We start from the raw sequence: 144,179 nt of genomic DNA, 5'->3' as shown, positions 1-144,179 counted from the left end.
TTTTTTGTCATGAATGTTGAATTTTGTTTAAAGATTTTTCTGCATCTATTGAAATAATCATGTGATTTTTATTCTTTAATTTTTTAATGTGGTATATTACATTGACTGATTTGAAGATACCAAATCATCTTTGCATCCCTGGAATAAAGTCTACTTGATTGTGGTGTGTGAATCTTTTAATGTTTTGTTGACTTTCATTTACTAATAATCTATTGAGGATATTTGCATCTATATTCTTTAATGATAATGGCTTATAATTTCTTTTTGTTTTTTTGTGATGTCTTTGCCTACTTTTGGTATCAGGGTGATGCTGACATTAGAGAATGAGTTCAGAGTGTGTTCTGCCTCTGCAATTTCTTTTTGGAATAGTTGGTTAAATAAATGTTGTCTCTTCTTTAAATATTTGGTAAATTCACTTGTGAAGCAGTCTTGTCCTGGATTTTTGTTGTTGTTGAGAGTTTTAAAATTACTAATTAAATTTTATTACTGGTAAATGGTCTGTTTATATTTTATGGTTCTTCCTGACTCATGGGAGATTGTATAAGTCTAGGAATTTATACATATATCCTAAATTGTCCATTTTATTAGTATGTAATTTTTGATAGTAATTTGTTGTGATTCTTTGTAAATCTTTAGTGTCAGTTGTAACTTCTCTTTTATTTCTTAGTTTTTTGACTCTCTCTCTATTTTTCTTTTTCTTTTCTTTTTAAAATTTTTATTAGTTTGGTTAAAGGTCTATCAATTTTTCAATATTTTCAAAGAATCAGCTCTTAATTTCATTGATCTTTTCTATTGTTTTCTTAGTCCCTATTTCATTTATTTATCCTCTGATCTTTATAATTTCTTTCCTTCTACTAACTTGGGTTTTGTTTATTTTTCTTTTCTAGTTCCTTTAGAGCAGGGTTAGATTAAGATTTTTCTTGTTTCCTAACTGTAAACTGTCCTCTTAGAACAGTTTACAGCTTTGGATGTGCATTTAGATCTTTGGATCATTGTATTCTTATTGAATTTATCCCTGGGTATTTCCTCATAACTGGTCTCCTGCATTGCAGGAGACCCCGGTTTGATTACTGGGTCAGGAAGATTCACTGGAGAAGGGATAGACTACCCATTCCAGTATTCTTGGGCTTCCCTTGTGGCTCAGCTGGTAAAGAATCTGCCTGCAATGTGGGAGACTTGGGTTCGATCCCTGGGTTGGGAAGATCCCCTGGAGAATGGAAAGGGTACCCACTCCAGTGTTCTGGCCTAGATAATTCCATAGACAGTCCATGGGGTTGCAAAGAGTCAGACACGACTGAGTGACTTGCACTTTCATTTCACTTTCAGGTATTTAAAAAATTTTCTCTTTGACTTCTTCAGTGACCCAGTAGTTATTTAGTAGCATGGTGTTATCTTCACATGTTTAGGGGTTTTTTTGCATTTGTTTCTTGAAATTCATTCCTGATCTCATACTTTTGTGGTCAGAAAGAATTTCTGATATGATTTCAATCTTCTTATATTTATTCAAACTTGTTATGTGGCCTGTCATGTGATTTATCCTGGAGAATATTCCATGTGCCCTCAAGAAAAATGTGTGTTCTTCTGACTTTGAATGGGAAGTTCTGTATATTTACATCTATATATATTAATTTCACTTGATCTAATAGATCATTTTGGACCAGTGTTTCTTATTGATTTTCTGTGTGGATGATATGCTCATTAATGTAAGTAAGGCATTAAAGTCTCCTACTATTATTGTCAGTTTCTTCTTTTCTTTAAAGACATGATTTATATATTTATATGCTCCCATGTGGGTACATATATATTTACAATTATTATATCTTCTTGTTTACCTCTTTATCATTATGTATGCCTTCCTCTGTCCCTTGGTTACAGTCTTTGTTTTAAATTCTAGTTTGTCTTATATAAATATTGCTACCTTAGCTTGCTCTTCACTTTCTTTTACATAAAATACTTCTTTCATTCTTTTATTTTCAGAGTAGGTATGTGTCTTTAGGTCTAAACTGAGTCTCCTGAAGGAAGAATATATATGGGTCTTTTTTGTGTATCCATTTACCTACTCTATTTTTATTGGAGCAGTTAGTCTACCTTCTAATCTAAATAGTAATATTTCTGGGTAGAATATTCTTGATTTTAGGGTTTTTCTCTTTTATCATTTTGAATGTATTGTGCCACTGAGTTGTGCCTGAAAAGTTTCTGCTGAAAAGCTGCTTATAGTCTTCCAGGAGTTCCTTGAATGTAACTAGCTACTTTTCTCTGGTTGCTTTTGAGATTGTCTCTTTATCTTGAAATTTTGCCTTTAGTAGTGTACCTTGGTGTGGTCCTCTTTCTGTTGATCTTGTAAGGGACTCTGTGTGATTCCTGGACCTAGGTGAGTGTTTCCTTCCCCAGGTAAGAAAAGTTTTTAGCTATTTTTCTTTAAATAAATTCTCTGTCACTTTCACTCTCCCTTCTCTATCATTTCAGTTCAGTCGCTCAGTCATGCCCAACTCTTTGTGATCCCAGTCCATGGGGTCACAACTGAACAACAACAACAAGACATCACAGAAAGAACATTAGTAAGTTTGAGAACATTACAATATAAACTCTCCAAAGTAAAACACAGACAGAAAAAATATTTAAAAATAAAAGGATCATTAGTGTACTGTGGAACAACTTTAAGTGGTCTTTTTTATATGTATAATTGGAGCCCTAAAAGGTGAAAGGGTCACAGAAAAAGTACTTAAAGATATAATGACCAAAATGTTCCCAAATTTGATAAATACTATAAATACACAAATCTTAAAATCTCAAAAAAAAAAACCCTCTAGCACAAGAGTATTGATTAAAATTATACCAATATATATCATAATCCAATTGCTTATAATCAGTGATTAAGAGAAAAACCAAAAAGCATTTGAAAAACAAAGACACATTACAAATATAGAAATAAAGGTAAGGATGGCTACAGATAATTATCGTCAGAAACAGTGCAAGTGTGAAGCCTGTGTAGCAACATCTTTAAAGTACTGAGAGGGAAAAAAAAAATGTCAACATAGAATTCTATACCTAGTTAAATCATCTTTCAAAAATAAAGGGCATTTCTTTAAATTACAAAGAGATGGAATACTAGTTAGCCATTAAAAGAATGAAATCATGTCATTTGTAGCAGCCTGGGTAAAACTAGAGATTATCATGCTTAGTGAACTAAGTCAGAAAGAGAAAAAAAAAAAAAAAACATATGATATCACTTATATGTGAAATCTAAAATGTGACACAAGCAAGCCTACCTATGAAACAGAAACAAAATCAAGGACATGGAGAATAGACTGATGGTTGCCCAGAGGGAGGGTGTGGGAGAGGGATGGATTTGGAGTTTTGGATAAGCAGATGCAAAATGTTATATATAGAATGGAGAAACAACAAGGTCCTACTATATAGCACAGGGAACTATATTCAATATCCTGTGATAAACCATATTGGAAAAGAATATGAAGCAGAATACATATATGTATGACTGAATCACTTTGCTACATAGCAGTAATTAACATAAGATAAATCAACTATACATCAATTTAAAAATATAAAAAGAAAGATATTCTCAGACATATAAAACCTAAGAAAAAGCATCAGACAGATTCACTGCACAAGAAATATTAAAGGAATTCTATCAATCAGAAAGAAAATAACACCAGATGGAAGTATGCATCCACACAAAGGAGAGAAAAGCACTTTATTCTTGTATAAACCTATAAGAATGTTTCTCTTATTATTTAAATTTTTAAAGATAATTTTAGTTTTAAACGAAATTAAAACTAAAAATGATATAGTATAAGATTTATAAATCTGAAAAAGTAAAATATATTACAACAATAGCATAAAATCAGTAGAGGACAAAAAGAAGTATACTTTTGTAAAGTTGTTGTAAAATACATGGAATAATATCTTTTGAAGGTTGACAGTGAAAAGTTAAAGATGTATATTAGAAACCTTAAAACAAGTCCTAAAATAAGAAAACAAAGAGTTATAGCTAATAATCCAACAATGAAGATAAAATGGAATCTTTTAAAAGTGCAAGTTCAGTTCAGTTCATTCACTCAGTCATGTCTGACACCCTGCAACTCCATGGACTGCAGCACGCCAGGCTTCCCTGTCCATCACCAACTCCCGGGGCCTACTCAAACTCATGTCCATTGCGTCCGTGATGCCACCCAGTCATCTCATCCTCTATCTTACCTTCTCCTTCCACCTTCAATCTTTCCCACCATCAGGGTCTTTTCCAGTGACTCAGTTATTCACATCAGGTGGCCAAAGTATTGGAGTTTCAGCTTCAGCATAAGTCCTTCCAATGAATATTCAGGACTGATTTCCCTTAGGATTGACTGGTTGGATCTCCTTACAGTCCAAGGGACTTTCTCCAGCACCCCAGTTCAAAAGCATCAATTCTTCGGTGCTCAGCTTCTTTATGGTCCAGCTCTCACATCCATACATGACTACTGGAAAAACCATAGCCTTGACTAGACGAACCTTTGTTGACAAACTAATGTCCTTGCTTTTGAATACGCTATCTAGTTTGGTCATAACTTTCCTTCCAAGGAGTAAGCGTCTTTTAATTTCATGGCTGCAGTCACCATCTGTAGTGATTTTGGAGCCCAGAAAAATAAAGTCTGACACTGTTTCCACTGTTTCCCCATCTATTTCCCATGAAGTGGTGGGACCAGATGCCATGATCTTCGTTTTCTGAATGTTGAGCTTTAAGCCAACTTTTTCACTTTCCACTTTCACTTTCATCAAGAGGCTTTTTAGTTCCTCTTCACTTTCTGCCATAACCACTTCAGTATTCTTGCTTTGAGAACCCCATGAACAGGTTAGTCATAGCATCTTTTAATTTCCTGGTTGCAGTCACCTGCAGTCACTTCAAAATCATGTGCAGTGATTTTGGAACCTCCAAAAATAAAGTCTTTCACTGTTACCATTGTTTCCTCATCTATTTGCCATGAAGTGATGGGACCAGATGCCATGATCTTCGTTTTCTGAATGTTGACTTTCAAGCCAACTTTTTCACTCTCCTCTTTCATTTTCATCAAGAGGCTCCTTAGTTCTTCTTCGCTTTCTGCCATAAGATTGGTGTCCTCTGTGTATCTGAGGTTATTGATATTTCTCCCAGCAATCTTGATTCCAGCTTGTGCTTCATCCAGCCCAGCATTTTGCATGATGTACTCTGCACAGAAGTTAAATAAGCAGGGTAACAATATACAACCTTGACCTACTCCTTTCCCAATTTGGAACCAGTCTGTTGTTCCACGTCCAGTTCTAACTGTTGCTTCTTGACCTGCATACAGATTTCTCAGGAGGCAGGTCAGGTGGTCTGGTATTCCCATCTCTTGAAGAATTTTCCACAGTTTGTTGTGATCTACACAATCAAAGGCTTTGGCATAGTCAAGTGAAAGTTGCTCAGTCGTGTTCAACTTTTTGCAACCCCATAGACTATACAGTCCATGGAATTCTCTAGGCCAGAATACTGGAGTGGGTAGCCTTTCCCTTCTTCAGGGGATCTTCCCAACCCAGGGATTGAACCCAGGTCTCCCGCATTGAAGGCAGATTCTTTACCAATAAAGCAGAAATAGATGTTTTTCTGGAACTCTCTTGCTTTTTCCATGATCCAGCAGATGTTGGCAATTTGATCTCTGGTTCCTCTGCCTTTTCTAAATCCAGCTTGAACATCTGGAAGTTCATGGTTCACGTACTGTTGAAGCTTGGCTTGGAGAATTTTGAGCATTATTTTACTAGCGTGTGAGATGAGTGCAATTGTGCAGTAGTGTGAGCATTCTTTGGCATTGCTTTTCTTTGGGATTGGAATGAAAACTGACCTTTTCCAGTCCTGTGGCCATTGCTGTGTTTTCCAGATGTGCTAGCATATTGAGTGCAGCACTTTCACAGCATCATCTTTTAGGATTTGAAATAGCTCAACTGGAATTTCATCACCTCCACTAGCTTTGTTCATAGTGATGCTTCCTAAAGCCCACTTGACTTCCCATTCTAGGATGTCTGGCTCTGGGTGAGTGATCACACCATTGTGGCTATCTGGGTCATGAAGATCTTTTTTATATAGTTCTTCTGTGTATTCTTGCCACCTTTTCTTAATATCTTTTGCCTCTTCCAACAACACAAGAGAAGACTCTACACAGGGACATCACCAGATGGTCAATACCAAAATCAGATTGATTATATTCTTTGCAGCCAAAGATGGAGAAGTGCTATACCATCAGCAAAAGTAAGACCGGGAGCTGACTGTGTCTCAGATCATGAACTCCTTATTGCCAAATTCAGACTTAAATTGAAGAAAGTAGGGAAAACCAGTAGGCCATTCAGTTATGACCTAAATCAAATCCCTTAAACTTATACAGTGGAAGTGAGAAATAGATTCAAGGGATTAGAACTGATAGACAGAGTGCCTAAAGAACTATGGACGGAGGTTTGTGACATCGTACAGGAGGCAGTGATCAAGACCGTCCCCAAGAAAAAGAAATGCGCAAAGGCAAAATGGTTGTCTGAGGAGGCCTTATAAACAGCTATGAAAGGAAGAGAAGCTAAAGGCAAAATAGAAAAGGAAAGATATACCCATTTGAATGCAGAATTTCAAAGAATAGCAAGGAGCGATAAGAAAGGTTTCCTCAATGATCAATGCAAAGAAATAGAGGAGAACAATAAATGGGAAAGAATAGAGATCTCTTCAAGAAAATTAGAGATGCCAAGAGAACATTTCATGCAAAGACGAGCACAATAAAAGCCCAAAAGAGGATAGAAAAGGAGAAAAAAAATAGAATAGACAAATAGAAAATAAATAGTAAGATAGTGCATTAAAACACCACTTAGCTTTAAATTCTGTTTTACCTCTACCACCCAGTCTCCAAAGGAATCTCCAGCTCCCAAAATGTCTCCTCCCTTCCAAATCCTGTTTCTGCACATTTTCCAAGTTTGTTCCTTTTTGACTCCCAAGAACTCAATGCTTTGACTCATGGTATCTTCTATTCTGCCTTCAGTATTTTCCAATCAAAGTGGATTCATCTTCTTGGGTGGTTTAGTGGATGTTAATTGTGCTCTATCACTGCAAGGATCCTACTACGTTATATTCTCTTCTGTTCAGTCCCTAAATGACTCTCAGCTGTATTGTGAGTTCTGGAACCAATTCTGTTAATCTCAATTATTTGTTTCTCCACTAATGGCAATCCACTCCAGCACTCTTGCCTGGAAAATCCCATGGATGGAGGAGCCTGATAGGCTACAGTCCATGGGGTCGCAAAGAGTCAGATACGACTGAGCGACTTCACTTTCCTTTCCTTTCCACTTATATGTTAATTGGACTTTGCATTTTCTCTGTTTCCTTATTATGTGGTTGGCATAGGCCATGGGTGATTTTATTTTCTATCTTTTAAAACTTCCACTGTTCTCAAAATGTATGAATAGATTCCACTGTAGGCAACCTACATTATCTATAGGCAGCCCACATTATCTATCTTCCTGTGTTCTTCCTCACTTTCTATTATTTCTTCAGTTGTGTATTAAGGTGGCTTTCAACATCACTGTAGCTTTCTTTCCAAGATCAGCCATGCCCTTGTTGTAGACATTAATGGATATATCTCAGTCTTTAACCTTACTTGATACATTTGTACATTTTTGGATACTCCCCACTTTTAAAATGGAGAAGGCAAGGCACCCCACTCCAGTACTCTTGCCTGGAAAATCCCATGAATGGAGGAGCCTAGTAGGCTGAAGTTCATGGGGTCACTAAGAGTCAGACACAAATGAGCAACTTCACTTTCACTTTTCACTTTCATGCATTGGAGAAGGAAATGGCAACCCACTCCAGTGTTCTTGCCTGGAGAATCCCAGGGATGGGGGAGCCTGGTGGGCTGCTGTCTATGGGGTCACACAGAGTCGGACATGACTGAAGTGACTTAGCAGCACTTCTTAAAATACTTTCTTTCCTTACAGTCTTTGATAACACTTTTCTGGTTTTTCTTCTATTTTCTTGCCTGCTTCTTGATTTATAATTTCTTTTTCTTCTATCTGCCTCTTTTTGACTCAGGGTTCTTTCCTAAATCCTAATCTCTTCTCATTCTAAACATGTTCCCTTCCTTTCATAGCTTCACTTTTCATCTCTATGCTAATGATTTTCAAATAGTTGCCTAAGCTAAAATCTCTTATCCAAATCTCAGACTACATGCCTAACCACCTGTTGAGCATTTCTATTTTATGTTCCAAGGACACTTCAAACACATCATGTCCCAAATTAAATGAATTACTAAGCCTTCACTTTTTCCAATCTTACTCATCCTCTTAAGCACTGCTATCAATGATTTATCACCAACCAAACAATTCCCTAAGCCCAAAACTTTGTGATCACCTCTTCCTTTTCCCCTCTCTATTCCTCAGTGTCCTAATGATTCTATATATTTGTTATCTGGTGACTCTACATTACCTTAGTTAAAGTCTTTATCATCTCTCACCTGGATTATATCACAGCCTTCTAGCTACCTAATAACAATAATTTTCCCCTTCCAATGTATTACTCATACTATAGTCAATTTTCTAAATTGTAACTTAATCATGTCCCTCAACTGCTTAAAAATTTCAATGACTCAACCTGCCCTCAGGATAGGGTCTAAACTGAATGAGACTTACAAAGTCAATAGTTTAGCCCCTCTATAATTCAGCCTTTTATCTCTCTACTCTTCCACCTTACACTCTACATTCTAGTCATATTGAACCTTGGGTAATTTTTTTAAACAATTCTAGGACTTTGCTTATGCTTCTCCTCTTTTTTCACATAGTTAACTTCCAATGCTCTCTTAGGTTTCATCTTAGATTTTCTTTCCTATTTGAAGCCTTTTCTGACCCCCTGCTGCCTCAAGAATGAATTAGGGGCACGTCTCTTTGATTTCATTATACCAGGTACTTATCCCTCTGTAGGTCTTTTCATACTCTAGTTGTAATTTTTTGATTGCAGGTTTGTATATTCTATTAGATGATGAGTTATTTGAGAGAATAAACATCATCAGAAGCTTACCAGTAGCATCTGACAGAGAACCTAGCATATAACAAACACTTAGTGATTAACTGTTAAATATATACACACATACATATGTAAATGAATGACTCACACTTAAACATTTATCCCCAGTTATTAAGCTACTTATTGGTATTTCCCTTTGCACATTAAAAAGCATGAACATTATTCTCAAGTGGGTATGACTTATAATGGCAATAAAATTCAAAGGTATTATTAGTGAAACCTGGCTAAGTTTACTGTGTAGGTGATAGTAATAGGTAATAGTTTTGAACACTCAATCAGTGTTCTTAGCACCTTACAATAGTCCAATGAGATTGCAACTGTCCCATTTTATGGACAATAATCTGATTTAGCAAGTTCCTCAAAGTTACACAGCTGGTAAGCAGAGCTGGGGTTTGAAACCAGGCAGTCTAGCTAAAAAATGCTTTTGACTTGAGAGATTTTGTATATGAATGTTCTTGCCACCCTTTGATTTATCTTCCCATCTTTGCTATGTTTACGTATATAAATATTGAATCTACTCTACTTAGACTCTACAAAACCAACTCAGAATTAACTTTACCTTCAGAAACCAAATACATAAATGCTAATATCTCTTCTTATTTTGAGGTAGAATAATTCTTCCACATGTATGCATTCTTTTTCATAAATTTGAGCAAGCATACATACAGCATTGTATTTCCTTTCTAAGTCTCAGGACTTACTATGTAATTTTCAGGAGCCAGTGCAAAATGAGAATGCATCACCCCTGTTTAAAAATTATTAAGAATTTCAGGTGTCGACAGCAGAGCATTAAACCAAGCATGAGGCCCTTCTAAGCACAGGGCCCTTTGCAACTGCACAGGAAGAACACGCATGAGGCCAGCCTTGCTAATTCTCTTTCCTAAGAGGCAACAGGCAGTCAGCCCCTTGTCTACAGTTAATAATCACTTGATAGAAAGGCTGCTTCACTTTTCTGTTTGTTAGACTAAAAATTCAATTCTTAACTTTAAAACAACACATTTAATTTGTTTAAAATAGCAATCCTCACTACTATTATCACAGCACAGAATTTGGGGATTTAACATATGTAAAGTGCATGTGTGTGTGCTAAGTCACTTCAGTTATGTCTGACTCTTTGTGACCCTATGGACTGTAGCCCACCAGACTCCTCTGCCTATGGGGATTCTCCAGGCAAGAATACTGGAGTGGGTTGCCATGCCCTTCTCCAGAGGATCTTCCGGACCCAGGGATTGAATCTGTGTCTCTTTTATCTCCTGCATTGGCAGGCAGGTTCTTTAGCACTAGCGCAACTTAAAGTATCTATGTGTTTTACCCACCAACACACCTAATTCAGAACTCTTGTGTGTTAGAAATGTGTCCCTATTTTACAGATGAATAAAAAGACCAAGGGAAATCCTATAACTTCTTTAAGGACACCTAGCTAGTAAATTTGAGAAGCTACTAGTTAAGCCCAGGGTCACTTGCCTCCAAAGTCCACAGTTGTTTTTTTTCTTTTCATTTTACCATGCTACTTATTTTGTGGCAATGAAATAGAAGCACAATCAATCATGGTCTAAGAAGTTGAATTTCAAGGTATTTAGTTTTTGCTCTAAGCAAATAAAACCTTACTTTTTTTTTCCCTGTGTGTCTCTCCACTGTTAATCCTAGATTCTTCAATCACGAGCATGTATGCATGAAACGATATATTATTTTTTAAAAGAACAAGGCTATCTTCTTGGGCATGGTGAGATCCTTACCAGGGGTGCTGTCGTGGTCACTCTCAAACATCAGAGGCAGACGTAGTCTATTAGAAATTACAAGGCAAGCTGTTGTTTCATATCATTAGACTTTTGAAACCAACTGGGAAAAATCTACTTCTTCCAAGAGGCAAGTCTCCAGGCTCTGCAGCAAACATCAAATCCAATTTGGTTGAAATTGTGCAGCGTTATTTTTTTTATATATTTCTCAAGGTTCCAGAAGTGATTCTCTGCACATTGGTTGGAGCTTAACCTGAAATACATCATATTTTCCATCTAGATTGAAGAAGATGTGCGTTTGCTCATGCCTGCCCACTGAAACAGAAGTGGGGCACACATTTTCCATCTAGCCTGAAGAAGATATGCATTTATTCATGCCTTCTACACCAGAACTGGGGCATAAAACTTGGGACTTTGAGCTGAGAACAGTGCATAACTTATAGAACCAGTCATATTGCCTTAGATAGTGGAAAAAATAAAAGAATTATAATTTGTTATTCTGTCTTGTGAACAGTTATGTTGTTCAGTAAAGTTTACTGGATGCCCAGAAATTTGCAAATGGCTCTCCTTGGCAAAACTTGATTTTGAGTTTGACAGCAATCTGATGATTTCATTGCATTTTAGAATCATGAAGTATTAACACTGGAAAAGACCTCAGAGGTCACATAATCTAAATGATTCATTTTTTGATGTTGTTGTTCAGTCACTATGTCATATCGGACTCTTTGTGACCACATGGACTGCAGCATGCCAAGCTTCCCTTGCCCTTCACTATCTCCCGGAGTTTGCTCAAATTTATGCCCATTGAGTCAGTGATGCTTATCTAACCATCTCATCCTCTGTCGCCCCCTTCTCCTCTTGAACTCTCTTTCCCAGCATCAGGTTGTTTTCTAATGAGTCAGCTCTTCACATCAGGTGGCCAAAGTGTTGGAGCTTCAGCATCAGTCCTTCCAGTGAATATTCAGAGGTTATTTCCTTTAAGATTGATTGTTTTGATCTCCTTGCTGTCCAAGGGACTCTCAAGAGTCTTCTCCAGCACCACAATTTGAAATTCTAGGGTGCTCAGTCTTCTTTGTTTTCACATGAGGACATTGATATTCAGAGACATGGTGGCTGAAGTCATAGAGCTAGCAGGTGAATAGTATTGGAAACTAGAGCTTCTGATTCTAGTTTAGTTCTCTTTCCATTACTCCACAGCTGCCTTGTCTTACTTCATTGACATGTCAAACTCCATTTTCTCTAACTGTGCCAGCAGTTTCCAATTTAGCAGGGAAGCTCTTTGAAATTGGAACACTTAAATGAATCAAGTTTTATTGAGCATATATACCTATTTTTCCTTTTTAAAATATTCAACACTTTGCTTCTTGGCCTTTTGGCTAAGATCAACTGTAAAATAGTCAACACAACATTCAGCATGGCCCTTTGTAAGTAGGGGGCCTTCGGTCAGTCTTCCATTCATTTGTCCAGCCAACAAATATTTATTAAGCATAAAAAACATAATATGTTCTTATGAGTATGAAATTCATTGCTCATTTCTACTAAGATAAATATGGTATGACCCTGCCCTAAAGGAGCTTACAAGCCAGGGGGACAGATACAATAGCAATTAATAATTGATTAATAATTATATGAATATACAAGTATTCAATAATAAAGACAAAATACAAAGATGAGCTTTGGTCAAAGGCTTTATTGAGTAGGTGGCATATGGTATTAAACAGAATCAGATGTGTGGAATAGCGTGAAGTGTTATGTGGTATTCTGAAATCTTGGAGGAGATTAGGGTGCACAGCAGGTGAGCAGAAGGCAAACTTACATCAGATCTTGGAGGCTACTGAACACCAAGCACAGGAATATAGATGTTATCATGTAAACAATGAGAATATTAAGGTGATATTAAGAAACAGTGATGATCCAATCTGTTTGTTTAGGGATAGTGTAAAATTTGTACAAGAGAAGAGAGATAACTAGTAAATAATTACAAATTAATCTCTAGCCAGTGTAAATGAGAAAATCCTACCGATTGTGTTTGACTATGTCACTTTCTTGCTTAGGATCCTAAAATAGCTCCCTATTATTAATCCTTTAAAATCTAAAATCTTCAGTACTTCACTGAATTTCTGCCCCATACCATGAAGCCATGAACAAAAACAAATGTAACAAAGTTTTCATGCTTGTACATTGGTGCATTATTTACAAAGCATTTCCTGATATATTGTACCATTTGACCTTTACAATTGCCCTCTAAAGTATGTAGGAAGAGGCTAAAATCTTCGTTTTATATATGATAAAATAAAGGCTCAGAAAAATTAAGGTCAATAATTTATTGAGGGCATCTTAAGCATGGGCTTCCCTTGTGGATCAGACAGTAAAGAATCTGCCTGCAATGCAGGAGACCTGGGTTAGGTTGCGAAGATCCCCTCGAGAAGGAAATGGCTACCCACTTCAGTATTCTTTTTTTTTTTTTTTTTTTTTTGCTTTTCTCTCTTTTTTTAATTGGAGGCTAATTACTTTACAATATTGTATTCTTGCCTGAAGAATTTCATGAACAGAGGATCCTGGCGAGTTAGTCCATGGGGTTGCAGAGAGTCAGACATGACTGAGTGACTAAGACACTAAGCATGTTATTCTACTTCTCAACTTCTCTATGCTCACATATCTAGAATGACAGTGACCACTCAGGTCCTTGACTTTTCTTCTATCAATAATCTTATCCTCCATGACGCCAGTCACACCCTCCCATGATCATTCCCTGGACTTTGTCACTACCAACAACTGCAATTATTTTTAATTAATTGTTTTTAATTCTTATTAAATTGTTTTTAATTCTTATTCTATTTTTCCCACTCACTCCCTTCATCAATCTATTCCCAACCATCAATCCTTCAAACTTATCATAATTGATAACCCTACCACTTTCTCACTGAATCTCACTCCTTTGATGTTTTTTCCTTTTCCTTACATAATTAAATTTATAGCTAATCATTAGAATCATTCCATTGTTTATACTCTCAGTAACCTTGACCTTTCCCACTTTGTCAAAGCTGCAGCCCATAAGCCCAACTATCCCATCTGTTCCATGCTCTCTATTCTATGCCTGCACTCAGGTAGTTGAGCATGGCTGGAAAAAAATCTTAACTTTATAACCAAGAACCTCACATTGGCCTTAATGCTGTGAGCAAGTCAAGGTACCCACACCTGGTTCATTTACTCTCCTAGTGTCCTAGATGAATATTTAACACCTTTTCTTTTCCTCCTCAAATGTTCAACATCTCCTCCCTCATGCCCACTTTCAGCTGATGACCTTGCTCCCTGTTTTACTGAGAAAACTGAAGAAAACAGAGGAGAATTTTCAGATTCCCATTGTCACATCAACTTATATTATGTGATACAGGCATATACTCTGCCTTACTGCCTATTGTCAAACATATAACCTGTCTATGCTCCTATATAAGGCCAAGTTATCTATTTACACAGATTTCACCCCTTCTCCTCTGTTCAGGACATTACTCCAGTTCTCCCCCTCACTCCTATAACATCAATTTTCCCCTTTCTACTAGAAAATTCCAATCAGCATACAAATATCTTATTATTTCTTTCATCTTAAGACCAAAAACAAAAATATTGCTTCATCTATAATCACTAGCCCCATTCCTTTGCTTCCCTCTGCAGTGCTGTCTGTAGTTGGTGTTTCTGATTCCTCTAATTTCTTAAAGTCATTTTAGTCAAGCTAGTACCTCCACCCTGATCAAAACCACTCTTGACATAGTCACTAATAACTTCTCCACTGCTAAACCCAAATGGTCAATTCTCAGGCTTTATCTTAGTTGAACCATTAGCAATATTTGATACTATTGATAATTTCTCCTTAACATATCTTCTTTAGGCTTTCACAACATCAACTTTCTTGCATTTTCTCTTCCTATTGCTCCTTCTCAACTTTCTTTGGTTGGTTTCTCCTGGTCTCCTTACCTCTAAGTGTTGCAGGTTACAGAGTTTCCTGTTCCAAACTAAGCTCCTCATTTTCTTTGCTGCTCTCCCTAAACCTGTTTCTCCCATAGCAATACATATCTATGTTAACATCAATTCCACACTTTCATTTGTGCAGGCCAAAGTTTTTTCAGTTCAGTTCAGTCGCTCAGTCATGTCCAACTCTTTGCAACCCCATGAGATGCAGCACGCCAGGCCTCCCTGTCCATCACCATTCTCAAAAATATCTTTTCTCTGTTTAACTCTTCTTCTCACATCATACATTTATTCCATCAGTAATTCTATTTGTCTTTACCTTCAAAATCTATCTGGAATCTAACTACTTATCACATCTTCTGCTACCATCCCACTCTGAACTACTATGATCTCTAGTCGGGATTATTACAGTAGTCCCCTGAAATATCTTCCTACTTCTATTCTTGCCCCTCAATAGTCTATCCAGGTGGCTTTCAACTGAGGACAATTTTGTGCCCTCTGCCAAGGGACATTTGGTAATATCTGGAGACCATTTCTGATGGTCACTACTGGGGAGGTGGTGCTACTGGCCTCTAGTAGGTAGAGGTCAAAGATGCTTTAAATACTAGAAATGCACAGAACAGCACCACAACAAATAATCATCTGACTTAAAATGTCAATAGTGCTGAAGTTGGGTTATCCTTGTTTATCTTCATCACAACTGCTAGAGTGTGAACAAGTTTTTAAAAACAAAATTAAATTTGGGCACTCCTCTATTAAACATGCTGCAAAATTCCTCTGTGTCACTTATGCTAAAACCAAACCTTCTATAATGATCTATGGGCCTTGTATTATCCAACTACCCATTAGCTCTCTGATGTCAATCTCCTATCAGCCTCTATAATGCTTATTCTGCTCCAGAGGCAAGCACTACATTAGAGTTACAACTTGCTTCCTCCCCTGGCATTACTGACTCTCTTTACTCTGTTTTGTTCCCTATTTTCCATAACAATTATTACCTTTTAATACACTATAAAACTTATTTTATTATATACATTGATTACCGTCTGTCTCTGAGACATACGCTCCATCAAGGTACCCAAGCATCTAGAAGCATGCTTGCATATAGTAAGCACTGAATAAACACATTTTTATGGAAAGAAGAAGGTTGCTTGGAGGCAGAAACTCAACACTGAAAAGCTGGATGTGTTGGCATAAGTATACAGATCAAGTCATTCTTACAACAAATTTAAAAAGAAGACATTCTTGACCCTATTTCCAGGTGGGCAAGAAATTTAAGTGACTCACCCAGAGTGAAACAGTAAGTAGGAGAGCCAGGATTCAAACCAGGTCTGCCTGCCTCTAAACCTCTGTTCTTTAATAGTGTTAAACTGAACTTCAGTAATCAACATGAGAGTAACATAGGCTGAAGGAGGGGACATTTTTATGACTACATTAGTCAATAAACTGAGCTAAACAAGGTGATCAAAAAAGAACAGATAAATAAACAAAGTTGGCAAAAAAAATTAAATTGAAACAATATAAGTAATGAGAGCAGAAGAGAGAAGAACAAGAAAAGGATAGCAATTTCAAAGAACCACAGAGCTGTCAGGAACTTAGAGGTTGTATAGTCTTTATTTAATAGATGAGGATGCTGAAATCTAGGGTGCAGGACAATTTTGAAATGAGTTCAAAAACAGTTATGCTATGACAATGTCAGAAGGGAAACTTGAACATCCTATTCTAATCTAGTGTGCTTTTAAAAAAATTCTCTCTCGTCTTTCTGTAGAAAATAGAGCTGCTCTTCAAAAAATAAAATTATTTTATGCATTGTGATATAAGACATAGTAAAAATTTGAACAATTTGATTTAACTCAAGAGTGAAGGAAGTGACTACGCAAAATAATAAACTTTTCTAATAGATTGTTTTATAATTCAGATGATAAAAATCAAGTCTAAAAAGTGTTATAAAATAGTGATGCTTTGGTGATGTATTTTAATTAGCATTCTATTGTTAATGTGCCTTGCTAATATACAATTACATAAATAACAAACTTTTAATAAATAATCATTCGTTCTAAAGTAACTAAAAACTGTTTTCTCTCTTGAATTTCAATACATGTGCACAGGCTATGATCCACCCCTCTAATCTAGCAGATAGGCATTTATTTAAGTATGTACATGTATTATATATGTATGTAGCTCAGACATTAAAGAATCTACCTGCAATGCAGGAGACCCAGGTTCAGTCCCTGGGTCAGGAAGATCCTCTGGAGGAGGAAATGACAAACCACTCCAGTGCTCTTGCCTGGAGAATCCCACAAACAGAGGAGCCTGGCGGTCTACATTCTGTGGGGTTGCAAAGAGTTGGACATGACTAAGCAAGAGACATGGGTTCGATCCCTGGGTTAGGAAGATCCCCTGGAGAAGGAAATGGCAACCCGCTCCAGTATTCTTACCTGGGAAATCCCAAGGACAGAGGAGCCTGGCAGGCTACAGTCCTTGAGTTTGCAAAGAGTCAGACACGACAGAGTACACACACATACGCACACACCACATACACACACAGAGCGACTAACACTGCTACTAGTATCCCTTGTTTCTGAGCATGACAGGAATCTATACTCATTTCCCAGATGATGGCATTGTCGTCCCCATATATAATTATAGCTATCAGACCTGTGTAGAAGATGGGCAGGTTCCCAAGGCTCAGCATGAAGCAGCTTAATCTAGAGCACCAGATTCTCTAGCCTTAGGGATTCCATTCTGACTCAATGACAGCCATGACAGCTTCAAACAGAAGTAAGGGAGTTAAGAACTGGATTCCACAGGGCCTTCCACTGGAGTCAAGTCTACTGGGTTAAACTATAACAAACTAATAAATATTAGTCTTTCTTCAATTAATTTTCTATATAATAAATCAAAGACTGCTTTCTTCTGCTTAAATATAAATGCTAATATACCATAAAAAGTTACACTTATGCTAGAGCTATAAGGAATGTTTTATGACCCCAAAAGTAAATCAATCAGAATATTTGCTTCCTTGGATTTGGACATCTGGTCACTTATGTACCATATGAATGTCTTCAGGCTAACTTGGAATTATATAGTGGTAAAGGTCCGTCTAGTCAAGGCTATGGTTTTTCCTGTGGTCATGTATGGATGTGAGAGTTGGACTGTGAAGAAGGCTGAGCACCGAAGAATTGATGCTTTTGAACTGTGGTGTTGGAGAAGACTCTTGAGAGTCCCTTGGACTGCAAGGAGATCCAACCAGTCCATTCTGAAGAAGATCAGCCCTGGGATTTCTTTGGAAGGATTGATGCTAAAGCTGAAACTCCAGTACTTTGGCCACCTCATGCGAAGAGTTGACTCATTGGAAAAGACTCTGATGCTGGGAGGGATTGGGAAAGGAGGAAAAGGGGACGACAGAGGATGAGATGGCTGGATGGCATCACCGACGTGAGTTTGAGTGAACTCCAGGAGTTGGTGATGAACAGGGAGGCCTGGCGTGCTGCGATTCATGGGGTCGCAAAGAGTCCCACACAACTGAGTGACTGAACTGAACTGAAAGTATATATATTTAAGTCCAAAGGGTTTAAGGAGACTCATTTGATAGTATAAAACTAAGAAATTGTGGCTTTGCACCTAGAACATAAAATTTTTATTCTTAGAGGAATTTATTAAAAATTAAGCTGGAATCAAGATTGCCAGGAGAAATATCAATAACCTCAGATATGCAGATGACACCACCCTTATGGCAGAAAGTGAAGAGGAACTAAAAAGCCTCTTGATGAAAGTGAAAGTGGAGAGTGAAAAAGTTGGCTTAAAGCTCAACATTCAGAAAATGAAGATCATGGCATCTGGTCCCACCACTTCATGGGAAATAGATGGGGAAACAGTGGAAACAGTGTCAGACTTTATTTTTTGGGGTTCCAAAATCACTGCAGATGGTGACTGCAGCCATGAAATTAAAAGACACTTACTCCTGGGAAGGAAAGTTATGACCAACCTAGATAGCATATTGAAAAGCAGAGACGTTACTTTGCCAACAAAGGTCTGTCTAGTCAAGGCTATGGTTTTTCCTGTGGTCATGTATGGATGTGAGAGTTGGACTATGAAGAAGGCTGAGCACTGAAGAATTGATGCTTTTGAACTGTTGGTGTTGGAGAAGACTCTTGAGAGTCCCTTGGACTGCAAGGAGATCCAACCAGTCCATTCTGAAGATCAGCCCTGGGATTTCTTTGGAAGGAATGATGCTAAAGCTGAAACTCCAGTCCTTTGGCCACCTCATGCAAAGAGTTGACTCATTGGAAAAGACTCTGATGCTGGGAGGGATTGGGGGCAGGAGGAGAAGGGGACGCCAGAGGATGAGATGGCTGGATGGCATCACTGAGTCGATGGACGTGAGTCTGAGAGAACTCCGGGAGTTGGTGATGGACAGGGAGGCCTGGCGTGCTGCGATTCATGGGGTCGCAAAGAGTCGGACACAACTGAGCGACTGAACTGAACTGAACTGAAGATATAATATTTAAAGTCCATAAATTTAGTGATTACAAAGTCATTGGAGATATTAAAGAATATATTTGCTTTCTGTAGCATAGTGGGTAATAAACCAGTTTTGAGAGTTTGTAGTATGTCTTCAAAGAAAAGCATTAGAAGGAGAAAGCTCACTTAACAATTTTGATAGTAAAATGGAGAAAGATAAAAGATTAGGTTGATGGAGTGGCAAGTCAAGTGAGTATTTTCAAGTCATAAATCCATTAACATATTGATATGTGTAGTAAGAAGAGAGATTAAAGAGACAGGCTGAAAAAAATTAGACAAGCACAATTCAAGGAGTATTTTCCAGAAGAAGTGATATGAGAGAAGATCAAAAGAAAGAACAGGAAGCATACACAAAGAGAAAGTTTTATTTTAATATTTCTTTTTAAATTGTATTTCTGAATAAAATGCTGAGGATATAGATTTCAAAATAGAAAATACAATAGCAGATGTTTTACAAATGCATCTTATATTCATTCAACAAATGTTGATCAAGTATCTGCTATACACTGGGCAGTGTTCACCCATGAACTTATCTTCCTGTCAATGACTCTTTGAAGTTGTTATTTTGATCTTCACTTTTTCAAGTAAGAAACTAAGTCTAGTAAGTGTATAATATTCTGAAGGTCATACAGTTAACCCTGGAAACAGGCTGATGTCTCATAGATGAGGTCTCCACTACACCACTCTGCCATTCAGAGATGAAAGACACTGCCCTGTCCTTAAGGGATTTACCCCTCCTGGGTGAGAAAGACCGGGGCGAAGTGGGTGATTACCACATCCAGTCCTGTGAGGTTCGTACCCATCCAGGGACTATTAGAAAAGGTTTCATAAGAGAAAATAGTTAAAAATACTTCTTTGGTGGTCCAGTGGCTGGGACTCGGCATTCTCAATGCAGGGAGCCTGGGTTTGATCCCTGTTCAGGGAATTGGATCCCACATGCCACAGCTGAGAGTTAATATGCTACAACTAAGAATTCTCATGCCACAACTAAAAATTCCTCATGCCAAAAGAAGTTTGAAGACCCCATGTGCCACAGGTAACAGCCAAATAAATAAATAAATCATATTTTTAAAATAAATAAATAAAAATAAAATACTTCTTTGAAATATTTAGGAAGCAATTTCTAATATTCAGTGGATTTCCTATTTTTAATTGCACCTGTTCTGTGAAATTCTCACCATGCCTGGAAGAAAGAGGTTGCTGCAGGGAAAACAGCTTTTAGACATTTTGTCTTCTCGGTGCAGTTCTTTCCAGAGCCGCCATGTGGTATCGTTGTGCAATTAAAACAACTACTGCTTTTAGCCATTGGGCCTTTCCCTGGACTAGTGCTAATCTTAAGCAGATCTTTCCTGAATCCTATCTGTCAATTCTGTAATATGCACTTATATTCTCCCCCTAATGGTGGATGTTTAAAATATCTGTGTTCTCCAATTCCTCTAGAAGCTGAGGGGAATGTCCAGCCAAGCGTGTTTGTTCAGAAAAAGCTGCCAGACACGTTTACCTGTGTCACTGCTCCAAGGAAGGGGGACAATTCTATATTTGTTGGCTGCCATCTTTTCTCACAGCACCACATGGAATAGTAGTGCTTGGGTGGTAGGCTCCCGGCATGAGATACCCCATGGCCTGTGCTCTGTGCACCACTTGGACATACTGGCCAGAGCTGGTTTCTGATGCTCTCCAGCTCTTCCATCATGAGAGCCTTATAAAAGCACATGAAAATTTAGGTCTCACTTTATAACTCCCTAAGGGAAACTATTGCAAAGGGGAGGATAGTGCAATAGAAGGAGCACACTGAGCTTTGGAATTGGCATCAGAAGTCATGGGATCTCTTTGGAAATCTCTGGAAAATTCCGGGTGTTGACTTTCCCATCTGTGCTTTAAAGATTATTCTTCCTACACATCTCAGTCATCATCATTACTGTTTATTAATATTATGCTTTATTTGACTTCTTTTGCTGTTATATCTGGGCACCCAAAAGAACCATTACTCAGACATCACCAGTTCATTTTTGAAAAGGGACAAAATCTCAACTCAAATAGAAAGGTGTGCACGCTAAGTCGCCGTTAGTCATATCCGACTCTTTGCAACCCCATGAATTACAGCCCACCGGGCTCCTCTGACCGTGGGATTCTCCAGGCAAGAATACTGCAAGAGGTGGCCATTTCCACCTCCAGGTGATCTTTCTGATCTAGGGATCAAACCTGTGGCCCCTGCGTTGCAGGCAGATTCTGTACGCAATTAATTGTGTTTAATTCTAAACGCAATTAATGATAACCCTGAATACTTATGGGCAACATTACTTTGAAATTTTCAAAGTGCTTTCTCATACAGTATCTCATTCATCTTCACAGCAACTCCATAAGGCAGGTATTGCTAACTACAAATCAGGAAACTTCACTTCTGAGAGGTTCAGGGATTTTCCTCAAATCCCCAAATGACAGAAGTAAAGTAGAACTCAGGCTTCTGATTCTTAGTATTTCCACTTGCATTTCCACTGTACCTCAGCTACCCAAGCTAAGTGGCAGAATATAACAAACAAATGTAAGTAAAAGTGTTAGTTCCTCAGTCATTCTGATTCTTTGCGATCCCATGGACTGTAGTCCATCAGGCTCTTCTGTCCTTGAAAGTCTCCAGGCAATAATACTGGAGTGGTTAACCATTCCATTTTCCAGAGGATCTTCCTGACTCAGGAATCTAATCCAGGTCTTCTGTATTGCAGACCAATTCTTTATCATCTGAGCCACCAGGGAAGCCCATAACAAACAAATGCATGCTCAATTATTAAAGTTAGGGATAAAAGACAGAACAAGAATATAACAAAGAGCAGGGAACTGGTGAAATAGAGGACTTCCATAAAATGGGTGCAATTTTAATAATCAAAGTATAGTACATGCTCTGAATTCTTTAGCAGAATTCTTATAAAATAGCTTGGTAGGCAGAAGGAAAGTTGATTCCATGGCTTTAAAAAACAAAAACCTCTCATCAGCTAGTGTTTGGCATGATGTCTTTCATTTCAAAATGTGCTTTGCACATGTGACTGCCTAATAAATGCTAGTTGCTAATGACAATGAGAACTGATGAACTGAAATCACCTTTGGCACCAAACTTGTCAGCTTTCACGTGAGTAGCACATGAAGAATGCTGCATCCCATTAATAGCTTGCTGAGCATTTGTGTCTCTAATAGTAACTTTTTTAACCTACTGCAGTGTGTGTACAAGGGTTCTTAACATAAAGCCCTATATACACAATGCCAATCATTCTGATGAAAACTGAAAAATTCAGTCAGTCATCTGGGGATTTATCTCCATGACACCTAACATCTGGATGACTAAATGTTTCCAGTTTCCATCAGGATGGTGCCATGTAGATGCTTAAGTCTACTCCTAGAGACTGGTAATGCTCCAAGATAAATAAACTTTTACATAGCATGGTGCATCTGGGGCCACGAGAGTATATTTCATTCATTTATTCTCTTAGTAAATCTATTTCTAAGACAAAGTACTGTGTATCACCAATCCCTCTTTTGGTACAAGAAACCAAGCATGCACAAAGCATCTATAATCCAGTAGAGAAGACAGTGGTTACAATACACGGTAATAAAGGCCATCATATAGGCACAAATGAAATGTCAAGGGACCACAAAGCAGAAATGAACTGTATCTAACAGAGTTTGCAGATCTTTAAAGATCGACTGGCATACGAACAAGTTCTTATCATGCTCAACGAGTATGCATGGTTATTCTAGATGAATAAGAGACAGAGTGGTATGTATAAAGACAAGGGGATACTTAAAAACACTTTTTTAGTGAAAAGGAGAAATTAGGAAGTGGGCTTTCCTGGTGGCTCAAAGAATCTGCTTCCAATGCAGGAGACCTGGGTTTGATCCCAGGGTCGGGAAGATCCCCCTGGAGGAGGGCATGGCAACCCACTCCAGTATTCTTGCCTAGAGAATTCCATGTACAAAGGAGCTGGTAGGCTACAGTACTGCTGCTGCTGCTAAGTCACTTCAGTCGTGTCCGACTCTGTGCGACCCCACAGATGGCAGCCCACCAGGCTCCCCCGTCCCTGGGATTCTCCAGGCAAGAATACTGGAGTGGGTTGCCATTTCCTTCTCCAATGCATGAAAGTGAAAAGTGAAAGTGAAGTCACTCAGTCGTGTCCAACTCTTAGCGACCTCATGGACTGCAGCCGACCAGGCTCCTCCGTCCATGGGATTTTCCAGGCAAGAGTACCGGAGTGGGTTGCCATTGCATTCTCCGAGGCTACAGTACATGGAGTTGCAAAGAGTCGAACACAACTGACCGACTAACACTTTCAGTTTAGGAAGTGGGTAGCACATAAGGTGGGCTTCCCTGGTAGCTCAGCTAGTAAAGAACCTGCCAGCAATGCAAGAGACCCTGGCTGAATTCCTGAGTCAGGAAGATCCCCTGGAAAAGGAATAGGCTACCCATTCCAGTATTTTTGGGCTTCCCTGGTGGCTCAGATGGTAAAGAATCTACCTGCAATGTGGGAGACCTGGATTTGATCCCTGGGTTGGGAAGATCTCCTGGAGGAGGGCATGGCAACCCACTTGCCTGGAGAATTCCATGGACAGAGGAGCCTGGTGGGCTACAGTCCATGGGGTCGCAGAGTCGGACACAACTGAGAGACTAAGCACAGCAGAGCACGTAGGGTATGTTGGCTGTACCTTCCTGTGGCTCTGTGTATTGCAGGAGCAGGCTTCAGTCCTCCTCAATGATATACCTTCCATGGAACAAGTCCATGAGCAAAAAGATATGCCTACCAATAGCACATGTCCACCCCTTATAACTGTCCTTCCCACCTCTGCCCTTTGCAGACCCCAATCTGGTTTCCTGGGATCCAGACTTTCCTTACCCAAATGTCCGTAATCCTGCTTGATGACCTGCACAGATCTTTCCCCCAAATTCATCTTCCCAAGGCACATAATGCTGCTGATGTGAATTCATCTGTACTCAAGTGAGGACAATAGGCAGATATTTGGGGCCAGCGGGTATGGATGAACTTGGATGTGTGAGCTAGGAGTCCACATGGTATGTATGAGGCTCCTCACATTGTGGGCTAGAGCAGGATACAGTAACAGAAGGGGAGCAGGCTGTAAGCCTGAGGCTGGGAGCCAGCTATTCCCACCCCACCATTCTTAAGAGTCCAGGAAATCTAAATTTGAACTTAGCCTTCCAGATTGTTATAAAGATAGGATAATCAGTGCAGGCAGGATACTCTGACAGGTGTTATCTAAGTTTACTACCTTGCTTTATGGGCTTCCCTGGTAGCTCAGACGGTAAAAAAATCTACCTTTGATGAGACCTGAGTTCAATCCCTGGGTCAGGAAGATCCCCTGGAGAAGGGCATGGCAATCCACTCCAGTATTCTTGTCTGGAGAATCCCATGGACAGAGGAGCCTGTTGGGCTGCAGTCTATGAGTCACAAAGAGTTGGACACAACTGAGCGACTAACCGTTTCACTTTCCACTTTCACCTTGCTTTATAACTTTAAACATCTAAATACATGGTATGTGAGCCTCCACTGATACTTTTGACCTTGGTTTTTCAAGTTTTAGGGACAGATCTGTACTTGGGGAAACTGGTTAGAGAAGTTGGAAAGAGAGGTTGGGACTAGACTGTGGAGGACTTTACATGACAGTTTAGCATAGACATTTCTAAAAATAAATATCTGAGATGGTAAGTAGCTCAAATCTTTCCCTTTCACATCTTTTCCAACTGTTCTTGCTCTGAGATGCCTTTCTTTTCTAAACTACTGTTATAGTTATTATCCACTTTATATACTTCAGCTCTTAATTATAGAGTAGCTAATTGATTAATGAATATCACCTTAACTCCCCAACCCGACTACAAGCTCTACTATAAAGTAGTAAATATCTTACTTTTTTTTTTTTTTAAATCTTCCATGTATGTCTTGCATAATTTTAGGGTGATAGTTTTTTCTAATAACTACTTAATGATTCATTGGAAAGAATTATTGATAAAAAACAAATTTCAGTGTCACATTTGAACTATGTTCTAATGCCAATCATTTTTTAAAATTAATTAATTTATTTTAATTGGAGGCTAATTTCTTTATAATATTGTAGTGGTTTTTGCCATGCACTGACACGAATTAGCTACGAGTATATGTGTGTCCCCCAGGCCTGAACCCCCCTCCCACCTCCCTCCCCATCCCATCCCTCTGGTTTGTCCCACTGGCTTTGAGTGCCCTGTTTCATGTATCAAACTTGGACTGATCATCTATTTCACATATGGTAATATACATGTTTCAGTGCTGTTCTCTCAAATTATTCCACCCTTACCTTCTCCCACAGAGTCCAAAAGTCTGCTCTTTTTATATGTGTCTCTTTTGCTGTCTCATATATAGGGTCATTGTTACCCTCTTTCTAAATTCCATATGTATGTGTTAACATACTATATTAGTATTTTTCTTTCTGATTTACTTCACTTTGTATAATAGGCTCCAGTTTCATCCACCTCATTAGAACTGACTCAAATGCATTCTTTTTAATAGCTGAGTAATATTCCATTGTGTATATGTACCACAACTTTCTTATCCGTTCATCTGCTGATGGACATCTAGGCTGCTTCCATGTCCTAGCTCTTGTAAACAGTGCTGTGATGAACATTGGGGTGCATGTATTTCTTTCAATTCTAGTTTCCTTGGTGTGTATGCCCAGCAGTGGGATTGGTGGGTCATATGGCAGTTCTATTTCCAGATTTTTAAGGAGTCTCCACACCGTTCTCCATAGTGGCTGTACTAGTTTGCATTCCCACCAACAATGTAAGAGGCTTCCCTTTTCTCTACACCCTGTCCAGTATTTATTGTTTGTAGACTTTTGATAGCAGCCATTCTTACCAGCATGAAATGGTACCTCATTGTGGTTTTGCTTTGCATTTCTTTTATAATGAATGATGTTGAGCATCTTTTCATGTGTTTGTTAGCCATCTGTATATCTTCTTTGGAGAAATGTCTGTTTAGTTCTTTGGCCCATTTTTTGATTGGGTCGTTTATTTTTCTTGTATTGAGCTGCATGTGCTGCTTGTATATTTTTGACATTAATTCTTTGTCAGTTGCTTAGTTTGCTATTATTTTCTCCCATTCTGAAGGCTCTCTTTCCACCTTGCTTATAGTTTCTTTCATTGTGCAAAACCTTTTAAGTTTAATTAGGTCCCATTTGTTTATTTTTGCTTTTATTTCCATTACTCTGGGAGGTGGGTCATAGAGGACCCTGCTGTGATTTATGTCAGAGAGTGTTCTGCCTATGTTTTCCTCTAGGAGTTTTATATTTTCTGGTCTTACATTTAGATCTTTAATCCATTTTGAGTTTATTTTTGTGTGTGGTGTTAGAAAGTGTTCTAGTTTCATTCTTTTTCAGGTGGTTGACCAGTTTTCCCAACACCACTTGTTAAAGAGATTGTCTTTTCTCCATTGTATATTTTTGCCTCCTTTGTCAAAGATAAGTTGTCCTTAGGTGTGTTGATTTAGATCTGGGCTTTCAGTCTTTTTATAGTCCTCTATCCCTTTGGGCGGAGAAGGCAATGGCACCCCACTCCAATACTCTTGCCTGGAAAATCCATGGACGGAGGAGCCTGGTAGGCTGCAGTCCATGGGGTCGCTAAGAGTCGGACACGACTGAGCGACTTCACTTTCACTTTTCTCTTTCATGCATTGGAGAAGGAAATGGCAACCCACTCCAGTGTTCTTGCCTGGAGAATCCCAAGGATGGCGGAGCCTGGTGGGCTGCCGTCTATGGGGTCGCACAGAGTCGGACACGACTGAAGCGACTTAGCATTAGCATTAGCATCCTTTTGGGACTGACTATATAATTTGCAGCACATTATGCAAAATGAAAATGTGGGGCTTCCTGTTCAAAAATTATTAAGAATTTTAGGAAGGTGACAACAGAGTATTACACCAAACATGGGCCCTTTCTGGGCATGGGGTCCTGTGTGACTTCACAGGTCTGCCTTCATTTACTCACTTAGGACAAAATGCCTTTCCTTATGCTTTGTTAGTAAAACTCAGTGAAAGTAGTCTTTAGAACTCTTTATCAAAGTGCAGTCCAGTGGTAGACAAGATAATCTGAAATGGTAGACAGATGGACATTTGTTTACTGTAATAGTTATGTGCCAATGTGTTATGATATGTGTAATAGTTGTACAAATATGTTTTAGGGAAATAAAATTTGCACATGAATCAATAATTTCATGTTTATTATTGTTTTGGACAAGACTAGAAATGGAAATGGACGAAATTAAAGAGCAATATTAAAGAAAGGAATACGGATGTTATACAGATGTTGTAGAAAGTTTAATATAGTACTTGAATGGTTGAAATTGGAAACAGTAGAAAAGCTGGATAGTTAAGGTATCTTAATGACCTTAAATATCTGGATAGTATGCTTGGGTCACATTTTTTCTTTATTTTTAGCTGATATTGCAGAATACTGAACAGAGTTCCCTGGCTGTACTATAGGTCCTTGCTGCTTATCTATTTTAAATACAACAGTGTGTATATGTCAGTCTCTTGGGTCACATTTGATTTTTGATTTTTGTTCTGGTTGATTCTTTTCTGGTTGTTTTCTCATTAGGCTGGTAAAAGATTTTCTACTATTGAAAAAGAAAGGCCACTGAATCTGGAAACTTGTAGGAGGCAGTCAGTAGAAACCTCCAGAATCTCAAAAGCCATGAGCCATTCACCATGCTCCTTCCTGATTCCATTTTGCAGATGGAGAGGTCTCTTTATTATGGGCAGAATATTTGGAACTACCCACAAAGCTCCTTCTACCAATGTCCCAGTCAGCCTTCCACCTCAGTTTTGGCTCCTTCCAACTTTACAGTGGGCACGCAAAATTTGGCAAGATTATTTGAGATAATTGCCTGAAAGTACACAAAAGGGTACAAAGTGAAATTCTTAATCTTCTTTGAGCTCATCAACAATCCAGTAAAGCGTTAGTATTTTCATATTGCCAGTTGGTTGCCGAAGGCTGTCTAGAGGGTATGTCTCTGTAAGAAGGTTTTTAATCTAGCTCTTCCAATTTCTAAGTTCAAAACATTTTGACCACCACTCTTTGCTAAGGCACTGAATACTGAAACTTGGTGTTCTGTTCATGAATGATGTTTCTTCCCAAGTTCACCAAGGACTAGTGCCTCAAATTCCCAAGTATTAACCTTGGGATTTAGAAACAAAAAATTAGAATTCCCAAAGTCATAAATTAGTCTTCAAATATTTTCAACATTCTGTATGCTCTTTACTTTTTATTATGAATATCCAAAACATGTTTGGTTATAAATATGTGCAAGCGCGCACGCTCAGTCACTAAGTTGTGTCAAACTCTTTAGCCTCCCAGGCTCCTCTGTCCATGAATTTCCCAAGCAAAAATACTAGAGCGATTGCCATTTCCTTCTCCAGAGGATCTCCTGGACCCAGAGATTGAACTCATGTCTCCTGCATTAGCAGGTGGATTCTTACCACTGAGAAACCTGGGAAATCCTTCTTTATAAATACATTTATTATTATTACTGTATTAATGTTCATTATTACAAATGATATATATTAAGTTTAATAGTACTAAAAAAAGAACTATCAGATCAGATCAGATCAGTCACTCAGTCGTGTCTGACTCTTAGCGACCCCATGAATCGCAGCACGCCAGGCCTCCCTGTCCATCACCAACTCCCGGAGTTCACCGAGACTCATGTCCATCGAGTACTAAAAAAAGAACTATAGTCTGATAGAAAATACACAAACACTGGAAAATACGAGAAAACATTATTGGGTGGGATTTAAATAATGTAACATTTAGATCTTCTAACAAGGTTAAGAGTAGTATACGAAATCATGTGTCAACATTATCAGTTTAAGAACTTATTTTGTCTCTAAAACCTGTTATTTCCAGAAACACCACTCATAGCAGTTGTATAAAATATTCCATGTGTTTAACTTACTATATTTATTTTATTTACAAGACAGACTCACTTTTAACAGCCCACAGGGCCATGAGCAAACACTTATGCCATGGTAACAGCTACAAGCAAGACTGATTAAACTGTGATCCCCCTATGTGCTCTTGTCCTGGTACCAAAAATGCTGACCTTAAACTTCCACTCCACATGTCACCATCTCCTGAGATTCTTTTGATTCAGCAACTTCTCTATGTTGTTTATTCAGTGTAATTGTCTTGCTGCTGCTGCTGCTGCTAAGTCGCTTCAGTCATGTCCAACTCTTAGCGACTCCATGGACTGCAGCCTACCAGGCTCCTCCATCCATGGGATTTTCCAGGCAAGAGTACTGGAGTGGGGTGCCATTGCCTTCTCTGGTAATTGTCTTAGGAGATAATATTTTTCTTCCCAATTTCCCAGATTGTGCTTTGGGTTTTAGAATTTATAAAAGAATATAAAGGTCAAAGAAATGCTGGGAAGAAATATCTAGGTGCAAATACCACCTAGAACAGGCAGCATCGTGAGCATTTGAGTGGAACAGTTAGATCAAATTGTTTGTGTTCCAAGAAAGAGAAGGACAACAACTAAGTAAGGTTTTTAACAGCACTTCCTTCTTTTTGAAGTAAAGAGCCTTTTAAATCTTATATTAGGTACTGAGTGTTCTACGTGGATTTAAAATCCACTATCTTCCCAGGAAGAACTATTATTTAGAAGTTAATTGTCAGTTGCTTGTTTAGTCTTTCTGTGGCTGTCAGATTATTGCTGAGTGGGGGCCTCGTAAACAAGAAGCTCCTAGCATGTCCTCTCCAGACCAAATGGACATGTGTTTCCCATTTAAACATTTCATTGCCCCAACTAAAAACAAATCAACTGTGTCTTTGGGATGTTAAGGGGAGAAGATTGGGATTTATTCCTGGACAAGCCTGAGGAAAACATTACCCTAATGGATGAAATATGTTTGTACTAAAGACTTCTTAAAAGTGTTGAACTGGTCTTTCCCAACTCGATCTCCTCTTCCTTGAACAGAGAGAAAAGTCCATTGGTGTTATCCTAACTGTGTCATTATATGAGGAATAATGGATAAAGATGGCTTTGGTTTAGATAAGCTTCAGAAGGAATAGTTCCTGCCTCTAGAGATTATTCACACACCTTTGACAATGTGGTTTAGATGTCTTTCTCTCTTGGCCTTATACAGTATTAGAAAACCACTTCCTGTTTTCTAAAGCCAAATTCCTTCTTCAATTCAATTTTTCCCAAGAAGGCGCTTGCTGATTTCTCAATGCTCGGTGTGGTCAGCAAGAAAATTGGGTCTGGAAAAAATATTTGACTTTCTGCATCAAAAATAATGGTCTCCTCAAGACTGCAAGCCCACTGTGGAGGAATTTTGGCTTATTCTGTGTTTTGTACCCTGATGGAGCACAGGAAATAGGAAAATAGATTATTTTCCTTGGCAAACCTAGGGCATGTTTGGTTTAGCAATTGAACAATTTTTAGAGTTCAAGCTGGGCAGGACAACATTAAGCAACTCTCAAAACTGTGTGCCAGGCTCCCAAGCATAATTAGGAAAATTCATCAACACTAATGATTTAATTCTGAAGTCTATGTGATAGGACTGCCCAGCAAGCAAATATGTCAAAGGGTTGTTTCTTCTCTTTTTTGAGTTTAACTTTGCCACAAGAGGTTTGGAAACTCAACGAACTTGAGAGTTAGAATATTCTACAGTGAACCCAAAGAACGGCTAGTTAACCAGAAGCTGGCATCTTGCTGGCATTTTACTCATATTGGTGCCTAGCCATTCAAGCATTGAAAATATATCAGGATACTCTGAAAAGGGTATTTTAAAATTGTCCTCATAGGTACCTAATTCAAAATTCGAATAAAATGTAAAAGTCACTTTTCCTTCACTAGAATTGGTGAGCCTCCATCTGGAGAGAGTACAATGTATAACTCTCCTTGAGTTAGGCTTGCTTCTAGGACCAACCTGACTGTGTCTCAGCAGAGAAAATTTTAGCATCTAGGATCAGTCTGTGGTTTTACCTAAATTATCATCAAGCTCTCATATTCATAGATTGACATCCATCTTTGAATTTTAGTTTTTAAAAGTAACACCCTAGGTTTTCTCCATTATTCTTCTGTGATTTCCATTCATGTGAAATGGAAGCACATTATCTCATATTGGAAAATCAGATTCTGTTTGTGTTTGGTACCAACGTTATTATCTTCCAATGATAGATTGTGTTTAAATTTCAGGAAACTTCCATGTGAACATAAGATATATTATTCACCAAGGGAAGTGAAAATGTAATTAAAAATAATTAGGATCATGATAACAGTTGTAATTGCTTGTTTGCAGACCCTAATCCTTAAGGCCTTCAAAACAATTCTGAATAAATAATGTTCTCTGAAATTACAATGGGAATTTTTTTGGTATGAATGCCCAGTTAATTGAATTAACCAGCATGTACCAAACGTTTGTTCATTGCTTTGCAGCTCAAGTCATTAATTAATAACTGTTCTTAGATTCCCCCTTCCTACAATTTAAACCTTTCTTCAAAGTGTCATTCAAGGCACTTCTGTTTCTACTACTATTATAGATGATTTATTGATATTGCTAACATTTTCTTAGATTTCTACAATCATACTATTTTTAATCTTTATTGAAGCATAATTTACATACAAATATATAGGCTGAGCACTGAAGAATTGATGCTTTTGAACTGTGGTGTTGGAGAAGACTCTTGAGAGTCCCTTGGACTGCAAGGAGATCCAACCAGTCCATTCTGAAGGAGATCAGCCCTGGGATTTCTTTGGAAGGAATGATGCTAAAGCTGAAACTCCAGTCCTTTGGCCACCTCATGCGAAGAGTTGACTCATTGGAAAAGACTCTGATGCTGGGAGGGATTGGGGGCAAGAGGAGAAGGGGACGCCAGAGAATGAGATGGCTGGATGGCATCACTGACTTGATGGACGTGAGTCTGGGTGAACTCCGGGAGTTGGTGATGGACAGCGAGGCCTGGCGTGCTGCGATTCATGGGGTCGCAAAGAGTCGGACACAACTGAGTGACTGAACTGAATTGAACTGACATAGTTTATGAGTGTGGCTTGATGAACTTTACCAAATGTGTGCCATCATGGAGCCATCACCCAGGTCAGGGTAGAGAACTGTTCCATCCCTCAGGAAGATCTCTTGTAGCCTTTGTAGTCAGTCCTCCCAACCCCAGCCCTAGGCAACCCACTGAACTCCTATTCCTGTAGGTTAGATTTATCTTTTCTAGAGTGTCATGTAATAGATTCAAAATACATACTAATGAAAAAATCCTATTTAGTCAGTCAAAAATTACATTGAACTGTACTATATCATTATCTATCTCAAAATTCCTTATTTTTTCTGTTGAAAAATGAGAAACTTATTCAAAAATTTTCTTGGACATTTTCAACTTTCTAGCTACCAGTCTGAGGATAAAGTCATCAGGTAAAAAAGTATGTAAAGACTGCTGTAATAAGTTTCCTAATTTTTAAAAGTCTCCCAGGAATGAAAATCCCAATATACCTGTCTACAAATCCTGCCAATTTAGCATAAAGTACCTGACTAAATCCTATCCTCTTGTCTGTGGCCATACTCTCGTTTCTTTTTTTTTTTCTCAAAAAGCAGACACTTTATAGTTTCCTGGGAAGTAAAGTCAAACAACACTTAATACATTTCATTAGGGGGCTTAAACTTATGAATGTTCAAACAGATATTGCTTTAGAAAATCAATCTGGGATCATTTTTCTAAAGGATCCTTAATAAAGTTAGTGATGTCAGGATATACAGCACATTTTCTAGCACAAATGGAAGGGAAAATTTCCATACCCTAACATTCTGCAGTTATGGCTTATAATGTCTAAAAGAATGAGAGTAATATCACTTTTCAGGAAACCCAGCATTCTCAGTCTTATACAGACCAGAGGAGGCCTGAGCATAGGCTTGTCAGAATATAAGCCTGAGATCATCAAACTTACTGCTATATAATATATTATTGCTGGGACCAATTCAATATAGTGCATTCAATCACCTCCCTCAACTCCTATAGGCCAACATAAGTCTAGTCCTGGTATGTACCTGAGCCCAGTACAGCACAATAGGGACAAGAGTTAATTGCTCTGAAGTTACCAGGAGCCAGACTATTAGGACCTTTGACTGGTTGTAGGGCTTATCCCCTATACCCATATAGGTATAATGCCTATTATCTCCTTTCCCTAAAACATTGAAGTGCCTTCCTGAATCTACTCTTCTGGAATACTGAACGCTGTCTATGAACTTCGAACATGGCCCATAGTGTTTTCCCCATCATAGGTCTTTTGCTAATGATATTGCATTTAATTAATTTATGATAAAAGACATACTATGTCTTTTATAGTATGCTGCCTACATGGGGCTTCCCTGATGGCTCAGATGGTAAAGAATCTGCTTGCAATGCAAGAGACCCGGCTTTGATCCCTGGATTGGAAAGATCCCCTGGAGGAGGAAATGGCAACCCACTCCAGTATTCTTGCCTGGAGAATTTCATGGACAGAAGAACCTGGTGGGCTATAGCCCATGGGATCTGCAAAGAGTCAGATACAACTGAGCAATGAACACTTTCACTTTCTTTCACTCATATGAGTTCTTTGATATTTAAAATTTATTTTATATAATCAATATGTATAAAGAAAAAGCTTATGAATTGTCTTGTTCAACTCTTCTATAAGCTTTCTAATTTTTAGTGTTTATCATTTACTGAGAGAAGTATGTTAAAATTTCCAATTTGAATTGTGAATTTCTAAATTTTATTTTGTAATTCTGTCAGTGTATGGATTACAAATTTTAAGACTGTCATTAAATATTGTTAAGTATTATTTAAAATTTGTATGGTTTCATGTTGAATTTTTCTTTTTCACCCTTATGGAATGATCTATTCTATCCTAAGAGTACTCTTGACTTTAAAGTCTGTAATATTGTTGTTTAGTTGCTAAGTCATGTCCGACTCTTTTGTGACCACATGGAATGTAGTCCTCCAGGCTCCTCTATTCATGGAACTTCCCAAGCAAGACTACTGGAGTGAGTTGCCATTTCCTCTCCAAGAGATCTTCCCAACACAGGGATCAATCCTGTATCACTTGCAAGTGATGGCAGGTGGATTCTTTATACCACTGAGCCACCTGGGGAGCAGTCTATATTGTCTGCCTAGAGACCAGTTTCTTTGGCCCAGTATTCAACTGATTTACAGGGGCTGAGTTAGGTACCTGGTGACAGAGGCAGCAGGGGCAGGTGGGACACAGTCCCCTACTTCAGTTTTTTTAAAGCTTGAGGAAGGGACATTTTGTAATCTCTCTTAGGTATCTATGGAAGCCGCTTTTCTTCTCACTACACAAAAATAGTTAACTTTAAGAAAACTGAAAACTCACCTGAAGACGAAAAAGGGAAGGTAAGGGGTCAGGAGGAATAGGGAGTGCTGTCCAGGCTGAGGGAAATTCTCCTTGGCTAACTGACACCAAACACTCCATCCTTGAGTATCAGGAGTGTTGCACAGCAAGAAACAGTAGGGAAAGGGGGGTTGGAGTGAAATAACCTGGGGGCTTTGTCTTCACTCAAGAATCAGCTCTGCAGGGCTAGACTGTTTTAATACGAAAGAGAAAAAAATTCATCAAAACTCTTCTCACTCACTACTCTGTAGAATTTGCAAGGGGGTGGGGAAACGAGGCTTGTAAACTTTGTTTCATTTTTGTATCCAAAGGACAAGGAGGGAAAACAGCTTCAATTTTAAGAGTAGCTAGGTGGGACAGAGTCCGACAGGACTGAAGCGACTTAGCAGCAGCAGCAGCAGGCAACAGAGAAGGCAATGGCACCCCACTCCAGTACTCTTGCCTGGAAAATCCCATGGATGGAGGAGCCTGCTAGGCTGCAGTCCATGGGGTCCTGAAGAGTCAGACACGACTTCACTTTCACTTTTCACTTTCATGCTTTGGAGAAGGAAATGGCAACCCACTCCAGTGTTTTTGCCTGGAGAATCTCAGGGATGGGGGAGCCTGGTGGGCTGCCATCTGTGGGGTCGCACAGAGTTAGACACAGCTGAAGCGACTTAGCAGCAGCAGCAGCAGCAGCAGGCAACATGAAATTAAAAGACGCTTACTCCTTGGAAGGAAAGTTATGACCAACCTAGATAGCATATTAAAAAGCAGAGATATTACTTTGCCAACAAAGGTCTGTCTAGGCAAGGGTATGGTTTTTCCAGTAGTCATGTATGGATGTGAGAGTTGGACTGTGAAAAAAGCTGAGCGCTGAAGAACTGATGCTTTTGAACTGTGGTGTTGGAGAAGACTCTTGAGAGTCCCTTGGACTGCAAGGAGATCCAACCGGTCTATCCTAAAGGAGACCAGTCCTGGGTGTTCATTGGAAAGACTGATGCTGAGGCTGAAACTCCAATAGTTTGGCCACCTCATGCTAAGAGTTGACTCATTGGAAAAGATCCTGATGCTGGGAGGGATTGGGGGAAGGAGAAGAAGGGGATGTCAGAGGATGAGATGGCCGGATGGCATCACTGACTCGATGGACATGAGTTTGAGTAAACTCCGGGAGTTGGTGATGGACAGGGAAGCCTGGTGTGCTGTGATTCATGGGGTTGCAAAGAGTCGGACACAATTGAGTGACTGAAATGAACTGAACTGAACTGAGGCAACAGGAGGGGCTTCCCTGGTAGCTCAGATGGCAAGGAATCTGTCTGCAATGCAGGAGACCCTAATTCAGTTCCTAGGTCAGGAAGTTCCCCTGGAGAAGGGACAAGCTACCCACTCCAGTATTCTTGAGCTTCCCTGGTGGCTCAGATTATAAAAAATCCACCTGCAATGAGGGAGACCTGGGTTCGATCCCTGGGTTGGGATGATCCCCTGGAGGAGGGCATGGCAACTCACTCCTGTATTCTTGCCTGGAGGACAGAGGAGCCTGGCGGGCTCCAGTCCATGAGGTCACAAAGAGTCAGACATGACTGAGCGACTAAGCACACCACAGGCAACAGGAGAAACATCTTGCATATAATTCCTGGAAGAAGAGGGCAGTCACACACATTCTATGTACTCCCTCTTTTCCTTTCCATGTTTTTCCTCCTCATCTCATTGGTTGCTACATATCTCTCATCTTTGAATTCCTTCAGCTATGTCACCTCACAGAATCTGGGCCTTCTAACCTACAAACCAAGACTATATCTACTGTATCTGAGATGTCGCTTGTAAGTATGAATAGAAAAGGAAATCTATGATGTGATTTAAGTAGGATATTAATCCTTCCCGTATGATGCCTTGTTTCATCCCTCCATCATTCTGTGCTGTAGGTAACTGTGCTCATGCTCAGGTGCTCAGTCATGTCCAACTCTTTGTTGGACTACAGTCTGCCAAGTCCCCCTGGACTATAGTCTGCCAGGTTCCTTTGTCCATGGGATTTTCCAGGCAAGAATACTGGAGTGAGCTGCCATTTCCTCCTCCAGGGGGATCTTCCTGACCCAGGATCCAACCCATGTCTCCTGTTTGGCAGGCTCAGTAGTAAAAAATCCACTGAGCCACCAGGGAAGCCCACAATGTAGGTATGACTTTAGAAAAGAAGAAAAAAGGCTCATGGAGAATAAATAACCTGCCAAGATTACACTACAAATATGAAAGCAGAAACTAGAAACAAGGTTCACACTTTTTCCATTATATCATATTATTCCCTAATATTCCCCTCTGTAGATTTTTCCATCCATGTTTGGTATTCTGCCACAGGATTCCCATGCCCCACACACATACTTCTCCTCTGCTTCCATCACACACATCAAAACTATGTCCTATGCCTTTAAGACCATGCAGGAGTGATAATGGCTAATAATAACTTCAAGATATAGAAGTTATATCTTGAATATACCATCCATATATATATTCCATGTATATGGAATATATTTATTTATATATAATATAAATTGGAGATATATATATATATATATTTCCAGCCTATATACAGGATACCTATACAGCCCAGATAATGGGAGACTCCTAGAAACCCTTCCTGTGAAGGCAGAAATTTAGGTTTACAGTAGTAAGCCAAGGAAAATATTCTTGGTATAAATCTTTAAAGGGCATTGCTTCTTCCATGTCTAGAAGCTTGATTGAGTGAGTTAAGTTATATGTAGAACTTTTTTTAAGTCCTCTTAAAATGTATTATAACATCTTTGCTCCCCGCTTGGCTATAGCAAAGTCTTCTTCTTGTTGTTGTTTAGTCACTAATTTGTGTCTGACTGGACTGTAGCCCACCATGGACAGTAGCCCCCCAGACTTTTCTGTTCATGGAATTTTCTGGGCAAGAATACTGAAGCAGCTTGCCATTTCCTTCTCCAGGGGATCTTCCCGACCCAGGGATCAAACCCAAGTCTCCTGCACTGGCAGGTAGATTCTTTACCAGTGAGCTGCCAGGGATGCCCTAGAGCAAAGTCTAAGATCACACAAACACAGCCACCTACAGTCTTGCATGACCCTCTGCTGAGGTTGTAAGATATACATCCCCATTCTTTTTTCCCACATTTAACACACTGTGAAATATCATAAGCATACACAAGTACAGAGATCAGTATTTTGAACATAATGGCACCGCACTCCAGTACTCTTGCCTGGAAAATCCCATGAACGGAGGAGACTGGTGGGCTCAGTCCATGGGGTCACTAAGAGTCGGACACGACTGAGCGACTTCTCTTTCACTTTTCACTCTCATGCATTGGAGAAGGAAATGGCAACCCACTCCAGTGTTCTTGCCTGGAGAATCCCAGGGACGGGGGAGCCTGGTGGGCTGCCGTCTATGGGGTCGCACAGAGTCGGACACGACTGAAGCAACTTAGCAGCAGCAGTGCTTGCCACCCAGCTTTTGTCAAACTTTGGTATTTGTTTTATTTTCATCTCATATTTTTAAAGGAAATGAAACAGTTCAGATTTATTTGAAGCACCTAGTGTGCTTCTTCAGATTCTGCCCCCTACCTCCTTACTCAGAAATTGCTTTTTTCAGAATTAGTATTTTGAAGTTATTTTTCATTTTTTATTTATATGTATGCGTGTTTCACCACATACACATTTGTTTATAAACAATATATAATTTTATTATCTATTTTTAAACTATATAAATAGTGTCATATATCCCTACAATTTATTTTTTTCTTCTCAAAGTGATGTTTCTGAGAGGTCTCCAACTAGAGGTATGTAGCCATTTCTCATTTATCCATTTTTTATTTCTGAATAGTATACCATTGTATGAATATATCACAGTTTGTTTATTCTGTCTTTGACAGACATCTCGTTTGTTTCCAATATTTTATTATTGCAAGCTGTGCTATGATGAACATTTCTATTCATGCCTTCCTGTGCACATATGTGAGTTTCTCTAGCTGTCCAGGATTTCTAGCCTTATTTTACCTCTGAGTAACTGAGTGTCACTAAGCAGATAAATATGTGACTTTGAGAAATAGTTTTCAGATGTCTTCAGTTTGTAGATGACCTGGCATTCTTACTTTCAGGAATGCTGCCTTTTTAAAAACTAGAATAACATTTTGACATATTTTCCAGGAACTCTACAGTGTCAGGCACTAATTTATTGAAAGTGTTATTTAGTGTATTTATTTGCTACAACATTCAGTTAATTATGTATTATACAAAGGGCACAAGATGCTACAAAACCATATACTATAATATTCAAACACATTCTTCCAATATGGAAGAATGTGTGCTTATGTGTAACTCATACGTCTATGAGTTACAAGGATCTTGAAATGCACACAATATTGAAGGAAGAAGGGAGAAGAAAGGAAATGGAGGTTTTAGGTTGGGCTGAGTTGCAGTTAACAAATAGACTTTGTCATGACATAGATTGACAGAATAGAACTTTATTTTCTCCACCGTATAATACTCCAGACTGTTTCCAGGTTGCAAGAGTTGCAACTTTTCTTCCTGAAGTCACATTTCCAGTCCCAGGTTGACTGTTGCTTTACCGTCCTTAAAATGTGGCTCCCAAAGTTGATTGGATGCTGTCTTAGTACTTAGCCACAGGGAAGAAAGAGCAAGGGAAAACGCAGTTCGGAATTATGAGCCAGGATCAAAACTGTCAAATACCACTGCTGCTCACATTCCATTGTCTGGAAGGTGTCACAAGACCACACCTACCTGCAAAGGATGCTAGGGAATGAAACCTATCCATGTGCCCAGAAAGAAGAGTAAACGGACTTGGTTGAAATGCTAGTTGTCTCTTCAACAAGAATGAAGAAAGGAATTGGTACAGTTTTAATTGATGTATTTGCAGCAAGCATTTGTCAACGTCAGCAAGAAGCAAGTTAATACCAATTGAGATGGAAAACAATTGACAGTCAAAAGTGTTCTTTTCTCCTTCCTCAATCTGGAGAACCTATGTTATTTTTATCTGCCTACATTTCATTTCATTCTTTCTTTCTTCTGGTAACAACAGGTTCCCAGTACTCAATCCAAGTTTTGGAGAGGATGCCCCCTGGCAAAAGAGATAAAGCTCCATGTTAGTCAGAGACCTTCCCCCACCCTCTCCCCAGAAAAGCACAGATGGAGGTAATGGCTGACATGCAGATGGTTTATTTGGAAAATGGTCATAGGGAGCAGGATTGAGGAGCTGAGGGAATAAAAGGATGAAAATGGAAAACCAATGCAAGGGTCCATTATCAAGGTGGCCACCATCACTCAGGACTGATGTCCAAAGTTGGTATGTCTGAAAATGAAAGTAGGGAGCATTTATACATTGGTTTAGTTGATGTGCTATCTACAAGACTCTGGAAATATACTGAAGATTGAATGTTTCAGTACTGACTAGATGTAGAAGTGAGGCCAAGAGGCATTGCACTGGTGCTCAAGTGGTGCCTGAAAAAGGCACACACCACTGGTCTAGACACTTAGTACATCTCCACCCCTAGGGTTCAGTGATTGGATCATGAGTGTGCATAAACCAAGCCAGGACATTAAAGTTATCTCCCAGGATATTTATAACAGGAGATGGTTTCTCAGATCTTTTTTCTAAGCTGAAAGGATGCAAGTCTCCTCTGCCAGCAGCCACTTTCCTTACTCCATGGAGAAAACTTGCCTGCAGAGATGAGACACAGACAGAGGGTTCTGGTGATGTCAAGTCTCAGTTCCAGTGACTGAGCTTCTCAGAGCTACCTTGATTTCCTTCACTCCTTCTTTCTTCCTCTGCTCTACCTCCAAATCCAGCTAATAAACACCCTACTTAAACCACCTCAACCTAATTTCACTTGGGTTTCTGCCACTTGCAACTAAAGTGCACCTGACAATATAGAAATGAGTATTACAGGCCTTCAAGTCTAAAACTAAATGACCTGAGGTATTCTGTGCAACAGGGAGGATTTCAACCCATTGCCAGGTCTGCAAGACTCCAAGGGTCAGACCATAGAAAACTCTGAATTGCAACAGAAATCCCCCCTTGTCAAGTAAAGAAGTTTGAAACACAAGGAGACACAATGGAAAGTACTGGGGCTTAAGAGGAACTAAAGCAATAACTGAAATCTTCCTTCTCGGCCCCTTCTCAAACCTTTCTGCTGTTCTGTCTCCCCACAAGCATAATGTAAACCACAACCCAGGTAAACCACAATAAATTGGTATGCTAACTGATAGGGGACAGATAAAGTGAAAATGAAATTGCTCAGTTGTGTCTGACTCTTTGAGACCCTATGGGCTGTAGCCTGCCAGGCTCCTCCGTCCATGGGATTTTCCTGGCAAATTTACTGGAGTGGATTGCCATTTCCTTCTCCAGGGGATCTTCCCAACCCAGAGACTGAACTCAGGTCTTCCACATTGCAGGCAGACTCTTTACCATCTGAGCCACCACGGGACAGATAAACTCTGTTCAAAACTCTCCTGTCACCCTGTTCCAAGGAAGATTTGAAAGAAGCCTTCAAGCTGAGGTCCTACAGATGCACAGAGGTCTGAGTCCAATTTCTAAGAGAGAAAAGAAATGTGGGGCCAGAATGGGTTCATATTGAAGATTTATGACTCAGAAAGCTTTCTGGCACTGATTTCTAGTTAATGTAATCTCCAGAAATTAAATCAAAAGGCAGCCAAGCCTGGTAGCTCATCTATGGGGATGCTAGAGCCATACTCAAGCTAGAGAACAAATAAAGGCCTGCATATTCACATCCAGACACTAACATTATAAATTAAGCTAACAAACTGTTAAACAAATTACATTCCACTCTCCTCCATTAATGAACCCATTTATAGTGACAGGAAAAGCCAGGTTCTCATTCTGAATTCTCAGACTGTTTGCTTTGTAGTTCCTTTCCAGAACATGGGAGTGTAGAGAGCCTCTGGCCAGGCCTTAGACTGCAGCCTATAGCCTACCGACTTCTCTTCTCACCCAGCCCCATCCTGCACCAAAAGTAGACATGCATTGTTGTTCTTTAGTCACTAAGTTGTGTCCAACTCTTCTGTGACCCCATGGACTGTAACCTGCCAGGCTCTTCTGTCCAAGAAATTTTCCAGGCAAGAATACTGGAGCAGCTTGTCTTTTCCTACTCCAGGGAATCTTCCCAAACCAGGGATCAAACCTGTGTCTCTTGAATCTCCTGCATTGGCAGGTGGATTCTTCACCACTGAGCCACCTGGGAATAGCTGCAGCATGCATATCCGAGGACCACTTATCTACCCCAACCCCCACAAATAGTCATCCCAGGAAAAGAAGCTAATGGAAACCCTGAAAGTGGATTCCCGATCATTTGGAAAGGAACTTCTAAACCCCAAGTGCATGAAGGATGGTCTCCAATGAGAGATACAGAATCCAGGTGGGCACATTCATCTGGCCCCATAGATTCTTTGCACAGTCAGAGGAGTGCTGCTGAGACCCAGAGCAAGGTGTATGGATCTTGCTAGGCCTAAGGGTATGGGCCTCATTCCAGTGTTTGGGATCTCAAGAGCTACTCTGGCCCCAGCAGTATTTCTCTGGGTTCAGTAGGCAACCCTAGTGTCCTTTAAGTAAAGCTCTGAGTAATTTGAACTGGTTCGATAGGCTTCTGCCACCTGCCACTGAAAGGATTCTTATTAACACACTTTCAATGCCAAAAATCTCAAGCAAGTGATCTATAGCAGTGGTCTCCAACCTTTTTGGCATCAGGGACCAGTTTTGTGGAAGACAATTTTTTTCACAGACCAGGGCAGGGTGGGGATGGTTCAAGTGCATTATATTCATTGTGTACTTTATTATTATTACATGAAATACTTATACAGCTCACCACAGTGTGGAATCAGACTATCAGACATTAGATTCTCATAAGGAGCATGCAACCTAGATCCCTCATGTACACAGTTCACAGTAGAGTTCCGCTCCCATGAGAATCTAATGCCATCATTGATCTGATGGGAGACAGAGCTCAGGCAGTAATGCAAGCAATGGGGAGCAGCTGTAAATACAGATGAAGCTTCACTTGCTTGCCTGCCGCTCACCTCCTGCCATGACATCTTGTTCCTAACAGGTCATGGACCTATACCAGTCCAAGGCCTGGGGCTTGGGGGCCTCTGGTATATAACCACTGCTTCCATTTTTATCAATCACTTATTCTTACCATAACTTGCCACAATGTACCTTCTTCCAGCACTCAAGTACTCTGTACTCTAGAAAATCACTAATCCAAGGGCCTTTTCTCTATCTCCAATTAGCTGGTCTGCTCTACAGCATTTGAGTATATTGAGAATTCCCTTCTTTTTATTTATTTTTTAAAACTTTTTATTTTGTGTTGGGATATAGCCAATTAATAATGTTGTAATAGTTTCAGGTGAACAGTGAAGGGACTCAGCCATACATATGCATGTATCCATTCTCCCCCAAACTCCCCTCCCATCCAGGCTGCTACATAGTATTGAGCAGAGTTTCATATGCTATATAGTAGGTCCTTGCTGGTTATCCATTTTAAATACAGCAGTGTGTACACATCCATCCCAATTTTCTAACTATTCCTTCCCCCTATTTCCCCCCGTGGTGACCATAAATTTGTTCTCTAAGTCTGTGAGTTTCTTTCTGCTTTGTAAGTAAGTTCATTTGTATCATTTCTTTTTAGGTTCCACATACAAGGGATGTCGTACAATATTTCTCCTTCTCTCTCTGGCTTAACTTCACTTAGTATGACAATCTCTAGGTCCATCCATGTTGCTGCAAATGGCGTTATTTCATTCTTTTTAATGGCTAATATTAGATGTATGTACCACATCTTCTTTATCCATTCCTCTACCAATGGACACATAGGTTGCTTCCATGTCTTAGCCACTGTGATCAGTGCTGCAATTTGGGTGCATGTGAACATTTGGGTGCATGTATCCCTTCAGATTATGTTTGTCTCTGGATATATGCCCAGGTGTGGGATTACAGAGTTATTGCAGAAAGTGAAGAGGAACTAAAAAACCTCTTGATGAAAGTGAAAGTGGAGAGGGAAAAAGTTGGCTTAAAGCTCAACATAGAATTGCCTTATGATCCAGCAATCCCACTGCTGGGCATACACACTGTGGAAACCAGAAGGGAAAGAGACACGTGTACCCCAATGTTCATCGCAGCACTGTTTATAATAGCCAGGAAATGGAAGCAACCTAGATGTCCATCAGCAGATGAATGGATAAGAAAGCTGTGGTACATATACACAATGGAGTATTACTCAGCCATTAAAAAGAATACATTTGAATCAGTTCTAATGAGGTGGATGAAACTGGAGCCTATTATACAGAGTGAAGTAAGCCAGAAACAAAAACACCAATACAATATACTAACGCATATATATGGAATTTAGAAAGATGGTAACAATAACCCTGTGTACGAGACAGCAAAAGAGACACTGATGTATAGAACAGTCTTATGGACTCTGTAGGAGAGGGAGAGGGTGGGAAGATTTGGGACAATGGCATTGAAATATGTAAAATATCATGGATGAAATGAGTTGCCAGTCCAGGTTCGATGCACGATACTGGATGCTTGGGGCTGGTACACTGGGACGACCCAGAGGGATGGTGTGGGGAGAGAGGAGGCAGGAGGGTTCAGGATGGGGAACACATGTATACCTGTGGCGGATTCATTTAGATATTTGGCAAAACTAATACAATTATGTAAAATTTAAAGAAAAAATAAAATTAAAAAAAAAAAAAAGAAAACGAAGATCATGGCATCCGGTCCTATCACTTCATGGGAAATAGATGAGGAAACAGTGGAAACAGTGTCAGACTTTATTTTGGGGGGCTCCAAAATCACTGCAGATGGTGATTGCAGCCATGAAATTAAAAGACGCTTACTCCTTGGAAGGAAAGTTATGACCAACCTAGATAGCATATTCAAAAGCAGAGACATTACTTTGCCAACAAAGGTCCGTCTAGGCTATGGTTTTTCCTGTGGTCATGTATGGATGTGAGAGTTGTGAAGAAGTCTGTGAAGAAGGCTGAGCGCCAAAGAATTGATGCTTTTGAACTGTGGTGTTGGAGAAGACCCTTGAGAGTCCCTTGGACTGCAAGGAGATCCAACCAGTCCATTTTGAAGGAGATCAGCCCTGGGATTTCTTTGGAGGGAATGATGCTAAAGCTGAAACTCCAGTCCTTTGGCCACCTCATGCGAAGAGTTGACTCATTGGAAAAGACTCTGATGCTGGGATGGATTGGGGGCAGGAGGAGAAGGGGACGACAGAGGATGAGATGGCTGGATGGCATCACTGACTCGATGGACGTGAGTCTGAGTGAACTCCGGGAGTTGGTGATGGACAGGGAGGCCTGGCATGCTGCAATTTATGGGGTCGCAAAGAGTCAGAGATGACTGAGCGACTGAACTGAACTGAAGGTAGCTCCATTTTTAATTTTTTAAGGAACCTCAATCCTGTTCTCCAATTTACATTCCCACCAACAGTGTAGGAGAGTTCCTTTCTCTCTACACTCTCTCCAGCATTTATTGTTTGTGGATTTTTTTTTTTTTTTTATGATGATAGCTGTTCTGACTGGTGTGAGGTGATATCTTCAAAATTTACAAACAGCTCATGGTGCTTAACAGCACCAAAACAAACAACCCAGTCAAAAAATAGGCAGAAGGCATTTCTCCAAAGAAGACATATGGACGGCCAAGAGGCACATGAAAAGATGTTCAACATTGTTAATTATTAGAGAAATGTAATTCCCTTCTTTTTAAAAACTTCTCTTTTCTTAAATCTGAGATAACAAAGAAGCTGAGCTCTCCCCTATTTCTTAAAAAGCTCCTTGTAAATTGCTTTCAGTAGCTCTCTTCCTAATTGAAAGTGTTTTTCAAAGTCCTGTCTTTCTCCCTGGGCTAATTACTTCCAAAAGGCACTTACTGAAATAATTATTTGAGTCACAATGATACTCTTTCTTCTCAAAGAATTATTCATACTTATACCTCAAGGTGTCACTTCCTTAAAGATGAATCCCAAATTTCTGTCTCCACCCTTGACCTCAGTTCTAAGCCCTACTTCTTCACTTACTGAACACTTACATTTCGGGTTTTTCTTTTTTTGGCCATGCCATGCTGCATGTGGCATCTTAGATCCCTGACTAAGGACCAAACTCATGCCCCCCACAGTGAAAGCATCGAGCCTTAACCACTGGACTAGCAGGGAAGTCCTTAGAGTGCAATATATCTTTCTCCTGTTATTGGCCCTCTCCTGTTTTTGCTGATTTTTGTCAGTGATTCATCCTCCCCGCTGTGCCCAGGTTTCAAATCAGGGTTACTTTGACTCCAGTCTCTTTCTCCCATCATAAAGTTCTGCTGATTTTTTCCTTGCAAGATGTTTCCTATGCATCCTTTGTTTTCTGTTCCTCTTCTATCTGTTCTGCTTCCAGTTTCTGTTCTGCTCCAGTTCATCTCCATCCTTTTACCACAACAATCCTGCTAACTTTCAATGAATCTCGATGGCTTGAGGAAAAATCCGTACTCCTTTGACACATAATACATTGCAAGATGAAGAATCAACTTCAGTCTTCAGTGTTTTCTTCTACTCTGCTTCAAAATAAGCTCTCCATCCCTTCTAGGCCCATCTTGCCATGGTCCTGGAACACAAATTCCTCATTCTTGTATCCCTCCCTTCATCCTTTCTTCTGTACAACTCCTCCCACCTGAAATCCATCGCCTCCCCTTCTCCTGCCCAGATCCCTGCTGATGAAACTCAAGTCCCAGTTCCTCAGTGAAACTCTCTCCCATTCCAGCTCAGTGTTTTCTTGCTTCCTTTTCTGAACTCCCATCTGTTTTATTTCTTGGACACATTTACTGTCTTGAACTATAGGCTTCCCTCGTGGCTCAGAGGGTAAAGCGTCTGCCTGCAATGCTGGAGACCTGGGTTCAATCTCTGGGTTGGGAAGATCCCCTAGAGAAGGAAATGGCAACCTACTCTGGCACTCTTGCCTGGAAAATCCTATAGACAGAGAAGCCTGGTAGGCTACAGTCCATGGGGTTGCAAAGAGTCGGATGCGACTTCACTTTCTATTGCATAAATTTGTTCATGCTATAGTTGCCATTTAAATCAGATTTACTTTAATTTGTATGAAAAAGAACTATTTTCCTATTTCACTTTTCTACCACCCCCTCCCCCACTTACTACACAATACTGTAACAATAGGTGCTTAAGAAATTTTACTTTGTTACCTCTTTTTTCTAAAAGAAAAGGCTGTCATTAGTCTGGGTGAACTCCAGGAGTTGGTGATGGACAGGGAGGCCTGGCGTGCTGCAATTCATGGGGTCGCAAAGAGTCGGACTGAACTGAACTGAACTGAATCTGTTTTGTCTAATGATATACATTATTGTGGATACTAAAGGGGTGGGTGAAAAAAAGCAAAAGTCTCCTTAAAGGTTCACTCTACACTTACCCATTCTACTAAAAAATGCCCCCACTGTCTCCCACTGTTGTCTTTGTCTGTGAGAAACAAACAAAATATGTAGAAAATATTATTATGCTCTAAGAAGTTCTCTTGTTCAGAAATTCCTCTTACCTTCACTTTTTTTCTGAATGCAGTCTTAGATCTTAGCAGATCTATTTTTAAATTTCAAAGGGAAAAGAACCATCAGACTCAGCAGACATAGTCGTATCCTTCTTTCTTTTTATTGAAAAGGAATCACTTCTATTCTAGCGCAAACAATGTATATTTTACATCATAAAGCAAGATATAATTTACATATTACATTTCTTATGAGATCTTTATACCCTAAATGTCATTCACTTTTTTATTCAGTCACCTCTTCCAGCTTGATTTAACCTTCCAGGTACTCTACAAATCAGTGTCTTGTTTGGGGAGGGACTGGGAACACAGACGGTTGGCATGTATTCATCTGTTATCTGGGTATAGATGATGAAGAACAGGGATATGCCTTTGAACCTCATGGACCTGAGGCCCTCTCACACCTGGTTTAGGAGCCAGAATGCTGTTCTTTCAAATCACATATGAAACTTATATTTTTTCAAATCAATAATGAATGAATAAAATTGCGTGCTGGTACCCTGTGTACATTTCTCCATCAGATCCTTACATAGTCAATGTTTGTGGTATTGACTGACTAGCAATAAAAGCTCCTATGGCTGACAGCATTGATTCTTCTATGATATTCCTGGACAGCAAGCACTTGCCCAGGCACTGCCTAATTTCATCCAGCACGGGGGTTATGGGGGTTCAGGCTTTTCTCTTCACCACTCGAAATGAATGTCAGGATGGAAGTTTCAAATGACCTTGTTTTACATGATCCTCTACCTCTTTACTCCCTCTTCTAAGATTCCCCCAATTTTTAGCAAAATCTTTTCACCTATGATGTCTATTCCCTGCACTATACACCCCAAACCTTCTCTTAGTTGTTCTCCCCAAACTCCAAAGGTTCACTAGTTTCTTGGACTGCACTCTTTTCACAAAGAATGTTTTGATCTATTAGGATAAAAACTTGATAATCCGCGGCAGCTAGTGGGACAAGAGAATTAGTTGAAGAATACTTTAGGAAGCAGTAATGTGTGTTGTTCAGCCAGCCTACATAAACCATTCAGTAAGAAATGACTCAATAGTATGTTAAAAGAAGAGGAAATCAGTTGATGAAAGCAAAATGCATATAAGATGGGCTTCTTATTAAAATAAGTTTAGAATCAACATTGGAAATACATTTCCAGATTGATGACTGTTTGACTGAAAATACCACCATTAGTTCAATCTGATATGCCAGGGAAAATCACGAATGTGTACTGAAAGTGCACCTTAAATCCCAAATCCTTGCCTGTTACTCACAGTTGGCATATTTGGCCAAAATCAATCTAAAGCTTTTCAACTAATTTAAAAAATTATTATAAATCCAAGTTGGTCAAGATGAAAATATAAGTCAAAGAGATGTCTGTTCTGTGTGTCTCAAGTTATTTTTTGGTTAAATGAAGTGATTTTTTGAGAGGTCTGCAAATATAAGCCTATTTCTCATTTCCAAATGCAAGGTTATAAGTACTTACAGCAAGGTAGCTTCTCCTTGCTAAAAAACAAGGCTTCTGGGTACCATAGCCCTCTATTAACATCGTTTACTTTCATAATCCCTTCCCTCCCATGGCTACAAAGTGCTGGACATACAGAGAATACAGGAAAGAATAAAGAAGCAAATGATTAGAGCCTCACAACACCCCTGTGAGGTAGGTAACTTTGTTAAACCCATTTTACAAAAAAAAGGTAAACCAAGGCACTGCATGATAATGTGGTTTGGTCATGTCTACCTGACAAATTACAAAAGCATGGGTGGAAACAAAGAGAAAGAAACAAAAGATCAGTCAGTCCTGGCTCCCAGCCCTAGATACTAAACTTTATGTCAATAGATTAGAAGATACAAATAGCCAACAATTGCCTTTCAGATTCTTAGAATTTAGCTAAACCTTTAAGTATTTCACTGAATCATGTATCTTTCGTATTCCTGTTGAGTGGGAAAAGGACAGATAACTAAATGGCTTTTCCTCTGCTAAGTCTAATTCTCACTCTAGTTTAGTATGTATCAGCCTTTCACCAGAGTTCAGGTGCCAAACTCAAGGACATTTTCATAGCCTCAATTGTTTCTAATGTATTTAAAATGCTAATGTGAAAATTATAACTGTTCTTAAACAGGTGCTTATCAATTGCTCTGTGGCCATAGTGAGAATTTTGTGTAGAGAAAGAAAGGAAACAAGATCCCTAATAAAAAGTCTTACCACATTAAAAATAAGGACACTGATGATGGTGTGAAATTTGCTCTTGGTAATGTTTGAGAAACTGCAAACTCAAGCTTGCAAGAATATTTTATATATATATATATAATATATAAATATATACAGTATATATATAAGTGTGCATTTGACTACCCTTAAGGCACCAAAGAGATGTAGGCCATGCCTTTCACAACTTAGTGTTTGTTTTCCTAGAGAAATGTCTCTTCCTCTCTCAAGTGAAAAATATGTCTTCTATCAAATAAGCCTATGTTAGCAAATTACTCAAGAAACAACAAATATCTTTAACTTAAGATGGCTGTTTGCTTGGATAGGGGTGAGGGGTAGTAGTGGGGTGATATTATCCTTTATTGCTTAGAGCTTAGAATTAGCCAGACGTAGCCAATCACATTGGATTAGACAGGCCAGTGACCAGATGTTGTATACAATTGCTTTGTTTCCCCCCCACTCCCATAGTAGCTGATAGAATAACCTTACCATGACCAACAGAGATGGAGACAATGAGCAAGGGAATTATGTCTGGCACAAATTCTTCAGAAAGACTTTGGCTTTTCAGAAGTTCCTAGAGCTTCTGTTCAGAGAACTGGGAAGAAGGGTGGGGTAAGGCACTGAGGTTCACTGAGGAGACTATAGGCAAGTATTCTGAATATATATACATACATATATGGTTTCTTTGGCTGCTGTCGATTCTTTAAAAACCCATACAATCATGGGGGTGGGTGGGCTGAACTTAACTGAAGAAGCTCAGAGTATATTAAGCAAAGCATATGAATAGAAGGAAAAACAAAATTAACACACACAGAAGCAAGTGGTGGTGGTATCCCAGAGGGAGGAGGAACATTTGTTAACTAATTTTCATTTTGCTCCTCTCCTGCTTTTCTCTGCCATGGTCCCAATAGTTTAGTTCTGGTTTTTTTGTTTGTTTGTTTTTATTTTTATTTTTTTTCCAGCAGATGTAGAAATGACAGAGCAGGATAGGTGTCTTATGGTTTTTGATTTCTTCTTAGGCCTGTTTAATTATTTTTTTTCCTCAGTTGACTGTTGGCACCTGGTTCCTCTGTAAACTATATTCCTTGGCCTTCAGTCTCAGGTTGGCAATGCTGTTGGCCATGTTGATGCCCTGTGCAGGGTTATTGTTGGCACATGTGGCAGAATAAGTAGCCATGGCGCTGTAGGGACAAAGGAGAGAGCAGGGAGAATAAGAGGCATTAGTTTCATGAAGTCGCAAGTCTGTGCCCCAGCTGGGTACAACTCTCAGGATGGGGGCAGGCAGGTTGGACTACATGACCTCTGAGGTCCCTCACAGCCCCAGGTTTTCATTAGTCTAAGGCCCTTAGTGTGTTGAAGGTCCTTAGTGGCAAGTGCTTTGAAGGGCAGGGGAAAGCAGTGGAGAGTGGAACAAGGTGAGGGGGAAAGTATTTTCTGTGTTGGATACAGTGAGTAATGATTTATTTCTGGGGTGAGAGAAGAAAGCTGCTTATGGTGGATAGCAGGTGCTTCATCAGCTGACCAATTAAAACAGTATTTAATCATGTCCTGCCGACATCACTAGTTTCTGGGAGCAAGGAGGAAGAGAAGGAGGCATTTGGAAAAAGAAACTAAAGGGCATTTTGCCTTCCTCACTCTGGGTAGCTGACTTGAATTCTAACACATTTTAACACATTTTAGATAATCACTGAATACCATATTAAATAGTTTCCTTGAAGAACCAAACAACCTAAGATGACTTCTCTGGCTTTCCTGATCCACTGGTTGATGGTACCAAGTATTGCAGAATCAAGAAGTTTCTGTCCCTATTGGCCTTGATTTTATAACTTTTACTCAAAAGTACTTGAGCAGCTTACACTGCATGCCGTGTCCATTATTTTGGAAATGTTTAAATATCCTATATAAACTAGCAAATGATCCAGTTTCAGTATTCCTGACCTCAGAGGTAATTGTTTCTGACTGTTCTTATTGTGGAGAAAAGCCCAAAGTCAGAGACTGTAATTAAGACCTAGGAATACCACTGGACAGAAATTTGTAATTAGTGGCTTTCTGTTAATTGCATCTAAGAATTTCTTTAAAAGGAAAAGTAAAGATTTCTTAGACTAGGATGCAAGGTATCTATTACTTGATACTAAATATATATAAAGGAACAATTCATTTTAATTAAATGAACATATTTCTAGTTGTTTCTAAGATTAGCAAAATACCTTTTAACTGAGGGCTGGAATGAGATAGACTTATAAATGGAATGACATGTGCTCTGCTGATGCCTGCATTCCTGTGCAATTTTGTCAGCCACACAGGAGTTTGAGGTTCTGGGGATCAAGTGTTGGACCAGAAAGAGAAAAAAACTAAAGCTACTCTACAAATAGGAAGATTACATATCATTAATACTTATTTGGGACACCATGCAGTCAAGACTTCGAGTCAAGAATTATAGTCAAAACTCACAATAGCTTGTTCCAGCTCAGTTACTAGCAATTAACCCAGGAAAATTGGGTTAAAAATTATAATATGTCTTACTAGAAATATACATCCTTAATTTAAGACCCTTATAACACTGGTATGTATGTGAGTATTTATATGGGTGTCCTACTGCAGGAGGAAGACTCGGAAGGGTTCCAAAATAATACTACACTCTTACATTTTTGAAAATGAAAACTGTTACTGCTTTCTGGGTACCTGATCTTAACTGTCTAGACAAAGTTAGGTTCATCTATAGCACCCTGTACTTTTCCTTTCAGCACTTAATTTTAATTCCTCAACAATAAGCTCCATAGATGAGACACCACATCTGCCTTGTTCACCACTGTGCCTCCAGGTAGAGCTCACACCATATCTAGCACATATTTGGCATTCAAGAAAGTATTTAGTGAATAGATAAGTAACTGAGAAATATCTAGGTACTGTATGATTAAACTGATTACTGCTCAGTATCAGTGATCTCGGTCACCCTGCTGTGAGTAATGATTTCTAAAAGTATTTTACCAACAGACTTTGATTTTAAGGAACCAGTCCTTCCCATTAATTTTGGCATCTTACTAGAATGAGAAAAATCAGAAGGGACATAACAAAAGCAGGGGCTGATGACTGCATATTCTTAATCCACCACAAATAGCTTTTAACGGTAACCAAAAAATGAATAAATATTGGTGCAGGTTAGATTTACAGAATAGACTATTACTCCAACCACTATCTACCAAAAGACAACAGCTGAAAAACAGTCTCAATTCAGTAGGTTTTAATTAGGAGTGAAAAAAAAAAATAATCAGAACAACCTGTTAAAATGGGACAAGTTTTTTTTCTTTTGTTACAGTATACCAAGAAGTTTCACTTATCTTCAAAATTCATTTACATATTATCATTCAAATTCTATGTGAATTACATGCTTCCATTCAAGACCCTATCAGAAAGAAATGCAAATCCATAAATCACATACTTGAGAAATTTCTAGGATATACTGAAATCTAAGATTTCAAAGAAACAAAAAAATCTACGTATCTAAGAAAAGAGACAACTGGATTTAGGAAATTAACCTAAGTTGTATATTATGAAATCAACCAAATCAGCCTTTCTTAGCCAGATTTCTGTGAGAGAATTAAGTCCTAAAGATGATATATGTTACCAGTTTAAATGTATAGGAGATAAGTTGGGATTTTGAGTTATCTGTTTTTTTGTTAAATACTGAGAATAAAATTGAATGGCTTCTGAAAACAGGAAGGTAAAATTTCATGAGAGAGCAAAAAGAGAAAAAGTTCTCTGATGGCAAACTGGAAATATGGCAAACATGGAATACTGTGCTTTTAAGTATTTGACTCAGTTTCTAGAGACATTCTTTGAGATTCTGGACAAGGAAAGTTTCATTTAATAGAGATTCTCTTTTTCTTTTGATAATCAAGGGTGTGGTCCATTTTCCTTAGTTGACAAAGGGAATTAGAACTGTGGGGGATTAGTTTGCTGAAGATGCTGTTACTGTTTTCTAGAAATGTGTATTTTACTTGTGATTTCAATTTTGTCTATTATACAACCATTTTGCTGTACACTTCATAATTTACTAGTGTCATCTGGTTTTCTAGTCTGAAGACTTAGTATGGTAACACATTTCTTGGAAATATTGAGACTCTGTCTCTAATGCAGACCAAATGTTAATATTCCAAATGAGATGAATGCTGATTCACTTCCCATCTCAAACCCAAATTAGTGAAATTAGAGTTGTATTTTACCTGGGAGACTAGATTTTCACTGAGACACCTTTCCTTAAACAGGCTGTGTTTGCAGAGTTGAGAACAGCACTCTTGTCTACTTGTACTGTGGTTCTTTTATAAAGACACCACTGTGTTTTGAGACCATGGTAATGCCTTATAGGTATTTCTCAAGTTAGAAGGTTATCAGAATAAAAAAGAAAGAAGTTGCTATTAATGAATGAGTTTTGCAATATCCTAGATGCTTGATAAGTGATAAGATTTTCACTTGATAAATGTTTAGAAAAGTTATAAACTTTCAAAAACTGGTCTAACATTTCAGCATTGCATAGCCATAAGAAGATGAAGAAACAGAGACTGTCTTAATTCACAGCCTCTAAATAAATGCTTAGAATACACAACTCTATAGGCAAAGACCTCAGCAATATTTTGTGCATATACTAAAGAAAATGAGTCTGTTTTTCCTCCAGTAGTTTGACATGAGTCTAGTCTCTCAACCTAAATTAAAAGTGCCATTTAGGCAAGTAGGGACCAGTCCCTTGACATACCAGTGCCAATCCAGACATGTTACTGTCAGAAAAGACAAAATTAATCTAAAAGCAGCTTAGTCATGCTTTTAAAAGGCCTTAGAAATATGATGGAGAGGACCCACTTCCAAAAGTAACAACAGATGCAAGAAAGCCTTGAGTGGCTGCCAATCTGAAAGATTGTTCATGAACACCTGTTTTCCATGTCATCAAAACTTTTGAAGCTCTGTGTTAGGAAAATAAAGAGAACTCTGAAATGTTTTCTCACAAGACAGAAACCAATGAGGTTAATAAGCTGTTTTCAACCAAATTTTGGGGATCATTCAGATCATGGCCTTCCTAAACAGGATTAAGCTTCCTGGGCTAAAAAGATGAGGTTAAAACTAATTAATTTATTAAGTACATGATAACACAAAGAGCTTGCTTACTGACACCTAGAGATCTTGCCCGTTGATCTTCTGCCTATTCCCCTAACAGGATGGAGACATGAGATAAGTACTAAGACTGGGCTTATAGCATTTGGCCAAAGCAACATTTCTATTTGGTTTTTAAGAATGCAAAGTTCTTTGTGTCCGTGACCAAGAAATCATACTGATGAATAAAAGGCATTGAGGAATCAGAGATGAAAAAGAAATACTTGTATCCCATCTGTTGATTCAGCGAATCTGCTCTGGAACTTGCACAGAGCTGACACATTTAAGTAAGCTTGAAATTTTTCCATCTCCTTATTTGGAGATTCCTAACAGATGGAGCTCAGCCATAGACAGCAGAATGCTAACCACCAGCAGGGTTAGAGTTCTGTTTTCACTGGGGGACAAATCATTTTTGATAATTTCAACCTACCTTGAGAGGTTGTCCTGAGGAATAATCTGTTAAAATGCCTGTCAAACACCAAAGGAAGTATGGAAAGTACTATGCATGGTATGGAAGCCTGGAAACTTACGAACATCTCCCCTTCTGTTTTCCAGTCACCCAGAATGCAGATCCCACCAATCACAAAACAATTAAGGAGAGCTGAGGGTGGGGCTGGATCATACCTGACTCAGTTTTCAACTCTGTTTTCTATTTGATCCTTCTGGACTAATGATAACAAACTATGGAAAAATTCACCCCAAAGACAGATCTGTCAGCCCAAGAAGTCTGTGTGTCTTTCTGGGATCCTGAGGGTTCTCAGATTTTTCCAAAGGCTATAGAGCTTGAGGTTTTTGTGAGTCTGTTTGTGATGTGTAAAGGTTGGAGATCATCTCTTGGGTTTGTTCTGTTGTCAGTGCAAGAACAACAGAGGTTTACGCGCTTCCATCTCATAAAATTCAATATGAGTTTTCCTAGGGGAATTTAAACTTTTAAAGAGAGACCCAATAAATCCTTTGGGAAGTGATCTTTTGTAATTTAAGCAATCATTTCCAACTTCTGTTTTTAAAACTCAGAAGTTGATCTCTTTAAATGTGCATTTAGCTCTTAAAGTAGACACATTTGGACCATATTTCATTACTAAGACTTCAGTTTGCACTGCATGTTCAGTGATTCATCTGCCATTGTAAACATTTTTCCTCTAAAACTGTTTTATATATGAAGTCTTGCATCTTTCTGCTGTCTCAGTGATTTTTGTTTTTCTTTTTGAAATGCACGTTGCTTAACCATAGGTTCCAAATGCCCCTGTGTGATATATAATAGGGAAATTCTTACTAGCTCAATCTTAGATACAAAGCACATAAGAGATCCATGACTCAACTGGCCTTGAAGAGCAACAAGAGCCAGGACAAGAACATAGTTCTTCTGACCTCTGTCCTATATCCTCTAAAGCCTCACTATTCAAAGCATGTACCAAGTGTCCACAGCCTGGGCATCACATGGGAGCATGTTAGATGTACAATTCCCAGGTCTTGCCCTAGACTTACTGAATCTGAGTCTGCGCTGTAACATGATCCCAGGTGATTCATATGCCCAGTAATCCTTGAAGAGCCCTTCTCTAGGCTATCAGGCTACCCTGAACTCTATGGACATATTTTTCTTGCAGTTCTGGTTTCCAATAGTATTTCCCACTGGAAGACCTCACCACTTTCATTTCTAGGACTGTAAGCCCCGCTTTCTTGAACATACTTAATTCCCACTTACACCCTACCCACAGCAGCCACCCTCTTCCCCCTCTGACAAGTTACCTTTTCAGTGTCTTCCGTTAGAATCCGTTATGAAGCCCCTCGTGTAAACAACATCTTGGGAGGGAGGAGGATCTATTTTTGAAAGTGTGAAAGGGAGAAATGAGCCAAATGCGTTCAGCAGATGTCAGGCAGCACTGTGACCACGATCAAATGAGGGGAGGAGGAGGAAAAGGTTGGGGGAGGGAAATCGTGGATAAGGATCACTGGCCTCTCTTTCACTTGTCACTAGTTTCCTTTGAAGCCCAGCCCTCCCTCTGGAAATGGCACTCCAGACCAGTACTGCAGAGCCAGACCATTCTTTATCTATCTTTCACAGGAAAGGATGTCCCTGAGGAGAGGCTTCTTGACTACTTCATTCCAAACAACAGTCAAAAGTCCAGGACTTTGTAAATCACTGCTGCCCAAGAGGCAAAACTGTACAAGTCAAGGAGTCTTAATAACTCTGGTGCTTGTGTGTGCTTTCAGTTGCCTAAGGAAACAGTTCTGAGCAAAGCAGTGAGTATGCGCACTGAAGACAAGCTTCGTTCAACTGGCTTTGGGTAGATAAAGAAGACACCTGCCAGGACAGTAGTGTCCAGTTAGGGACTACTTTGCTACTCTGGGCGACTCAGTTGCCTGCCTGACATCATCACCTCTAATATCCTCGAGGTAATGAAGGAGGTCCGGACATGCTATAAATAGAGTGAACCATATGTCTCAGTTTGCCAGGGACAATCCCAGCTGAAGCCTGTTGTCCTTGTGTCATTATTAATAGCACCCCCTTTTACTCTCACAAGCGTCCTAGTTTGGATGATTAATTATACAACCACCACTCTGGATATAAAAGACACCCAGAAAAAAAAAAAGCGTTGGCTGTTTCCCATATTATAATTCTGACCATACGCAAGCTATCTGCTTTGAGACTTGGTTTCCTCCTCTCTTCTTCCAGGGGAGAGCTGTGGAAGTCAGCAAACTGTCCTCTCTGGCAAAATTGTCTCCTCACAGTCCCTGGGTTGCATGTCTCACTCATGCCAGGGAATGCCCACACACTCCAGAACATGGACCTCAGTGGCAGGCATGCTTCCCACATCTGAGACAAATCCTGAATCAAACAGGCATGATTACGTAGTTTTCCAGTCTTATTCTTTTTACTATTTTCAATAGAGTAAGATTTAATGTGAATGAAAGTAGGGTTATATGGCCTAATACATTAGACAGAAACAGGATTCATGAGCCCTAGCTCTAACTCTGCGTGCCAAAGGCTTAAATTTGGGCAAGTGTTCAATCTCTTCTTTGGAACCAGATCAAGGACAAAGCTGCCACACAGGAGTATCCAAGGATTAACCAAGAGAAATGCTTTTTAATGAATGTCACATGTGAGATAACTAATTTGACATAATAGTACCAACAGAAATAGTGAGTTAATTTTCCATAACACAAAAGATTTATCATTTCCTTTGCTTTTCATCACTTGGTTTTCTTTTATATTTCCTTAAAAACACTTATATTTCCTACCAAGCTTCAAAATGTGAGATCATAATGAGTATTTTGGCTCTAAACACAGCAGAAATATCTTTAAGGAACAAGATAATTTTTTGCCACTTTTTGAAATTAATCAAAATATAAACACTTCAGTCAACACTGGGTCAAAAACATAATTGTTGATTAAATTACTGTTTAAACCATCATTTTTCTACTTAAATCTGGAGATTAATTTATTCTTCATACAGAATATGAACAGTCAGATTCTGTGAAATTTTTAATTATTTTTTAACAAACTCTGTGTCTAAGAGAGAAAAGATATAAAAGTATACCATGAATTGAATAAGAAGTAACTAGGTTATATGATTTTAAGTGAAAGGAGCAGAATACAAAATAGTATTTACACTATGTCTATACTATATAAAATACTGAACTCTAATTGCAAAAATAAACACTAGTTATCTCAAGATGGTGGAATTATGAGTGTTTTTTTAAAAGTGTATCTAGTATTTCTACACAATCTTTCAAATTAAAATATAACACTTCCCCAAAAGGCATACATAAATTGCATGCTAATAATTTCAGTTAGATGCCCATATACAAAGTATGTACAATGCAGGCATGGGATTTGAACTTCTGCTGAGGTCCAAGTAATCTAGCCCAATATGAAGGTTTTCATCCCCACTATGCAGTATACTGCCCTCCATCTCTCACTGGTAAGGACCACATGACAGCCATCTGGGTTATTACAGCTGGTAAAAAAAAGTTCCTTACTAGGATCCAGGAATAAATAAAAAGGAGCTAAACTTCCTGGTTGTGACCAAATTCAAACCAGAGACTTCAAGCTCTGATCCACATCCATTTCCCAAACCATTTAATGAGTCTATGAGTTATCAATATTTATTAAAAAAAAAAAAAAACCACCAAAGCAATCTTTCACTTATTTAAGAAATTAAAGAATATGTGATTTTATAATGGTCTGCAAAATATATTTTTCAGTAAATCCTTTTGGAGAGGAGTCTAAATTTTAAAAAGGACACACAAATAGGACTAATCTTTTGAAATTAGCGAAGCATACTATGTCTAAGAGCAATAGTAATTTCCAATTTCCTAAGCATAGACCAAAGCAATTCAGGCTAATTTCAAAATGGGGAATTGAAAAGAAATTTCCAAATGCATTTATGGCATTTCTTTCAAGGAATTGATTTCAAACAGAAAGAATATTTAGGTAAGGTTTTTGCTTTAATTAGAGAGATCAAATTTGAAACTATCAGCATTTCACTAATGTTGCATTTCACATCAGGAACTCAGCATCAACTGGGAGATAATCTCTTATACTTAGTTTAAAACCTCTCTTTAAACTCTTGATTAACTTTAACAATAAAAAGGTAAACAGGAGCATAGTAAGTGGTTTGTAAATACTTCTTCCTCTGCTGCAATTGGCCAGAGAACACAGAGCCTTGACCTGGTTTCTAAGAGCACTCAGGCTTAGGTTCAAATAGACACTTTAGGCTGATGACAATGCATTAGGCACATATGTTTCAGCTTCCCTCTGGCATTTGTCTGTTTTTTTCTGAACAGCATAATCAATGAAAGTTAAAAGCTTTCCAAGCAATTGAAACAACATTATGTTATTTGCTTCCTTCATATTTTTCACCTTTTAAATATAAAAATTTAGTGAAAATTATACACTGCTTTCATATATGTATTTTTTAAACCCACACAAACTAACCCCAAAAGAACTTCAAATAAGTTGACAAGAACTAGCAATAGAATAGGAAAGCATCTTGGATCATAAGACATTCCCACCTATTAATAAAGAACTATGGCCATTAGAGTGATCTGAATGATCTTGGGTTTTTTCCCTTCTCTCTCTGTCTCTCTCCTTCTGTTTCCCCTTCCTTACTTCTTTTCATTCCACATCAGTTTTATTGTGAAGTTTGCCTTTGGTCCTACACTTAGAGCCTTATGTGTTAAATTCCTACTTGAGCATAATCCAACCGATCTATCCAATTTGGAAATGGAATAAAGTTTTGTTCCAGAATGATTGCAAGAGGGACTCTGGGCATAGCTTAATGATTTTTTCTTTTAGATTCTTCCCCATCTTTGAAACCTTTGCAAGAGTTCCTGAGTCCAAGAGGAGACTGCTGTTGGCCTGCCCCTCTCTCTTCTGCCCCAGACCCTGCTCCTGGGGCAACTAGTGATCTCCTGTGAAAATCTGGGGATGTCAGCAAGTTGAATGTCTCTGAAGAGGTTAACCCAGTAAGAAATGTCAGCCAGCTGCACAAGCAGCTTTGAATGTGACCAACCGCTGAGAAATGTGTGGAGGTGAAGCAAGGGAGAGTGAGCCAGTCATTCACCTGTACGGAGAGGCCGTCCCCCAGGAGAGATAATCAGTGGGTCTTGGAGCAGGACGAGGTACGATGGGCTGCTCCACAGCAGTCACGTCTCCTGAGTAGGATTTGAGGAGGGAAGCATTTTTATTGGCCAGCATGGCTCTCTCATTCCTGCGGAATTTGGCTCTTCGGTTCTGAAACCACACCTGGAAGATTGTCAGAAGGAGAGAAGGGCATGAGGAGGGAGAGGAAAAACAAAGGAGAGGTTCCATGAATAAACTCCTGGTTGATTTTTACCATATAATACCTTCCCAAGGAAGATATAGGCTAAGCATGGAATTCTTCCGAGAACAACTGAAAACATGCCATAATCCTTCCCCAGTGGACCATGTTCCAGGGCTATTAAGAACAAAGACTAAAAGGTGCTTCCAATTATCAAACCACCAGATATGGAAACCCATTTGAACCCATGACGAGCCAATTTGACAGCAAATTGTGGATTATAATTCCTTTTGGAATTATAATAAAAAAGAAAAATCTCATCCAGACTTCTGCCACAGGTATAATGATGTTTTTAAAGTTTCTTCAAAGTTCTTCAAAGGGCAGAAACATCATCTGCTTTTATGACACTTGTTGGATATTTAAAGAAAATCTCCCATCTTCCCAGAAGTAGACCCTGCGTTAAGGATTTCAGAAGCAAATTGTTTATCTGGGAGGTGCAAGGAATAACCACAGAAGAGAGAGGAAGTAACAGAGGAAAAGCAGCCTCTAACTGGTGTGCTACTGAACCAGCTCTGTCCGTGGGAGCTTAGTCCTTGAGGGACCCTAAGGGTAACACAGGGCACACACCTCCCACTGGAAGGGTGAAAGAGTTGTGGAGTCATACATTGGCTCCCGTCAGTCACTGGTTATTAATGTTCCAACACTTCTGGCATGTCTCCTGAAGTTCTAGAAAGAAACTTGTGAAACAGAAATTCAGATACTGAAAGTTGGAAGCTGGTTGGAGTATATTTAATTGCAGGCTTCCAAGGAAATGGGCAGCACTGATATCATTGAGGACAGCTAATAAAAACTCTACCATTTATTAAGTGCTACTGCTGCTGCTGCTGCTAAGTCGCTTCAGTCATGTCTGACTCTGTGCGACCCCATAGACGGCAGCCCACCAGGCTCCCCCGTCCCTGGGATTCTCCAGGCAAGAACACTGGAGTGGGTTGCCATTTCCTTCTCCAATGCATGAAAGTGAAAAGTGAGAGAGAAGTCGCTCTGTCGTGCCAGACTCTTAGCGACCCCATGGACTGCAGCCCACCAGGCTCCTCCATCCATGGGATTTTCCAGGCAAGAGTACTGGAGTGGGGTGCCATTGCCTTCTCCGAAGTGCTACTAGGGCTAAGAATTTATACAAACATGTTACCTACATTTTTCATAGTTATGACAATTCCACAATTAGGTGTTATTATTTCTATTTCAGAGTTGGGAAAACCATCTCAATGAGATGGACTCTGTTGAAGTTCACAGAAGTAAAAAATGGCTGAGTTTTTGAGCTCAAGGACATCTGACTCATGATCTTACAACTCTTCTGTACTGCTGTGGAATTTTATTTCTTCATTTACTCGTTCACAAAGTCTTTGTGGAGACTGCATTCTGGTTCCTGGCCTAAATACTGGGATGGAGAGACGAGACTTACTCTCTGCTCATAAGCAGCTCACAGTCTACTAAAAGAAGATAGACATGTAAATTTGAAAGACAGCAATGCAAGAATTTCAGGTACAGTTCTGGAAAGGCATGACAAGGTGTGGGAGAAAGAAATCCTATGGTGCAGAGTAGGACAATTTCACAGCGCTAGCTGGCAACATTCACATAGAGTACCACATGATTGGTGTCCCATGGAAGGCCAGGCGCAAATCAGTAGAGGAAGAATCTTTTCTGGTTTCAGCTCTTTTGTTTCTAAGGTGTCCTTCACATTCCTATTAGAGTTATCATTTTAAATGAAAATATAATTATATTAGTGCTTCTCTTTAGCTTTCTATCATCCACTGACTCTCTGTCACCCACAGAATAAAATCAAAATGTTTTATCAAACATAGCAAAGATAATATCTTATCTTTATTCTAAAACAAAGACTGTTCAAGAATTAGCTCATTGTCCATTGATTCAGCCACATTCTGTATCACTGGGCCCTCATGCACTGGTGCTTCATCATTTCAGATCTTACTCTGGGTTAAGACTCCCAAATGCATTTCCCACCTATATGTATTCACACCGAATGTTCTCTCTGTCTGCAGTATTCTCCCCTTTTATCCAGGTGCCAAAGACACGTTTGTTTTTTTTTTTAAGATTTAACTTGAACATCATCTTCTTTGTGAAATGTTAGAGTGGAAGGAACGTGACTTTAAAATCTACCAGAGTTAAAGAAAAATACTGGCTCCATGACTTAAAGATTTGTGCTTGGATAGTTATATATGTCTCTGATCCTTTGTCTCACAATCAAGTAAAGATGATAATACCAACTCACAGGTTGCTGTGAGACTTGGCATAGAATGACTACTCAACATTCATATATTCTCTTTTTCCCCAGGCAGATTTAACCATTCCTTCCTCTGATCTATCACTAGTTCTTGAACATTCCTTTAGTGTAGGAATCATCTTATGCTCTGATAACAGTATGATCTGCACATTTGTCTTCTCTGCTCCCAGTCTGGAACATCTTTGAGGAAAGAGCCAGTGTATTATTTATCCCCAGCAAACCCAAACTAGTTCCAAGAGAATAACAGATGCTTGATAAATATTTGAGAGGAAAAAAAGACAGGGAAAAAATGAGATTGCAAAGATGATAAGATATGGCTTCCATCCAAGAGAACTTCACAGTCTAGCTGGGGAAGTTGGCCTGTGTACAACTCAATATAATACATGTCACATTGTGATAAAGGCCATAAATATAAAGAAGACCAGATTCAGAGGCAGTGGTTCAGACTGGCAAAGGGTAAGTCTTCATGGAGGAAGAATAAAGTCACAAAGGGAGAATTCTGTCCTGCTTACATGGGAAATGTTCACAATTCTAAAAGACTTTAGAACATAGTAGGATGGAAAAGGAAGAAGATAAAACAGTTTCAACATATAAGAAAGTCATTTGCTTATTGTGATGGGACCAATTTAGCTCCCTAATCCAAAACTGGTCTTACACCTTTTTTGTTTTTTTTTTTAATTTTATTTTATCTTACACCTTTTTTTGTTAATTCCCAGCATTGCCCTGTTCAGGTTCCCTTATTTAAAATTCAAATCGCCATGGCAAAAGTGGTACTTTCAGGCATTGTGAGTTATTGACCTAAAATTATTTATTATGCCACTGTAGGCCAAGCCTGGGGCATAAAAAAATATGGGTTTTGAAGGAAAGAAGAAAGGATTTAAAAGTAGAAACAGGGAGCATGTTTGGAGATCTGTGGTGAGCAGCATGGGGGAAGAGGATGTGGGAAAGCAGGCCTCAGAATTGTGCTTTGGACAGCAGGATGGAGAGAGCAGAACTGAGTTTGTGCCTGTGGACCACTCTCATCTGAGCCCCGAGAGACTCCCACATAGTAACATCAGCATCCTCACATCTGCCTCCTCCTAACCTATCCTTGTGGGTACCACAGTGCCCAGGCAACTTACTCCTTTTGTCAAAGACATTTTTTTTTCTCCTGGGGAGGACTTCTAGGTGAAATCCCCATTTCACAAGGACAATGCCTGCACACTGTCTTCAGGCTGAGGCAACCTCTCAGACCCTCTCCCTCAACTCAACAAATATCTCTCACAGTATAGGGTTCTGCATACAGTTCCTAGCCTCCACACCCGTCCACACCCTAGCCCAAGTCCCCCATCAAGAGAGTTATCATTTGCAGAAAGAAATCCTTCAAGCCCAGGGCCTACCCCAGTGGTTCAGGGATGAAGATTCCACCTACCAAAGTAGGAGACAGGGGGTTTGATCTGTGGTCCAGGAAGATCCTACATGCTACAGAGCAACTAAGCCTGTGCACCACAACTATTGAGTCTGTGCTCTAGAGCCCATGGTCCCCAACAAGAAAAGCCACCACAATGAAAAACCCATGCACTGCTATGAAGAGTAGGCCCCCGCTCTCTGCAACTAGAGAAAAGCCCACACAGCAATGAAGATGCAGCAGAACCAAAAGTAAATACATTTTAAAAAAAGTATTTTTCAAGAAGAAATTCTTCAATCTCAGACTGAACACAGATTTACGAACAATAATTTATTAGGGAAGACAAGCCTACCTCTAGCAATATGGAAGATAATCAAATCTGGACTCTGAGCAGAGATAGCAAAACACTGCTTGAAAAAGCATGTAGCCAGAGGAGTTGTATTTATATATTTATTTAAAACCTACTGTAATGCTTAAAAACATGAACTCTAGATCTGCATATGTGTCTTCAAATTCTAGTTCAGCCCCTTCCTAGCTGTGTCACGTTATACACAAGCCTTTAACTTCTGAGTCTCAGTTTCTGTATGTCAGATGAATAATATTATCCACCTCACTGAATTGGGGTGAGGATTAGACAGATTAGTTATGTAACTAAGGACACTGTTTGGCATATAAGGGCTCAACTCGTATTAGTTATTATTATCATCGTTATTATTCCTAATCACAGATTGTATTATTTCTAGATGCCTGGCTTGTAGTTGATGAGTCATGGCATTAATATTTAAAAGAATTACTATTCTCTCTTCACCTTGTTTTACATACACTTACCCATCTTCACTTCACAGAAACACAAAATCACCTACTTAAATGTGCTCTTAATGCAGTTTCTAAATTCAAGATCTTTGATGTGTTCATTCCCCACTGCCATCCATGTCCATCACTATAAATATGTTTCTTGGAGATTTGGACATTCCCAAAGTTTAGGGAGGAAAACTGAGGTGGGGGACAGAGAATTCATCCCTTTGACCACCTGACTGCTCAAGTTGAAAGCTGGGGCAAGGTGGTGGGGAAGGTGCAGAGTTAAATGCGCTGATGGACAACGTTTATAACATGAATCTGGAAGGGTGGGAAACAATGAGAGGAGTGAGACCGCTAGCAAGGCATATTCTGCCCTACTGAAAAGCCTTCACTTTGATTTTTTAAAATATGCTTCTGCCAAAAGAAACACAATCAGAAACTGATTCTGTCCTCGTGCCGCCCATTTATAATCCTTCTTATTATCAGCTCTGGTCTGAAATCTACAAGTGGTGTTTTTCAACAGTCTTCAGAGATGTGCCCTTGAGGCTGGGAGTACTCTGGTTACCTGCACTCTGGCCTCAGTGAGGTTCACCCGGCGGGCGAGGTCTTCTCGCACAAACGCATCTGGGTAGTGTGTCCGCTCAAAGACACGCTCCAAAGCCTGCAGCTGACTGCTGTTGAAGGTTGTCCTGTTCCTCCGCTGCTTTCTCTTCTTCTTTTCCTCTGAGTTCAGTTGATCATCTGGAATACAAGAAATTGATGATAAAGGAGCTAAAGTCATGTCAGAGGTCTGGTTTATACCTCTTCACTGTATATCCACAGTGAAACTCTTTCCTTGGCTCCCATGCTCATCAAAGTGCTAGGGCCAAATGCCACTTTCTGGGTGCAAATACAGGTTTTGGTGCCTTCAAGTTCATACGCCAAGAACCCACAGCAGTTATGATGTTTGTTTGTTGCTTCTAAATCTTCAACCAGACCTGAGCTGTTAGAGAGATCTTTTCATATGCTCCTTGAAGCCTGTTTTGTCAAAGAGGGCTAAAGAAATATTTCACTCCTCTCTATATTCTCTGTACATCTCTAGAGATGGGGAAAGAAGAGATTGCTTTGGACTTCATTTGTCTTAGGTAATGCTATGTTCATTCACACAGTTTCATAACGAGGAGCCGAATAATTCCCTGGTTATGTCACCTCAACAAACCCACATCAACACAAATGCAGTTATAAAGGAAAAGCCATATTCAAGCAGATAAGAAGGATTTCTGTTTTTCCCATGCATCTTCCTGGGAAAAGCAAATAATCCCTCACTGTGTTTGTTCAAGGCTCCATGCTGTTGCTGAGTTAGGTGTCAAGGGCATCAGCTTAGATCAGGGCTAGTGCTACAACACCTACCCACCCCAGCTGACGCTGACCTCAAACTCACTAAGAACTCAAGAATAGTCCTGAAAGACCTCTGAACCAGTTTCACCCCAAATTTGAGTTCTAGGGCTTTGAAGTCTTAGGAACCTTTGGAGAATCATGTCCTCAAGTTTTTAGCCATCAAGATTCCTCCTTGATTTTCTCAGAGTTCCCTCAAAGGCACCATGGCCAATTGGTCCAGCCAGCCCAGGGCTGTGAGAGAGTAGTGTGCTCCTGTCCTGCTGCCCTCCCTCGGTCCAGCAGGAGCGATGGACTTGTGGAGCTGAGCAGGATACCAGCTGTGCTAACATCACTATCTTAGCCCTCACCCTCATACCCAAGGCACCACAGAGCCCCTGCAGTAACTCAGAGATTTACAGCTCGAGTTGCTCAGGCCCAAGTCATATGCTTGGCCTGATAAACCAGACTCACACTTCCAATCACTTTTCCCACTCATCTCGAAGGAAAATACAAGGAGTGAAAGTGAGGATGGAGGGGAAGAGAACATGGCCACTTGTTCCACATTCAATGGAAGTAGCTCTCAAGTCACTTTTTTTCAACATGTAAATTCTCCTTAGGGCTTCCCAGGTGGCACAGTGATAAAGAACCCATCTGCATGGGTTAGATCCCTGGGTTGGGAAGACCTCCTGGAGAAGGAAATGGCAACCCACTCCAGTATTCCTGCCTGGAAAATTCCATGGACAGAGGAGCCTGGAGGGCTAGAATCCACAGGGTCACAAAGACTCAGAAATGACTGAGCCACTGAACAACAACAGAAGTCTCCTGACCCTCTGTAACTATGAAAACACAAAACACTCAAGAAAAATACTAGCGTGAATCCTGATGTTCCAGGAGGAATGATCCACACCTGAGCTATAGTATTATTACTGTAGACTGGGGGCATGTTCCAGAGTTGGGTGGGGATTCAGAGTACAGCTTAAATCTAGGAGCTCCCAGCCCAGATCTCTCAGTGCCTACCTGAGGCCTCCAAGACTTCTGCTGAGAGACCACCTTCTCCACAAGTGCTGCTTCACCAGTGATGCCCTTGGAGCTCAGAACAGAGACCGCGTTCCCTCCTGAGAGGTAAAGCACCCGTATACAGTAAGTACTTGCTGAATTCGTGTCCAGGGAAAATGTGAAACTTTCCCTGTCTAGAGGAAACTGTTTCTGTAGGAAAAAAACCATATGATCTCAACCCCGTTCCCCCATTCAGTGTCTAAGAAGCTGCTGACATTCATTTTTTCATCTTTATGGTTGTCTTCAGAATTGACCACCTCTCTGGTTCTTTCCATTGTGGTGCCTCAACCAGGAGCCCTGCTTTGAAGGCACTTCTGTGACACTCTCAATAAGAAAGAAGGTCAGATCAGTGGCATCTTGAGAATGAAGCCAATTTGATTATCATGATTTCTGGGAGTGACTGAACAACAAAAGCAACAACAATCAAAGCCTGGAATATTTCAACAACACCCTTGATTTTACCACCATTTAGCTATTAGAAAAATTACTTTACAACAATGTCAACACTACAATTCAAACACCTAGGATCATACATCTTTCAGTTGTTGCCTTGCATTTGTATTCTCCTTCATGTTTGAATATATGGAGGCATTCCTGTTGCTCCCATTCTCTTTCCAAATCTTTTTGTTTACAGTTCTACATGTCTTGTGCTTCAGGTTTCTCTCTCTCTCAGTCATTCATGCCTTTTTGACAGCACCACACCTGCGTTTCATGTTCCTGTTAAACAGAAGTCCGAAAAAATCTCTAACTTCCATACCAACCCCAGACTGAGACCAATGAGTCAGACCCTGGGCCATTTTAATCATGTAAAGGAAATTCCTTATTAATCCAATCCCATGATTTGCTTTCTTTCCTCAGAGGAACTGTTTTCACAGGTATAACCACAAATTCTAAATCCTTTATGCTGTTTGGGAAGCCCATTTCTTCTTGTACTGCCAAACTGCAATGGAGAACAAGAAGGTTTTATGTTTTGTTCTTAGTGCTACAACCTGCTACAGAATCTCTCAGTAGTTCTTTGAAATCTTCCACTGTTCATTCAAATTCCACTGACTGTCCACCATAAACCACCAACTCCCCTGACGTGGGGGTAAGGGAAATGGAGAATTATAGTTTATGACAGAGAATAAATAGCTATGATGACCTGAAAAGATTCCAGCAGAAGTTTCCCAGTGAATGTCCTTGTTGTTTTTAACAAATGAAAACACCAGTCCAGATCATGTTGAAGGTGAGAAAAGACACACGAATGACAGGGGTTCACGGAGTGTGGCTCTGGTAAACATCCTTCAGAGCACAAGTGTAATATAATAGGAAGAGACAGTGAGGGGCCAGCAGACACCACTCAAGCGGCAGCCCTGGGCTTGTCTGTCTTTGCTCACTAATCACGAACTACGAGCTCCCTGTTTTCCCCCAGGAATACAGAACAGGATCCCGTGCAGTCTCATCAGCAGCATGAAAGGAAATGTGGACAAAATAGAGCACATTTACAAATGTGAGACATTTGAAACACCTGCGATAAAGACTTAGAATATAAACTCTGGTTGAATATAGGGGAGAGAAACTAGTGTATTTTTATTATTGCTGGAATATTATATTTCTGGTAAAAACAGCTACTATAAAAGGTCAGTTTAGAAGGATGCTGTTCAAGGATACTGACAGCCAACTGGACATCAGGAAATGGCTAATTCTTTGGAATTCTGGAAGGGGCTTCCCTGGTGGCTCATATGGTAAAGAGTCTGCCTGCAGTGTGGGAGACTACGGTTCGATCCCTGGATTGGGAAGATCCCCTGGAGAAGGAAATGGTAACCCACTCCAGTAATCTTGCCTGGAAAATCCCATGGACAGAGGAACTTGGCAAGCTACAGTCCATGAATCAGACATGACTGAGAGACTTCACACACTTGGAATTCTGGAACAGGTAGGATTCACCAAAGTGCAGAATAACCACAGGGTGGTGGTGGTTGTTGAGTCGCTCAGTGGCGTCTGACTCTGTCATGACCCCACAGACTATAGCCCATGAGGCTCCTCTGTCCATAGGTTTTCACAGGCAAGAATGCTGGAATGGGTTACCATTTCCTTTCCCAGGGGATCTTCCTGACCCTGGGATCAAACTTGTGTCTTCTGCATTGACAGATTCTTTACCACTGGGCCACCAGGGTACATGGATACATATTTATCAAAATTATGTTTCAAATCCAAGGTATTTACAGATTTTATGGAAGATTATGTTATGATTATGTAAATTTCAAGAACGTAGTTATTCTCATGCTTTCCAACAAAAACAAGCCAAAAAAAAAAAAATAAATAAGATCACCTGTTTGTCTTATTAACAGGTGAATTTTCACTTGATTCATGAGTCATAAAATATTGGCACCACATAAAACCAGAGAAATTATGTAATTCAACCCTCTTATTTTATAGATGAGGTCAATGAGGCCTAGAAGAATGAAGTGATTTGCCTCAAATCACAATACAAGCTGAAACTGGGCCAGAGCTAGAAGCCAGGACTTCTTCTTCTTTTTTTTTTTTTTATTTAAGTATAGTTGATTTACAATGTTGTGTTATTTTCAGGTATACCACAAAGTGATTCAGATATATATATCCATATATACATCCATATATAGCCATATATATATGAATTTTCTATATATATATTATTTTATATATAGTATGTATTTTATATAATATTTTCTATATATAATATACAATATTGTATATGTGTGATATATACTATTTTATATATTACATAGTATCTTATATATGCAATATATATAGTATATGTACAATATGTACAAAAGAATATATACATAATTGTTCAGATTCTTTTCCCTTATAGGTTATTATGAAATATGAGTATCATTTTCTGTGCTGTGCAGTGGGTCCTTGTAGGTTATCCATTCTATATATAGTAGTGTGGAAGCCAGGACTTCTATTTCCACCTTACTTTTTAAGTGCAAATGACAATAGATGCCCCACGCAGGAGTGAGACAATTAAGTCAGAGATATAAGTAAAAAAACACTACCCCGGGAAAACTCTGTATGAGTAAAAAGGTTTATCCATACTAGTTATATAAAGAGGGTCTCAGGAAGGGGGTCCATGTGTTCTACATGTTACTTCTGCCAGAAAAGCCATTAAAAAAAATGCAACAATTCTCATGTAGGACAGCTACTTTGATCGAGATGTTCTTGGATTTCCATTTCAAAGGCCTCTGTAAGTCCTTGCTTCACCGGTTAAGCATGTGCAGGGTTACTTTCACGCAGTAGTAAACCCTCATCTTCTATCTTCTCCCCACATTCATATTAGCATTTCTCTTTCTTTCCTTTTAGGACACAGTGCAAAATCTGTTTCCTATGACACACTTTAATTCTACTTTCTCTATAAAATTTGCTGATACCTCCAATCCATATTGATTCCTTCATATCTAAATTCCTATACGTATTTTAGTGTATAATCAAATATTTTTTAAAAAGTATGATTCATTTCTTTCTATGCAAATGTTTTATCACCTCAATGCTCTCAGGTATTTCTATAAAAAAGACATAAGGTCTTTTGATAAATTAAGTGACAATAAAATTTGAAAGAGTGTTGTGGTACAGAAGTAATTTCAGAAAATTAGAACCTTGGTGATTTGTGGGTGTGTTTGTCACTCAGTCATGTCTGACTCTTTGTGACCCCATGGACCCTATGTAGTCTGCCAGGTTCCTCTGTCCATGGAATTCTCCAGACAAGAATACTGGAGTGGGCTGCCATTCCCTTCTCCAGGGGATCTTCCCAACCCAGGGATCAAACCTGGGTCTCCTGCATTGCAGGCAGATTCTTTACTATCGGAGCCACCAGGACCCACCCTGGTGATTTACCTAAAGTTTAAGAGGATGAATCATGTTTGAATTCTTTTTCATAGCATATAGCAAATAATTAGGTTAACATTATCTTTTTGTCCCTGGTAAAATTATTTACCTGTGGAGGAAGAAAACATTCTTTTACCATGTTTCTTTTTTAAATAGCTTCATCATCAGATTTAGAGAGGGGAGAGAGCTTCTGACTCTTCCCTAAATGAAGGAGCTAGTCCTTCATTTTTATTTCCTACAAGATAAGCAGATCTAAGATAATGAATAATTGAAACAAACAGGAGGAAGAGTCTTAAAGAGAATGGAGTTTCCAATGGAATAGGATGTTAGAATACTTATCAAGCTCCTTTTTAGAAAAGAAAGCTCTAAATTCTAGGGAGGAGACACCTCAGGCTTTCACAGAGAAGTTAAAGAGAACAATAGCTCTGTTCTTGACTCTAGCTTGAAATCCACTCTGAACTTGACTTGGGACTGCTGAAGTTACACTGAAGGGAGGGTGGAGAAGACAGGGAGGAGTGCCAGCCTCAAGCCTGAGGACCGGACAGCAGACAGTGATCCCTCCTCACTAAGGCTTTGTACTCCCCACTTGGGCTCCAGTTAACTCCCAAAGACCCTGACCCTCTCCCGCTCTGTATCTTGTGGGAGAGTTGAGATTCCAAATCGGTCAGCCAAATGTAATTTAAAGGTACAGCAAAAACATATTTTAGGGATAAAATCTGAAGAAAAAAAATGTGTTTCGTATGCCTGAGTCACATCCATTTGAGAAGAAATCTGATGCAAGAAGATAAAATGCCAGCTTCAGTAGCAGAAACCAACCACCACATCAAAGCCTGTCATCTGTCTTTTGGTTGAAAACATGGCAAGCAAGCAGATCTACAGAGGAGCCCGCTGATCATTTTATGGGCATTGAAGAATGTTTTCAAAGGAACTCATATTGCACAACAACTACTTACTTTAATGGGATTTGTGTGGTTCAGGCCCTGTAACCTTTGGAAAATTGAAGGGAAGTATAATTGTAAAAGCCACTAAAAACTGTTTAGCTTTTATTGCAAGGCTTATGAAAAGCAGTGAGATACAGCTGTGGCATTCATTTGCGTTTCTTTGGTTACACTAAGCTCCAATTCTAATTAGGACAGCATCCTTTTAATAAGTGCTCCGATAAACGGCACATAGGTCCTTCACTGGGATGACTGTAGACTGAGTTTAGCACATCCCAGTGACCAAAGCCAAGTTCAGAAGCACATCCAGATCTCAGCAGCACATCCAGATCTCAGCAGCATATGCAGGATCCTCCACCACTCAATGCCAACAACTTTCAACAGGGACCAGGATTTTTAGCACGAGGAACTCCACTCCAATGGAGTGGAATGAAACAACACTGCAAATGGTAGGTGGCAGCCTGGATGGGACACGAGTTTGGGGAAGAATAGATACATGTATATGTATGGCCAAGTCCCTTTGCTGTTCACCTGAAACTATCACGATGTTATTAGTCAGCTCTAACTCAATGCCGTCTGAGCTACCAGGGAAGCCCCACTGAAGACAAAAAGAGAAGAGAGAGACAGAGGAGGAGATGGTTGGATGGCATCACCAATGCAATGGAATTAACTTGGGCAAACTCCAGGAGATGGTGGGGGACAGGGAGGCCTGACATGGTGCGGTCCATGGGATCACGAAGAGTCGGGCATGACTTGGCTACTGAACAACAACAAAACCCCAATACAAGATAAAAAGTTTTTTAAAAAAGAGAGTGACCAGGTTTCAGGCAACACAAATGTTCAACTGTACAGCTGTGATTCATCTTATGGTGAATTATCACATCTCGGCTGCCAGAACCTGAACTTTGTTTGATGATCGTTGACGAGTATATTTTTTCCTTTATGGTCAACTTGGTATACAAGTGGTTTACTTTTAGTCAAGTATGAGTCATAAACCTTAGATTGTAGGATTAAAACACCTTGAATATTTGGATAGTATATGTTCTTTGCAAAAGAAAATGTTTTAGAAATGTGTGAAACAACATTATTTTGAACGGGTTTCACCCAAAATATGGATCAGTGACTCTGTGTAAAGCTATAGTGATTTCATGCAGATTCAGGTAAAAGTTGAAAGCTGAGTATAGCCAAGTCTCATCTGAAATAGAAAACACTGGCAAATATGAGGCATCATAATAGTGTGTACTGCTCTTCACTTCATCTTATATATTTGCTTTTACCTCTGTAGGAAATCCATTTCCATAGAGTCAAAAATACCAACACAATCCACAACCTTATCTACTTTAACTGTCTTAAGACATTTTTCTGAAAGGACTCCTGACCAGAATCTTGAGGATATCTGGTAAAAAGCAAGCCTTCCCATGTGGCCCCACTGGGACTATGTTGATAATTTCCCCCATGCTGTCATTTTCCATGTTACTCTGGGTCTATTTTAGACTGTAATTTCAGAGTACAAAGTTTATGTATTTAATTGAAGCTCTTTCCAATGTTCAGTTCAGTTCAGTTCAGTTGCTCAGTTCAGTTGCTCAGCTACGACCCCATGAATTGCAGCATGCCAGGCCTCCCTGTCCATCACCAACTCCCGGAGTTCACCCAAACCTATGTCCATCGAGTCGGTGATGCCATCCAGCCATCTCATCCTCTGTCGTCCCCTTTTCCTTCTGCTCCCAATCCCTCCCAACATCAGAGACTTTTCCAATGAGTCAACTCTTCGCATCAGGTGGCCAAAGTACTGGAGTTTCAGCTTTAGCACCATTCCTTCCAAAGAACACCCAGGACTGATCTCCTTTAGAATGGACTCAGTGAATACAAAGTAGTAATCAGATATAAATTATTCATATATTAGAACTATTATCTTAGGAGTACACAATAATATTGGCTTGGCCAAAAAGTTCGTTCAGATTTTCCCAGCTGATGTTAGAGAAAGCATGAACTTTTTGGCTAACTCAGTACCTTCTCTTTGATAAAGACATAAAATTCTGGCTTCAGATATGTAAACTACTCCCAATTTCTCTATGGATGAATCACTTCTCAATTCACTTCTGGATGTCAAGAAAAGTGGGAAATGAGAGTGTTTTAATGAGAAGCAACTACACTATAATCGGGAGAGTACAGCGGAGTAGAGAAGCGAGGTCACTGGCTTGGCAATCAGAATGACTTGTGTTCTCCAATAGGCCCTGCTACTTTATCAGCTGTGTGGACTTGGGTAAGACACTTTACTTCTCTGAGCCTCAATTTTCAAAACAATAAAATGGAAGAAGGACTATGTACTTCCTAGGGTCATTTGAAAATTCAACAAACACAGAGCAGGCAGACAGACTGACACATAGCAGTCAATTTGTAAGTGGTGGATTTTACAGCAACCACGGCTGCTGTGATTTTTCCTTGGAGAGGGACTAGTCAAAATCACTGCTGTTCTTTCTTTTTTCTCCTGTTTTTTTCTTATATTCACTGCTTGCTGGTATCTAAGCGCTCAGTAAGAGCTCTATCACAGCCTAATGGGGGAGATGGTGAGAAAAACATTCAAATATGTTGCTATGGCTTAGTTAGGTTTGATGGGGGAGCATTGTTGAGATCTAGGGAGCCTGAAAAATGAGTAAAAACTTCGTAAATTAAAAAGAACTGAAACATGACCATCGACTCAAAATTGTACAAGGAAATCATGCATTGAAGTTTGTCCCGAAAGCCCCATTTGGATCTCTTTGCTTACTGCTAATCAATTTCCTGGCTCTCTAACAAGGCAATTTTCCTTTCTCAATACAAATTTTGAAAAGAAACATTCAGAAAGCAGGCAGATTCCAACACTCAAAGACAGGTAAGCAACCTACTCGTTTAACAAGCCATCTCACTGAAAATGAGTAAAAAAAAAAAAAAGAGAGAAACAGACAGGAAAAAGGAAGACAGCCAAGAGCTAAACCCAGGCTATGAAAATTCAATGATTCCTCAGGCTGTTTGCCTTGGGTTGACTAATTTGGTTGCCACATGTCTAAAAACACAAAAGTTGGGTCATATTACTCAATATTTATTCAGTGACTTTTTTTTTTCTGAATGTCTGAGCGCCTTGATGAATTCCAAAGGGATACAAAGAAACCAAGGAAAGCAAAGTTCTGGGAAAGGAGTGAGTTCTGACTGAGATTTTAAAAGCTTTCTAAAATTGCTATATTCCAGGTGTGTGGTCCCCTTGGAAGCATGGGGCATTTGAGTAGTATTACAAACAAAGCTCCAGAGGAGTCATAAGCCACAGCCTTCTTTGGGTAGCATTTTTCCTTTGTAGTAAGGCTTGTTGTCATTTTGTATAAGACACAACATCAATCTTGACATTAGCTGTAGAAACTGGTGTCTTCATGGGAGGCAACTGCCATGAGTCATTTTTTTTTTTTAATGATTCATTTTTGGGGGGTAAAAATTTTTAATGTACTGAAGGAAAATATGGTAAAAAAAAATAGGTTTCTTTAAAAATATATAAAGCTAGAGGCAGGTAGCAATGAAGGAGATATACATAATTAGGAAGTCAGCTCAGCTCTTGAAAGGACAGTACTGGTAGAACAAGACTCTTTTATTTGGATAAAACAAAAGACAATTATGAGGCATTTGAACACTTAAGAATAGAAGCATGACTTCTATTTCCTTATGTTTTTCATCTCAAGTTAAAAGGACAGATGCCTAGAGCAGAGAAAGCCACTGAGAACAGAGAATTAGTTTTTCCTCACAATAAAGATGGAGCCAAGGATAATTCCGTAACACTGTCTACAGTAAGTGAAGCCGGCTAAAGAGGAAATTAAAGCCCTTCTCAGGTATTACTCTGGTCTCTGAAATCAAACTAATTCAGTTCAGTTCAGTTCAGTTCAGTTCAGTCGCTCAGTCGTGTCCTACTCTTTGCAACCCCATGAACCACAGCACGCCAGGCCTCCCTGTCCATCACCAACTCCCGGAATCCACCCAACCCATGTCCATTGAGTCAGTGATGCCATCCAACCTTCTCATCCTCTGTCGTTCCCTTCTCCTCCTGCCCTCAATCTTTCCCAGCATCAGGGTCTTTTCAAAGGAGTCACCTCTTTGCATCAGGTGGCCAAAGTATTGGAGTTTCAGCTTCAACATCAGTCCTTCCAATGAACACCCAGGACTAATCTCCTTTAGGATGGGCTGGTTGGATCTCCTTGCAGTCCAAGGGACTCTCAAGAGTCTTCTCCAACACCACAGTTCAAAAGCATCAATTCTTCGGCGCTGAGCTTTCTTTATAGTCCAACTCTCAGATCCATACGTGACCACTGGAAAAACCATAGCCTTGACTAGATGGACCTTTGTTGGCAAAGTAATGTCTCTGCTTTTGAATATGCTACCTAGTCATATCAGTCTTGGTCATAACTTACCTTCCAAGGAGTAAGCATCTTTTAATTTCATGGCTGCAGTCACCATCTGCAGTGATCTTGGAGCCCAGAAAAATAAAGTCTGACACTGTTTCCACTGTTTCCCCATCTATTTCCCATGAAGTGATGGGACCAGATGCCATGATCTTAGTTTTCTGAATGTTGGGCTTTAAGCCAACTTTTTCACTCTCCACTTTCACTTTCATCAAGAGACTCTTTAGTTCTTCTTCACTTTCTGCCATAAGGGTGGTGTCATCTGCATATCTGAGGTTATTAATATTTCTCCCAGCAATCTTGATTCCAGCTTGTGCTTCCTCCAGCCCAGCGTTTCTCACGATGTACTCTGCATATAAGTTAAATAAGCAGGGTGACAATATACAGCTTTGACTGTACTCCTTTTCCTATTTGGAACCAGTCTGTTGTTCCATGTCCAGTTCTAACTGTTGCTTCCTGACCTGCATACAGGTTTCTCAAGAGGCAGGTCAGGTGGTCTGGTATTCCCATCTCTTTCAGGATTGTCCACAGTTTATTGTGATCCACACAGTCAAAGGCTTTGGCATAGTCAATAAAGCAGAAATAGATGTCTTTCTGGAACTCTCTTGCTTTTTGATGATCCACTGGATGTTGGCAATTTGATTTCTGATTCCTCTGCCTTTTCTAAAACCAGTTTGAACATCTGGAAGTTCACAGTTCATGTAGTGCTGAAGTCTGGCTTGAAGAATCTTGAGCATTACTTTGCCAGCGTGTGAGATGAGTGCAATTGTGCGGTAGTTTGAGCATTCTTTGGCATTGCCTTTCTTTGGGATTGGAATGAACACTGACCTTTTCCAGTCCTGTGGCCATTGCTGAGTTTTCCAAATTTGCTGGCATATTGAGTGCAGCACTTTCACAGCATCATCTTTCAGGATTTTAAATAGCTCAACTGGAATTCCATCACCTCCACTAGCTTTATTTGTAGTGATGCTTCCTAAGGCCCACTTGACTTCACATTCCAGGATGTCTGGCTCTAGGTGAGTGATCACACCATCATGATTATTTGGGTCATGAAGATCATTTCTGTACAGTTCTTCTGTGTATTCTTGCCACCTCTTCTTAATATCTTCTGCTTCTGTTAGGTCTCTACCAATTCTGTCCTCTATTGAACTAAATAGAACTAAATTGAATAAAGACTAAAATTTGCCAAAATGGTCAACATGATAAGATTGATATTTTTAAACAATGTTTAAGAGAAGGGAATTTAAAATTCTCTCTAAAGAATTAAAAAAGCCAAAGTGTAACCAGTGATTTAAAGTTGGACATTTTTTGAGAACTCTATCACACTATAACATCTCTAGGTTTCAACATTTTTGTCTGTAAAATGAGTTGCTTTAAGATATAAGCAATACATTTTTTTAAATTATAACAACTAGGTGTACACATTTCCTCCTATTTTGCTTTAAATTCTGTTATGAAGCAATTGTGGAAATTGACAGTTGGGGCTTTAGGTTAGCAATCAGGAGGCTCAGATCCTAACTCAATAGGATTACTGACCAAATCTCTGATGTTAGGCTTCAGTGTCCTTACTGGAAAAATTATAGGTTGGACTCGGTAACAAAGATCTCTTTCAAATCCAGAATTGTGGGTTTTTAGAATTGCTTTCAAATTATCAGCATCTAGCCCAATAGAAAATTTTTAATAATTGTCTGTTTCAGGCAATGACTGAATCGTCTTCTTTTTTTTTTGTTATGCTTTTGGTTTGGTTTTCTTCTTGTCTTTGTTTTGGAAAATCTTTCACTAGACGGTGCACTGGATGAAGACTATTCTGTAATTACTCATTCCTAGAGGAAGCTGAGGTGATTGACCTGTTCCTCCATGCTCAGAGTACTCTGCAGAGATAGGTCTTCAAGTTGAAATTAACGTGAATCTTTATTTAAAAAAAAATTAGTTCACCCATTAAGTATAGTCTAGGGAAAGAGAAAATTTAAGAGGTTTCTAATAGCTCAGTTGGTAAAGAAGTGAAAGTCACTCAGTCATGTCTGACTCTTGTGACCCCATGTACAGTAGCCTCCCAGGCTCCTTTGTCCATGGGATTCTCCAGGCAAGAATACGGGAATGGGTTGAATCTGCCTGCAATGCAGGAGACCCCGGTTTGATTCCTGGGTCAGGAAGATCCCCTGGAGAAGGGATAGGCTACCACTCCAGTATTCCTGGGCTTCCCTTGTGGCTCAGCTGGTAAAGAATCTGCCTGCAATGTGGGAGACCTAGGTTCGATCCCTGGGTTGGAAAGATTCCCTGGAGAAGGGAAAGGCTACCCACTCCAATATTCTGGCCTGGAAAATTCCTTGGGGTTGCAAAGAGTTGGACACAACTGAGTGACTTTCACTAAGAAGCAGTTATTTTAACATCAGGTGGTGCTAGTGGTAAAGAATCCACTTGCCAATGCAGCAGATGTGAGAGATGCGGGTTCAATCTCTGGGTCTGGAAGATCCCCTGGCCATGGCAACTCACTCCAGTACTCTTACTTGGAGAATCCCATTGACAGAGGAGCCAGGTGGGCTACAGTCCACCTGTATAGGTTTGCAAAGAGTCAGATACAACTGAAGCAAAGGGGGGAAAAAAAACAGAAATGAGAATAACGCCATTTCTATTGTTACTTCTCCTAGTTTTGACCACCTAACCATGGGTTGCATGACAGCAGACTTACTGAAACACTGCCTATGTCAACCACTTCAGACTAATCCCCAAATTGGTGCCGCTGAGAACAATCACACCTATTCTTGACCTACACATCCTCTCACTATCAACATCTTCATTCATTCAAACAAATATTAAGTATCTACTACACACCAGGTAAGCAGATGCTCTGAGAAATAGAGTGATATTATACATAGTCCACCTTCAAGGAACTTTATAATTTACTTTGGAAATGAGGCCACAGGCACTTGAAATATAAAGCAATAACAGAGAAAAGATATTCCAGTAGATGTGGTGGCCATCAGAGCCATTAACGAGTGAAGGAGAACGGAGACACAGAAGTGGATGGTGAGAAGACACAGTTGGCACGAGCCTCCCTCTGTCATGTGTGAGTTCAGCAACACTTCCTCAGCTGCATTATGACATGTCCCTCCATTCACCCCATTCCAACTATGCAACTGATGTGACAAATCACACCTTCCTCATTTTTCATTCATGTTCTTCTTTGATCTTCTATGTCTTTGCCTAACCACACATCCTAGGCCTTTCCCTATATCCACTGACTCTTTATACTGATGTCTCCTTCTTCTCCTCCATGTCTCCATTAACCTGTCAGCTCTTCATAGAGACCTTCTCTGATCATCAAGCAGAAGCAATCTTGGTGTAACTATTGCCCTTCCAACATCTGAATGAACCATCTGCTTTGTAACATGTGACAATTTGTAATTATTGTTGTTGGTTGGCTCACACACTAGAATATGAGCTTTAAGGGGGCAGGAACCTTTTCTGACTTTTAACTGTAGTATCCCACCCTCTAGCATTAGTGCCTGATATACTTTAGGCTCTTTTCTTTGAATGACTGAATGAATATATGTTAACTGTGCTTGGTGAAAATGCCTACTCCATACACCTTGTTGATTCATACTCAGCCATCAAACCTGACAGCCCTTTCAGGGATGAGCTTCTATAAAGTCTTGGCACACCAACTTTCCTGTTATGAAGGGTTAGTGCATTCTCTACAAGGCATGTAAATTCCAGAGGCATGTGTTATCTGGGGCTTTCATGCACTTTCTTTGTATATGACTCCCCATCAGTAATTATCTCTTTAGTTAGAAGAAAGCCTTGAGGCAGGTAAGTATGTAGAACAGAGCTCTATACATCTCAATAGCACTCATTAAATGTTTGACCTTGGTGATGATGACACATATAGAATTATTGAACATTTTAGTTCTGACCTGATCTAGTTATATCTGTTCTAAAAATACATGTTTGGCTTTAGGTTGGATTCTCTTCTAGTTAGTCATTTCTAGTCACTGTGTTTCTGTTCCCTTTCACTGGTAAAGGAGCTTGGGAAAAAGCATGACTAATACATTCTCCAACATACAAGAACATTACTGTCTGTCAGCCACACCTAAACCTTAATTATATGGTGATTTCCTCTCTAGGGATTTGTGACTTTTAACTAGTAAGGAAGCTGATGCACTAAGGTCATCTGAGAGAAAAAAAGATTTTGGGCAAAGCACTCAAAAATCCATGAGGGATAATCTTATTCCACTGAATCATGTCCCCTGCTGTTGAACAGCCCTAAAGAACTCCTTGTTAATAGGTGATTCTGTCTGCCTGGAGTGGAAATCTATGAGTAATCTCTATGTCACTGTGACTCATGTCATAGCCACTACTTCCAACTCCCCATCATGTGAGGGTTGGCAAGAAGACTTTATACTGCTTAACTAATAACAGGAAGAAGCCAGGAGAGAGGAAAGACCTAATAACAAGTTTTATTGATTAAAAAGAAGATAGCTAGAAATGGAGGATGACCAAGGGTAAGAACAGTGGCTTTTTAGTCACCACCTAAATCACTCTCTTCCTTGACAGCTGTTTCCAGTGTGCCTTTAATGCAATACAGCCATTCTTCCTTCCACATCCTTGAGTTTTTTTTAAAGATTTCTCTACCTTGAGGTTTTTTTTTTTTCCCCCAGCTTTTAAGTTACTTTCAAGAAAGGACTTCATAGCAATATGCTGAACCAAGAAGAAAGACAAACCAGGACAAACTAGAGTTGAATTCTACTACAAAACCATTCTTTAGTCACTGATAGAACTTTCATTTGCTGACTTTCTTCTTTCCCCTCTATTCTTCTGCAATTCTAAGTAAAATGGTGTAGGATTTGACAATGTGGTTAGCTTACCAAAAGGTAGAACTTTTAAAACAAAGTATCTCTGAAATAAAATGGAAGATTTTATGAACTCAGGTGACTCACACACATACACACACACACAAAAACCAAACCATAATATGGATTAGGTATGTAGGTGGGAGAAGAGATTTGGGGGAAAAAAAGTTATGTTTGCTATAAATTGGTTAAAGAAAGTATGCATATGGACTGCAGGTGAGACCGTCCTAAACTGCAGCTTGACATTTTTGAAATCTAGCCAAAGAGGGAGTTACCTATAAGGAAATCAGGTCCCTTTCTGGCTATTCAGTTGTGCTTTGCAGACCCGCTGGTAGTCTTCTTCACTTTATTCTATTTGGTTGTTTTCATACTAAGATTTTCCAGAATTAGTGGTCATACTTCCCTTGAAAACATCATTAAATTTCTTTCTTAACTAATGACCTGTCAATCTGGGAGTAAAGCTGCTTGGCTGGAGGATTATCATGATTTTCTCTCCTGAAGATGTCCAGTTTTAGCACCAGCCTCAGAACTTCCCAAAAGCTGAACGGGCACTAACTTTGTTGGCCACTAAGCCTAGGGGGTCACCAAGTGGCATCAGTAGAGTTAACTTTTTGACTAGAGAGAGTCTATTTGTATATCAAAGTTTATCTCTAATTAGTCATAGCACCAGATCAGATTTTCACAATAGTGATTTTATACCCTTTCCTAGCAATCCAATGCTCATGTCTTTTAATAGAATTTAATTATATAGACAATTTTATATAATTGGCAGGGGTGGGGTGGGGAGGTATGCCAGTGGGTAAAAGTCAGATAACCTGGGTTCCTGACCTGTCTGGTTCTAAAAATTCATGTGATTTTTTTTTTCATAGTCATGTGATCTTAAGGATGTACCTTTGCCAAGTTTGGTTTCCATCTCTACTGCTATCAAATAGGGCATGTCATTAGACTTTTAAATATCTTTTCCTGATTTTAAATTATAAATGCTTCTTCAAATAGTTGACCAGTGAAAAAATCTGTGCCCTCAGAGAGGTATATAGTAAAGAATAATATATTTGTTTCCTAATTATCTCAAATTTGGGAATCTATAATTATATAATTCCATGGATACACATTTTTGTGGTCAAATCTGTAGTATTCTCGATGCTTTAAATAACATTACTGATGATCTTTGTGGATGTTTTTATTTCAACATTGCATAGATGCTCATTTTCTTTTAGATAAACTTTAAAGAAAATGTTCAGATTTAGCAGGTATTCAGATTCAGACGTGACTGAATGACTAACACACACACACATACACAAACAATTGAAAAGAAAGTAAAGATGAAAAAACATTTTATAAAGTTCCGAAATTTTAAAATAATCTGATATTTAGAGGTGGGGGACATATTTCATAAAACGTCTGTGTGTATATGCCTGTGTGTGGGCCTGCGTGTGTCTGTATAAGTGTGTGTATGACTTAGAGAATCCTGGGTTGAACTGCAACAGTGCTATATACACGAGAACCAGAAGCAGATCCAATTGCCCACAGTGGAAAGGACCAGTTCTTGGCATTGTGAAAGATGTTACTTGTTTGGGCTTTCCACATAGCCCACTGAAACTGCAAAGACCTATCATTATTACTTAATCTCATGCCAGCTATATCTGGTAACTCACTTTGACATATTAGTTTCTAGGTAGGAGCTCCCAGACAATGGCTCGTGTAATATCAGTGCCAGCTGGACTCAGCTGTAAACAACAACAACAAAATCTTAAATAGATATTTCAGATGTTTAAAATTTAAATAGACCAAGATAGAGTGTATAAAGCTCCAAGTAAGTCAATTGCCAAGTTGTGCTGGTCGGTACAACTAAGTGCTGTATCAATGTGCTTAGTCACTCAGTTATGTCCGACTCTTTGCAACCCCGTGGACTGTAGCCCACATCTGCCATGGAATTCTCCAGGCGAGAATACTGGAGTGGGTTGCCATTCCCTTCTCCAGAGGATCTTTCTGACCCAGGGATTGAACCAAGGTCTCCTGCATTGCAGGCAGATTCTTTACCATCTGATAGTCTTAAATTGTTGCATAACGTAGACACAGAGGAAGGAAAGTGACATAAAAGGAGTAGGAGTGGTTTAAAGATGAATCACTAAGGAGGCTTTTAATTAAACTTGGAGAGTTTATATATTGACACCATCCCACCAGGACCCAAGTAACATGCAAACCTTTAGAACCATTTGCAGTATATGTTTCAAAGTCCAGACCAAAGCAGCTAGGTAGGTTTTATGGGTCCCTCTAGAAAAGCAGTTTCTTGTCAGGGCTGGAAAAATAATGTTACAATGGATCCAGTAACAACAGAATTTAGGCCTGTTAGTTGCATTGCAAGTTGATACCTCTTCCAAAAGGAGAGAATCAAAAAAAAAAACAATTTATTTCCCAGGCTAAGAGAATAACTCTGACATTTAGGATTAACAAGAGTTTGGTGTGTAGTCTGTCACACACAAGGTGCAGATCTGTTGGGGCAAATCTGTCTACCATTTTATTTGTTTCAACAAAGACTATCACGATGGCGAGTTTCTCCAGGATCATCCCTTGTGGGGGCTCATGACAGGAGACAGGAAGATGTATGTCACTGGTTCTCCCAAGTCTAGTTTGCTTTGCAAGGTTCCTCTAAGCATACAGAACAGCTGAGAAGGCAAGTTTGCAAAGAGTCCTATACAATGACTGCAGTGACCATTGACCAATAAATCAATTCCATCTTTGTACCCTACTTAACCTTTGGATATGATGAATATTTGGAGTGTGTTTTTTGTGGTCTCAAGCCAGAAGTTAACCACAGCCTAGAGATTTTTAAACCTCAGGAAAAGAACTAGAAATCTGTGTCTTCCACTTTATTCTCAGTGCAGTTGGAGAGCACAGAATTCCATTAGAGAGAAACAATGTAATTGTGTTCATAACTTCTGAGGGTTGAGAGGCTGCATTTATATGGTGTCTTTCTTCCAAAGATCATAAAGCACCTCACATATGTTATTTCATTTATATTCCAAATGTCTTTATGGTATAAGAAAGGAGAAGAGTACTTAATACAATTTTAAGGAAAAATATATATTAATAATTTAATACAGTTCAGCAAAACTAAGTAACATTAATTTAATATACAAGGGAAACCAATGTTTGTTGGCATTCAGAATTTTAAATGGACAGTGGATAAATTCACGATTTTTATCTTTAATGAAAAATTTTATTTTACTTGTCCCAACTCTTCTTGATCACATTAATTGTTCTCTTTTCTTAACTCTAATTGCTTTAAGTGCTTGGTTCACACAATTTAACACATTGTTACACAGCGTACCATTGTTTCAATAGTTACTCAAAGGGAGAGAGTGGCGTGTATTGGAAATGACACTAACTGGAAGATAGAGCCTGGAGTGCCCATCCTGCCTGCCCCTCACTATCATTCAACAAATTCACATCCTTCCTATGCTCCAGTTTCTTTACTAACAAATGAAAAAATCTTAATGGATTGTTGTGAGATTCAAAGAAGATGGTTTTCATCTTTAAAATACTATGCATATAAATAAGACAACTATTATTTAAACTCTGTGAAGGCAGAGACAATGTTTTGCACCTTTCTTATCTATTTTCCAGGATCTGCTGTGATGTTGCATTAAGATGATTTCCCAAGTACTTAACTAATTTCTTAATTACAAAGTTACTGAGTACTTACTATTTTCCAAGAATCATTCTTCAGAACTTTATATGGACTATTTTATATTTCATTAAGAGGTCATATTATTATTATCCTCATGTTGCAGATGAAGAAACCTAGGCTGAGAGGGATTGAGCAGCTTGACCAGGGGCACAGAGCTGACACTTGACCCTTGGCAGTTTGGCTACAGAGCCTAAGTTGGTTTGTTTTTTTTTTAATTTTATTTATTTATTTATTTTTAAATTTTATTTTATTTGTATACTTTACACTATTATATTGGTTTTGCAAAATATCTAAATGAATCCGCCACAGGTATACATGTGTTCCCCATCCTGAACCATCCTCCCTCCTCCCTCCCCATACCATCCCTCTGGGTCATCCCAGTGCACCAGCCCCAAGCATCCAGTATCGTGCATCGAACCTGGACTGGCGACTCATTCCATATATGATATTATACGTATTTCAATGCCATTCTCCCAAATCATCCCACCCTCTCCCTCTCCCACAGAGTCCAGAAGACTGTTTTATACATCAGTGTCTCTTTTGGTGTCTCGTATACAGGGTTATTGTTACTGTCTTCTAATGAGGTGGATGAAACTGGAGCCTATTATACAGAGTGAAGTAAGCCAGAAAGAAAAACACCAATACAGTATTCTAACGCGTATATATGGAATTTAGAAAGACGGTAAGAGCCTAAGTTTTAAAATGCTTTACTCTGCTTGTCTTTCAAAGAACTGGCATTCTTTCCTCAAAGAATGCAGAGATTATGAAACTTCCTTCCTAAAGCTATCAAAAGACAGAAGAACCTTTTAAGAAGTGCACAGAAATTTGTGGGCATGTGTTGGGTATAATTTTAACTGAGAATTTGAAATAGATAAACATACCGACTTCTTCATATATATGACTGGGTTGCAATCCTATGATTTGTATAAGAGGTGTTTCATTCAGAGAAATACTTCTGAGCATTTGATTTGGCAAAATATTAAATGCTGAAGTTATAGCCTACAAGATATTTCTATTCTTCTCCTGATCAACTAGTTACAAATTCTTCCCAGAATTATGGGAGGATAAATCCAATTATGTACAAGGCCAATGGGAACAAGATAATTGCATAGATCTAGTACCCATCCATTACACTCAGCATCATCAATCACTGAACTGCCACAACCTCAGCTTTCTGGAATCCCCAGTTGTTTGAAATACTCTGCTATTGCCATTTATGGAAGAACCATATTATACTGTCTTTGTCTTGAGTGCTATCAAAATAAAATTTAAAAATTAAGTGTTTATCCTAGAAAGGGTGTGATAGAACAATGGAAAACATGAGAAAAAAATCAAAATTTGACATATGAACATAGACATCAGAACCTCAATCAAAGGATCTGGTTAGCCCCACTAAGAAATTAAGTTGGGTAGTTCTCTTTTTAGTTTTTTGTGATGGGAATTACATTTGTGAGCAGAAATGTGTGCCTGCTTTCCCCTCACATGCACCTCACACACATGCCAACTCCACAGGGGGGAATCTGACAAATGTGCAGTTCTTGAACAAAGCAAGCAAAGCATTTGGCTTGAGTAGAGATGGAATGATGAGTAGCCAACAAGTTAAACTGAGTTCATTCCCAAAGTTTATATGAGCCCTTAAACCATGGAATTAAAAATAAATTGCAATGATGAATCAACTCAGGTTTTCTATTTGTGTTTTCTTTCTATTCAGTGTAACATATTTTTATTGAACACCCACTGGCTGATGGATATGAAAGGTCAGTGGCCCCCACCCCCACAAGGAGCTCACAGTTTACTGAGAAAAACAGATATATAAACAAGTAACTTCAAAAAAATGAGCTAAGTAATGGAGGCATACACTATAAAATTGTGGAACAAATCAAGGATCAAGTGTGTCTAAATTGATGAAAAAGAGTCACAGAAAAGGAGAAACTAATTGCACTGGATTTTGAAGGGAAAAATACATATTTTGACCTGGGGGGAAAGACTACTGGTAATGGAAAGGCAGTGATAGCAAGCAATATTACTCATTCCTTATAGAGGATTTTCACTTCACTTATTTCTCATTCCAGCCCCATGAAGGAGCATGCATTGTCCTAATTTTAGAAGTTCTGGAAAGTAGGTATCTCAAAAATGCAGAGCTGCTAAGTGACATGATCTTGACTTTCTTAAAAGTTGCTGAAGCTGAGCACTGGGAGATCTAAGAGGAAAAAGACGAAGCTGTAGGAAAAGTAAGACCAGATAGTGGAGGGCCTCTTAAAAACATGCATTTGGACTCCATCCTTTAGTGCACAGGAATCAGCAGGGGAGTGGGTGACAGGAGCAGTTTTGCCTTTCAGATAACATCCTGGTAACTGCATAAAGGACAGTTTTGGATGGGCATGTGGCAAATATCGATGTTACATAGATTCCAAAGGTTGGTACTAGTAATGTGGTCCATCCTGCTACTCTGAATGCTTAGGATGCTTTAGGCATCCCTGATTCTTAATATCCCTGTCCATTATCTCTCACTGACTCTCCTGTGTGAACCTATGTTTAACTCTCCTGCTCATATTTCTTTCAATCTATTAAGTATATGTGTGTCTGAATTACTGAAGATGCAAAGTTCAAATTCAGGACATGAAGAAGCACCATTTTTTAATATATGGGAGAGCTTTGAAGGACTGTTCAAATGGTCCAAATATATATCCAAAAAGACCATGCACCCCTCCATAAGGAACCTGCAGTAACACTATCAAAGGCTCTCTACTACCAGGAATTGCCTCCACCCTCCACCACTCCACCTGAGAACTAGTGAGCTTCCTGAGCTCCTGAGGAGTCTCACTTTAAGCAACTTATTTATTCTAAAAAATGAAAATTTCCATAAACATAGTATCAGATATGACAAAATACTGACCACAGGATATTTTTAAATTGTTAACTCTACTGTACATTTAAAATGTAATTATATATATATGAAACTGCCAGAAATGCATGCATTTGTACTCTAAGGCAAACTGGTATTTCTCATCATGTTTTTGTGTTGCCTTGTCCAATTCAAATCCAAGCAAGCCTGTCTCTTTCTGAGCTCACCAGGAACCCTTATTTCTCTCCTCTTTGCCATTTTCCAGCCCTTGTCACTATAACTTTCCCTTTAGTCTTGAAATGGGCAGAACCCTCAGGATCCTCATCCTCAACCCCACTGCTCATAATTCAATTTTCTGTGAATTGAGAAAGTTGCCTTCTTGCCCTTTATCTGGAGGAGCTATGTCCAAACCACGGCCCCAGGATGGAACAGAGGAAGAAGTGAGACACATTCAGAAACTCAAAGAATCCCTCTTTTCAAGGAACCAAACATTTGCCTCTCTGAAAGAGTTTTATACAAGAATAAAAATTTAAAAAAAAATAAATAAACCAGGCTTATTAATGTTTGCTGGAGAAACAGAAAAGCTTTTTCCACAAGAAAAGTCCTTTCTGTAGTGAAATTGGCAGCCAGACGGCCCAAGCATTTATCTCTTACATAGAAAGTGCTCTGTCAGGCAAGCTGTGATTAACAATAAGCTGAAAAACACGCCCCAGACTTCCACTGTATTTTATTTGGCAGAGAGGAATTATTCCTCAGCACAAAGTATTTGCAACTGGCATCAGTTAAACAAGAAATTACAGCCTTTAAAAGCCCTATTTATCATTAGCTGCAAAAGTGCAGACTTCACCGTCAATTACCCTGACAAAGGATTACAGACCATCAACATTGCACACAGGATAACACCAGCCTTGGCGGCCAGCGGGCCACTCTGAAGGGAGGACTAGTACATTAAACACCAACAGCTCCTTCCCCAGAGAGCCACCTGGACCCTTCCTCGCCCACTCTTTTCCCGTTTGAAGACTGACTCCCCCATCTCTTGCACTCTCTCTCCCTTCACTTCATCTAACAGAGGCTGGTAGACCAGCAAGCCAGCAGAAAGATGCAATGGTTGTTTAAGGCCTTGTTTAAGAATCTCTGGCCAAATCAAGTGAGCAGCAACTTTGCTCCAATTCTGCTCTGAATGAGCTCTGTTGATAAAAATGGAAATGACATGATTGGTTTCTGAAAACTAAAGAAATAATATGGTTTTATTCCTCTCAGCTGCTTCATTTAGAGGCTAACTGGTCAGAAAAATAGGGAATTTTAATATGCAAAAGGCCTCTACTGTGATTTTAAAACACTTTCCCAAATCCTGAATGGTGCCTATGTATTCTTGGAAGAAGTCTTTTTGCATTTCACTAAGGCATTAAGCCATCTTTAAATGATTTCTTTCCTAGGAACAGAAAAACAAAAAGATGCTTTGTTTTCCAGATTTTAAATTTTTTTAAAGATTATTCTCAAGTGTATATATAAATGATACAGCATCTTTCTCAAGAAACATATGTGTATATCTTCATTAGATTTAACTCTCCAGAGAAGTATGAGGTCATTGTCAACATTACTATCACCTTGTTGCCACTTAACTTAAATGGTCCTGGTGTTTCTCTCAGAGACTTACATATTAACATAACTATTCCCTTCAATATTTTGTTTTTATTGACTATATTTGTCTCAGCATACAAACATCAGTATTTTATAAGAATGAAATAAAATAAAAGAATATATATAAACCACTTATTTTTGTTTATAGTGGTATATATATATATAGGAGAAGGAAATGGCAACCCACTCCAGTGTTCTTGCCTGGAGAATCCCAGAGATGGTGGAGCCTGGTGGGCTGCTGTCTATGGGGTCGCACAGAGTCGGACACGACTGAAGCGACTTAGCAGCAGCAGCATATATATATCACTATACATAGTGATCCATAAATGATGATAATGGTGATGTTGGCAATAATGTTGATAAAAATGAGGAGAAGGAATATGCAGTATTAAAATATGTTTTTATAAAGGCTTTTTAATGTTATGAAAGAACACTTGTGAACATTTATGTCCATATGTATACATGCAAGTTAGACATATGGTTTATTCTTAACTATGTGAAACAATATTCAACAAAATAAGACTAGAAGGAAATAAATCAAAATGTTGAGTATTCACCTCTAAGTGATGCAATAATAGATATATTGTTATAATAATAGACAATAGAAAAATTTTGTCTTTTCTATACTCTTCTCTAAGTTTCAATGATGAGTTTGTCTTACATTTATTATAAGGGGGGAAAAAACAGAAAAGGTAAAGGCAAGGAAGAAAATCAAAACTAAAATATTAGGCTTGTAAGGTGATTGTGAATGCTTATACTTTTCAGATCCAATATGATAACCCTCCAAGTTGTCCCATTTTTCCTATAAACTGAGACTTAAAGAGATTAAGTTTATCTCTTTCCCAATGGAAACCAGGTAGGTACCACAGCTAAAACTGACACACATCTTACTCTGCTTCTAAGCGTATGTACTTTCTCTTCTTGCTGCCTCCTGCACTGAGGTGTGTCTGTGTGTGTGTGTGTGTTTGTGTACACTCAGGCACACTTGCATGTTCATGTTCATTTCTTTTCCTGTTAATGTGCGTTTAAGTGGGTCTATTCATATATTGTGGAGAAGAAAATGGCAACCCACTCCAATATTCTTGCCTGGAGAATCCCTTGGACACAGGAACCTGGTGGGCTGCTTGTCCATGGGGTCGCACAGAGTAGGACACGACTGAAGCGACTTAGCAGCAGTAGCATTCATATATTGAGGCTACTGACCTCTTCAGATTAGGGCAAGTTCCTTCTCACTTGGTCCACTGTGTTCTTAAAAACTATCACAGGGCTATCACTTGTGGGTGACCTCCTCCAAAAATCACAGGCATTTGGATAGCTTTATTTAGCTCTATTAGGTTCAGAGAATGTGCCAGGCAGATTCTCTGCCCAAAAATAATCTCCTTTTATTCGTGCTCTAAATTAACTCACGGAAGAGTGAGCCGAGCTAAATTAAAGCTTTCATAAGGCAAGGCCCTGGATTTTTACTGAGTGGTAAACGTTTTCTCTCTCTCTGTGAGAACTTTACTATTTCCTTCCTCTAAGAGAGGCTGTGCTTAGATGCAAAGAAAGTAGCTCAAAGCAGATCTTGAAGAATTCATTTTATTTGACAAATACTCTTAGTTTGAGTCCCCAGTGTGGAATATTTACGATTTTATAGGTTTTCCTAGCTTTTAAAGTAATTTGCATGTAAATAGAGATACAAATCTCAAACACAAATGGCAAAATGTGTTCTTTGCCCATTTATTTTTTAACTGGAAAATTGAAACATCAGAATCAATCAGTGAGGTATTTTTACTTGTAAGGGACTTCAAGAGGTTTAACAAATCTTAGCCACATCCCTTCTGGACCAGCAGCTGTATTTCTGTTATCTTTTCATAACTATTGGAATACTGGGGCACATTCCTCTCTGAGAACTGTACACTAGGGAACAAGCAACATAAGACAAAAAAATATGATATTGGGATTCAAGACTGCCTCTTTTTCTCTAATACAGACATGTCACTGTTGGTTGTGACTAATGACACAATTTAGTACCCTAGGGAGTAACACCCACTGAGTTTCTAAATAGCTCTAGACAAGCACGCTGGGCTCTGTCTTACTGTCATGTGACCCTGGGACTTTTCACGTATCACTCCCTCCTTTGCTCCTGACTACTTGGCACCTTGCATGAGTAACCAGCACAGGTGTGAAGAGTGGGTCTCTCTGTCTCTCTCTTGTACTGGAGTTTGAACACACACACCATTACAGGGAGGGGAAACTAAAAGCCCAAGCCTTCTACACTGAAGTCTAGAGGAAAGCATGTCTATATTTTATCTCTCTGCACTAAACATCTAGAAGGTCCCAGAAAAATCATCCCAAATTGTTCTAATCCTGTGCTACACTACCTCAGCTGGAGTTCCAGCAAAGGTCCCAGAAAATACAGCAAAAAAGGGGTATACCCAGGAAAAGAAGTGAAAAGAGAAGATGTAATTAGGATAGCTGGGAGGGGGGGTGGGGAGATGTGATTTCATACCTCTTATAAATTAATTGTTGACTGGAGACATGACTTTATAATAGAAACTAATAGGTAGTGATGTTTTTTATCTTAAATCTGTACACATTTTATTTTAAAGAATAAAGATCAAATAAATAAAATTGTTTCAGGATTACAAATACATATAGTTTTATATTTTCTTTTTATTAAAAAAGAAATATCAGTAACTTAGAATGACTGATTTTTAGAATATCTTAAACTATCTAATTCCAATATGAGACTGCAGGTTCATGAATAAAGACTTTAAAAATGATTCCTCACTGAAATGAGTGAAAAAAGCACATCCATAGTTAGTCACTATCAATTATTAGTCAAATCATTGCTTACATGTTGCAGATTTAATATTTCAAAATAATGAACAGCACCACTTCAATTCCTCACTTATTTTAGCACAGTCCAGTGCCCACTGAATTTAAAAGCTTTGCAGCAAAATTTCTTTGATGTTTGCCAGCATTCAAATCCAAAAATGCTGGTGGTGATAGTCTCTATTTTCCTTTTTGAGTTTTTAATCTTTATTTATCTTTTAATTGAATTTATAGTTAATTTACAGTATTATTATAGGAAGTGATTTGAAGTAGTAGAAAATACAACTGACTGGGAGTTGATATGTCCAAGTGAAAAGAACTAATAGGAAATATAATTGACTGGGGTTTGATGTGTCCAGAGTGAAAAGAACTCAAGCACAGCTGGCAGTATAAAGGCTTTGGATCCTGACTCTGAAGAAGAAAATATTCTTCTCTATCTAACTGTGACTGAGAATTTCATGCGTGTATGTATTCGCAGCATGAAAGAATGACCTTTCCACCCAAACAGACACACTCCTTCACCAAGTGTTGTGAACACAGAGACGACACCAGCATCAAATACATTCCAGAAAGGTTTTGCTAAGGGGGGATGGGGGAATGATTAAATGTTTAGGTGTGTAGTATTTGTTTAGCATCTTATTTTGAGTGGTTACAACCAGAAGGCAGCTTTGGAAAAGCCATTGGTGGAAAATAATAAGCATTTAACGGGCACTCCGGCTGCAATCAGTGAGCTGATCTTATACAAATTACTTCAAATTCCTCATATAATAGGAATTTGCAAATAAGAGGTTTGGAAGGACCCCTTCTCCAGCCCCTTAGTCTTTGGGGGTAGAGTTATTGCCTTTAGCCATTCTAATATCAGATATCTTATAAATCAGGCCTCCAAAGGCATCTCAGTGGGTGTACTAGGCTCTCCCATTGCAAGTTCTTGCAACTACGTGCTATGTCAGAGAACCTCAGCCTCTCTCCCAGTGCACCAGATTGTTAGACTGCCACTTCCAAATTTATTTCATGAAGAAGCTGAATGACAAATTAAAAGAACTGATGCCTTTAGCCACCTCTTAGTTCCTGCATCTATTGTTATTCTAACAACAAAAAAAGCCTTAGATGTTATCGTACTTAAATTTTTTCATCTATAGAAACAACACTTCGGGCACAGCTGTTTCTCATTAGACTCCAGTGGCTGAAAGCATTTGGTTACTACAGGAAAAAGGAAAAAAAGAAAATCAGTAACGTTTTATTTACAGTCTGCTTTCATTGTGAAATAGTAGAAGGTCCTGAGTCAATAAAAAGATGTGCTCGGTACTAAAAGCCTAAATATGTTTTCTTAAAAGACTGGTAAATACCGTGGGCACATTTCCCAGATTTTAAACACTATTTCAATTCTCTTATTTTCCCCATAAGCATGCTCACACTTCTTAGCCCATATGACTAGCTTTCCAATAAGAAAATGAAGTTATATAGGGAATATGCCTCTTCTAAATGGGCATATGTATTTTACATGCACACAAGCAGATACATGCACAAAGTTTTCACATACATTTTGTAAAGATACTTTCCATTCTACCAAGAAAACATCTGTTCTATTAGAGAGTGTACTCCCTAGCTGTGAAAATCCTTAAGCAAGCTTTGGATTCTGTCTGCCAGGAATACCAGGGAAGGAATTCCAGATCCCAGAATAGATCTGATTCAATCATTTATAAGTTCTCTTTCAACCTTGAGTTCAGAGATTCTGTAAGTTACTGTTTTCTCCTAAATTCGCTTTAAAAATTGATCCAACCTTTCTACTGTGTTATGTGTTGGCAGGGACTATAACAAACACAAATGAGAAACTAAAACCTTGTGTTGCTGAAATTTGGATCCATTTGCACCTAGGATTTTGGACACACTTACACCTAGAAACCAAAGAATGTGGTTATAAAATCCTTTGTGGCAGCAACTTTCCTCCAAAAAAACTGTGAAGTACTATCAAAAACTAAAACTCCGTGGTATCTATGTATGATGAACAATATCATTTCTACTTCTCGCAGACAGAGAACCTGGAAATTAGGAACCAAGTGTCTGAAATAAAATGGAATTACTGCCCCCCAACCATTTTGTTTTGTAAGCAAAAACTTGCCTGCAATGTATACTATGTAGATTGATTGCTTTCCTATGATGTCTCACTTTCCTCCAATCAGTCAGATTTCTGAGAGAATAGATCTTTCCTGATCCCTTGTCTCATCTCAAACTTTAGTCCAATTCAAGGTCTGATCTTCTTATATTTTTAACTCAATCTCTAAGAAATTTCAAGTAATGAATGGCTCATTATGCATTCATCATACCAACCATGCTATCAAACATTTCATTCCTAGAAGTTCTCCTTTTTAGAGTCTGGCTGAGCAAGTTTTATCTAGTAATACCAATTTTCAAATTATTTATGGTAGTGATTGTTGAGTTTATTGGGCTTTGGGGTAGGGGAAGTGGGGGATCACAGCCCAGCAAGAAAGTAAACTGTTGTTCTTTCCTGGTCCCCTTCACAAGTAAGGCAGTGCTGCCATATCAAATATCCTGTTTCCTGAAACCCTAACTCTGAGATTGGTATGTGCAGGAAATTACATCATAGCACAATTCAGCCACATTGACCCCAAGTGCACCCATATTCCAGTTTTGCCCTCTGACCCCACCTCCTTAATCACATTTGCATGCTGTCTCCACTCTTTATGTATAGTAATATTTAGAATCTTTCTACAGCATATTCTATTTTGCAAGTCATTTATCAAAGCTAAATGATCTTTTCTCACCCTCATTCCTTTGAGGTAGAGCCCTGTGATTAGTAATAATAACAAAACCATGCTATTTGGCTTTTCTATGGCTTCTGTCGCCTGAGACCTCTACAAATACTAACAGCATATATAGCATTCTCCCAGAATGGCTTAGGTCACAGAAGGAGCAGGGCAGAATGCTATGACTAGCCTAAGTGGAATAAATTGAAGGTTGGGTTGGAAATGAATCAAGATGCTGGTGTTAATATGCCCAAGTATCTAGGAAAAGTTCCAGGATCATTTAATGATGAAAAGCAATAAGGCTGTCAAATTTTGCCTGGAATATATATAGGATTAGGCCAGCTCCTAAAGTTTCCCAAGGTACCTTAAGGTCAAGGGCTTTCTGCAGAATGTAAGCCCTTTTGATGATATAAAAATTCCAAAAGCCCCAGATGCAGAGAAGTGTAAGAGAGGCAGGGCTGTGTGTATATGTGTGTGTGTGTGTGTGTGTGTGTGTGAGAGAGAGAGAGAGAGAGAGATGGGACATTAATTAGTAAAAGATTTCTTTAACTTACTTCCATGAAGATTCTCAATGGGACCCATGTAAATTCCCAATACTTGTCATAAACAATCATTTTTTATCTTAAAAAAATTCCACATTAGGACAAATCTAATTCTAAAATAATAAGAGAATACTAGTAACCTGAAATAAAAACTGCTTTGATTTTTCATCAAATAAATGTAATACAGAACTTAGTAATAAGGTTATAATGCTCATTATAATATAGGGTTATAACAATGTAAGGTTATCCTTTAACTACATTCTAGAAAATGATCTACATTCTAATATATAATTCAATAGTGAAACAAGGAAGAATATTTCAACTGTCTTACTGAACCCATTTATTGGGATTTTCAAGGTTCTTCTCTTGAGTTAAGCCCTTCAAATTAAAAATTTAATCAAAAATGTTAAAACTAATGAAAAATAATTAGATTTTTAACCCATAAGGATGTCAGTTTTAGGAACTTCCTGATTCTGGAAAATTGTTAAAATAAATGCATATTCTTTCCCAGAAATATAAATCCTACTTCAGTTTTGGGCTTCCAAGATAAAAATAACTTCCATAGCAAATAATTTGTTCTTCTCTTATAATGCCACTTTCTGTTTAATATTATAATTATTTTGTGTTTATTTAATCTAGAATCTAGATTCTAGATCTATCTATCAACTCAAGTTTCTTGAGAGACAAGGAACTTTGTGTTCTCAGAATGGTTAACACAGAATCATGTACACATGATTATGCATTAAATATTTCTTAATGTTGCAAAAAGGCAGGTTTAAGTGTTGTAATAAGGCATTGCTCTCCTCACCGCAATAGAACGTAATCGGGTCTCCTGAAACCTGCTGTTAGATCTCTGTCAGCCACCAGAGTACAAGGTTACATTAAACCCTTGGGACTGTGCTCCTTTAGCTTTTTTATTTTCAATTCCATATTTGTCACTCATACAAGAAGAGGGAGAAGAAGCAGAAGGAGGAAGAAAGAAGGGTGAGGAGAAAAGGAAGGGTGGGGAAGGGAATGCAAAAAAATAGGGGGAGAAAAACAAAAGGAAGGGGAAAAGAAGGAGAGCGAGGAGGGAAAAATGGGAACAATGTAATTCAGTGTACTTGAAATAATAACAAAAACATGAGAAAAAAAAAGAAGGAAGGAAGGAAAGAGGGCAAGAAAGAGGGAGGGAGGAAGGGAGGAAGAAGGAAGGAAGAAATGAATGTAATATCTTCTTGAAGTCAGCATTCATTTGAGTGGCACTCTAAAAAAACAAGTTGGTTCTCACTACTTGGATTAAGACTGACCTGCTTAAATCCATCAGCAGTGTCTAAGACATCACTTTATACTTCACACCTAGGTTGGCTAAAAAACATTTTTTAACCCAATTGGAGTTTGCTTGCCGGCACCCAACCCATATGCTTTATTTCCTTTATTCAACAAATGCTTTTTGAGGAACAATTTTCCAGGTCTGTGATGGGCACTGGAAAAATTGTTGTTTGCTGTTGTTATCTAGTCGTTAACTTATGTCCAATTCTAGTCCAACTCATGTCCCGCCAGGGTCTTCTGTCTATGGGATTTCCCAGGCATGAAAACTGGTGGATTGCCATTTCCTTCTCTGGGGGATCTTCCCAACCCAGGGATCTAACCCATGTCTCCTGCCTTAGTAGGCAGATTTTTTACCACTGAGCCACTGTACTGGTGAACAAAACACGTCTCTCACTTGGAAGAATTACTCTAGTCTCTCCACAGCAATCTAAAACCCAAATTTTGTCAAAGAAGCACCTTTTTTTAAAAAATCACATTATCTTTAAATACTTTTTGTTTTTCAGGACAAAACCATTAGTCCCTTGTCCCTGCCATCAAGCCTTTTCTAATGGACTATCTCTGATCGGTCCTTGTAGTCTCTGGTTCTGACCCCAAAGGCATCAAGCCAACTTAACTGTTCTCTCTCCTGGCTCTTACTCTTCTGAAATTCCCATCTCTCTGATTAGCTTCTAAACTATATTTTATTCAAACTCTTCCCAGAATCACACTTCCTGATCTTTCTGACACAAAATCTAGATGGCCCATATTTAATCCATCCTGACCTGTAAAAACATTTGAATGTTTAAAGTCCAATTAATATTATAATTACTTTTATAACACAAATCCTCATATATAGCAGGAGGTGGGGAGGTTTTGCCAAACATGAATTCTCTCATATTTTCAAATTCAAAACCAATCTAGTAATGATAATTACTGATTTTGCTTTTGGGTATGACTATGGCTAAATGCTAAGACTCAACCAATTTTTCTTGTACACAGCCACACAGACTTGAACTGTTTGTGGTGGCAAAATGTGCTATCATGTATAATAACTTCCCTCCCCCAATCTGTTCTAAGTGATTAGCGACTCGATGGACATGAGTTTGGGTGAACTCCGGGAGTTGGTGATGCACAGGGAGGCCTGGCGTGCTGCAATTCATGGGGTCGCAAAGAGTAGGACACGACTGAGCGACTGAACTGAACTGAACTGAACTGATCTTTCATTATTCAGCCCAAGGTTTGTATATTCCATGTAGAGAGAGAAGGGAGGAAAGTAGGTCTTGTATATTATGAAATACTAATCAAAATGGCTCGCAGGAGACAAACACCTTCTGGTAACTCCTGAATTTTCCATGGGAAATAACTGTCTGGAATCTGGTGAGAACAGTGGTTTTCATACAGATGATGAATGCCAACTTAGTCTTTCTTAGCCAAAATACAGCCAAATCATTACAACGTCTTCCTTTTTAACTTTTCTGTCTTCTAAACACACACACCACTATATCTGATCAGTTTGTTCTCCAGATCATTACCTGCTTCCTTGCACTCTATGACAGGATCCAACCTCAGAGCCCCAAGCTCCCCACATCTCACCTCATATCGCCACCTGGTGTCCAAATGCAAGAAAAATATCTAAGAAATGAAAAAAGATTTTTTTTTTTAAGCTGATGAATATCAGGACCTTAGAATCAAACTGAAAGTGAAAAAAAAAAAAAATCACATGCTTCTTGGCACGACTTCTGGTCACAAACATTAAAATTAAATACACAAAACTCCCTCAAAGCACAACCTTGTTTCCACTCACATCATCACACACAAAAAAGAATGCTGTCCATCTTTTCATCTCCATGGACTACCTCCCCACCCTCACAGATTCCATGTTGCAAAAACTTTACCAGAAAATAAGCTATAATTTGTTATGGTGCATTAAGTAAACTCAAAATTGTCAGTCTATGGTGTCATTTAGCCTGTGACAGCCAGGAATATCATCATTTATAATGCATTCAATCAGCTTTTTAATGAGCCCCCTGCTATATTCTGGCAGTGGTGGTCAAGAACCCACCTGCCAATGCAAGAGACATAAGAGATGCAGGTTTGATCCCTAGGTCAGGAAGATCCCCTGAAGGAGGGCATGGCAACCCACTCAAGTATTCTTGTTTGGAAAATTTCATGGACAGAGGAGCCTGGTGGGCAACAGTCCATAGAGTTACAAAGAGCTGGACACAACTAAAGCAACTTAACACAGGCACATACTGTATTTTAAGAGCTAGAGAAGGCTCCATGGAATTACAGTAAATTAATATCAATCCAATCAATAAATCAAGATTTTTCTTTGTCTTTAGAGAGTAAACATGTATTTTCATTAGGCATTGTGAAATAACTGAAAATTAGAAGTTTTTCTATCATTGCTCATAAGAAGTTGGGGAATCTAAGATTGGGTACTAGTGGATAAGATAAAAGTATATCCTGATGGATTTAATACAACCAGGAGATAGTGAAGGACAGGGAAGCCTGGCATGCCGTAGTTCATGGGATTGCAAAGAATCAGACACAACTTAGTGACTGAACAATAACAACAAAATCAATAATTCCTGAAAAAAGAGGTGCAAATGTATGTCTACTTTTAACTCAGATTATCTCCCATCCGGTTTTAAATATATAATTGGTTGTTAATGAATATTGATGATAATGTTTCTTTTGGACACAGAACTAAGAGCTGAAAATGCATAGCTAAAGAATAATATGAATTTTACTTGAACTTGGGTCACCATGAAATCATTGAGTTTCAATAATGAAATCAGTAATTATGCAGTGAATATATAGGAAGCAAAAAATACCTCGGTCAGAGACTTCCAAAAAAGAGTCCTCAGAATGAAGACAAAGCTTTCAAGATTCCAACATAAATTGGAAAGGAAATAAGTATAAAACAGTGAGTTTCTTAATAAGTTAAATACACCCATATGTTTTATTCTGTGTGCGTGCATGCTCAGTTGTTCAGTCGTATCTGACTCTTTGCGACCCTTTGGACTGTAGCCCACCAGGCTGCTCTGTCCATGGGATTTTCAGGAGTGAGTTGCCCTTTCCTCCTCCAGGGGATTTTCCTGACCCAGGGATCGAACCTGCATCTCCTGCCTCTCTTGCATTGCAGGCAAATTTTTTACTGCTGAACCATCGGGGAAGCCCCTGTGTTTTTTCATTTTATTATTTTAGTGCTATAGTATCCTTTACTTTATGAAACAATATAGTCAGGAAAGAATATGAGTTTTATATAAATGTCCTTATTTGGCTAAATAAGTAAGGGCACCCAGAATTTTTTTAAATAAAATTTTACAAGTAAATAAATTTCTAAAGTCTACATTATCCCAAGCATGAATCTGAAGTTAATTTTAAAGGGCTAAAAGTTGGAACCCCTTAAAACATACCTGACCTTATATTATCTTCAAGAGCAAAATTTAAAAATCCAATTGCTTTTGCAAATGAATTGCTTAAATAAAGGCAATGTCTAAGAAAAATAGAAAAAATCCAATGCTTTCATTTTTGCACATGTATCCTAATTTCACAGCTATCTCTTAACACTATGAAACATTACATTTTTTGATCCACATTGTACTCAAAGTGCTAATGTTTCCCTTCAGTGATTTTATACTGCTTACTGGGTCCAAATTCAGTAGGTAGTTCTAGGCTTTATCTCCCGAGAGCTCTAGGTTAATAGATTTAATACTAATAATAACAATAATAATGTTTTGAGAGGTACTGCACTGGACTTAGAAGTCACTCAGCAAATAAACAGATAAATAACCTAGATGCTTTGACTTGGAAATCACAGAGTAAGCAACATGTTGTTTCTCAAACAAAATATGCTTGAAGCTTAGCTTTAAGCAAAATCTATTTCTCTCCAACCCATTCTCTTTCTTCCTCCTTCAGTTTCCCTCTCTATCCCCACAAAGCTTTCTGGATTGAGTAGAAGTATTTGGTCACTTGCTCTCTGACCCCGGAGTCTCCAGAGACTATATATTCATTTTAAGAATGAGTCCCTTTAGTTACCTAAACTGTCCTCATACTAAATTGTTTCCAGATGTTTACAAATATTTCAAGGAAATATTCACACAGTTTTTATGGCTGAGTGATAAAGGACTCCACAGTGTCTGTTCCATTGTAAAATAACAAGCAAGTGCTTATTATAAAATAACTCCCATTCTGTAAGAATTTGCTACACACCAGGCACATTGCTAACCATTCTCAATACGTTATGTCACTGGATGCTCACAACAGCTCTAAACGGGAGGGTTTGTACTCCTCATTTGGGGGAAAAGGAAGGTGAGGCTCCGAGAGTAATCATAGAATGTGAAGTGAGGCAACGAAACGAAACGGGCTGCTGTGCTAAGTCCACATTCCTAGCCAGTGGGTCCTGGTGCTCTCTCAGAACAAAGCTGTTCTCCCGTTGGCTTAGCACAGGACAGAGAGGAAAGAATTCACAAGTTGTGGAGCATCCCTGAACATCCAAAGTCTAGAGGCCAGAGAGGGTTTATAGACCAAGAGTTTTTGTTTAACCTCCCTGAATACCTCCCATGAACTTGTTCACCAAACAAAACATCAAAAGACTGTAAATGTACGACATCAACATTTTCTCATTATTTAAAAACCAGCTTTCACATATGGAGGTTGAAATTTGCCTGTTTTGTATTTATATTGTTCTCCACTCACAATATACTCTGACCTGTAAGAAAAAAGAAAAATCCTAAATGGTCAAGGTGACCTTTTTTCAAAAGCTCTTAATATCATAGAAAACTATGCTTTTTGTTTAACTTTGTGTTACTCTGGAAAGAGCCTAGTATTAACAAAAAAAGCTTAAATGACATCTGAGATGGGGATGAGGAAGTGTTCAATTAATTATTTTTTGTGTGTGGTATTCATCGCACATGTATGTCTAGTTTTCATTTTTTTACTAGAATATAGTTGCTTTACAATGTTGTGTTAGCTCCTGCTGTACAATGAACTGAATCAGCTATACGTATACATATGAATACGTATGAATCAGCTATACATATACATAGATCTCCTCCCTCTTGAAGAGGTGAATGGGAGGGAGGTCCAATCAATTCTTGATTGTTCTAACTAAGGGCGAGAAGAAAAACTTGACCATTTACAAGGTATTCAATGAATGTTAGTTCTACTCCCCAAAATGAAAGGTAGTCCAAGAAGCCTTCTATATTCACACTTGAAAAATATTATACAGTTTCTTTGTTTTCGTTTACCTAGGAGGCATACATTTCTAACAAGTTTAGCCTAGGTTTAGATTCCAGCTGATTTGGGGTTCTCAACATGTAGTCTCTGGGATAACGAAATGAAGTACCTCTGGAGTGTGCAAGTTAAAGTCGACAACCGGCAACCCGTAGACCTTCAAAGAATCCACCAAGTGGGAAATCCATATGCAGGCAATTAAGAGGTGACTCTGTTTGTTCTGGAAATGTCTCCCCTGGAATTGAGTGCACAAGCTGCTGCAGCCGCCTGTCTCCTACCGATGTTAAATGTCATCTATTCATGCCACCTCTTCCTCTGTTCTCATCAAATAGCTCCCCCCCTAAGGCTAGAATTTGAATGAGTGTCAGAAATTGCTGACCTTGCCAAGTCACATTTTCCTTAGTCCCACTCCCCAAGGCACCACAGAACTCTCAGACTTTTGACCTTGCTGAAAACCATGGGATTGTTTGAAGGAGAAATTCTCTTCCCCACTTCTCTCCTTCCCCTTTGCTTCCCCCACCCTTTCCAGGGTTGCCAATAGCTCCTTTAAAGAAAAGCTGGGTTATAAAGTGCAGAGCTGGGTTATAAAGTGCAGAGCTGCCCGCTTCTGCCCTCTTAGGTTTTCAGTCCTCTAAGCCAGCTTTTTTTCCAAGCTGCCACTCTCCACTCACCAGACCATATTTTTCAAAAAATATCTGGAACACAAACAGCAACTTGTTTTTTGTACTTTTGATGAAAAATTAACCAGGCTTTTTTAAAAAATGTAAGGCTGTGTCAAATCATTTTTAAGTGAGCTTAATGCTGCTGAAAAGTGCCCAGATTGGCAGCCTGGAGACAGAGGATCTGTATCTTTAACTATAACAGAGAGAAGCAATGTCAGCTATTGCCAAGGAAATTCACAGGTCTCCCCCTTAGGCTTGGAATTGTCTCTGTGGGATTGAACAGGTACATGTCCATGGAAATTTGCTTGCCTAGTGTTTATAGTATTCTTAACTCACCATATTCTGACTTGTAAAAAAATTCTACAATACCCAAGTCCCGCTGAAATGCTGCCTCTTCTAGGAAGCCTTTCCTCGTGTCTTCCTGCTCATTTGAAAAATCTACCCTCTGATTCCCTAGCAGTTTGTTACCCTCCTGTGATACTAGGCTTTTATATTAGTGTTGATCAGACCTCAAACCATATACATCTTTTCTTCTAAGTTATGCCCCCTTCAAGACTCCATGATTTTTAAAAAAAAGACAAATCAAACAGGCATTACCATTCCATTTTATAGATGGGTATAATAGAGGCCAAAAATAGCACACATAAGCAAAAATAAAGGCAGGATTAAAATCTAGATTATCTGATTCCAAATCCAAATTCTTCTATTTTTCATCTACTGAAATAAAATTTATTTTAAACTTCTGAGTCTGGACGAAAGCACTGTAATTCCCAAATCATCTTTCCTCTAAATGTGTCTTGCAGATTGTCTCTATAAATCCCCTGGCTTGGAGTCAGCCTTCTGGAAACTGCTGAGCTGGTCCCTAGTCAGCTACTAGTCAGGACTTGAATCACCCTGTGACCAGCCATCCCAGGCTACAGGCCTTCCCCACCTCACACTATCCTTTAAGTCCCCCTGAATCAGGAGATGTGCACGGCTGGTTGTTCTAGCTACCATTGGTGTAAAACGATTTATTCCGACCCAATTTCCTCTGCTCCTTTTTTCAGATCATTAATAAAGACGTTAGTGGAAGCTCAGAAGAAGCGAGAAGCCTAATAAAACTTCAAATAAGCCCTGTTGCAAAGTCAATATTTCAGTCTCAGGAAACATATTGTTAAATTCCCTGTGCTAAGAAATTAATAAACTCTCTGAATTCTACTCTTGAAGTCAGGGGTCTGAAATGTTGTTCCAAGATTCAGTTTATACGAGGTCGAGCTTTTCTTTCCAAATACTGAAATTTTCTGCGTGGTCTGCTTAATCGATTGCATACTTGTATGTTTATGCTGACTATAACTTATCATTTGCCAAATAACTTGAAATATAATGAGAAATGTTAGAAGGTTTAGAATGATGGGGAAGATGAGATAATGAGGCATTTCTTAACTCTCACGGTACTACAAGCTGCACAATGCTTAAAGTACTGGTAATTTGAAATCTTCAAAAGCAAGATGAGATATAGAAAACAAATTTATGGTTACCAGGGAGTAAGTGGGGAGGGCGGGTAGTAAATTGGAAGACTGGGACTGTTATATACACACTGCTGCTGCTGCTACTGCTGCTAAGTCGCTTCAATCGTATCTGACTCTGTGCGATCCCAGAGACGGCAGCCCACCAGGCTCCACTGTCCCCAGGATTCTCCAGGCAAGAACACTGGAGTGGGTTGCCATTTCCTTCTCCAACGCATGAAAGTGAAAAGTGAAAGTGAAGTCGCTCAGTCATGTCTGATTCTTTGCGACCCCATGGACTGCAGCCCACCAGGCTCCTCCATCCATGGGATTTTCCAGACAAGAGTGCTGGAGTGGGTTGCCATTTACTATATATTAAAAAGTGAAAAGTGAAAGTCAGTCGTGTCTGACTCTTTGTGACCCTATGGACTATATAGTCCATGGAATTCTCCAGGCCAGAATACTGGAGTGGGTAGCTTTTCCTTTCTCCAGAGGATCTTCCCAACCCAGAGATCAAACCCAGGTCTCCCACATTGCAGGTGGATTCTTTACCAGCTGAGCCACAAGGGAAGCCCACTATATATAAACAGGTAATTAATAAGGACAGGAACTCTATGCAATACTCTGTAAAGGTCCATATGGGAAAAGACTCTAAAAGAATGGACATGTATACATGTATAACTGATTCACTTTGCTGTATACCTGAAACTAACACCACATTCTAGATCAATTATATGCTGATAAAAAAGTTCTTAAAATATTTTTTAAGAAGCAAGATGTATCTATTCAAAGTTTCTTCTTTCCAACTAGTAGTTTCTCACATGTTTAAAATTTTTCCTCCAGTTTAGAACCACTTTCAGGTCATAGAAAACTCCATCTGTAAAGAACTATAAGGAAAGATCTGATCAAGCCCCTGTGAGATGAAATGTCTGAGCTGAGAAACAGGCATGTAGAATAGAAGACAAATAGGGGTTGCAGTTTCTGTTGAAAGCTGGAGCTGGTTCCACCTGGTAGCCTGCGGTATCCTTGTGTGATGGGAGAAGAGGAGGAGCAGGTATAGAGGATTGGTGATCTCAAGATTGGATGTATTAAAATCATACCAAAAGTGAGCTATGTGAAGGCCAGTATTAGATTCATCTCACCAGTTAGATGAGTGACTTTTTTGACCAAAGCCCGTGTCATATGTATCTTTAGAATCCTCCAAAGTGCTTGACATGGTGCTAAACACAACAAATACTTGTTAGCTGAATGATCGGTGGTAGGTAAAACGTGCTGATTGCAGCTCAGCTGAACTCTGCGTACATTTGGAGAAAAGACCTCACTGACTTCTGACCTTTGGCGTATTCACGCACATGCACTAAAAGCGGAGGGGAGGGGGGTACTCCAACCTAGGAAATACAACTAATGTCTCAAGACATTTCAGTTATCATGCATCCGCACTGTGATCCTTAGCAAAACTGCTTTCTGATGTTTTGCTAAATTATAAAGAGGACACTTTTGTATAACTTAAAACAGAACCCTTCCTTTCTGGGAAAATTATAGGCAGTACCTGAATTACAGACTCAAACTGTTCAAATCATAAACTCAAGAAAAAAATTGCTCTCATTTCACACCCCGCTGCACCCAACCACTCCTGCTTCTTTGTCAACTGACTCCAGAAAGCCTGCTGAGAAAAGGCTTGTAAGTTTGAGAGAAAACCTGGGTAAGGAAATACAGAAAAGATGAGGCTAGGAAAAGTAAGCACCTGGGGTCAGTCCTCCTTTAGTTAAGGCCTCTCTTATCTACTAAGCCAGCAGGTTCCTAGCTGCCTCTGGAGCCCCTAGAGTAGCCACAGTCTGGTGCCTGCCACCTATACCTATGTTCAGCTTTGTATTCATATGGTCGGTTCATAACACTGGTTCATAGCGCCATCCCCACCCTGCAACGTGGCCCATTGCAATAACCTCCTAATTGCTTCTCCTTTCTCCTCTAATATCTATTTTCCATATAGCAATCATATTGTTCTTTTAAATAACATCAATCAGATTTTAAAACTCCATAGCTTAAATCCCTCCACTGGCTTCCCATGGCTATCATCTTCTCACCCTGACCTACAAGGTCACTATCACCAGTCCCTTCCCTATGTCTATGATCTCATCTGCGAAACATCCATCACTTGCTATCTTCCAGTCACATTGACCTTCTTTCTGTCCCTTAGACCCATCAAGTTTGTCCCTGCCACAGGGCCTTTGCACTTGCTGTTCATGCCCACTGCCTGAGAGGCTCTTTATGCTCATCATGGTAAGCTCATTTATTTCATTTATATTCTTGCTCATATAATCCTGTTCATTTCCTTTCTAGGACTTAGCATCATGTGTAGTTGAATCGTTTATCTAATTGTTCATTATTTACATGTCTATTGCCTTTATTTCCCAAGAAAATGTAAGGTTTCTGAGAAGAAACAATTCATCTCTGTGACAGTTCGACTGCTGTATCTCTAACATCTAGAATAGTGATCGGCACACAAGCAAGTACTCAGTACATAGTTGTCAAACACGAGGAAATGAGTGACAGAAAGAGAAAGACGATGGAATAGGAGTCTTCCACAATCATGACAGATGTCCACCTAGGTCTCCAAATTTTTTTTCATTAGCAAATCTCAGAAGATGGAGCCTTGGGCAGCCCTGGGTTTGTTGAGTACTTGCCTAGATAATGGCAATTCAGTATATTATTTCCCATTAAACCACTGGTTCTGTGTGTTTTTCATTCTTCCTGGAACTAAGAGAGAAGAGGGGTAAGCAGAATGACTGAGGCACTGAAATCTCACTGGCATTCTTAAAGAAACTGGGCAATGTGACCACGCCACACATGACATGAGAGCACTTAGAGAGGAGGGTGGAGTCAGACACGGCTGTTCTGGAGGTAGGAGTTGAAGACGGCTGCCCAGAGATTAAACTCATCCAGTTCTAAATTTTCCTAGCACTTACACTAGTAAAAAGAGAAAGACATCCCTGTCCTCCTCACGATTGAGCCACTGGGACACTCATCCAGGACACAACTCTCTGAACTCCTCTGTTGTCATTGCTCTTCAACTATATCACACATTTACTCGTCAGAGGGAGGCTTCCTGGGACCTGGTGGGGATTAGTTGCTAAGTCATGTTTGACTCTTGCAACCCTATGGACTGGCGCTTGCCAGGCTCCTCTGTCCATGAGATTTCCAGGGCAAAAATACTAGAGTGGGTTGCTATTTTCTTCTCCAGGGGATCTTCCTGACCCAGAGATTGAACCCAGGTCTCCTGCATTGCAGGCAGATTCTTCACTGACTGAGTCAATAAGAAGCCCCTAGTGGGGTCTTAGTCCTGGGACCCTAATCACTACTTATTACACTGCATCTGGAAAAATGAATTTCCAATTCCAAATAACCAAATCAGAGTGATTCTTTTAAATAAAACCTTATTTTTCACTACAAAAAATAAAAATCATTTCCATAGCAGGAAACTATGAGTGAGCAGTCACTCAGTCGTGTCCAACTTTTTGTGACCCTGTGGACTGTAGCCCATCAGACTCCTCTGTCTGTGGGATTATCTAGGCAAGAATACTAGAGTGGGTAGCCATTCCCTTCTCCAGGGGATCTCCGGCGAATTCTTTCCCATCTGAGCCACCAGGGAAGTTAGTGGTAAAGAATCTGCCTGCCAATGCAGGAGATGCAAGAGACATGGGTTCAGTCTCTGGGTTGGGAAGGTCCCCTGGAGGAGGAAATGGCAACCCACTCCAGTATTCTTTCCTGGGCAATCCCATGGACAGAGGAGCCCCATAGCTCATGGGGTTGCAAGAATCGGACATGCCTGAGTGACTAAGGACATTGCTGCTTAATTGTCATTGAAGTATCCAGTGTCATGAGAGGTTTTCTTTGTGAGAATGCAATTTTCTAAAGGACTATTTTCTTTTTTTAACTGTAATCCCAATACACAGTCCAGTACCACAGTTACAGGGGTACCACATACCGCTAAATGTCACAGAAGAGCCACATTCTTTGTCACATTCACCTCAACCATCTTCTTCCACTTTTCCAGCCACTGGAGGATAAATGATAGGGTGATGGAATACAGGATACCAGAGGGGTCAAGGCAGGTTCTGGTTTTGTCAGGCTTCAGGCAAGTTCTTCAGCGCCCTCTGAATCTCAAAACCCTAGCTGTAAATTGGGCATGATAATATCTACAACTTAATATTATGTGAAAAATAAAACAGCATAAGTAGTATAAATCACCCAGCACAGTACCTGCTCATGATGATTGCTCAATGAACCTAAATTTCTTTCCTTTATCTCCCTTCCTCCATTGAAAAATCCAAAGACATTAAAGTGGGATCACCTCTGAGCCGCAGGGCCAAACACAAGAAAATAGAGAGACTAATCTAAATTCACTTTACTAATCCAAGAACCTTCTTTGTTATCTCATTGATACATTTTACGTTCTTTGGGGTTAATAGGAATGGAAGCACATTTTACAGATACACTATAGAAATTGATATCACATAGGGGATTATTTTTTTCTATGGAAGCATTATGCTTGCTACTCAGAAAATCATTTAAACCAGAAAGCCCAGCTGCCTTTCATAACTGTTCAGCTCAGAGAAAAACTCATTGATAAGGTGAGTCAACAAAGACAATTTTCAGGACAATCACAAGCAAGGCCAGCATCTGCAAGACGTGAAATATGGGATGTTATGACACTGGTGAATTACTTCTGACGTACTTAATTATGCAACAACAAGATTTGCAGGAGCATAACCACATAGTTCCCCTGAGTATGCTGCAAGTATGCTCCACAAATGATTAAATATAAAATAAACAACAGCTAACTGTGAATTATGGAGTTGTAATTCCACTCAGGGGGTTCCAGTGATGTCATAAACCGCTAGAGCAAAGTTTATGTCACCAAAGGATCCCAGATGGGCTTCGAGGCCTCTAACTCAGCAGTAGTCTCTGCTGCAGCTATGACTCCAGGAAAGCTTTCCCCTTGCTTTTTGCCCCTCTGATGGCTACAAAGGCCCTCCTTTCTTGTTCTCTTCCTCTGAGCTTTCTAAAAATCACACTTACCCTGCTTTTCCAAATGCAACTCCTTTTTAACGGAATGATCTGTCATTTAAAAGGCTATCCACATCTCCCCACACACTCTTTGGACAGCAATCTATGACTTACATATACTTCATTAGAAAAAAAGCAAAGCCTGACATTTAACAGAAAAGTCCATTTAGGGCAAAAACCCTGGCGCACACCTTAAAAGGAGACATTTGAGATGTAACTTTAGTATGTGCCAAGCTAATGTATGTGCCCACTAATGGAATAAATTTGTCTCTAAGCATGGCAAACTTGGAAAAGTAGTGTTGAAATTTCAAAATACAACCTTCCCACAATGTCTGAAAAAAGGGTAAATTAAACTTTAGCCTCCTCAGACCATGCAGAAGTACACAAAATTGCATAATATTAGAAAAACTGTGCTTTATCCACCGTCAGAAAGGAAGAACTTTGTAAGACAATAAGATATTAAATACAGAATTATAACTTTCTAAATGTGCAATACTTTCATCTGAAAACTTACTTAAAACTAAAGTGTAATCGCAAATATTAGTATCTGCGTGATAGACTGCCTCTTCTATGACACATGCTTTTCTCCCAGAAGAGCTGAGATAACAATCACGGAAAATTCATCACAGTTGGGATTTTTACAACTCCAAATAATTGCCTCAAACTGTTTTTCTTTGTTTTATGTGAAGCATTTAAAACAGTGCCAGGCACCTAGTGAGTGCTCTGTGTATTTTTTTTTTTTATCTCCCACTTTGTTCATACATTTATTTTTTTAAATAACTGCTTTTTATTAAGCCATCTACAACATGAAAAACACTGTGCTAAGTACTCTGAAGTTATAAAATATCTGCCTCTCTGCCCTTGTATTCAAAACTATATTACACCTGGTTAAAAAGATAAGATTGACACTTAGGGAGAGTTAAATAACAATGGAAAACACATTACACAGTGGATGCCACAGAGAAACACATCATTTGATACCAATTACTATGAACGAAAGTGGTGTACATCAGTGTTTTCAAACTTTGTGATGTATAAAAACCATCCAGGATATTTAAAATGCAGATGTTTGTGAGATTCTGATTCACTGGGTGTGGATGGGGTCTTGGAATCTGCATTTTAAGACTTTCTCTTTGGATGCACATGGGTGAGTTAGGCAACATACTATAAGATATACAGGATTAGGGCTTCCTTGGTGGCTCAGTGGTGAAGAATCTGCCTCCCAATGCAGGAGACACAGGTTCGATCCCTGATCTGGGAAGATCCCACAGGCCATGGAGCGACTAAGCCCGTACATCACAACTACTGTGCCTGGGCTCTAGAGCCTGGGAGCCACAATTGCTGAGCCCATGTGTCACAACTACTGAAGCCCACACATCCTAGAGCCTATGATCCGCAACAAGAGAAGCCACCACAATGAGAAGCCCACACACCACAACTAAGAGAGTAGCCCCCACTCACAAGTATAGAAAAAGCAGTATAGCAATGAAGATCCAGCACAACCAAAAATAAATTAATCAATTAAATAAAATTTTTAAAAAGACATACAGGGTTAGATGGCAAACACATTAGGGAAAGAATCAGATTATCTGTTTATTTCTCTTCATCCTTTTTCTCCAAATCATTAAAAATGAACTGCTCGTGGGAGAGACATATACAGGAGAAAGAAAGGAAGACTACAAGGACCAAAGGACAATTTTCCTAGATGAGGACTACATGCTCCCTAAATGAAAGCAGTAAGCCAGTTATCTACACCCCCAATTAGAGACTACATAATACTGTAAAGTGCACAAAGTATTTTTAGCAAACACACAAACACTTTTCCATATGTCAGAACCAATAATCCTGACAGAGCTATGCTCCTAATCTCTGACTGATAACTACTGAGTATGTTCAGGAGATGATCTCTCATCTATCGTGTGCAGAAGATATATGGCACCCTGCTTCTCTAGACATCTAGCACACAAGTCTTGCAGTAAACCATCATCAAAGTGCTTCACCCACAGTGACCCATTTTCTCTTCATGTACCACAAGCATTAGCCATGCTGTTCTGTTCTGGAAGAATGCCAGGGGGAGTTAATCGTTAACTGCTTGGAAAAAAAAAAAAAGAGTCTTGGATGCTTCATGATATAGAAATGCAGTCTGTATGTCTTCCAAGTTTATCAGATTTCAAAGCCATACATATGAAAGCAGGTCACATATCAAACTGAGAACAGAATGTTTATCTTACTCAACTGGTTAGGAAGTCTAAGTTGGCAAAAAGAATGGCAACTTTATGTATAATCACAGTTAACATGATATTATTCATGTACAAAAAAATTAAGTAAACCCCACAGAAACCTCAGAGGAGTGGTAAGACAGTTAGCTACGTTACAGATATTATACCACAGAGAAACTGTAACATGATTGGCCTCCTAGAAACTCACTGCTGTGTCAGATCTGGATAAGAAGTCTTGACACCTGGTATCCTAAGCATATGTCATAATTAAATTCAATATCTACATTGGGGATGGGTATTTGTCTTCTTCAGTCACAATAAAACAGTGATAGATGAAGTACATGGAGATATGAGAGGTTGATGCCATCTCGAACTTTAAAAAGATGCGCAATACTGTTTCATGCTAAAGAAGGGGAGGTTGACCTGAAAGAAATAACCTTAGTCAGGAATGTCTGAGCCAGACTCCTGGTGCTGCAGGAACTTATGGTGTGGTCTTATGAGTGTCACTAAAAATTGTAAGGCATAAGCTCCTAACTGTAGATCAAAACAGATGTTTCCTAGTCATTCGGTAAGGGATATGATGTAAGACTGTGACTTTTGGAGGATGGGAATAGTCCTAATTTCAGTGACATTAAATGCCCTCCAGCATGGATTGGGAAACCACACTGAACACATAACTGAGCTTGAACTTCTCAGAGATGCTATTGAAGTGCAGAACAGGGAAAGGGCAAGCATTCAGGGAGAAGGGGAGTAAGGCATTGGGGTCTATGTTTACATTATCTCATCATTCCAAACAATAAACCCGAGTGATAGATATTAATGTGCCAATTCTTTCGATGAGAAAACCAAGACCCAGAGAATTGTCTAAAGTCTACCAGTAATTAAATAATGGAACCATCAATTAACATGGATTTATCTAGAAACAAAGTAAAATGCTCTGAATCTCCTAGTGTCCCTAATTCTAAATTATATATTCTTGTTTCTGAGAACAGAGTTTAAATGTATTAAAATGCATTCTTTTGATCTTTATTTGTTATGTTAATTTAGAAAAGCCTCTATTAGTATTCCTTATCATACACTAATGTACATAAATTTAGCCCTTTATTTCTCAAATAGTTTCACAAATGCAATATCTTTTTGGCCTGCTACATTCCCACGAGGAAGATAGGCACAGTTTACGGTGGAAGTTATATGCCCAGTTTATAACAAAGAATAAGAGTCAGAGAATTAAAAGAGATTTGTGCAGCACAGCTGTGTACCATGAAGTGGCATGCTGGCGTCACCCTCCTAACTCAGTGCTGTTTCCCTAGACAGTAATGTATCTAAAAGAATCTGTTGACGTCAAAGGTGGTGGGACACAATGAAAAAAAAAGATAAAATGGAATCAGGAGAGAAAGATTCAAGGCATTCAACAGTAGTTCACTGAAATTCTCCAAGCCACAGTTTCCTTATCTGTAAAATAAAAAGAATTATGTGATCCCAACTCATTTCTTAGAATTGCCTTTATAAAACATAATAGCGCTGGCATATGTTCTTAGAATCTGTGAAGTAGTTTCATATTTTATCTCACTTTATCCTTCTTAGTAATGTTATTAATCCTTTAATACAAAGTAGGTCATCGATTTATACAAGTAATAAAAGGAAAGAATTAAGTAAACCAGCAGTCTGAGTATATTACTGCAGTTTAAATTATTGTACTTTTAAGGCCTACCCGAACACAGCTGGAATTTCCTGGCTGTTCAAGGTAGCCTTGAATCTTCAAACCAAAAAAAAAAAAAAAAAAAATCCAAAACAGTGCAGACAACAGATATTCTCACCACCCTGAGAAAGGAGAATGTTAGGGTAAAGGGGAAAAAGTTATAAATTTAAATAACACTTCATATATTTTGAGTAAAAAATGATCACACATAGAAAAATCTCTTCTTCCCTGAGGGAAGCTGAGAACAGACTCCTAACAGTCAAACGTGCAGTGATATTATTTTCTCTTTCTGTTGTCAGAGGAGATTCAGCCTTTGAAATATGTGCAGCAAGACTGCAGATTTCAGTTTCATGATTAATGAACCAAATTACGTTTTATTTCATAAATGTGTGGAGGATTCATCCTGTGGTCTTCCCTCGAACTTGAGGATTAGAGCAGCTGAGCAGCACATCTGGTTGTAGGCAAAGCGCTCTGGGTGGTTCTCCTTTTCCCCTCCTTTAGAACTAGGCAATGTGGGAAACTGCAGAAACTTTTATTGGGCAAGTGTGGTTTTTAGTCCTCAAAAATGATGATTACTCTCCCTGTTCCCCCTTTCTCATGAGAAGGAAGAAGGTGAATTATTTAGCTCTATCGAATAATAATTTTAAAATTTTGTTCCATATGATGTTATATCACTTGCTAATACTTACCCTAAAGAAAATATTTGCACTCATCAGGCAAATATTTCAACATAAACTTGCCTGGGAATGATTTTTACACAGACTTCATAATAACAATTTATATTTTCTCTGCAATTATCACTTTAAGTAAGGGCTGGGGGACTGCCGACTTTCATATCTGGATAAATGCATTATCTTTGATTTTGCTAAGCTTCTTTCTCTGTCAAAACACACTACCGTGTGCTGGGATAGGTCATTATCCAGCTTGATCATCATTCTGCAGGGTACAGAAAAATATCGTTTTCCTCCTCCTTTTTCTACAAAAACATGTATGAGTCTCAAAACATTTAATAAAAGAAAGTTAAGATCCAGGGATCTACAATAATAGAAAATTTTCAGTCCCTTAAGATATTTTCTCTGTAATTTGCTTTGTGGCACTTTTCCTCGCTAAATCATGTAAAAACGAATTTTTTTGAGCAGTAGCTCTCCAACTGTGGTCTCGGAATGTCCTTTAGGTATTATGCAGGCTTTTCCAATTTCTAAAGGAGACATGTGCTCATGTCTAGGGAAGGTTCCCAGCTAGAACAAGCAGAAAAGAAAAAGAAACTGTTTACTCAGAAGGTCTTTACTGCTGGAAATGTACCCACTGGAACTTGAGAACGCTGGGAAATAGCTGTGATGTCACAGCTCTCATCGTCTTTGGAGAGCTTTTGTTTGTTGTTTGTGTGTTTGTTTAACTTTTCGGTGACAGCAAGTGAGTTCAGTGTGTGTGTGTTTTCTTAATTTGGGCGAAACACAGTCTTTGAAAATTTTTTTTTAATTGGCCATCAAGAATGTTAATACAAGCTTTGTGCAAAAGATAAAAAGAAATACTTTAATATTAAACTGTTACCTGTGTCTACCTCAGGGTGGTGAAATATAAGTGACTTGACTTTCCCGCTAAAACTTTTTAATGTAAAATAATACATTTTCTAAAATGAGCCTGTATCGCACTTAGGTATTATTCATATTTTAAAAATGACTTGCAACAAAGATTTCATAAACAGAAGAGCCACTCAATGCCTCCAATGGAGTGGAAGCAATTATCTATTGCTCCCCCCAATTATCTATTTATTTGCATACTGCAACTGTGGAACAAATCTTTTCCCCTCCTAAAAAAAAGTCTGTAATCTTAAGAAACTTCTCAAAGTAAATTAACAATCACAAAATATTTAGAAAAGAATTAAGATTTATTTGTACAGGAACTGATTATTTCTACAGTAAGCACTGAAAAAAGGGATTTGCTTGGTCTGAAAGAGGCAGTCAAAGGTGTTACAAGTAGATCATGGGAGCAGAACCTTGAAAGGTAGCATGGGGGGGTTTGGACAAAAGAGGCACAGAGCAGGGACATTTCAGACCAGAAGTCAGAGAATTAGAAAAGAGACTAGAGCACATGGACTAGCCTAACTAGCACACCAGGGAAAAGTAGAGGAATGGTTCAGATCTGCATGTGTATGTGTGAAGGAGCAGATTGCTGGGGCAGAGATAAAAATATAGACTGTAAAGAGTGATTTTTAAAAAAGAACAGGACAAAAATGTGGTCTTGAGTTAGAAAAGAATGAAAAGCAATTGTGAATTCTAAAGAAGGGGAGAGCCATGATTTTTTAAAATATATACATGTTTGTAAAAAAATGCACTAACATTCACTCATTCATTCAGCCAGTACTCTTTGAAGATCTATTATATCCATTCTCTGTCATCATCTACATAGAGGAGGACAAGAATGGACGCAGGGAGACCCAATAAGTTAGGAAGCTGGCTTAGAGAGCAAGTGAGATATTTTAGAGATTTTAAAAGGAGATGAATTCAAATGACTTGAGAAGAGAAATTTGTCGACATTTAGAGTAGGATTGAACGGAGGCTTGAAGGAAGGAGTCAAGGATGAGTCCAAAGTTTCTGAGTATTGCAACCACATGTTTTGATACAGGAAAATAGGAAAAGCTATGAGAGGATAAGATTGGAAAAATGAGTTCACTGATGCCATGTTTTGGTTATTTTGAAGTTGAAGCATTTGAGTTGTTCAAATGGAAATGTCTAGGTAGCTACATACACAAATCTGCAGCTCCAAGGGGGGCCTTAAAGATATATCCTGGGAGTCATTTGTATATAGACGGTTACTAAAATGGTGAGCCTAGGGGAAATCTCTGGAAAAGGAGATGGCAACCCACTCCAATATTCTTGTCTGGAAAATGCCAGAGGAGCCTGGCGGGCTACAGTCCATGGGGTTGGAGAGAATCGGACACAACTGAGCAACTAAGCACCCAACACGGAGGAGATCACTAAAGCCTTTAAAGGGTTTAGAGCGTGAAGAGGAGGGGAGGGGACCTAGTTCTTACATTAGGTTGGCAAGGGGATCCACTAAACTTGGGGAGCTCATTCTATGACTTAATAAACATTTACTGAGCACAGGCGAGAGTTTGCCACCTGTCCCAGTGGTATATGACTGTCATAATCCAGCATTTAGGGAAGCAGCACAGGTAGAAAATTGAAAGAAAAGTCACAATGTACATAATTATTTAGTGTTACCTCCCAGTCTGGATTAATGGTGATGTGTGTCAGTGCCCAGTTATAAAGATTTAGATTCAATGCCTATTTCCATTGGAATGCTCAACTTCACGTATTTATGAGCTACTTGTAAAAGAAACAGACTAGTAACCAGTTCCCCAAACCTCAGTCCCCATGAAGTCTCTAACTAGGCCATTACAAAATGAATTGTTAGAGAGGACAAATATGAGAAAATGTCTGATACATTATTGATCAAAAGTCCTCACCTTTTCTAAGGATTCTAGATTTAAGAGGCTTCTGGATCCCTGGGTTGGAAATATCCCCTGGAGAAGGGCATGGCAAAACACTCCAGTACTCTTGCCTGGAGAATTCCATGGACAGAGAGGCCTGGTGGGCTACAGTCCATGGAGTCACAAAGAGTCGGACACAACTGAAGTGACTTAGCATGTGGCCTCCTGGCACCAGTTTTTTCTGCAGCACATAGGTTGTGGATAGCCAGTTGGGGTACAGGGAATGAATTCAAAGAAAAGGATGATGGATAAGCTCAGAAGGGCAGGACACTGTCTCCCTACGACTCACCAGGCCCAAGCCAATTCTACTAAACCCTTTGCAGACTAGCATGACTTTGTGTGGATAAATACAATGCAAACTTGAGAAAACATGGTTCTCTGTATATATCCAAAGTGCTGGCTAGGCCCTTCATTTTGCCCATAGTCAAGCTGATTGAACTAAGCATATTCTGGCTCAAATTTTTATTGAGTTGGGCCCCTTGGCCTTTAAGTTTTATATCTCAATTGTCTTTGAAAAGATTTGGCCTCCCCATATGTATTCAGAGCACTGGAAGAGCACTCATCTGTTTTTATGCTTATTTGTAAAACTACACAGACCTTCCAGCCCTATGAGGTCCTTTAAAACATAATGACATGGCTGATGGTGAGAAATTAAGTGAATGAGGTAAATGTTCTTACTCTCAGACAAACGTTTGTGGGAAAGCAATTTCCCTTCCAGTTCTGGCCTCATGCTTCTGTTTCTAGTGAATACCCAAGCTCAAGATTATCTTGGAAAGTATGTATTAACCACCATGGATGCTAAGAAGACAAAATATTCATTCTGCCACTTTGTTTTTCCCAGCTTTGACTTGTCCTATTGACCCTCCAAGGTCAAAGAGCGAGAAATAAACCAAGAGAGAAGTAGAAAAATCCCAAGACTTGCTAAAGGTATATCCTCATCTTTCCCGTAAGTCTCTTGAAACCCTTGCCCCAAAAGGAAGGATCAGTGGAGGCCAGGAGTCAGATTCAGGGGTTGGAAATGCCCAAGTTGCACGCGCACACACAAGACAGTGGGGGTAGCTACTGTTCTTCCTTGAAGGGAAAAGGAACTCTAAGGTGGCCAAAGCTCTGCCCTATCTAAGGACTCCAGGTACTATGAGGGTTTCTGTGGCCATTTTGCAGTGTCTCACTGATACGGCTAGCTCCCTGTCTCTCAAATCTGCCCCTCTTTCTTTAAATACTTGGAGTTCATCTACAGAAAAGTTTCACCCACCTCCACAGGGACAAACCTTCTCCTTCTCCATGGGACCCAGGCATCAGCCCAATCACCCACTTATCCAGGGTCATCTAGTCCCACTCTCCTCCTGCCTCTTCCTGCTAACCCTGGAATCCTCACCATTTTCATTGCAAAGAAGTTGTTTCCATTATAACGCATGTGGAGCATACAGTTCAGCAGTCCCTGGAGTGACTGCACGCTAGTGATATCTCCCATCTCTTGCTACTTGTGTAGAGGGGTCTTCCAGTACTTCTCTCTCTCCTGCTGGCACCAAGAGTTTTTGAAGGCGGGGGTTAAGTTCCAGCCCTGACCTGGGAGGAATGCGCCCCCTTTCGGCGAGAGAAAGCAAGGAAAGGAGCTTCTAGGAAGGCTCGAGAGACCTATTTAGCTGAGAGCTGCGCCCCAGCGCCCTTGGAATTGGAAGGACAAGGGTTGAGGTGGGGCGGGGCGTGGGATTGCATCTTTGTCCAGGCCAGCAGAGATGGAGAACTTTAAAATCTAAAATACTATGGTTCTATTTATCTTCGCTGATTTACTAAATTAATTTTCCCTTACTCTTTATTTCTTCCGCCACATCGCCTGCAACCCACCCGGCAAAAAGAGTCAGAGTCTGCAGTTCTGGCCAGTGCGATCGTCATTCCTGCATGAAAGTTTCACTACAGTCTCTCATCCGCTTGTTAAGAACATTTCTAATCGCTTGCAAATAACTCCATGAAAGTAGACCAAATAGGAACCAGAGAAGCTGTCCCTGTCTTTTCTCATAACTCGGGTCCTGGGGATTTAAGTTAATACACATTTTTTCAAACGTATTTCTCCTTTGGAGCTGAGTCTGGGGAAAACCAATAATGGTAAAAAGGAGCCCCAAAGTTCTTAAGAATTAGGGCTCGCTCATTACCGTGGTGCAGCAAAGCGACTGGGCCATCCGGTGCCCCAAGGACCCAAAGACAGCATTCTGGTCCCAACTCAGACCTACATAAATTCCTGCATTTGAGAGCTTCAGGGAGAACAGCAGAGTCCTTGACTCTGCTCGTCCTCAGACTCGTCTGAGAAGCCACTTGTGTTTGTGATTGATTTGTTCTGACATGTTTTCTTTATTTTCTTTCATAAAATTTCCCTAACCCACCACCACTTGTGTCTTTGTTCCCCTTCCCCTCCCCTAAAGTGGCTATTGCCCCTATAATCGGCTTCCCAAATATTTTTTCATCAAGAAAAGTGGTTCCAGGACAAGTGAAATGTAGTGGGGTTTTTTTCTTTCTTTTGGTCTTAAACCTAAAATTGATAGCCCATAATTCTCTGTACGACTGCTTCCTTCAGGCTGCCTCACTAAATTGGACAAATGACGACGCCAAGAATCTAATATTCAGACCTCGGTGGAGACTCCTTGCTCAAAAATTTTCATACGTGAAAATCAAACCCTCTGACCGCTAAACACCGATTACTGTCCCTCAGACATCTCGGCCTTGTATCTCCGCATTTATTGATTTTATAACAAACAGCATTCAGAGAAAAGGAGGTCGTGGTGGTTTGTTGATACTATTATTTACTGTTTGAGATGGTTGGTTTTTAACTGAGTGTTTTTAACCTGCTCATCAAACTATTTGATTTTACAAGAATCCAAAATCTTGTGTATAAATAATAATGCTGCTGACATGTGCATCTTCTTTGAATTTTTTAAAAGTTAGGGGGTACCAAACCTATGGGACTGGCTCTCGCCCCACCTTAAATTAAAACCCCAATTAGAAAGAAAGAAAGAAAGAAAACAACCCGTCCAATCAGATTACAATCTTGCGCAATCACAGGTAGTTCTGTAAATGTTTGGACACCGAGTGGCAACTGGGAATTAGACCTTTACCGAATTTTTTCCTGTAAATGTCGGGATCCCTAGCTCGGAGGAATGAGCTGAGGATCCTGTTGGTTGAACTTACAAATCACTTATATGGAGGATGCTGAACCTCCGTTTTTGTTCCTCGGAAGGATTGTCACCCCCTCCCCCCAAAGCTTTTCCACCCTCTGCAAAGAAAAATATGAGCACAATGCAAGCCTTATCTCCTTTTCTACAAATCCACTCCCCCATTCCTAAAATGTGTACTTCTTATGGCTTTTACTGACCCATCTCTACTAAAGGGTAAAAAATAAATACATATTCTGAGAGTCATTAAAAGGGCGCACCTCCAGGAACGGGAGGCACGCGAGGTTCGCACGCACAGGCGCGCACACATTTGCAACTTCCTTGTACCCGAGGCCCTGGCGCTTGCTCGGGCAAAGGACTGGGGTTTTCCGGGAGCTACAGGTCTGTTTAGACGGTTTGCCCTGCTAAAGAGAGGGAACAGGTAAACAAGATAGGGGAGAGGAACTGTAAAAGAAACATCTTTTAAAGGAAAAATCAAATTGGTCTAGAGATCCTCATCGTTGAAAATCTATAGATGTTATTTAAAAGTGAAAAAATGTAATGTTCCTGGAGGTGGCTACTGGCCAGAGCAACGTTCAAAATTCGTATCTGAGGGGATCTGAGCCGGTGAAGTAGGAACATAATTTTGGCTCTGAAATTGCTGAGGTTTTTTTTTTCGCAAGGGGCGGGAGTGGGGTGACTCTTGTTGATTTGGAGATGATTTATTTACCCGTGTCGTAAAATCTAAAATGACGCCCCTGGGAAGACGAAGGAACTGCAGGGACCCGTGTGACCTGTTGCTGCCCGCCCGACGCCCCTGGTTCTAAACTGAGCTTGCCGGGGGAAGGTTAAGGTCGCCAAGCAAAAAAGCAGGGTTGCGTGACACCTAAGGTGAGAGAAAGGCGCTCCGGAGTCTCGCCAGGGCCTCCTCGGTGATTTGTACGCTAGAGCCAGTGACTCACTGACTTCTAAATTTGGGGGATCTGGAGCCCCGGGGAATATTGGCAGCCGGGGCCTCGGATTTTAGAGGCTCACCTCCCCGAAGCTTCAAATTCCAAGCGCCCTTCGCTCCAAAGCGGGAGGAAGTCACTAGACTGTGAGTTTCTTCGAAATATTGAGGCCATTCAGCCCCTTGCTCCTGCATGTGAGATAAACAAGATTCACCACATCTTTTCTGGACTTGACATTCGACGCTGGGGACTCGGTGACCTCCCTTGATCCTGGATTTCACTGCCTCCTCTAAAGAGAAAAAATATTTCCAGGCTACGCTTAAAACGGTCTATTTCGTTGACTCCCCCTTGAATCGAGATCACTGAGGCCCAAATTCAGAGTGGCGGCACCGGCTCCAGGTTCCCGGGGTGTTGCCGCAGAAGATTTCTGGTGCCATAGGTGTTGCAAATACAGAGACTCCGGAGGGGACCGATGTTCCGATGCGAATTCCAACAGGGAAGCGCCCGGTGCTCCCGAGGGCTCTTTCCTGGCCTTGAAGAGCCGGCAGAAATGGGCCCCCGGGAGTGCGGCAGGCGGGTTGGGCGGGTGATTCCTTCGCGCCGCGTTTACACCTCTCCCTTTGTGACAAATCGATTTCCCCGCGCCGCTGCTCTGTATTTGCCTCGCACAGCGGCCCGGGGCCCAGCTGCTCCGGGTGCACACTTAGCACCGCCTTGTGAATGCGTGCGTGTGCGCGCGCGTGTCTAATTGACTTTCCGTCTACCTTTTTATGACTACATGTGTTTCCAACAAAAGGTCTTATTAGGACAATCTGGTTTCACTAATTTAGAGGTTGGGAACGTGGAAGGCAGGCGTTTTTTTAAGAGTTTGCAGAAGTTCAGATTAAGAAATGACAGAGGGATGCACCTTCCTCCTAGGGGTAGTTCTGCCTATTTTTATGCCCTGTTCCTCTTTCCTCTCCCTGACTACCTCTGTTGTACCGCCAACCCACCCTTCACACGCCACATTCCCCCATTAGCCACTGGATTTCTAACGATGTTAAAGAACCGTTTCTTTAATCACTGAAAGTGTTTGAACCCAGAAGTTTGAGAAATTTACTAGGTTGGGAATATCAGTAAAAGGAGAAAGAAATACTTCAACAGAGAGGAAAGTGGAGTGAATAAAAAGGGGGGAAACAGACTTGTGGTGTGGCCTGCAGGGGATCAGTGGGAAGCCTTCACTTTGGACAGTGCTTGGCTCCTCTTTGCTAAGATGGGTCCAGTTTGTAATTGGAAAATCTGCAAAATTAATAATCTAACATTGCAAGTGTAAGTACAGTCTGTTTTACTTATTTGAGTTGAATAGAAACTTTAGGGAGGATGTGTTTCTATATAGCTCTGAGAAGAAAAGGGGTCTTTGAAATGTTCCCCATCTCTCCAAAGGAGATTATGGTTTCTCACTTGAGTAGACACCCAGCACGCTGCAAAAAGCCCTGACTCTTGGTGCCATTCTCTGTCCCTTGCAGCTGGCAAGCCTAGCTCTTGTCCTCTGCCTGGAGACTCTTCTCTTCTCTGATTCATAGTCTGAGCCTCACTGTCCATGGCAAACTGAAAGCCCAATAGCACTCCACCAGTCCTGACTTCTGGGTAACTGTGACAGCTTCCTTGGCATGTCCTGATTGGGGCCCAAGACTAAGGACAAAGGTCCTCCTGAACACTTGCTACCACTCAGCTTACCAGACCCTCTTATTCTCACCCCAGAGATGGGGAAGGAGGTTGAGGAAATACTGCTTCTAAAAGCAACTACCCATTTGTTAGAAGGATGGGCCCTGGTCATCCCCAGAAAGCAAGGCCTATGGCGGTGTTTGGGTGTGTGTGTGATTTGGGCTACTTCCTCAGCCCCAGGTGTCCAAAAGTTCATCCCCATCACCTCGTACTGCATTCTGTGGCCTCCTGCTGGAACTGTTTGTCTACCATTCTTCTTCAAGCATGCTTTCCCCCAGAATCTCAGTTTCCTTTTCTGGGTCGTTCCTTACTCCTAGAAACTCTGTGATGTACTCAAGTATCAAGTGGGCAGGTTCCCACAGGTCTCATCCCTTTTCCTCAGGACAGACCGTGCCCAACTTCTCCTGCTGCCCTTTGCCTGTCCCCTAGCGAACTAGCGCCCCACAGTTGCCACGTGCTCAGCCCAGCCTCAGGCCTGGGTCTAGAAGAAGCCATCCCTGAGTCTCCTCCCCATGGCAGCCTGCAGTCTCACCTCAGATTAGGGGTGCTTGCTAGCTGGTCTCTTGAACCCAGCCTTGCTGGGTACCTACTAGGAGGCCACCGTGGACCCAAACTCCCCTCTCTTTGCATCCACATAAAGTCAAAAAACAGGAACGATCATCATCCCTCCAGCTCTGGCCTGTGTGGACCCTGGGCTTGTTCTGGCCACCTACCCTGAGCCTGCTTTACACAGCCCTCTGCTTGCTCTTGGGGCAAAGCAACCCTGGCTGGTCTCCCTCAATGCACCCTGACCTTCTGTGCTGCAGTTTCTTCACAACCTTGATTTCTGTTGTGGCTCCAGCCTTCTTTGAATAATGGTAAATGCTGTGATTAATAATTAGCTGTGAAGCTGAGTGATAGGCACGTGAAAATTCAGAATACTGTTCTCCCTACTCTTTGCTTCCCCGATAGCTCAGTTGGTAAAATATTCCCTAGTAAAGTGTTTAAATATTATTTCACAGTGCATTTTCTTGAGCTACAAGTGCCTACACCATCTATTAACTTGCTCCCTGCCTGTGCCACCAGCGAGCAGCTCCCCAGAAGGTGCCAATAACCTCAACAAGGACACCTCTGCACCTAGCCATTATCCAGGACTTGGGGACACCGGATCTTCATTCCTCAGTTTTTCCCTAGAGCCTGGCCAGGTCAGATACCCCATCACCCTCTGCCCATGCCCACAGTAGGGTGGATGGGCCCTAGTTTGCTTCTGGCTAAAATACTTTGAGGGAAGCCCAGGCCTGGACCAGGGATGCAGGGCGACAAGCAGGCGGCCTGCGGTAGGGATGGGCTCTCCCTGCGGCCTGTTTCAACGCTGCTCTCCCACCACTTTGCACAGGACTTGCTTCCAGCTGTTTCTATATCCTGTTTGCTTTGCTATGTGTTTTCCAAGAGTCTGACCTTGGCACCGTTATTTGAAAATCATAGATTGCCAGTGGGTTCCCTGGTTCCACAGCCTCTGAGTTCCAAGACAAAAGAGCAGTCAGCAAATAATAGCATGGAAAGGGATCAGCCTCATTTAAAAACTTTCAGCCAAGTTCTGATTCTTGCAACCTTGAGGAGGAAATATCCAACCCCATTTCACCTGGGATAAGCCAGGTGACAGGTCTGTTACAGACTCTTCCAGGACGTATGGATATACCTGAAGTCACGTTTTATAAGGCACAGCTAGTAACAAGGCGAGAGTTCCTTCGGGACGCGATAGCAATCAAGAAGAGTGCCAAAAGGAGACTCTACATGGACTTTTCTGGAAATCTTAGAGCTATTAGGGAGAGTTCTTCCAATGTAACACCGGGCTTGGCATTGGAGCCCGGGCCTCCGTCGCGCATCTCTCCTGTGTGGGACCATGCGGGGCAGCGGCTCGGGTTTCACCCCTAAAAGACCCTCCCTTTGCTTCGTCTGAGTTTTCCCGTGTCATTCAGGCCTTTCATTCTACCGAGTCTTAAACCCTTAGGCAGGTGTCGGCTACATTCCTAGACAGAGAGCGGATACGGCGTTCGAGCTGGGCGCTCCAGGGCCGCCCCTCTGGCACCTCCGGCCTTCGGAGCCCGCGCGCGCTGCGCCGCGGAAGCAGCGCGGGTCTAGCTCGCTTTACGCGGTGCCCTCCGCCTCTTCGGTCCCTTCTGCCCTCCAACCCGCTTACGCCAGCCAGGAGAAGACCGAACCCGACTCAGCATCCTTAACCCGATGCCTTCTCAAACAGGGCGGGCTCCCAGAGTTTGCACCGATCTGGGACCCTTTTCCTGCCCAGCCCTTTGGACCGGCTGGAGAGAAGATCCGCCAGCCGCGCTCGTCCGGGACGGAGAGGCAGCGCAGCCGGCTTCTGCGAGAGTCCGCGGCGGGCAGTGTCCCTGACCCCAGCCGGGGCCTCGGAGCCTCCCTCAGGCGTCCGCCCAGGCTCGTTTCTCAGCGGAGCCCTCCTCTTCCCTCCGTCTGTGATCGGCCCTTCCTCTGGCCACTGCCACCAACCTCTCCTCTTTCCGGACTTTCTCCCTCCGGCGCCCGGCGAGCTCCAGCCACCCAGCCCGGACGCCCCCGCCCCCGATCCGGGATACACAAACACACACACACCCCGCGGGCACGCGCCCCCTCACTCACTGTCCTGTTGCGGGGTGTCGCTGCCGCTGGTGAGTCCCGGCGACTCCAGTAGGCTCCGGCCCGCCTCGCCCACGCTCTCGTCCGCCTGCGCCGCCACCATGTCCCCCGCTTCCTCCAGGTCTAGCAGGTGACTGACGGAGAAGTTCTTTTTAGCCTGCAGGGTGTCGAGGTTGCTCGGGCTGTCCAAGCGGCCGCCCAGCGCCGGTTGCCGCTCCAGAACGTGCCCGTAGCTGGAGGTCATGGTCTTCCCCTCCGATCCCACCCACCCCCCTTTCCCGCTCGAATCAACACCAAACGCTGTGGGCGCGAGGGGGGAGAGGAGCCTAGTGGGGCAGAGAGAGGGGGGGAGTGGAGAGAGAGAGAGGGAGAGAGAGAGAGAAGGAGGGGAAGAACAACAAAAAAAAGTGGAAAGAGGGCGGGGGACCCCCTTCTGTAAGAGCAGAGAGTTCTGCACCAGCAGCTTTCGACAGCCTCGGTTGCTTTCCTGAGGCCAAGTCCGGCGCGGTCCAAAGAGATAATCCACACCAAAAAATAAAATGAAAAGTCACCCTATGTTCAAGTCAGGAGAGAAAAAAAAAAATCCCTTCCAGCTCTCCAAAAGCGTCCACACGCACGCACTAAAAATAATAATAAGGGGGAGAGGAAAGGAGAGGCCAGCAGGGCGGGGGAGTTAGGCAAACAGAAGAAGAGAGAAGAAGGGGTGGGAGAGAAGAATCAAAGTAGGTTTTTTTTTTTTTTTTTAGGTTAAAAAAGTTATTCCCAGGCAAGAGTTCAAGCACCAACAGAAGAAGGCTTGTTCCAGCTTTAAAACATCTTCAAGAAAACGTGTTCCCCCTCTCTGCACTCCTGTGGATTCTCAGGAGTGACTAAAGTTTCAGGAGGAGAGGGTGATGTCTTGCAGATGTATTGGAGAGCAGGAGTCTCACTTTACTTTTCGTAAGGAGGGGGAAAAAAAGCGGGGGGCTCCAAGAGTCCGAAGGAGGGTGGTAGTGGGCTTCCCCCGTTCCCTTCGCTTTCTCCCCCTCTTCTCGCTGAGCTCCCTTTTCCTTCTCAGTTGGATCAAGAAGCTCTCTGGCACTTCAAAAGGCACAAACTGGCATGCAGAGGAGGCTTTGTAGGGAATACAAGAAAATTGGAGACCCCTGGGAGGGCAGATCTCGACTTAATAGGAGCCTGTAATTACGTGGCAAAGCCTTTGTGCGGTGCCTGACGGTTTACAGACCCCCTTTCTCCATCACAATCTCCTTCTTCCTCCTTTCCCCCGGACCAGAAAACAGTCTGATTAAGAAAACCCCCTTTGCCAACTTCTGAGCAAGAGAGAAAGAGAGAGGGAGGGAGCGAGAGAGGGAGAGAGGGAGGAGGGGAAGAAGAGGGAGGGAAAAGAAAGGAAGAGAGCCCCTTTGGATTTTTTAAGTAAAGGTCTAATTATCATTCCCATGCAATAGTATCACGGGGAGAAAAGACAAACTGAAACCCACATTCACTTCAAACGGGCTGATTATTTTGCTTCGGCATTAACTCCTCCAGATTTAAGATCCTGTTGGAAAATCTCATTTGCATGTTTTGATAACAGCTGCGGGGAAATTTGTTGGAAAAAATCCACAACTGTCTCAATCAAATTTTCTTCTCTCTCTGCTTTTTTTTTTTTTTAAATAACATTTCCTGCTGTTCTAACAATTTGGGGGTGGTGGGGGTGGAAGGAGCGCCTAAGAGCAAGGGAGAGAGCAAGAAGATTACGGCTACATTCGGTTCTGCAAAGAGTCTATTAAATAATGTGATAAAATGACAAGAGCGATCATAATGGAAGGCTCTTCCACGCTTCTTCCGTGGACTAAAGGCAGGTTGGGGAAGATCTAGAAGGCGCTGAATCGATTCGAGTCTCTCCGCGCAGCTAGGAATCCCAGGGCCAGGCAGTAGGAAATTTACATACTTATTTAGCTGGAAGAAAGGACTCCAGGAGTTTGTCATAATTGCTACCCTTCCCCCAACCCTGGCCAATTTCGTAACCTCTTTGGTGCGGCCAAGGTTGCTTCCCCAGGCCAGGACGCTAAGCCGAAAGGGTCGCGCTGCCCAGATGCGGAGGAAGCAGGGCACTCCTAGAGCAGCTGCGGGCGGAGGCTCAGGGTCCAGGCCGGCTGGCGCGGGGTGGGGGAGGGGAGGAAGGACTTAGAGGGGTGGACCAACCCGCGTCTAAATCTACGGATAAGGCTTTGTCGTCCGACTGCTGAGCCCTAACTTGACAGAGGACAGAGAGGTGCTGAGCGATTTTTTCATGACCTGTTGGAATTTAGTAACAGCTTTAATAGTCTCATTAGAAATGAGTTACTATATGACGAGTAAGTAAAATATTAAGTGCTTATTTGTGGCGTTTTATGTTCTTTAAACACACACACACACACACACATTCCCCCACTCGCTTGATAAGTAAACTTTTCCTGCTATAGCCCAGAGGCTGGGCTGGAGAGAAAGAAGGGTCCGGGTGTGTGTAAATGGTTTCTGGGCTCCAAACGGCCATCGTTAGCCCAGAACTTCCAGCCCTGATCTAGGAAAAGAACATTTGATGCCATCAAAGGGCTGCAGATTGAAACCAGATGTGCTTGCCTCGGTTCTTTCCATGCATTTAATTAAGGAGCCGGGATGGAGAAGACTTTTTCATCATTAGTCCACCCACTCCCCCCTCCTCTTTCCATCCCTTCGCCCTCCTACCCCCTCCGCCCCCTCCTCCGCACCCGCCAGCTCGCACCCCCGACCGGGAGCCCCAGAGCCCCGCCAGCGTCGCGCACTGCGCCGAGCCCGTCGCTCCGTCTCCCCAGTGGTCGCGGCTCCAAGTCTAAACATCTGTCCGCGTCTGGGCCGGGGCGAGCTGCGCAGCAGGGCTAGCGGGAGGCTGGTGGGAGACGGACGAGCTCCCGGGTGGGCCCTCAGGAGTGGGAGCGTTGGAGCCGGGTGCCTTGCGCGATTTCCAAAACCGCTGCTTGCGCGCGCCGAAGCCGAGCGCCACGTGTGTCAGTGCCACCGGCTGGAACGGACGCGACTTTATCGCATAGAGAGCTTTTCACCCGGCGTCCGGCTGCACGCGCTTGGGTGAAAGGGCCGAGGGGATGTTTCTCCCTTCTTTCCACGCACTGCGAGGAGCCGCTGGGTTTTTTCCCGGAGCCGAGTCAGCCTCCTCGAATCTTCCCAGAAATGGAGCAGGCCCTAGCCTTTCCCTCCTCCCCCACCCTCATTACACAGTTCTATTTTATTATTTCTTATCGGCCTTGATACCGACCGAATTGCGCTTTGTGACAAAGGTCTGGATAAGGAACCAGAGGCCTCTGACACTCCACAGGACTTGCCACTTACCCCGAAGACGCACTGATCTCCGTCATTTGAGAGGAGATTGAGCTTCGGAGAAAATTGCCTTGTCCAGGGTGTGCCGTGTGCCTGCTTGGTGACCGAGAGGTAGCGAGCGACTGGGAAGAGATGAACAGTTGGAAACGTAACTGAGCGTCTCCAGTACTGTTCCGCCGTGTTTTCCAGGGAAACCAGGTGCTCTCTAATATCATCCACTTGGGATAATATCAACCGATCTTGCCAATACCAAGATGCTAACAATTTCAACGAAACACCAGATACATTTGCTTAACATTTGTCGACCAAATATGTAATTTATACATATGTATATGTACATTTTTATGCGCAATATTTCCCCAAAATGTCTTCTGGACCGAGAGCCCAAATACCAGCAGACTGTGCCGGGATTGTCCGGCTGCCGCAGCGGGGCTGTCTGCTCTGCGCTTAAGTCCCGAAGCCTGGGAGGCCCGCTCCAGGAATGGGTTGGCCTTTGAGAGCTACTTGAGGGGAAGAAGGTAGACAGAGTGTCCTTGAATCCCAGAATAAGTTGGAACTAAGGGTCAGACTCCCTGGGTGTCCAAGGGAAGGGAGATGCCAGGTTGGGACCAGGTTTGAAGGCAGGCGGCACCCCACTCCCACCCCCACCTCTTGCAGTCAGGCATGCTTTCTTGAAATCCTGTGGGAAGGGTCCACAGGACTCCTCACTGCTCCAGAAGGCAGCTCCTTCCAGGGTATCCATAGGCCTCAACAGCAGAGACCAAGTCCCAGAGTTCTCACCGCAGGGATCTAGGGAAGCAGGGTGAGTTGGGAGGACCCTCCAGGAAGGTCCCAAAGAAAGCAAATCCTTCTGGTACAGATCCTGCAGAACTGATCTTTGCTTGTTTAGGTCTTTGTGGGGTTTTTTGCCTTTTTTTTTTTTTTTTTCTATTAACAATTACTAGTGGGTTGGATCCACACCCTTATTATGTTTACACAAAACATTTGTAATGTATTGAGATTCTGGATTGTAATAAAAAGCCATCGGGATAACTCTACAGGGAAATTCATGAGCAAGGAGCTCATTCACCCGGTAAAGGTGTCCATTCCTGCTGCCAGCTGGCCAGGCGGGAGATGGCTGACCCGGAACCCTCAGCGTCAGCCCTGGAGTCAGTGGGGACACGGTACCTCGAGCACACAGAGGCAGGCGAGGGAGCGCCTTTTGAGCACCAAGGGTCTCTGCACCTGGCCTCTCCTTTCCTCTAGGAGCCAGGTCCTGATCATCAGGGGGGTAGAGGGAGGGGAAAATTGGTGGATCAAAGTTCTCTGGGCTCAGATTGCAGGAACCAGGAGGGCCAAGCACCTCTAGAATGCGAGAACAACCATCTGGCAGAAAGATGTCAGAAGAGGAGAAGCTGTGGCTCTGAGCACATGTTCATCTCCCAAGTAGGCAGCAGGCTTTGCCTGGGAACTTAGAAGGCCTCAGAGAAGGCTGTGGCCTGTATAGTTCCCTAATCACTACTTTGTTTTTCCCATGTGACTTCCTTTGGGGAAGAGTTAGAATAGAGCATTTCTAATTCAAAGTCTCCAAACATGTGTACATCTTTCCTTGGCTTTTGTCTTGACTTCTGTCCATCCATCAGCGATTATTAAAATGTGAAGCTCTGGATTGTGTAATTAACCGGAACTCTCTTCCTCATGAATGCTCCAGTATCTGAGAGTGGCTTTCCAACCCTTCCTCCTGCCCTAACCTTTTAAAAATAACTCCTGTTTCTAGATTCCTCCCCAAGTAAGTGGGAGGAAGTCTGGGACTAGTAAGGAAACTTGCCAAGAGATCAGACCAAGGTAGGAAGGAGGTTTGGTTTCCAGCCATGTGCCCTTGGGTGGTCCTATTCATAGTTAGGTTTGGTATTGATTATTGCCCAGGGGTTCCCTGGCACTGGGGGTTGGCAGAACTCTGCCTCATCTGGCTAGCAGAATGCCCCCCCACCCCGACCCTAAGCAGTTTCCCCTCTGAGGTGGAAGCCAGGAGTTGCAGTCTCTGACATTTTCATAAGCTGACATGATAATCACGTGTGACAGGTCACAGGTTCCATGACATGTAAACAAGACAATACCACCCTCACGCAAATAGCATGCTGTAGGGGTGGAAATGCTTTCCTCCTCGTGGTTGACATTCTAGTATATATATTCGTTAACAACAACAACAACCAAAAAAAAAAACCAGGGGGAAAGAGTAAAATGCAAGATAGACTCTGCAGCATTCCCATACTTGAGTGTTTCTGAGGTGATTTTTTTATGCCAGACTTGGAAAACACTTTCCTTTGGCCTCCCACTTCTGGTTCTTATCATAAGTGGCATTTTAGACACATTTTTCCTATGCATTGGTAAATGCTTTTTACCCATCCCACCTCCATCCAATAGCCCTATTAGACTATTTGGGAATTTTGCAATAATCAAAGAAAGTAGGACTAAAAACACATTTCCAAGTAGTGAGCTGGTCATAGGTTCATTTTGTTACAGTTTGGGAAGCCCAACATATTCACATGGGACCTAATGTGGCTTCAGTGGAGCCATATATTCTTCAGATAACTGGACGCTGACTTCACATGTGCCACTAAAGACACTGGGGACCTGCATGTTGGCAAATGCACTCTCAGACTTTCTCTTGCTAAATGCCTTTGCAGTAACTGACAGTATTGAGCACTCTGTTTTCGAGATTTCTCCTGGTTCTCTGTTTCTCTAACCACTTCTTCTTGGCTTTCATAGAGGGTTCTTTTTCCTCAGCTTACTCCTTAAATATTCATATTATTGGAGTTCTGTTTCTCATCCTCTCTGTCATTTCCAATAAATGGGTAGAAGATCTCATACTTTCATGGGTCAGTTACCACTGGTTTGTCAGTGAGCCTAACATCTAACTCTTAAGCTTTGCCACCTACTCACTGTCACCTTGGGCAAACTGGGCACGCGACTTACCTCTCTGCACGTCAGTTTACTCATCTTTCCAAATAAGACAAACCACGAATATTCATGAGAATGCATGCAAGTTATTTGACATAGTACTTACTGTATAGTAAACCCTGAAAAAAAGAATAGCTATTTTCTTGATGAACTTGCACTTCATTTTGTTGTTGTTTCATCACTAAGTCCTGTCTGACTCTTTGCTACCCCATGAACTATAGCCCACCAGACTCCTCTGTCCATGAGATTTCCTAGGCAAGAATACTGGAGTGGGTTGCCATTTCCTTCTCCAGGGGATCTTCCCAATCAGGGGATGGAACCCACATCTCCTGAATTGACAGGTGGATTCTTTACCAGAGAAGCCCATGCACTTCATTAAGGAGCCACCAGGGAAGCCCATGCACTGTATTAGGGAACCTTAAACTCACTGAATTCAGTCCAAAACCGAATTCAGCCTTATCTTCCCATGCTCCTCCTCTTTCCCCAGTAGGAAACCTAGCAGTTACCTCAAATTCCTCTCGCTTTGACACCACCTCCAGCTTATCCAAGTAACCACTCAGTTCTGCCTATTTTATCTAGTGTCAATCCTGTCACTAAGTAGTCGAATAAATGAGTGAGTGAGTGAATTCACTCAGTCGTGTTGGACTCTTTGCGACCCCATGGACTGTAGCCTATCAGGCTCCTCCGTCCATGGGATTTTCCAGGCAAGAGTGCTGGAGTAGATTGCCATTTCCTTCTCCAGGGGATCTTCCCAACCCAGGGATTGAACCCAGGTCTCCTGCATTGCAGGCAGATGCTTTACTGTCTGAGCCACTAAGTAGTTGAATAAGTGCTTGTCAAATTGCAAATGATGTTTAAGTAACACTGGAGCAAATGAATAGGCAACATTGCATGTGAGTATGTAGCTATAATATTTAGGATATTCACATTATATTTATAAACATAATAACAATCAGTAGTCAGGAAGATGTGCCAAATGCCCTCAGAGGAAATATGAATGTACAGGTGCCATACCTTCTCTGTCCTAAGGAAATCAAGTCTTAATCAACAGGCAGATTCAGATAAACCACAAATAGCCATAGGGAGGATTAGACAAGAAGAAAACAAAAGCAGAATCGCCTTATCATAGTCATCATTTAAATAATGTTAATTCCCTTCCTCTGCTTTGTTAATTTCCTTTCTCAGATGGCCAGGCTAAGGTTCCTTTGGACTCTAAGAAAAAATAGGACACTAAATTCTTGCTATCTTCTTACTTTAGAAAAACCCTGGGGACATGCTTGTGACTAGGAAGCTTAAAACTGGGAATGGTTCTAGGCAAGCAGCAGCACACTGCACTGCCAGGGAAACCATCGCTGACCCTTCAGTCCTGTTTAGAGGGGCTCAAGCCTGGTGGATTTGTTTTTTTCATAACCACAATCTGATAGAGAACCTGCATGCTCACTGGATTCTTGGCCCTAAATAACACATCTGAGCTGAGGGCCCAGGCTGGCTTGCTGCCTCTACAGACTCCCAAACATTGGCCCTTAGAGCTCTGTTTCTAAGCCAAGGAAAAGTGGGGTAGACTCTTATAGGACAGGTACAAAATGCCTCAGGCCTGGGTAAAATCGGCCAATTTAAAACATAAGGCTCTTCAGCTGACTTTAGTGCTTATTTATAGCATATCCAGTGGGTGTACCACTTTGGATAACCTTCTTGGGCTTGCCGTTCTCATAAATCTGGAACCAAGCACAACCCATTCTCCACCTGCTTTCCTCTCCTGAATCCTATAAATCTCTAATTTTCTAAACAGGTCTTCACTTCTCATCCCCAATTTCTCCACTATTCCCATAGTATTAGCTCATAGATCAACAACCATCCTGATTGCACCTTCTGTTGTCTGTTCCATTCATTTGGTTCATTCCAGTTCAGTTAAGCAGGGATAGCAATGGCAATCCACTCCAGTACTCTTGCCTGGAAAATCCCATGAAGAGAGGAGCCTGGTAGGCTGCAGTCCATGGGGTTGTGAAGAGTTGGACACGACTAAAGTGACTTAGCAGCAGCAGCAGCAGTTCAGTTCAGTCGCTCCATCATGTCTGACTCTTTGCAACCCCATGGACTGCAACATGCCAGGCTACCCTGTCCATCACCAACTCCCGGAGCTTGCTCAACCTCATGGCCATCAAGTTGGTGATGCCATCCAATCATCTAGTCCTCTGTCATCCCCTTCTCCTCCTGCCTTCAGTCTTCCCCAGCATCAGGGTCTTTTCCAGTGAGTCAATTCTTCTCATCAGGTAGCCAAAGTATTGGAGCCTCAGCTTCAGCATCAGTCCTTCCAATGAATATTCAAGATTGATTTCCTTTAGGATTGACTGGTTTGATCTCCTTGCAGTCCAAAGGACTCTCAAGAGTCTTCTCAACACCACAGTGCAAAAGCATCAATTCTTCAGTGCTCAGCTTTCTTTATGGTTCAACTCTCACATCCTTACATGACTACTGGAAAAAACAGTTTTGACAAGACGGACCTTTGTTGGTAATGTCTCTGCTATTCAATATGTCTAGATTTGTCATAGCTTGCCTTCCAAGGAGCAATTTCATGGCTGCAGTCATCTTTCTGCAGTGATTTTTGGAGCCCCCCAAAATAAAGTCTGTCACTGTTACCACTGTTTCCCCATCTATTTGCCATGAAGTGATGGGACTGGATGCCATGATCTTAGTTTTTTGAAAGTTGGAGTTTTAAGCCAGCTTTTTCACTCTCCTCTTTCACTTTCATCAAAAGGCTCTTTAGTTTCTCTTCACTTTCTGCCATAAGGGTGGTGTCATCTGCATATCTGAGGTTATTAATATTTCTCCTGGCAATTTTGATTTCAGCTTGTGCTTCATCCAGCCCAGCATTTTGCATCATGTATTCTGCATATAAGTTAAATGAGCAGGGTGACAATATACAGCCTTGACGTACTCCTTTCTCAATTTGGAGCCAGTCTGTTGTTCCATGTCCAGTTCTAACTGTTGCTTCTTGACTTGCATGGAGATTTCTCAGGAGGCAGGTCAGGTGGTCTGGTATTCCCATCTTTTGAAGAATTTTCCACAGTTCGTTGTGATCCACATATTCAAAGGCTTTAGCGTAGTCAATGAAGCAGAAATAGATGTTTTTCTGGAATTCTCTTGCTTTTTCTATGATCCAATGGATGTTGGCAATTTGATCTCTGCCTTTTCTAAATCCAGCTTGAAAATCTAGAAGTTCTCGGTTCACGTACTTTTGAAGCCTGGCTTGGAGAATTTTGAGCATTACTTTGCTAGTGTGTGAGATGAGTGCAATTGTGTAGTAGTCTGAACATTCTTTGGCATTGCCCTTCTTTGGGATTGGAATGAAAACTGACTTTTTCCAGACCTGTGGCCACTGCTGAGATTTCCAAATTTGCTGGCATACTGAGTGCAGCACTTTCACAGCATCATCTTTTAAGATTTGAAATAGCTCAGCTGGAATTCCATCACCTCCACTAACTTTGTTTATGGTGATGCTTCCTAAGGCCCACTTGACTTTGCACTCCAGGATGTCTGGCTCTAGGTGAATGATCATACCATCATGGTTACCTAGGTCATTAAGATCTTTTTTTATATTCTTCTGTATATTCTTGCCACCTCTTCTTAATACCTTCTGCTTCCGTTAAGTCCATACTGTTTCCGTCCTTTATTGGTTTGGTTAGATATGTATATATTTTACCTCCTTTAAAAGTTTTTATCTATTATGTTGAACACATCTATATCTGCTTTGTTTTAGATTTTGCTCTACAGTAAATAGTAGTAACAAATTTCACATTTTTTTTCTTGCCTGCCTCAAAAGGGTGCTGTGAGGTAATGCGTATGTATATCAGTTGCAGTGATTATTTCCTCCAGTCACATTTTCCTGCCATTCTTTTCTTGCTTTTCATCACTACAGATAAGAAGGAAGAATTTACATAATGGAATTTAGAAACCTGTTTTTTTTTAAGTCTAAAACAATGTATTATTTCAACACTTCGCTGATTATGAACCTATTACTTCAACACTTTAAGTTACTATTCACCTCTTCTATGCAAATTATACCTTTGCTTTTCTTAAACATGATGTCCAGTTCTGCATTTAACACACAAGAACCACTTCTCTCCAACATACATGATTTTAAATAGCTCCCCATTTCTGCTCATCTTTTTATTTTTTCCTCTTGCTGCAATTTTTCTTTTGAGCATATTCTTCTTCAAGCCAGAAGTCTGAATTATTTACCTGAATCTGAAGGGTAAAATTTAGTGACCTCTTTAATTTTCATTACTGTTGGCTATCTCAGTTTCCTTATTAAAATTATTATATGGGACTTCAGATATCCAATTATATATAGCCAAATGGCATAAAGTAGGACTTTAACATTAACCTGTAATCATTACCAGATAGTCTATTATGTTCCATGTTGAGTTTAGTATCATGAAAAAAGATTTTAAAACATTGGAACTGTATTTCTTGATTCTGCCTCTTAAAAACTTTGAGCAAGTTATGTAGCCCCTTTGAGTCTAATATCTGAGTCTCAGCATCTCAAGGTACTGCTGAAAAAAATGTAACATAGTAAGGATCTACTCCTGGCAGATCCTTACTATATGCCTGGCAATAGTAAATACTCAACAAAAGTTCAAAATTTCCCCCTTTTTCTAATATGTAGTAGCTAAAAGCAGACCAAAAATGCTCTTTTCAAGAGCAACTAGAAAATCTGAAATACTTATATCTTCCTTACCCTGAATATCTAAGAGCTTCCAAGGCAACTAACACTTGAAAATCGTCTTCCAGAGAAGAATACTTTTTGAAGTAAACCAAACTTTCTCCAAGCCTCCTTAATTGTTGGGTTGACTGCCACTTTCTGCCACATTTTGGAATAGAACAACAGACTTTTTAAAAAAGAGAAAAGAAAAAGTACCTGCTAAGAAGCAGATAATCCAGCAGAGCTTTATGCAATTGTATGAGCATGAAGAAAGACAAATTAGAGTTTGGGGTTGTTGAGATTTCATAGAGAAGTGAGGCTGAGACAAATAAAACCAACATTAATACCATTTCCCCATCAAGATGTTGCTAACTATCTGCATAAGGCAAAAGGCTCAGTATAACATAATGAGAATAAAAAGCAGATTAGCAATTTTGTCAACCCAAAAGGGTCAGGAAGACCAAAATTGAAATTCATGGCATACCAAGGAGGAGAATCCTCAGGAAACTCTTCAGGCTCTCTGTTAGGAAATATAGAAACCTACAACCTAAGAATGCAAGAAACTTAGGTGAAGACTGAAACTTACAAAGATTGAGCTCAGTCCTGGATTAAATTGAGCTGCTTTTCCTCTTTCTTGCCTTCTAAAATAGGTTGAATACTCTCTGGAGGAATATAACATCCAGAGTCACTATTGTTTTCATACAAAATGGCCAGCATTTGGAAAACAAAGCTATATTAGGAAATAAGACCAAGAGAAAAAATACACAGCAGAAACAAGATGTCCTCAAATACTGGAGGTAGCAGACACAGATTTAAAATAGCAATAATTAATATAATCAAAGTAATTACATTTTAATAGGCTAGGAATTCTGCCCCTGAAACTGTAAGAATCAAATGGAATTTATAGAATAAAAAATACAAGTGAACTTTAACAATTGCTGCTGCTAAGTCGTTTCAGTCGTGTCCAACTCTGTGAGACCCCATAGACGGCAGCCCACCAGGCTCCGTTGTCCCTGGGATTCTCCAGGCAAGAACACTGGAGTGGGTTGCCATTTCCTTCTCCAATGCATGAAAGTGAAAAGTGAAAGTGAAGTCACTTAGTCACGTCCGACCCTTAGTGACCCCATGGACTAGATGGGTTTAATTAGATGTTTAACACGGTTTGAGAGAATTAGTGAGCTGAAAAATAGATCAGAAGAAAATAACCCATCTGAAGTGTGGAGAAAAGAAATAATGAGAAGTAGAGAGAATTCTAGGGAGTTGGAGGAGTAGAAAGCACCAGAAATCTGTCTTTCTGCTGTGACAATTTTGCTGGCAGAATCTGTCTTATGTAATTAATTTAAAACTCTGGAATATATTGAAGGCTTGCAACTTTCAGTGGAAAGCATGGACAGTAAACTGAGGTTAACGAGTCAATTTTAGCTCTTAGCACAGTAGTAACTACCCATCTCCTAGCCTAGCCTCAGCTTCATGGCAGGAAACTATACACACATTGCTGCAGGAGCTAGACACAGCTTGTGGAAACAAGGGTAGGCAAAAAGCCCCTACTCTCCAAATACCAGGAAATAGTGCTGTAATTTTTGATCACTGATTGTGATCATAGAGGCGCAAAAAGGAGGGTGGCAACGGTTGTATTCCCCCCATTTTCAAGCTCTTCCCCTCAAGCTGAAGTGATTTCTAAGGGACCTAAATGGCCAGAGCCCTCTCTCCTTCCTTTGTTTTTCTCTTTTTTTTTTCCCCTTTTGGGAGACAGACACTAAAGCTGAAGGCATTCAAAAGCAACTGCACATACAGAGGAAAATGAGAAAATGGCCATGCGTGGGAAAGGTAAAGACTTAGAAAAAACCTGAGAAGATTTTAAGTTTACACCTCAGGCTGATCCTTGGAACAGAGAGAAAGAAAACATAAACATAAAACAAGAAAGAAAGAAAGAAAAACAGCAAACCCTGGGGAAAGGAGAGAATCTGATTTTCAGAGTTTTCACATTATTAGATTCAAACATCAAGTTTTCAACAAAAAATGTTGTAAGACAAACAAAGCAGCAAAAAAGTATTGCCTATTAAATCATTGTTCCTTTAAAATACCTGTTGGAAGAAATACAGGGTGAAGAAATTAAAAACTACTGTAAAGATGCTCAAGAAACTGATACGTAAACAAATTGAAATTACCAGTAAAGAGATAGAAAATATAAAAAGAAACCAAAAAGAAATCCCAGAGCTGAAAAGTACAATAACTGAAATGAAAAATTCACTAGAAGAATTCAAAGGCATACTTGAGCAGGCAGAAACACCATCAAACTTGAATATAGAACAATGGAAATTACTAAAAGTGAGGAATAGAAAGAAAAAAGATGAAAGAAAAATTGAGCATAGCCTAAGTGACACCATCAAACAGACCATTTATTCAGTGGGAGAGTCCCAGAAATAGAAGAGAAAGAAAGTGGGCAGAGAGGATATTTGAAGAAATAATGTCAGAAAACTTTCCAAATTTGATGAAAGACATGAATATAAATATCTAAGAAGGTCAATAAATTCCAAGTAAGATGAACTCAAAGAGATCCACACCAAGACACATTATAATAAAATTTTTGAAAATCAAAGATTAACGGAAGATCTTGAAAGCAGCAAGAAGCAGTTCATCACATACAAGGGATACTCAATAAGATCATCAGATTTTTCTCGTAAGAAACTTTGGGGGCCAGGAGCCAATATATTCAAAGTGCTCAAAGGGAAAAATGAGCTGTCGACTGAGAATCCTATGTACAGCAAAACTGTCCTTCACAGTGAGGGAGAAATTAAAACATTTCTAGATAAATAAAAATTGAGAGACATCGTTATCATTGGAACTTCCCTGTTAAATGCGCAAAGGAAAGGTAAAATGAAAGGAAATCAGACAATAAATTGAAGCCATCTGAAGAAATAAAAATCTCAATAGTTAAATACATGGCAGCTATAAAAGGCAATATTATCATACAATGATTTGTAACTCCACTCTCTATTACACATGATTTAAGAGACTAATACATTTTTAATTATTGTCTAAAAGTTAGTATTATTGTAATTTTAGTTTGTAAATCTACATGTAATATCCATGATTTAAAAGACTAATGCATTTTCTAGAAAGAATTATTAATTTAGGTCTTAGAGCACACAATATGAACAGTAAATTTGTGATGTCAGCAACTGGAACAGATAGTGACAGAGCTGTGAAGAGTTTAGTCCTAGATTAAATTGAGCTGATTTTCCTCTTTCTTTCCCTCTAAAATAGGTTGAATCCTCTCTAGAGGATTCAATTTTTTGTATGTTATCAGAGTTAAGTTGGTATAAATTCAAATTAAAGTGTTATCATCTTAGGATGTTAAATACAATCACCATGGTCACCACAAAGAAAATAGCCAAAGAATATACAAAAGGAAATGAGAAAGAAATTTAAATGTTTCACTACAAAAAATCAAATAACCATAAAAGAAGACACTAATGCAGGAAATGAAGAACAAAAGAGCTGTAAGGAATACAGAAAACAAATAGCAAAGTGACAAAGAAGTAAGCCTCTACTTATCAGCAACTACTTTAAATGTAAATATATTAAATACTCTGATCAGAAGACACAGACTGACAGAAAGGATAAACCCATGTGATCCAAACTATATGCCATCTTTAAAAGACTCACTTTCCTCAAAAATACAAACATATTGAATGTGAAAGAATGGAAAAAGATAGTCCATGCAAACAGTAATCAAAAGACAGCAAGAGTGGCTATACTAATATCAGAAAAAATAGACTTTAAATCAAAAATAAGTTGAAAGAAACAAAGAAGAACAGTATGTGTTGATAAAAGCTTCAGTACATCAAGAATACGTTATAATTATAAACATTTACATACTTAATTGCAGACTCGCAAAATTTACGAGGCAAAATCTGACAGAATTGAAGGGGAAAACAGCTCTACAATAACAGGAGGAAACTTCAATACTCCCCTCTCAATAATAGGTAGAACATAAGAAAGGAGATAGAGAACTTACCACAACAAATCAGTGAGATCCGACAAACATATACAGAGCACTCTACTTAACTATAACAGCATATGCATTCTCCTTAAATGTACCTGGGGCATTTTTCAGGTTAGTTTCAATAGATTTAAAAAGACAGATATGATTCAAATTATATTCTGTCACAGAATGAAATCAACAGTAGAAGTAAAACTTGAAAATTCACACATTTGTAGAAGTTAAATAATGCAGTCTTAAACAAAGGATCAAAGACAAAATCATAGGAAATTAAGTCTAACAAAGATAGTATAAGAAGAGAAAACAGACCAATATGTTTTATGAACATAAATAAAAATTCTCAATAAATGCTAACAAATCAAATTCAGTAGCATATCAAAATGATTGTACATGAGGACCAAGTGGGATTTTTTACGGGAATGCAAGGATAGTTCAACATATGAAATGTATACCCAAATAAATGGTTTTTTTAAATTATTTTAAAAATATATAACAGTACTATTTATGACATACTCAAAGAGAAAATAACCCAAATACTCAACAATATCATGCATAAATAAATTATGTTATTGGGCTTTCCAGGTGATGCTAATGGTAATGAATCTGACTGTAATGCAGGAGATACAAGAGACACGGGTTCAATCCCTGGGTCAGGAAGATCCCCTAGAGGAAGGCATGGCAACCCACTCCAGTATTCTTGCCTGAAGAATCTCATGGACAGAGGAGCCTAGCAGGCTACAGTCCATAGCACAAAAAGAGTCAGACACTACTGAAGCAACTTAGCACATATTTATATACTTAAATAGTATCTGCTGCTTCATGCAACAGTATGGATGGGCCTCACAAAGATAATGTTGATATAAAAATGCCAGACATAAAGAGCATATATTGTTTGTTCCATTTATTTTTTTAAAAGTTGATTCCCTCCATGTTCCACTTCAAAAGCTGAAGATATCTCATATTATGTTTCTTGCAGAAACTGCCACTCATTTACCACTTGTCTTCCACAGAGAATTTCTGTAAGAGTAAGTAGAAGCATGAGAAAAAATGCTTAAAATACCACTTGTTTTAAGAAGCATTAATCATTTTCACAAACTGCCTTCTGATATTTAGCAGAACCTTAACTATGCTTTTATGTGTTCGATTAAATGATATACCAGGTTTATAGCACTGAAAACAGATGTCTGAAATATATAAGGACATGACAGTGTTCTCCTAGCTACACAGGTGTTCATGGTGATCTCAACTTCATAACTTTGGAGCTGTAATAATAGTAATAATTGCTACTATTTTGTGAGTATTTACTGTATGCCAAACACTGTGCTAAGTGTTTTATAACCATTATCTCATTTAATCTTTGCAATAACCCTGGGAGGGAGGTTTTACTATCCCCTGTTACAGATAAGGAAACTACTGTTAGGTAATTTTCCCAGGAGAGTTACCCAGCCATATTAGTATTTGGTTCTCTCTGACAGTCAGGCATGCGATCTTAACTACCTTGCAAAATGGTGTGTTGTGCTGGTGTGTATCAGTGATGTAAAGAAATGCCAATTCAATGGTTTGAAACTGTAAATGTAAGATTTGGTATAAATTTAGCTTCAAAATTCCCTGTTTCCCTACCTTTAACCCCCAGTTTATCCTCACTTGACTCTCTTGAATCACTTTACTCTACAGTGGCAATTGAAAAATCTAGATATATCATGAGGAGGAACAGAATTTTAATCGTTTTGTTCGTCTCACCAAAGGGTTCCTATTCTCAAGTAGGGTACAATTGACTGTTTGGGACTCAGTCTTTGCTTTCTTTTTCTGGAGATAGAGTAAAGAGAGAAGTTGTATCATAGCATTCAGGCATACTATTTTTCCTGGTTCATTAAGTTCAGTCACTTAGTCATGTCCAACTCTTTGCAACCCCATGGACTGCAGCATGCCAGGCCTCCCTGTCCATCACCAACTCCCGGAGTTTACTCAAACTCATGTCCATTGAGTCAGTGATGCCATCCAACCATCTCCAAATGAGTCAGCTCTTTGCATCAGGTGGCCAAAGTGTTGGAGTTTCAGCTTCAACATCAGTCCTTCCAATGAACACCCAGGACTGATCCCCTTTAGGATGGACTGGTTGGATTTCCTTACAGTACAAGGGACTCTCAAGAGTCTTCTCCAACACCACAGTTCAAAAGCATCAATTCTTTGGTGCTCAGTTTTCTTTATAGTCCAACTCTCACATCCATATATGACTACTGGAAAAACCATAGCTTTAACTAGATGGACCTTTGTTGGCAAAATAATGTCTCTGCTTTTTAATAAGCTGTCTAGCTTAATCATAACTTTTCTTCCAAAGAGCAAGCGTCTTTAAATTTCATGGCTGAAGTCACCACCTGCAGTGATTTTGGAGCCCCCGAAAATAAAGTCTGTCACTGTTACCACTGTTTCCCCATCTATTTGCCATGAAGTGATGGGACTGGATGCCATGAGACCAGATGCCATGATCTTAGTTTTCTGAATGTTGAGTTTTAAGCCAACTTTTTCACTCTCCTCTTTCACTTTCATCAAGAGGCTTTTTAGTTCCCCTTCACTTTCTGCTGTAAGGGTGGTGTCATCTGCATATCTGAGGTTATTGATATTTCTCCTGGGAATCTTGATTCCAGTTTGTGCTTCATCCAGCCCAGAATTTCTCATGATGTACTCTACATACAAGTTAAATAGGCAGGCTGACAATATAGAGCCTTGACATACTCCTTTCCCCATTTGGAACCAGTCTGTTGTTCCATGTCCATTTCTAATTGTTGCTTCCTGACCTGCATGCAGATTTCTCAGGAGGCAGGTCAGGTGGTCTGGTATTCCCATCTTTTGAAGAATTTTCCACAGTTTGTTGTGGTTTACCCAGTCAAAGGCTTTGGCATAGTCAATAAAGCAGAAGTATATTATTTTCTGGAACTCTCTTGCTTTTTCAATGATCCATTGGATGTTGGCAATTTTATCATCTGCCTTTTCTAAATCCAGCTTGAACATCTGGAAGTTCGTGGCACACATGCTGTTGAAGCCTGACTTGGAGAATTTTGAGCTTTACTTTACTAGCGTGTGAGATGAGTGCCTTTGTGCAGTAGTTTGAGCATTCTTTGGCATAGCCTTTCTTTGGGATTGGAATGAAAACTGACCTTTTCCAGTCTTGTGGCCACTGCTGAGTTTTCCAAATTTGCTGGCTTATTGAATGCAGCACTTTCACAGCATCATCTTTTAGGATTTGGAATAGCTCACCAGGAATTCCATCACCTCCACTAGCTTTGTTCATAATGATGCTTCTTTTTTTTTTTTTAATTTAATTTTATTTTTTAAACTTTACATAATTGTATTAGTTTTGCCAAATATCAAAATGAATCCACCACAGGTATACATGTGTTCCCCATCCTGAACCCTCATCCCTCCTCCCTCCCCATTCCATCCCTCTGGGTCGTCCCAGTGCACCAGCCCCAAGCATCCAGTATCGTGCATCGAACCTGGACTGGCAACTCGTTTCATACATGATATTTTACATGTTTCAATGCCATTCTCCCAAATCTTCCCACCCTCTCCCTCTCTCTCAGAGTCCATAAGACTGTTCTATACATCAGTGTCTCTTTTGCTGTCTCATACACAGGGTTATTGTTACCATCTTTCTAAATTCCATATATATGTGTTAGTATACTGTACTGGTGTTTTTCTTTCTGGCTTACTTCACTCTGTATAATAGGCTCCAGTTTCATCCACCTCATTAGAACTGATTCAAATGTATTCTTTTTAATGGCTGAGTAATACTCCATTGTGTATATGTACCACAGCTTTCTTATCCATTCATCTGCTGATGGACACCTAGGTTGCTTCCATGTCCTGGCTATTATAAACAGTGCTGCGATGAACATTGGGGTACACGTGTCTCTTTCCCTTCTGGTTTCCTCAGTGTGTATGCCCAGCAGTGGGATTGCTGGATCAGAAGGCAGTTCTATTTC

At 40.1% G+C, this 144,179-nt stretch overlaps 1 protein-coding gene across 2 annotated transcripts; it reads right to left on the bottom strand.

Annotated features, from left to right (window-relative positions):
* Positions 1-47,359: 47,359 nt before the first annotated feature.
* Positions 47,360-125,837, bottom strand: PRRX1 (paired related homeobox 1). Of its 2 annotated transcripts, XM_055582213.1 has the most exons (5): positions 125,216-125,813; positions 65,430-65,605; positions 60,180-60,361; positions 56,359-56,430; positions 50,516-50,651 (listed from the first exon to the last, which is right to left on the bottom strand). In XM_055582213.1, exons 1-4 carry the CDS (start codon positions 125,454-125,456, stop codon positions 56,376-56,378), a joined length of 654 nt encoding a protein of 217 aa, XP_055438188.1. In that variant the 5' UTR covers positions 125,457-125,813; the 3' UTR covers positions 50,516-50,651; positions 56,359-56,375. The 2 variants fall into 2 exon arrangements, with proteins under 2 accessions (XP_055438187.1, XP_055438188.1); XM_055582212.1 differs by lacking the exon at positions 56,359-56,430 and having other exon boundaries at positions 47,360-50,651; positions 125,216-125,837.
* Between the last annotated feature and the right edge of the window lie 18,342 nt (positions 125,838-144,179).

Source organism: Bubalus kerabau, chromosome 5 (assembly GCF_029407905.1).
Source record: "Bubalus kerabau isolate K-KA32 ecotype Philippines breed swamp buffalo chromosome 5, PCC_UOA_SB_1v2, whole genome shotgun sequence".
Classification (NCBI taxonomy): domain Eukaryota; kingdom Metazoa; phylum Chordata; class Mammalia; order Artiodactyla; family Bovidae; genus Bubalus; species Bubalus kerabau.
The sequence above is the reverse complement of the archived record's forward strand: the minus strand, read 5'-3'. Positions and strand labels throughout refer to the sequence as shown.

What these genes read in the sequence shown, in the direction of transcription:
- PRRX1 (XM_055582212.1), bottom strand. Translation starts at nt 125,456, where the DNA reads ATGACCTCCAGCTACGGGCACGTTCTGGAGCGGCAACCGGCGCTGGGC. An exon ending in TCACTGAGGCCAGAGTGCAG is followed by an intron (nt 60,362 to 65,429) that starts GTAACCAGAGTA and finishes ACAATCTTCCAG; the next exon opens with GTGTGGTTTCAGAACCGAAG. An exon ending in GGGACGGCCTCTCCGTACAG is followed by an intron (nt 50,652 to 60,179) that starts GTGAATGACTGG and finishes TTGTCCCTACAG; the next exon opens with CGCCATGGCTACTTATTCTG.